This window comes from Callithrix jacchus, chromosome 1 (assembly GCF_049354715.1).
Source record: "Callithrix jacchus isolate 240 chromosome 1, calJac240_pri, whole genome shotgun sequence".
Lineage (NCBI taxonomy): Eukaryota > Metazoa > Chordata > Mammalia > Primates > Cebidae > Callithrix > Callithrix jacchus.
In genome coordinates, this window is record NC_133502.1 from 132,705,545 (window position 1) to 132,849,723 (window position 144,179).

At 36.6% G+C, this 144,179-nt stretch overlaps 2 long non-coding RNA genes across 3 annotated transcripts; one reads left to right on the forward strand and one right to left on the reverse strand.

Annotated features, from left to right (window-relative positions):
• Window positions 1-20,949: 20,949 nt before the first annotated feature.
• LOC118155291 (uncharacterized) lies at window positions 20,950-46,868 on the reverse strand. Its single transcript, XR_004745563.1, has 4 exons — window positions 46,743-46,868; window positions 46,180-46,267; window positions 21,902-22,052; window positions 20,950-21,272 (listed from the first exon to the last, which is right to left on the reverse strand). It is a non-coding gene; the product is annotated as an uncharacterized LOC118155291 (long non-coding RNA).
• A 182-nt stretch (window positions 46,869-47,050) lies between these two features.
• LOC118155292 (uncharacterized) lies at window positions 47,051-75,490 on the forward strand. 2 transcript variants are annotated; one of them, XR_013526781.1, is made up of 5 exons: window positions 47,051-47,131; window positions 47,388-47,587; window positions 49,318-49,395; window positions 57,581-57,757; window positions 65,093-75,490. It is a non-coding gene; the product is annotated as an uncharacterized LOC118155292 (long non-coding RNA). The 2 variants fall into 2 exon arrangements; XR_004745565.3 differs by lacking the exon at window positions 65,093-75,490 and having other exon boundaries at window positions 57,581-63,226.
• The last annotated feature ends 68,689 nt before the right edge of the window (window positions 75,491-144,179 follow it).

Here is a 144,179-nt window from a genome sequence, read left to right on the forward strand (position 1 = left end):
TCCTTATAAAATTTTTGCTCGTGTCTGCAAAATTTTTGCCCCTGTCTATCTTTTATGTCTCTGCAATAAGTTCACAGAAGCCATTATGTAAGAAATTTTTTTCCTGACATTAGAAAAAAATATTAGGAAAGATCTGATGTTAATCACATAAAGATAATCAGGCTTCCTAGGAGGGTACCTCATAGTGCCAAGAGATCTCAAGTGAAAATGAGGTAAAATCCAAATGAAGTAAGTCGAATCCACAAGAACATGTTGTTTATAACATATTTCTCATCTGTCTAAAACAAAATCTTGACAAAACTGTAAAGAAAGGACATGAATACAGTCAGATCCTCAGACCTACCTGAATAATTTCAAGTGAACTTCATATAATTATTCCCTTGCAATGGAGTATGACTGTGTTTTGGTGGAGGCATGTTTGTGTTCAGTGAGGGTCATGTCTTTTCCTTTCTGTAGAGTTACAGCTATGAAGTGTCTAAAAGTCCCCACTTTTATGTGTGCTTCTTGGGAACTTCCAGCCTATCTTTTAATTGATAGAGATGCTCATTTTACTAAAAAATGTCATTAAAGAGCTCTATGAGGTACAATAGCTTGCTCAGGAACTTCACTGTGCATATAATCTAATCTTTGGCAAAGAAAAAAGAAGAAATTAAAATTTCAAATTAGTTAGCTAAAACAAACATAAACTTTTTTACTCTAAGATCTTTCCCTTTTAACTTTATAATAATACAAAAATATCTTTTGGGAGTTCATCAACTCTGCTTTTATAAGTTGGTAATAGCTAGATTCATGTATCTAGGAATATCATCTCTGATCCTAGACCCTGCCCTTCTGTGAGCAAATACAGCCAAATAATGTACAAGACCCATGCAATACAGAAAATATTATTAATTTACAGGCAGCCTTTCCTCAAACCCCTCATGAACAATGTACAAACTAAAACCTGGAGACTTGGTATACTTGAAGAGATGTCAGAGAAAAATCTTCTCTTGAATAAGTACTATCAAGTATCTTGAATGGTACTATCAACAAATGGCAACAAAGCCTATAAACCTATAAGCAGTATAGTAACGTAAAGCAAAGTAAGAAATGTACACTAACTTTCCCTTACAAAATGCCATTTTAGAATTACCTGTATAGTGTTCTGCCACATGACAATAGAAAATAAAACTCTGCTTTCCTATAAGTGGTTTATCTGAAGAAGAAACTTTATGCAATGATAAACATAATTAAAATGTATGGTCTGTATCTAAAGCATTTATTAAATAGTGTTTGAAGCTATATTTGATAAACTATAAAAGCTATACACTGTCTTAATTGTTTCTTACACATGTTGATAATCTTTCATAAATCACTAAAACAAGATGAAAGGAAGAATGGGAGGAAAGAAGGAACAAAGGAGAGAAGAAAGGAGGAAGGAGAAAGGGAGGGGTAAGAAGGAAAAATGGGAGAAAAATAAGCAAGGAAAGAAAAACAATAAAAGTATATTATTCTGTCTTACTAAGAAATTTAGAGGAAAATGAATACAGAAAAATATCTGACACAGGAGATTAGAATATACCACCTCAAGAGTCCTTCTTTGGCATATTTTCAGATGACTATTCAGAGGGGCTTCAGATACAGGAATAGCCCTAAAAAGCTATATTTTTGTAGAAGAAATTTACGTCTATCTACTTTAGTAAAGCAAATAGGGGATGCAGGAAGAGGCTTTCTCTGAGGTTTCCTTATCCAAATGTAGGAAAGATTAACTCACAGCAAGAAGAGGCTAAATGTCTAAAACTTTTAAAGTCTCACAGAAGACACTTTTACCTGAGACTACCATTTATTCTTTTTGAGGGCTGCAATCTGAGAGACTTCATCTGTATAAGATAACACTATGCATTTTCTCCCCTCGCCATCCTGTAACCTGTCTCCACCTCCCCCTAGGAACTCCAAGCCTCTATTCCTTTCTGTACAATATAAAAAGTATAGTCATCTGGCCTTTCTTTGAATCTCATAATTTGTGTGGCTCCCATGCACATGTGCATGTACTACATTTGTATTTCTTTTCTCCTGCTAATCTGTCTATAGTACAGATTTCAATTATGAAACCTTCAGAAATGGAGAGGAGGAAGGAAAATTCATTTTGCCCCATACAGTAAGAAACTAAAAAGCATGGTAGGCAAAGTTTCTAAGTACATCCACGTTTTGATTTACGTAAAGCTCATCTAAGTATATTGACCCAGCCCCTAAAGATTATTTTTCAACAGGTTTGAAATGGAGCCAGGAATTTTAAGAAGTTGCCCATCTGATTTTGCTGCAAGCATTGTGAGCATCTGTCTTTGAAAAACACCTTAATTGTTTTAATTTGCATGGGGGGGTTATAGAGGGGGAAGGAAGTTCAGGTCGCATCTGGATTCTTTCATTCTCTTTTATTGTTGGTGTAAAGATGTCTGTCATTTTACAGGGCCCATATTTTTAATCACAGGTAACTTAAATTTTTCCAACTATCCTTCCACAAAATGCATTCTTTAAAATATCTATCTAGCTATCTGTCTGTCTGTCTGCCTATTCATGCATGCATATGCATGTATATATAACCAGGGACCTCAGTTTTTAAAATCATTCATTTTTGGATTCAAGATGGCGCGGTAAGAACAACTCAGGATTGCAGCTCTCAGTGAAAGTGCAGAGGGTGAGTCAAAGCTGCATTTCCAGACAGATCTTTGTTGCCCACAGAACAGGGAAATTCCCAGGTGTAGGAGAGACACAGGACGCCAGCGCAGCTGTTTAGGCTGGAGCAGCCACTTTGGCCGGTTCCACAGCGCAGCGGCACTCCGCAACACTCCACACAAAACACACTGGTCTGGGTGCCCTGTTAAACCAGCAATCTGAGATTTGGGAGGGCAGATTAGCATATCTATCTGATTAAATGGGAATTGGACAGTGAGCCAAACCAGGAGATTCCTGGGAAGTGGCATTTGAGCCACTGCAGCGCTGCACGGGAAATCACACAGATCCTGGTGCCCTATCAGCAAGTGACTGAAACACCTGGGAGAGAGTCAAACGTTCAACTTAAAAAAAAAAAAAAAGGTGCTCTGAGGCAGGGAGCCAGGTGAGCAGGCTCGGTGGGTTTCACCCCCACAGGGACAAAGAAAACGGCAATTCAAAACGCTCCAGGTGGAGAGTTTCACTGTGGGCACAGCTGAACCCAGGATGGTGTAGCCCGGTGGGGGAGGGGCGTCCGCCATTACTGAGGCAATCCGCTCCTGCCGTTGCCAAGGCAACCTGCCATAACAGAGAGACTCCGCTGCAGGGCAGAGCCCGCAGCAACAGGGCGGACCCCATGCCAGCAGGTCAGAGCCTCGGCAGGCAAATAGTGACAAGACTGCCTCCTAACTGGGCAGGATAGTGCAACGGACACTCATAAAGAAAGCCCCAACTCCCCGAGACAGAGCATCTGAGGAAAAAAAAGGGTTTTAAGAGTCTGCTGCATCAGACTTAAATGCAGCAGCCTAACAGCCCTGAATGAGGAACGGAGCTCACAGCTCAGCACTTGAGCTCCCATAAAGTACAGACCGTCTCCTCAAGCAGCTCCCTGACCCCTGTATATCCAAAGAGTCACCTCAAAGAGGACTGATCAGACTGACATTTGGCAGGAATCATTCTGGGACAAAGATAGCAGAAGAAGAAACTGGTAGTATCCCTCACTCTTCCGCAGCTGCTACAGGTGTACCCTAGACAAGCAGGGCCTGGAGTGGACTTCAGCAGTCATAGAGCAGAGGGGCTAGACTGTTAGAAGGAAAACCAAGTAACAGAAATACCTCATCATAAACAATCTGGGCGTCTACTCAGAGACCCAATCGAAAAGTCACCAACTACTCAGATAACAGGTGGATAAATCCACAAAGATGGGAAGAAACCAGTGCAAAAAGGGGGAAAACACCCGAAACCAGAACACCTCGCCTCCTACAAAGGAACAAAACTCCTCACCAGCAAGGGAACAAAGCTGGACGAAGAATGACTGTGACAAAATGATGGAATTAGACTTCAGAAGGTGGGTAATGAGAAACTTCTGTGAGCTAAAGAACATGTTCTAAATCAATGCAAAGAAACTAAGAACCTTGAAAAAAGATTTGAGGAAATGATAACAAGAATGGATAACTTAGAGAGGAATATGAATGAATTGAAGGAGCTGAAAAACACAACACAAGAGCTTCGCGAAGCATGCACAAGTTTCAGCAGCCGAATTGACCAAGCAGAAGAAAGAATATCAGAAGTCGAAGATCAACTCAATGAAATAAAATGAGAAACCAAGATTAGAGGGAAAAAACGCAAAAAGGAATGAACAAAGTCTCCAAGAAATGTGGGACTATGTAAAGAGACCTAACCTATGTTTGATAGGTGAACCAGAATGTGACAAAGAGAACAAATTCAAGCTGGAAAATACTCTTCACGATATTATCCAGGAAAATTTCCTCAACCTAGCAAGGCAGGCCAACATTTAAATCCAGAAAATACAGAGAACACCACAAAGATACTTTGCAATAAGAGCAACCCCAAGGCACATAATCGTTAGATTCACCATGGTTGAAATGAAGGAGAAAATACTAAGGGCAGCCAGAGAGAAAGATCAGGTCACCCACAAAGGGAAGCCCATCAGACTAACAGCAGATCTCTCAGCAGAAACTTTACAAGCCAGAAGAGAGTGGGGGCCAATATTCAACATCCTTAAAGAAAAGAACTTTCAACCCATAATTACATATCCAGCCAAACTGAGCTTCAGAAGTGAAGGAAAAATAAAATCCTTTGTGAACAAGCAAGTACTCAGAGATTTTTGTCACTACCAGGCCTGCTTTCCAAAAGCTCCTGAAAGAGGCACTACACATAGAAAGGAACAACCAGTACCAGCCATTCCAAAAACACACTAAATGCTAAAGAGCATCAACAAAATGAAGAATCTACATCAACTAACGGGCAAAACAGACAGCTAGCATCAAAATGGCAGTATCAAATTCACACTTAACAATATTAACCCTAAATATAAATGGGCTAAATGCACCAATCAAAAGACACAGGCTGGAAAATTGGATAAAAAACCAAAACCCATCAGTGTGCTATATCCAGGAAGCCCATCTCACATGCAAGGATACACAAAGGTTCAAAATAAAGGGATAGAGGAAGATTTAGCAAGCAAATGGAGAGCAAAAAAAAAAGCAGGAGTAGCAATTCTCATCTCTGATAAAATAGACTTTAAAGCAACAAAGATCAAAAGAGACAAAGAAGGTCATTACATAATGGTAAAAGGATCGATACAACAAGAAGAGCTAATGATCCTAAATATATATAGACCCAATACAGGAGCACCCAGATACATAAGGCAAGTTCTTAATGACTTACAAAGAGACTTAGACTCCCACACAATAATAGTGGGAGACTTTAACACTCCACTGTCAATATTAGACAGATCAACCAGACAGAAAATTAACAAGCATATCCAGGGCTTGAACTCAGACCTGGAGCAAGCAAACCTGATAGACATTTACAGAACTCTCCACCCCAAATCCACAGAATATACATTCTTCTCAGCACCACATCACACCTACTCTAAAATTGACCACATAATTGGAAGTAAAGCACTCCTCAGCAAATGCAAAACAACTGAAATCATAACAAACAGTCTCTCAGACCATAGTGCAATCAAGTTAGAACTCAGAATTCAGAAACCAACCCAGAACTGCACAGCTTCATGGAAACTGAACAACTGGCTCTTGAATGTTGACTGGATAAACAGTGAAATGAAGGCAGAAATAAAGAAGTTGTTTGAAACCAAGGAGAACGAAGACACAACATGCCAGAATCTCTGGGACACATTTAAAGCAGTCTCTAGAGGAAAATATATAGCAACAAGTGCCCTTGTGAGAAGAGTGGAGAGATCCAAAATTGACACCCTATAGTCAAAATTGAAAGAGCTAGAGGAGCAAGATCAAAAAAACTCAAAACCTAACAGAAGACAAGAAATAACTAAGATCAGAGCTGAACTGAAGGAGATAGAGACACAAAAAACCCTTCAAAAAATCAATAAATCCAAGAGCTGGTTTTTTGAAAAGATCAACAAAATAGACAGACCACTAGGCAGACTGATAAAAAATAAAGAGAGAACAACCAAATAGATGCAATAAAAAATGATAAAGGGGAAATCACCACAGATTCCACAGAAATTCAAACCATCATCAGAGAATATTACAAACAACTCTATGCACATAAACTAGTAAACCTGGAAGAAATGGATAAATTCCTGGACTCCTGTGTCCTCCCAAGCCTAAACCAGGAGGAAGCTGAAACTATGAATAGACCAATAACAAGGTCAGAAGTCGATGCAGGAATTAAGAGCCTACCACACAAAAAAGCCCAGGTCCAGATGGGTTCACAGCCGAATTCTATCAGACACACTAAGAGGAGCAGGTACCATTCCTTCTGAAACTATTCCAAATAATCCAAAAAGAGGGAATCCTTCCCAAATCATTTTATGAGACCAATATCATCCTGAATCCAAAACCCGGCAGAGACCCAACAAGAAAAGAAAACTTCAGGCCAATATCCATGATGAACATAGATGCAAAAATTCTCAATAAAATATTGGCAAGCCGATTGCAACAGCACATCAAAAAACTTATCCATCATGATCAAATAGGATTCATCCCGGGGAGGCAAGGCTGGTTCAACATATGCAAGTCTATAAACGTAATTCACCACATAAACAGAACCAAAACCAAAAACCACATGATTATCTCAATTGATGCAGAGAAAGCATTTGACAAAATTCAACAGCCCTTTATGCTAAAAACCCTCAATAAACACGGTATTGACGGAACGTATCTCAAAGTAATAAAAGCAATTTATGACAAACCAACAGCCAATATCATAATGAACAGGCAAAAACTGAAAGCATTCCCTTTGAAATTCGGCACTAGACAAGGATGCCCTCTTTCACCACTCCTATTCAATATAGTACTGGAAGTTCTAGCCAGAGCAATCAGACAAGAAAAAGAAATAAAGGGTATTCAAATAGGAAAGGTGGAAGCCAAATTGTCTCTATTTGCAGACGACATGATAGTATACCTGGAAGACCCCATCGCCTCAGCCCAAAAACTCCTGAAACTGATAAGCAACTTCAGCAAAGTCTCAGGATACAAAATCAATGTGCAAAAATCACAAGCATTCCTCTACACCAATAACAGACTTAAAGAGAGCCAAATCAAGAACAAACTGCCATTCCCAATTGCTACAAAAAGAATAAAATACTTAGGAATACAACTCATAAGGAACATAAGGGACCTCTTCAAGGAAAACTACAAACCACTGCTCAACGAAATAAGAGAGGACACAAACAGATGGAGAAACATTCCATGTTCATGGTTAGGAAGAATTAATATCGTGAAAATGGCTATACTGCCCATAGTAATTTACAGAATCAACGCTATCCCCATCAAGCTGCCATTGACTTTCTTCACAGAACTGGAAAAAACCACCATGAACTTCATATGGAACCAAAAGAGAGCCCACATAGCCAAGTCAATTCTAAGCAAAAAGAACACAGCGGGGGGCATCACACTACCGGATTTCAAACTATACTACAAGGCTACAGTAATCAAAACAGCATGGTACTGGTACCAAAACAGAGATATAGATCAATGGAACAGAACAGAGGCATTGGTGGCAACACAACGTATCTACAACCATACAATCTTTGATAAACCTGACAAAAACAAGCAATGGGGAAAGGATTCCATTTAATAAATGGTGTTGGGAAAACTGGCTAGCCATATGTAGAAAGCGGAAAGTGGACCCCTTCCTGACACCTTACACTAAAATTAACTCCAGATGGATTAAAGACTTAACCATAAGACCTGGCACCATAAAAACCCTAGAAGAAAATCTAGGCAAAACCATCCAAGATATAGGAGTAGGCAAGGACTTCATGACCAAAACACCAAAAGCATTGGCAACAAAAGCCAAAATATACAAATGAGACCTAACCAAACTCCACAGCTTCTGCACAGCAAAAGAAACAGTCACTAGAGTGAATCGGCAACCAACAGAATGGGAAAAATTATTGCAGTTTACCCGTCTGAGAAAGTGCTGATATCCAGAATTTACAAAGAACTCAAACAGATTTACAGGAAAAAAACAAACAAGCCCATTCAAAAATGGGCAAAGGATATGAACAGATACTTTACAAAAGAAGACATACACGAGGCCAACAAACATATGAAAAAATGCTCATCGTCACTGATCATCAGAGAGATGCAAACCAAAACCACATTGAGATACCATCTCACGCCAGTTGGAATGGTGATCATTAAAAAATCTGGAGACAACAGATGCTGGAGAGGATGTGGAAAAATAGGAACACTTTTACACTGTTGGTGGGAGTGTAAATTAGTTCAACCATTGTGGAAGACAGTGTGGCGATTCCTCAAGGATCTAGAAATAGAAATTCCATTTGACCCAGCAATCCCATTACTGGGTATATATCCAAAGGACTATAAATCGTTCTACTATAAGGACACATGCACAGGAATGTTCATTGCAGCACTGTTTACAATAGCAAAGACCTGGAACCAACCCAAATGCCCATTGATGACAGACTGGATTGGGAAAATGTGGCACATATACACCATGGAATATTATGCAGCAATCAAAAATGATGAGTTTGTGTCATTTGTAGGGACATGGATGAATCTGGAGAACATCATTCTTAACAAACTGACACAAGAACAGAAAATGAAATACCACATATTCTCACTCATAGGCGGGTGATGAACAATGAGAACACATGGACACAGGGAAGGGAGTACTAAATACTGGGGTCTATTGGGGGGAATAGGGGAGGGACAGTGCGGGGGGAGCTGGGGAAGGATAGCCTGGGGAGAAATGCCAAATGTGGGTGAAGGGGAGGAAGGCAGTAAAACACACTGCCATGTGTGTACCTATGCAACTGTCTTGCATGTTCTGCACATGTACCCCAAAACCTAAAATGCAATATAAATAAATAAATAAATGAATCATTTATTTTTTTTCAGCTTTCCCTCCATTCCACCTCTTTATTCCTTCCCTTCTAGGCAGCCCCCTCCAGCAATTGCTTGCTTATCTAATTATTCTCTTGCTTAAGAAATTTCAGAGGCTAATCTTGAATAAACGAAGTATGGAGCTGTAATTTCAGAATCCTCCCACTTAAGGCTGAGTCATGAGCCGACCTCCAGATGGTTGATTATCCAAGACAGCTATCACAACAAGACACACAGACTGTGCACCCTGTATCATTACAACGTGTTGCCCATGCCAAATCTCCCTTTAAAAATCCTCTGGTAGGCCGGGCACAGTGGCTCAAGCCTGTAATCCCAGCACTTTGGGAGGTTGAGGTGGGTTGATCACGAAGTCAAGAGATTGAGACCATCTGATCAACAATGTGAAACCCTGTCTCTACTAAAAATACAAAATATTAGCTGGGCATGGTGGTGTGTGCCTATAATCCCAGCTATTCAGGTGGCTGAGGCAGGAGAATTGCCTGAACCCCGGAGGCAGAGGTTGCGGTGAGCCAAGATTGGGCCATTGCACTCCAGCCTGGGTAACAAGAGCGAAACTCTGTCTAAAAAAAAAAAAAAAAAAACCTATGGTAAATTTTAAAATTACGATGGTACTCGCCATCTTCTTACTTTTGTGGAGGAAAAGCAGGAGTAAACCTACTTTTCCTCCCACCAACCCTCATTTCCTTTCTCTAGCTTTCACGTGGTGAGCAGCCAGACTTGGGTCAAATTATGTATGTAAAATTTCAGTTGTCAAAGCAAGAGTCACTGTTTTATTTACTAAGAAAAATGATTGCAGGATGATAATGTCTGCTCATCTCTGTAGATATCTCTGAGCCTTCTTTGTTTATGTTTTCTTCAGTAGCCGTATACCCCCCTATGGGATTAACATTCTTTTGTGAATTATAGTAATGGAATTACTACTTTAAAACTTATTCAGCAGACTAAGTCATTTTCTGCTGTGAAATAACGTTTAATTTTTTTATATAATTTATTAAACATTCCTGAAAATAGTTGGCAATGGGCATTAACAACTTTTGGTTCAATATTGTATGAGTTATATTTATTCCAATAGCATGTAAATTACCTGAGGCTAAGGAACCTTAGCACTTGTTGTTACCTACTTGGAGATATTTTTGTATTTTCGTTACTCTCAAAGGGGTTATAGAGCCAGATATAAGATTAAGGAATGGATTATATTGACTCTGCTTCAGAAGAGGCAACTTGATTTCTTCATATTCCCTTTTCAATCTTCTGCTACCTGCTTATAATTTATTTTTCTAGTTATCTTTAACTTAAAAGAAATAAATAACAAACATCTACACTGTTAGAATCAATTACTTTTATTTTTTTAATTCTCCTTCAATTACCTACCACTTTCAATTCTTACATTATACCATTTAGCGAGTGGATAAAATACAACAGAAAGACTCATTTGATTATTAATTCACTCTAACAACTAGAGGATTGAAATGAAGCTCCTGATATCGAGATGGAATTTGAAATATAAAATAATGACATGTATGCCTAGGGCATATTTCAGCCTCACAGATCAATTCTAAAGAGCCCAATTCCTTTCAGGATCTTTGTTCAGAGAGATCCAAGTATTTGTTAGTTATCCTTTTTCAGGATAGCCTAAACCTACTTTTATCAAAAAGACTATTAGTAGGTAGAATTAAAAGTATCTAAAAAGATAAACAACACTTTTGTTTGAGGTTTATTCATACACCATGATTCACATCATAATTGGATTTTCTGAAACTCATGCTCTTGGCCTCTCCAACGTGGACGAATGGGGAAAAGGGCCTTGGTGTGTTGCGGCGGATGTTACAGCTCAAATGGAACTCATGGACCCAAAGAGAGTGCAGTAGTGTGGTTCATCAGACAGAGTGAAAGGACAGCTTCCACGCAATGGAAGGGGACCCAGAGGGGGTGCTGCTGCAAACTTGGGCGGCTGGAGATTATACCCCTGAGTTATTCCCTTCCCTTTCTTGTTCTCGTCCAATGAGAGGGTTTTTTCAAACTCTCTCTGGATCAGTTGATCTTTGAATCCTTTACTGGATTGGTTACTGTTTTAAAACCCTGAGTCACTGAGCCTCCCTCCGCCTATAGGAGCCAGAGGAGGGAAAAGTCCTGCCTGGGAACAAAGCCCCTAGCTGATACTGGAAGTTCCTCTAACACAGTCCCTCAACATTCAACATGAAGGAAGGCCCCCACAAAAAATTAGGTTCCTGCTCTTTTACAGAGACTGGAAGATAGTTGATAAGTCAGGGCCTTGAGTCAGGAAAAAGCCAACCTAAAGTTTGTTCAAGCTGAGGAAAAGATTAAGGCCATCTTGGTCAGCTGGTAACAATTCTCTATGTTTCTAGTATAGGAAATTGTTGGGATATAATACAGTGTGTAAATATGATGGCAATGAATGTTCAAATCCATGGTCTCTTTATATACTCTCTTTAGCAGAAGTGATTTTGGAATCAGATTATGCATAACTGCAAGACCCAGTAAGATCAAAGACATTGGAATCTGGAATTATTTGATTGATTGATTTTTTAGGAGTAAAGGAAATACAATCAGTTAAGAAGCTATTATTTGAGCTTTCTTTTCTAAAATAAACTTCCAGGCTGTCCTGAGGCCAGTTGTTTAAAATATCTACTTCAAGGGTCTTATGAAATGAAAAAAAAAAAGTTATATGACCCTGAGGCACAGTAATGTCTATAGTCATCAAAGAAAAAAACTACAGTTGTTTTCTAGATATTCTACTTTCTACTGCAGAAAATTATATAAATTGTATTTAGCAGCATTTCTTTCTAAGAATTGAATCATAAAAGTAGTTTAAAGAAGTTAAAAAATGTATAATCTGAACATTTTTCTTAAGTAAACTTTTGCCATATTATTTTAAAGGAAAAATCATAATTCTGGTGTGTATCTGTTGAAAGTAGAAGCTAAGTGACTTTCTAGTTCTATTTTATCTTACTTGTACCTCTTTACAAATATTTTCACTTCCTGTAGGAGACAGTAGGAGGACTGCAGTGAGGCCTCTCAACAAACCAAACCATCATTAGAAATCATGCTAATTATACAGATTAAAAAGGTCAGGAAGGCTTGGTTGCACCAGAACTGAGAAGAAAGGGGAAGAATCATGTTCCTACACATGAGCAGAGGACTTTGCAATCTTTTGCCTTAGTATTTCAAGTTTGAAGGGTCTTCGTTTTTTATTCCTGAGTAAGCTATTTCGCCTAGGAAGAAAATCGTGATCTTAAAATATAACGCTTTAAGTTTCTCCAGTAACTTCCTGGAGTCATCTTGTCTGTTACCCTACATTTACACAAAGGAGTATTCTTATATTCTTGAATAATATTTTTTCCAAGATCTGCAGAAATTTTGTTTTTTATTCTAAGAAGATTTAAGATCAGATATTGTTTTTATTTATTATATGTGCTCGGACAAGTCACTTAACCTACCCAAATTTCAGTTTTCTTAAATATAAAAGAGATAATAATTATTAGTATTAACAGAGTTGTTGAGGCTATTAGTAAGATAATGTATGTGAATGTGCCATGTAAGTTGTAAAACAGAAATCAAGTATATAAAGAATAATTAACGTGATTTGTTTACTTAGGATAAAGGTGTTTTTTTCAGGGTTACATATTTTTCCATTAAGTCTTGATGTAGAATAAAGTTTTTTATCCCAATTTAATTCCTCCAGAGCCTTGAAGCGCACTTTTTGGAAGGCTATTCCAATGTTAACTTCTCTGCTGGGAAATAGAAATACATAGAACTAAAACATAAATATTCTAGGCTTTTGAATTTACTTCCCTCTTAGTCACTTGATTTATGTTAAATATTTTAAATCTTTTGCTTTTTCCTAAACTTCCCCTTTATCTTCAACTCCTCTTTGGAACGACCATCTCAGAAATTACAAGTACTTTTCTACTTCCTTTTTCCACTCCTAGATCGTGTTTGGGGTGTGTGTGTGTGTGTGTGTGTGTGTGTGCGTAGTAGGGGGGGATTATGAAGATAATTGTTTTCAAAGGACAATACCTAAGGGAAAAATGGAGATGTAAAAAAACAACATTATATCCCCTAAGTTGATTATCATAAAATTCAGCAGACTTTCAATAAATTGTCAAGATCTTATGACTAAAATGATTATTTATTAAATAATACAAAGTATTTTTTAGAAGGCTGAATCCTTTCTCCCTTCTAATTTCTAACAGTTGAAAGGCATAATGATGCAAAAGGAAGCCTCATTTTCTGGCTTGACTTTTGGATACTCAACTTATTGTCCCTTTTTGACTCTTAAATATCATGCCTTGTAACACTATATTATTAAAGAGAGGTGGATTTAAAATCATAGCCATTTAAAGCTAAATATCGGAGATGATTTAATGTCAACTTTTATTTTATAGATAAACAAATGTCTTAGTCTATTCCTGCTGCTCTAACAAAATATCTTAGGCTGGGTAATTTATAAATCTAAGACATTTATTTCTGACGGTTCTGGAGGCTGGGAATTCCAAGATCAAGGTGCTGAAATTCAGTGTTGCTGCGTCCTACATGGAGGAAAAGATGGAAAGATCAAAAGGGGTGAATGTTGTGTCCTCAGATAGCAGAAAATATGAAAGGGCAAAAGAGGAGGGAGCAGCTCTCTGAAGCCCCTTCTATAAGGGGCATTAATCCTATTCACTATGACAGAGTTCTCATGACTTAATCACATCTCAGAGGCCCCATTTTCCAATACTGTCACCTTGGTGATCAGGTTTCAGCTTATGAATTGTGAAGGTATACATACAAACATATCTTCTTTATTGTGGTTTTCTTTTTGTGTTTTGCTTGGTTGTCTTTGCAGATATTTTGATTTTCACAAATTTAAGTTTTGTGTCAACCTTGTGTTGAGCCAGTCTATCACCAACCTTTTTCTAATAGCATGTGCTCATTTCATGTCTATGGCAGTATTTTTTAAGAAGAAAGTATTTTTAAATTAAGGATGTACTTTTATTTTAGACATATTGCTATTGTCCACAATATACTACAGTATAATGTAAACATAACTTTTATATGCACTGGGAGATCAAAAAAATGTTTTAACTCATTTTGTTGCAATATTTCCCTTATTGCTGTAGTCTGGAACCAAAATATCTCTGAGGTATGCCTGCACATTCAAACTACAGCACAAAATGACCACAAACTCTGGTTTGTGTAGCAGAGTCCATGTTTAGACCTGTTATCCTGATTTAATTGTTAGTAGCAGCCTTGTTTATTCTCACAGTTTTCCTGGTTTGTATGAAAAAGGACAAGGTCATTTTGTATGCATGGAAATACTTTATCTCTTGGTCACTGCAATTCATGAACGATTTTTAAACACAGATGGAAAGGCCAAATCCCACTAAATAATGTAGACAAATTCTCTTACAATGTTGACTATCTTTTATCTAAAAGCAACTAAAATATTTTCAATTTACCTCCTTTTACACTAATGTGTATTAGTCTTTTAGCATGATATAATGACAACCTCAAACTCTGTGTATGGTTTTTTTTTTTAATATAAGTAAATAAAGTTCAGCTGCTTGGGATTAGGGGCAACATAATTACTTTCACCATGAAGAAATCAATCGGAAGTCAGACAAACTTCACTAGACTCTTTCACTTACCCAGAAATATGCCAGCTGCAAAATATTTGCTGCCTGCTATTTAGCCCTGGGTAGTAGAAGAAAATCATGCAGTTAATGGTAAATTATGTGCTACTGAAAAGAATTGGTACTGAATTCATGTCCTGTACCTTTAGTTTGAAGGGCTTGAACTTGAAGATGGCCTACTGTCCGGGGACCCTCTGGACATGGGGCCTAAGTCTGAATAAAGCCCCATTGTTTCTCTATTTACTTGCTATGCATCAGGCATTGGGCAATCTGTCATGCATCTGCTCCATTCAGGCTTTGACTAATGATGTGGGAGGATCACAAAGTCTAATCTGACACAATGGCTATGTAAATGTCATATGGGTCCCTTGTACATTTGCCCAAGGGCTCTTTGATGGGGCACATTTCAAAAACGATAAAGGTTATAGCACCTGGTGAAGGATTTATGCCATGCAGTCTTACTGGCCATGATTTAGTTTTGTAGCAGACATTCCATTTTAAATTTAGGAATTAAATTATTTAGCATAGCTAGTTTTATTGGGTACTATAGAATATATGAGGAAGAATAAGGGATAAGGTTTCTGTGCCTCATTGATTTTGTTAAATGAAAATAATAAATTCTTATGTATTTTTCTTTGATGTAATTCTGATAAAGGAGATATTAAATATACATTAATCAAAAATTGTTTTTGCTTTAGAATGGCCCATGAGGTTTATAATCAAATAACATTGTCGGCTAATCATTAATATAATCCAACACTATGAAATTCTAATTCTAGAAATCAAATATAAAATTCTTAGATTTAATATTTAAATAATTTATAGAACATTCTAATATCAATGAAGACCCACATATATACAAAAATATATATTATTATTCTCAAACCAATACACAGAATAATTACTATCGCCAAACCAATATGTGAACACATTTTTTGGAATAAGAAAGTTATTTTCACCTAATAAACATGAATAAAACACTTAAAGAGACCCTTAAGATATCATCATGTATTAAAATTGTTCCTCATCCTCTAAGGTTGCAGTTCTTATCCTTAGCCCATTAGAATTACCAGGACTACTTTTATGCAATGCCAATGCTTGAACCTTACTTTTTTTTCATGGTAGGTAGGAATTTATTTCTACAGTTGGAAGAAAGCATCATCAAAGCTCATTTTTGAAAGATGCAAGATACAGTTCAATTTAAAGATAAAATGCTCATAAGAAAGCAAGGCTGAAAGAATGTTAAGAAGCATGTTAACCACAACCTTAGGAATGCAATTATTGGACTGGGGGTCTCTCTAGACTCATCACATAAGTTATTAGAGGTGAATTAATACATAATTAACATCATTAGTATTGGTTGCTGAAAGATGCTGAAATTTGTATATCTGAAGATAGGAAGTTCTAGGAATAGCAGTTTGAATTTTGTAAAAACTACTCGTGCTGTCCAAGTTCATCTACTAAAGTAACCAAGCATCCCAGTTAGGCGGGGCTTGAGGGTTTCTCAGGAAGTGGGATTTTCAGTGCAAATATCAGAGGATACCTGGTTACTTGAGACTGTAGGAAAGGAGAGAAGGAAATTGCCAAATGTCACTGTAATGTACAAGTGTATTCACATCTTTCCCCTAAAAATTCAAGGTAAATGACCATCCAAATTGATAGCTTTGATTTACAACCCAGGAAGTGCATTATATTTGGGATATGTTTTGGCCATATTCCCCCACCCCTATTCTCTTGGTAAAGCACTCTGATTCTGTCACTGTTTTTTGTTTGTTGTCTACATGTCTAATAGCACTGAATTGTTTCTGTGAACGGACTTTGAAATAGGTTCCAATATATTTTATTCTCTACCCTCATTTGTCTTTGTCTACTTTTATTCAGATTGTTCTTCTTCCATTTCATACTGTGGCTATTTTTATGTGCTGATTCATTTCCCATTTAATTTATGTTTTCTGTTTAGTTTTTCAATATGGACGTCTTTAATATGAAATATTTCAGTCACATAAAAATATGTAAAATATAATGCTAAAAGCAACGGGGTATCCACTGCCAAGGATAAATAAAAAGGTTGAGATGAAGTCAAAGCCCCCACCTCAATTGACTATCTTTTCCACCCTCCAGAGCCAAAGACTAGCCTGCATTTGGTGTTTATCTTTACAAGAAATCTTTACGTTTTTACTACAGATGTATATATCTATCAAGAGTAGATTATATTATTGGGCATAATTTTAATATTTATATAAGTAAAGTCTTATGACATGTATTATTCTGTAATGTAAATTTACCAGTGTTGTGTGTGCAAGATGTAATTAGTATGTAATTATACTAAATACATGGAACTCTATTTCAGGGTCTAATAGTATCTAATTTCACAAGTAAACTGTAATGTATCCATTCTTCTACTGATTGAAATTGGTTTCCTTTTTTCACTATTTAAAATAACGTTCCTATGTTATATAGATATAAACATACACATATAAATACAAAATACATATACGCACATATATGTATTGTAGATATATATACACACACATATAGATACATATAGTATATATACACATACACTCATGTAACTACACACACATGTATGTATGATGTATGATACATATCTGCACACACATCCATATATGCACATATACACATATGCACACATCCTATATGTATTGTGTATAATACATATATACACATACACACATATATACATATATACACATGTAATACACACACATATGCACACACATTATAGGTATGATACCTGTATATATGTATATTTTTGTGGACACATGTGAGGATGTTACTAAAGAGCATACCTAGGAGGAGATGCTTGGTCATGAGGGATGTGCACCAAACTTTATGATATAATGTGAAGACTAGTGGGTACAAAAATTTATATAGCCACCAGCACAATATGAAAGTCCACATTGCCAATATATTTGCCAATACCTTACATTTCAAACTTTCCCACTTTTTTTTTCAATCTATGTGTGAGAACTCTTTTTTTTTTTTTTTTTTTTTTTGAGACAGAGTCTTACTCTGTTGCCAAGGCTGGAGTGCAGTGGCACGATTTTGGCTTACTGAAACTTCCGCCTCCCAGATTCAAGCAATTCTCCTGCCTCAACCTCCTGAGAAGCTGAGATTACAGGCATATGCCACCACACCTGGCTTATTTTTGTATTTTAGTAGAGATGGGGTTTCACCATGTTGGCCAGGCTGGTCTCAAACTCCTGACCTCATGATCTGACCATCTCAGCCTCTCAAAGTGCTGAAATTACAAGAGTGAGCTACCGCACCCAGCTGAGAAGAACATATCTTGTTATGGTATTTATCTTTATTTCTCTTAGTATTAGTGTGGTTGAACAGCTTTTATTGCACTTTTGGCTATGTGGTTTTTCTCTTATGTGAATCATCTATAAAGATACTGTGTCTATTTATTTGAGGACTATTTATCTTTTACTTATTGATTTATAAGTGATTTTATATGATATAGATACTAAATTTTTGTCAGTTCTATGGTTTGCTAATATGTACACATTCTCTCAGTTTGTGGTCTGTCTTAGCACTCTGATGGCAAGAAGTTTAAGCTTTTTAATGTAATCACATTTGTCAGTATTTTTATATGGTTTATAATTTTTAAATTGTTAAAGACATATATGTATTCCGTATATTTCCTTCTAAATATTTTAAAGTGATTTTCTAAATTTAAGTCTTTGGCTTATCCTGAAATGATTGTTATGAACGGTGTGAGGGAGTGCTATGGGTTGAAGTATGACTCCCCTAAACTCACATGCTTAAATTCTAACCCTTAGTTGGTCATAATGTATCTTTATTTGGAAATAAGCTCTTTACAGAAGTATTCATGTTAAAATAAATATATTATAAAATAAATAGATTAGGACCCCAATCCTATATGATTTATGTCCTTATAAAAATAAAAATTTGAAGACAGATGCAGCATACAGGGAGAATGTCATGTGATGATGAAAGCAGAGATCAGGGTGATGCCCCTACAAGACCTGGAATGCGAAAAATTGCAGGGAAAGCAGCAAAAGCTAGGAGGCAACGAAGAGATTCTCATACACACAGAAAGAACCAACCCGGAGGGCACCTTAATGTTGTACTTCTAACCTCCAAAAGTGTGAGACAACGCATTTCTTGTTGTTTAAGCCACTCAGTTTTTAACCCTTTGTTACAGCAGTACTGCAGACTAGAATGAGAATAATTTATTTACTTTTCAGTATCGTTAATCAACTGCCCCCATTATCACAGTACTAGACCATTTTCATGCTGCTTATAAAGACATACCCAAGACTGGCCAATTTACAAAAGAATGAGGTTTATTGAACTTTCATTTCCACATGGCTGGGGAGGATGCACAGTCATGGCGGAAGGCAAAGAGAAGCAAGTCACATCTTTGCGGGTGGCGGCAGGCAAAGAGAGAGCTTGTGCAGAAAAATTCCCATTTTTAAAACCATCAGATCTCATGGCACCTGTTCACTATCACAAAACCGCATGGAAAAGACCTGCCCCCATGATTTAATCATCGCCCACCAGGCCTCTCCCACAACAGGTGGGAATTGTGGGAGCTACAAAATGAGATTTGGGTGGGGAAGCAGAGCCAAGCCATATCAATCATGTCTTAAATACTTCATCTTTTTGACACGTAATGGAACTGTCTTAATTCTGTGAAATAACAAGTCTCTGCATATGTGTATCTGTCGGACCTCTATACTTCGGAAACATATCTATTTATTTTTGCACTAAAGTGAAATGTCTTATTTACCATAGTTGAATTACTGTTGCTTTGTACATCTGATATAGTGAGATCCCTCTCTATCCATTCTACTTCAGGGGCATTCCAGCTGTATTTTTTCCTTATTGTTTATCCATATACTTTGTAATGAAGATGTTAATTGAACAAAACATAAAATAAAATTTTAAAGAGAGCATTTGATTGACATTACAAATCCCATATGAAATTTCGATTTAAGGATAATTAAAAACTTTATAATATTCAGTTTTTCTGTTCGTGATGTCATGTGTCTCTCAGCTTACTTTGGTATTTTTAATATTTTAAATAACGTTTTCTAATTTTCTCCATGAAAGTCTAGGATGTATTTTGGTTGATTTTTTCCTAGGAGTGTTCCTTATTAAAATTTTTGTTGCAACTGTTAATATGTATTTAAAAATACATATTAAAATAACAAACTATACATATAAATAAATATAAAAATAACATATACATAAACATATACATATACATAACAAAATACATATAAAAATAAAATATTAAAATGTTGTTAACAACTGTTAACATGTATTTAAAAATACATATTCTCACTGGTAGAGGGCTACAATTGTTTTTTATACATCAAAATTGAGGAGTAAAATGTTGCTATCGAATTGTTAAGTCCAGTAGTTTGTTTCTAAATTTTCTTGGTTTCATAGGAAGACAATCTAATAATTGGTAAATAATATCATACACACTTAGGTTAATTTTTTTTCTGATTACACTTACTAAGGTCTCTAGTAAAATACTGGATAATATCAATTTTTGTCTTGTTTCCAATTTAAATGAGAATGTGTCTGTGATTTCTCTGTAAGTATCATATGTGCTAGAGTTTTGGTTTTTTTTAGATATTCTTTAATCAAGGCAATGATGTATTCTTAAGAAAATGTGTCTTCACATTGGGAATCTTAGGAAATATTCAAAGGTAGTATACGAAATATACATTTGAACTTCAATTTATATTTTTATCCAAAATATTTAAAACCTGTATTTATTGACAGAAGTACATTCACATTATTTTTGAAAAGACACATTTTATGTTGGATGTTCACACATATATATATATATATATATATATAATTTTTTTTTACTGTTGTATCCACAATCAGATACATTTGGAGACCCATTGTCTTACACTAATATTTCTCAAATTCCTGTCCAAAGACCACTTCATCACCTAAATATCACCAAAGAGTCTTTTTTAAAAATGTTGATTATCAAACAATAAACTAAGAACTCTGGAGACATGAACTGTAAATATGTATTTTTATTAAATCTCTGAGTCATTATTACAAAGATTAAAGTTTCAGAATCATTGTCTCAAATAATAAAGATCAAGAAGATTCTAAATATTCCTCTTTTTATTTTTAGGTTTAAAACACTCAAAAAAGAACAGGGTTCGTTTGCCTGGCAACAAAAGACTCTCCACAAGAATGCAATTTTTGATCAATAGGAGTTTTATTACTTGTTACAAGTAAGGAGAGCCCTGGGACTATTCTCCAAAGCAGTGCTCTCAAAGGGAAAGCAAAAGGAGGGTTTTATTGGGCAATGAAAAGGGAGCAGGTGCATCATTGCATGGGGCGGGGGGGGGGCTCCTAAGGTGCAGACACAGGGTCATCATGCCAGCCCATAGGTTGAGTGCTATTATAAAGAAGCTACAGCTCCTCCCAGGGTGGATACTTTTGCATGTAATGAAGAAAGTTCACTGGTGTACATGTGTAAATTGCCAGGGTCTGTCAGGGGGTGGTTTCAGCCAAGTAGATATCCATATACCATGCAGGGCTTGAAAAAAAAAAACTGTAAGATAGAAAGCTGTAAAACAGGCAGATTGTTCAATCTGGTTGAGTACCTAAAATCCCTGAAGACCCTACCTATCTGCTTACAAAACTTTCCTGAAAGTTTCCCCTCTTCTCATAGGATATTTCAACATGTGACTTGCTAAGTATGGATGAGCTACCTAATTAAAAAGAAATAAACAAAATAAGAAAATGTAAACATAAAAATCTCACTCACATAAACTTTAAAGAATTAATTAATCTTTTAAGTATTATTACTTTTCAATATAATCAGTTTGTGTGTTCTTTCGTGGAAAATATGGAAATGATCATGATCTCTAAGCACTGAAGCATGCTGGTTTTGATTTTAGATATCATTTACTTTATGCTTTTGTTCAGGGTTTGTGGTTCAATTCTTAAATGCCCTCATACATGTTAAGTCTAGTCTGATAATATTCTTTCCAACTGAAAATTTTTGTAAAGTAGAAGCACTCTACATTTCAACCACTTAGATCAAAGCGACAATATGTTGGTCTTCAGTTCTCATTGATTATTTTTCTATAATTTTTACCAAACCACATTTCTCCCAAGAGATCCCTAAGGAGTTCGGCAAGTAAAATTTTCATGTTTCACTACCTGCTCAAATGTACCAGTTTTCTCCTCTAGTTCTTCTGGAAAGGAAAAACAGAAGTCCATCCTCCAGTTTCCCTCCTTCAAGGCCTCCTATTGATTTCCCTCTTAGGCTTGCCTCTCTTCCATTGTTTTTCAAGGTCTCTACTGAAATAAACTATGTAGGAGAAAGAAGTTATTATCTTTTCCCCATGTGTGTGAGGATGATCACTCAATTAAAGATGAGGAAGCTGGAAAATCATTACACTGCATTAGATAAGTAGTTTCTTTATTGCATTATCAGGTTTGCTTCAGATAAAATTATACCTCTCCAGTACTTGCTACCTACATGGCAAATGTTTCCAGCCAATATGTAATAGTAAAATATGATCCAAATATATTGTTTAAATTAATGTTAATATTAATTTATTCTACATGTTAACTCTTTGTCAAACGAAGGTTTGGAGAAATTATTCATCTGCTGGAGGTTCTCAGCTGGACTTCAACTATTTATTTTCTATTCATTTTTAAAAGGATTTATTCAGAAAGGGTTCTTTCTTGTTTAAAAAACTTTCATTCAGAAGAATATTGAATGAGGCAAGAAATACAGTATAAGAAATTTTGAACAGTGTTTGTAATTTTTACCAAATTATAAATATTATTATTTTAAAATACAATGAAAAGTTAAAGCTCTTGGTTTCTAACTATTGTGCACAGCAATCTACTGAGTTAATACAAATTCAATTTGTAATAATTACTTCTGTAATACATAAATTATATGGTACAGTATAATAAGCAATAATAGTACATATTACAAAATGGTCTGACATCTTAACAAAAAACATCCTAACACATGGCTGTTATACTGGAGGAAAATAATATTGTGAAGTAGCTACACTTGCAGTTCACATAGAAAATGAATCATAATGCATTCATGCCTTTGAATAATATGCAAGTAAATGAACCAAAAACTACATGGCACAACATAGGTACTTATGTTATTTGAGGGTGGTAGGGGAAAGGTAAGGGAGAGAAAAATTAGAATAAAGTCTTGTGTTAATAAGTGCTTACATGTGTGCTAAGCCATCTTATAATGTTTAACCAGTAGATGTCTGAAAAGCAATTACTTTCTATTTATTATTTTGCTGATTTGTTTGCTAATAAAATGTTATTGCCCAATGACAATGTTGAATTAACTGCAGAATGATGCTCTTGAAGATTAGCTAGATTAAATCATCGAATCTAATAACTGAAGAATTACTTCAGAGATCATCTAGTCACTCTCAAGTCTCCCAGTAGCAAAATCCCTTTAAATCACTACATAAAGATGATGATCTTGTGGCATTCTGTCTATGCCAAAACTTCTGTCCAGTATCTGGATCCCTTCTTTCTCACTGAGAAAATCTGAACTTATCAAGGTTGCAGAGATGCCTAATTAAATCTTCACCACCAACCTTGTAGTTTAGATTGACCATATTATACAGGTCTAGTTAAAAATAAATAAATAAATAAGCAATGGTCTCCTAGAGGCTTCTGGGAAACCATGTTCTTTCCTAACCAAAAAAAAGGATAGGTCCCTTATCTCTGTCTCAAATACTGATGTAAAGGAGGAAGCTACTACAATAACCATCTTGATGGCTTGAAAGAACGGTCAAAGGAATTGCAGAGACTTTGACCCTGACATGCTTGGGCCCTTAAACAGCATTTAGCTACTCCCAAGTAGTTTGTCATGTGAAAACGCAATAAAAATAATCCATTTTTCTTCCTGCCATCTAACACAGTCTCAGCTTATAAACTATCTTTAAAGTGTTCTACAGGTGGTATATCCACAAACTGATATCAAAATTATTACTAAAGTTCTTCCAGCTGGATTTCCATAGGTACTTTCTTTTTTTTTTTTTTTTTTTTTTTTTGAGACGGAGTTTTGCTCTTGTTACCCAGCCTGCAGTGCAATGGCGCGATCTCGGCTCACCGCAACCTCCGCCTTCTGGGTTCAGGCAATTCTCCTGCCTCAGCTTCCTGAGTAGCTGGGATTACAGGCACGCGCCACGGTGCCCAGCTGATTTTTTTTGTATTTTTAGTAGAGACGGGGTTTCACCATGTTGACCAGGATGGTCTCGATCTGTTGACCTCGTGATCCACCCGCCTCGGCCTCCCAAAGTGCTGGGATTACAGGCTTGAGCCACTGCGCCCGGCCTCCATAGGTACTTTCACCTTCATGTATCACAAACTGAGATAATCACAGTCATCTTGAAACCCTGTTTTTTTTTTTTATTTTATATTTCCTGCTTTGCTGAAAGGAACTGCCTTCCACGGCATCACTGAAGTCAGAAACTGAGAGTCATAACTTTAGTCTTGTTCCTCATAGGCTCAGTGCCTTTTCTACATTAGCTCATTTAATTCTCTTATAAACTTGGCAAGTCAGGTATTAATATTATTCAATGTAAGACCAAAACATGGAAGTGCTAAATATTTCTCCAAGTTTAGACAGCCATTAAGTAACAGAGCTGACATTGGAACAGAGACAATTTGATAACAGAATTCACTTTTGATACATCCTTGCTTCTCTCTTATTCACTCGCCCTGTTCAATAGTTACCAAATCTTGATTATGTCACCACAATACCTGTCAAGTCTGTCTGCTTTGCTCCTTTCTTGTTAGTACTGATGTGTCCTCTATTCAAACAAAGACTACATTACAGCAATAATTATCCAATCAAGAGGAAATGGGATATTTAGGTAGAAGGACAAGTGGGAAAGGAAACTAACACTTACTGAGTCTTTATAACATAAAGGCCTCTGTTCATTTACTTTTCATAATGTCTCTATGAAGTAGTTATTGTAGTGCCTATTTGATATATGAGAAACTAAGTTACACAGGTGGTCAGCAGCAGACCAACTGGGTTGAAGGGTAGTAATCAGATGCAAATGATGAAAGTGTCAATGATGTTGTTATTGATTGGCTTTAAAGGGCATCAATTGTCCACATAGCGATAGTAGTTTAAGATTTTTGGAAGTGAAGTTACATAATTTTGTGGTCGCTGATTCTAAGTCTCAGTGGAGTCAAATGAGTAAATATATAAGACTAATCACAAAAGTTTAATTATCTGAGCAATTTACCACAACATGTTTCAAATATGTCATAGTAGCAGCTTCAAAATATTCTCTAGAAGCCAAGCTTAAATTGATCCATGTGGGTTCGACTCCAGTCACAATATTTCAGAGAGAAAGCAAAATCCTAGGCTGCTTGATTTTTAGAATTTAGAAAACATATTGCATTATAGAACTGCTTTTGAAATCTTAGTAAGAAAAATATTCATTGAGAACCAAATCAGATAAGTGGTCTGGTTTTATGCTCAATTGAATGATACCAGTTGTTTCACCAGTTTGCTAAATTCTAATATATTTACTAACTTTAGTCCACATATTTTTTCTTTTTCCACTTCTCTTCCCTTCTGCTACTTTGTCCTCTACTCTTTTGTGTCTGATTATAATAGAATAAAGATACCACAGAGTTTTGCTATTCCTCAAAAATGTAAATGCAGAAAATAAAATGGTTGTTGAATGTTAGACTCAGGCTGCTTTCTGCCATTTACAAAATACTAGGCTCATTTTCATATGAAGCCCTGGAAATAGAGGGAGTTAGACCGCAAAATGAAATGTCCTCGGAGGCTATTCCTGCATGGAGGACTACTGACAAATTTTATGGCCTTGGATCCAGAAATAAACGCCATTCGGTGACTGTTTGTACAGTCAGGCCATTAAGTGCAATGATTTGTATGTCCTCAAGAGATCCCTTAAACTACAGTGCCTTGTGTTTGCAGCAGCTTGGCAGGAGTTGTATTTTTTTTAATCCTGCAGCTCACTGGCCAATAAAGTGTGTGCAAGGCGCAGTATCTCTCCAGTAAGTACGGAGTCTCTTAGCGATGTCATGTATGAAAAGAGCATTGAAGGCGCATCTATTTTGTTTTGTTTAAACAACTTTCTTCATGAATGAAGATGCTTACCCTGTGCTGAACATCCTGTAATCTGGACTATGGCCAAAATAGTCTAATAGTTATCTCCAGTACTTCTTAAGAGGGTTTTTAAAAGTAGACCCTTGCAAAGATAAAAATGTTCTGATAATAATGACTCAATCAACATTCTAAAATAAAGATTACCAGTATTCACAAAGGAGTTTTCTTAAGCAAGCAAAGGTATTTATAAAAAATTATATTCACTGGGGTGACCTCTTCTTAAAAATTGGTGAGCCCCTTCTCCAGTTAAATAGTGGGCATCATTTTCTTGTCTAATCTGTGTTCATCCTATTTTGGGTTCCCTGTGCTATTTATATAGTTTCTTAGTTTGTGGATGTCTGCTTGCAGGTGTGGGTTTTAATGTATTTGCTCATATGATTGCTCAAAATCCATGTTAAATTTTTCTCAGTAAATCTATATAGATATTTACCTTCCAGTTCTCTCTAGAAAATCCTGGATGACTGATTTGCATATTACCTAAGGAATAGTTTTTATTGATTGATTGATTGTAATTCTTAGTCTTGCAACCTCTTTGCTTTATGATTACTTTATATACTGATTTCTGAATGTCTTCAGCATCATCTAACAAACTATGTGGGAGTCAGGAAAATTGAAAATACTTTTGAATAGAAAGAATTTTAATTGGGGCTGAGCTGAAAATGGGTTTTCCATATTGGACAGAAATATATGCCATCAAATACCATTCCCTCTCTTTCTCCCTTCTGAGCTCAGGAGAATATTTCTAACTTAAAGTGTGTCATGTACCTGGAACCCAAGTTCACAGATTGCAACACCTTACGTGCAGTTGGAATTGAATTAAAGTGCTGAAATTTAAATGTGAAAATATTTACAATGCCACAATTTCGCAATGTATTCAGTGTTTTCTTTGAGTAGCTATTACATACCAGGCTCTGTGCTAGGCTTTAGGAATGAAAAGATAAGGTCCATGACTCAAAAAATTCACTGTATAGTGAAAAGAAAGATAGATAAATAGTCAATTGCCAAAATACAAAAATATAAATTAAATGACTTTATAACTTTTAAATCTAATCTTTTATTGGGTACACAAAAGAATGTAATTCACAGAGCAGAATGAACCTGTTTATAAAAAGGGCTACGCTATTAAGAAACAAGGTAAAGTAAGACACTGTATATGGGTGTTGGGGTGGGTATTTTACTTAAAACTTGAAGAGACTGAATGAGTATGCTTAACCCTCTAAAATTGCACAGTACAAGGACACTATAGCAAAAACTTAAATACATCTTAAGATTGTTATACAACTATAAAAGTGTTCTGGCAGTTTGATTATGAAAATGCAAAAATTTAACTTGGATTAAAAGAAATAGCATAAATAATCAATTGATAATTCTATTGTTACTTTGGTATTTAAATTTTAAGGACTCTTAGTGGAACCTATATATAAGCATTTTTTAAGCAACTGCTCTGTGTAAAACACAGACACCTGTGCAAATATTGGTGCCTTTAATACAAGCATTCTGCTTTTCTTTTTCTTAATGGAATCAATATCTTTGTGACCATTAATAAGAATTTTGCCATTGGCCAGTCATAGTTTTGTTTTGATTTTCGTATGTTAAACGTAAAGGCTATGGCTCAGTGTGGTTTGGAATTTGTAGCTCACTTCGTATCATGTAACATTCACATCCTCTCCTACAAGGTCTTTGATTTCTTCTTGTCTCATCTGGTACCTAGCACCCCAATCCCTGTGAATCTTTGCAGCCATCACACATTTGTTTCTGTCCCTCTGCCCTCCTGCATCCCCAGTTCATTCAGTGACTCCTTAGAGTCCAACACTGCTTCAGCAGGTCAAGCTTTGGAGCTGATTCTAAGCTTGGCCCTGGAAATCTCAACTGATGCATTTGAGCTTTCCTTAAATGCACTTGCCTGTCATGTGTAGCACTTAAACAGCATCTCATGTGAAGAAATCATACATAGTTTATTTAAAAGCCCCTCAGCTCCCTTACGGCAATAACCAAGCACAGGCAGCTAAATCGTTGAGTGCCTCTGTTGTTTGCTACAAATCATAACATCAAATACAGCATGAGGCACACGGAGGATCACCCCAAAAGTAATTTATGCCGATGAACTGCAGCTATTAACATAAGTAGCACTGTCTCTACCTGCCTTGCTGAAAGTTAGATTGGGCTACAAGTGGAGGGAATCAGAACTGAGCAACAGCTTAAATCTCTAATGGCATTATGGGGTATAATATAGCAGGTATGCATATAGAAATCATGCTTAACATTTTCAAAGTACAATCACATTTGGTCTTTTCAACAGTAGAAAAATGAAAAAAAAAATAGAGATACTAGGGATAGAAATAGCCTCAGGAATTACAATTCTCCATAATGATAAGCAAAACAATAACTGACAAAGTGAGTTTCTGACCTCTTCAGGGTTCTACTATCGAACTGAAAGAATGATGATTTTACCGAAATAACCCCCAGGTGTACAGTTGTATAAGTGATGACTACTAGGCAAGTTCAAAAATTAGCAGAATTTAACACTTTTTCCCTCTCTTGCTCTTCCATTGAAAGATAAAAGTCGAAGCCGTACATTGCCTATTTAGGCTATAATAGGAAAGGCTGACCCAAGCATAGCACCAATTAATTAGAGAGCTCCATCAGCATCAATTTCTCTAAGTCCACTTAAAAATCACTTACCTCTATAGTAGCAACCAAAAGTCATTTAATTCTAAAAAAATGAGGTATGAAAATATGTTCAGAAGGATGTAGTGGCATCAAGGTTCTGAGGTCATGTTGTCTTGGAATCAATACCAATCGATTGCGAAACAAACAAGAAGTGAGTCACATCTGACACAGTAGCTAAGATGTCATGTTGTGTGTAAATGAGTTCTTGACTTCATACAAGAAGGCTTTGCTTACGTCCTTTTATAAGACATATCAGATTCTAGGTTGTGGAAGAAAACATACTATTGGAAATGAGGAGAAGGTATGCCAGCAGGGCCATGGAAATAAGCTGTTGTATGAAAAAGTGAAGAGTCACAGGGGATAGTATGCAAACATAATTTTTAAGAAGCTGAATTAAGTTGTGTAACTAGAACTCACTTAGAGTGAAAATCCTTCATTCAGATATACTGTAAAATCTATAACCCAGGCATATTTAATTCCTTACACTTAAAAAAATAGGATTTAGAAATGCTTCAACATATTGAAAATTTGAGCTTTCTAAACACTCTCTTAAGAAAGAAAACAACACATTTCCAAAGCATGTTCTTGGACTAGCTGTGCAGAAGAAAGATGTCTAAGATTTAAACTACAAGATTCTTTCTTTATTCTTTAAACATGAACAGATTTTCACCCAGAAATACAAGACAGATCCAAATGTTGACATGCAGGATTATAAAACTTTGGTAACACTGTCTGTAGCATGAACCAAGGTTATGGTTTGGTTCATACTGGTTTTCCTTTTTGCCATAAAAAAGAGACATCAAAAATTATAATAGCTTTCTTTCTTTCTCTTTTTTCTTTTCTTTTCTTTCCATGTTTTTTTTTTTTTTTTTTTTTTTTGGCCGCTTACATTTTTATTCATAAAGATGTTACATTCTCTCTACATCTTCAAGTTTCTCCACAACCTTCTCTTGGGAGAATGTGAAGTGTACAACATCCGTCTAATACATTTTTATTGAACAGCCATATGTATTTAATCATAAAAGATACAGAAGGCTGTGCTATTATCTCAGTGGGTCCAGAGGAAAGAGCATAGAGCCAAAGAGAATTACATTGTTTAGCCTTAAAATAAAATACAATTTGCCTTGCTAGGTTTGGATGTGCTAGGAACCTGCGATCCCTTTCTTGTTTCTCCTTTTAGATGGGAATGTCTATCTTATGCCTGTGGAATCATTGTATTTTGGAAGCACATATTTGTTTGGTTTCAGACAAGATAAATCATACCTCAAGTCTCACCTATACCTTATTTCAATAATATTAGATAAAACTTTGGACTAAGAATTTATGCTGGAAAGGGGTAGTAGTTCCTTGGTATTGCTCCTCATAAGGCATCCATTGATATTATTGTAGTGTGGCCTTGCTACCATTAGGTGGTGGTTAGTGGCCTAACTGTCCACTTGGCCTCCTCTGATATTCCTCTGCTAGGGAGGACTAGAGATGATTTATTATAGCTAAAAAAAAGTCCTGTCATTATACTCAGTTGTGTTACAGTCTGTTGAAAGCAGAAGCCTATATTACCACCTGTCTTTACTGGTGGGGATGGGGGTGGGAAGAAGACTTCTTCTGTGGCATTTGGAATGGGTTAAGATTTTGGGGGCTGTTGTAATGGGGATTAACGCATTTGAATGTGAAAAGAACATGAATTTTGGGCATCCAGAAGGTACAGTGATATGAATTGAACTGTTTCTGTCACAAGTTCATACTTCAAAGTCCTAACTCCTAATGTGACAGTATTTGAAGATAGGTCTTTTAAAGACAAGATTAAATGACGTTATAAGGCTGGGGTCCTAAGCCAATATGACTAGTATCCTTATAAGAAAAGCAAGAAACACTAGAGATATCCACACGCAGAGAAAAGGCCACGAGAGAATGTAGGGAGAAGGTGGCCCCCTGCAAGCAAAGGAGAAGCTGGAGAAAACAGACCTTTTGACACTTTGATCTAGGGCATCCAGTCTCCAGAACTATGAGAAATAAATTTCTTTCCTTTAAGATAATCTGTGGTATTTTGACATAGCAGACTATTATGGTCTGAAAGGTGAAGAGAGGAAGGCAGAGTGGCTAGGGATCTTGGGGTGAAAAAATCAATATGGTAAAGTTGACAACCTAGGAATGCCAGTGGATGCAGACAAAAATGACCCACCAAATGCAAATGCTTACTTTCTAGAGCTAAAGGACCAGGACAGGGGTAGTCTGGGCCCTTTCTCTCTCTCTCTCTCTCTCTCTCTCTCTCTCTCTCTCTCTATATATATATATATATATATATATATATATATATATATATATATATATATATACTTTTAGATAACTGCCATACTCTAACCAAATACCACAGAAAAAAAGTCTGGTTCACCCTGTCCCTACCGGCAAAGGCAGGTAGGAACATAAACTTCCACCTTCATCAGGCTGTAGCAAGGACATTTCTTTCTAACTGTAACAAGTCATTATCTAGTTCTTCCTAGTGGGGTCATGTCAGAGGAGGCCAAGTGGATAGTTAGTCTACTAGCCACCACCCAGCGATAGCAAGGACACATCACAATGATATCAGTAGATGTCATATGGGTAACAATATCAAGGAACTACTACCCATTCCAGACAAGGGAGTTTTATCAGAGGCCTTTGGGAGCCAGTACCCCTACAATCACCAAGCAGCAATGAGGAGCCCTTCCTTCCTCTGATGTCAACAGTGGCCAAGTGTAGAATATTGACTTCTACCCCTACCTGATATTGATGAGGTAGTATTCCTCTTTACTCTGCCAGAGCAGTATCAGAAGAAGTCAAGTAAAACTAAAGTTCAAATAACATCCAAAGTCTTGAAACTTAATACCCAAAATGGTCATTTGTAAACAGAAAATCACTCATCATACAATGAACAAGGAAACTGTCAAATTAAATTAAAAAAGACAAAACATGGATACTAAATCCAAGAGTACAGAGACACTAGTATCTGACAGATATTTTAAAGCAACCATCCTAAAAGTGCTTCTAAAATAAACTACAAGAATGATTGAAAAAAATTTTAAAGTCTCAATAAATAGAAAATATAAAGAAAAACCAAATTAAAAGATAAAAATACAACAAAAATAAACAAATTCTCTGTAAGAGCCCAATAACATAATAGAGGATACAAAGGAAACAATCAGTGAACTTGAAGAAACAATAGAAATTATTCAACCTGAACAGCAGAGTGAAAATAATAGACTGGAAATGAAATAAAGACACTCAGTGACCTGTAGGACCACAGCGAAAGATCCAACACTCATGTCAACAGAGCCCTGAAAGAAGAGAAAAAAATGGGCATAAAAATTTTTGAATAATAATGGTTGAAAACTTTTCAAATTTTGCTGGAGATAAATCTACATCAACAAGCTGAGTGAACTCCAGACAAGATAAACTTGGAGTATCTACACAAAGGCGTATCATAGTCAAACTTCAGAAGACTAAAGAAAACAACAAAAATATATCAAACGCAGCAAGAAAGAAATGATGCCTATATAGGAAAATAATTTTAATAATAGATAGCTGATAAAAATCATGAAGGTCAAAAGTATGTGGCACAATATTTTTCAAGAGCTGAAAGGAAAGAATTGCCAACTCAGATTACTGTAGGCAATGAAAATAGCTTTCAGGAATGAAGGGGAAATAATGACATTCTCAAAGAAAGAAAATCTAAAAGAATTTGTCACCAGCCAATATACCTTAACAGAATTTTCAAAGGGAATTCTCTAAACAAACAAAAAAAATTTAAAAAAAGGATTTTGGGACTATCAGCAATGAATAAAATACAAGAAAAGAGTAAAAATACAGGTTGCTACAATATATTTTACTTTTTTCTTGAGTTTTCTAAATTACATATAATACTTGAAGCAAAAGTTATAGCAGTCTCTGTTATGGATAAATATATGGCTCTAAATATATGTATGGAAGATAGATTTGAAACAATTATATAGAAGGAAAATAAAGGGATTTAAAGATAATTAAATTTTTATACTTGAACTGACAAATTGTTGACACTAATGGACTCTGGTTGAGTTGTGTATAATACTTAGAGCAGTCAAAAAAATAAGAAGGTACGCAAAGATATATACTCAAATACTGCAGATAAATCACAATAAAGTTCTAAAAAATGTTCATGTTATTCACGGTAAGACAGAAAGGAAGAGAAAAATAAAAACGAAGAGAACAGGAAATAATATCCAGAATTTACAGAGAACTTTAACAAATTTACAAAATGAACAAACAAGCCCATCAAAAAATGGGCAAAGGATATGAACAGACACTTCTGAAAAGTAGACATTTATGTGACCAGCAAACATATGAAAAAAAAATCACTGAAAGAGAACATGTGGTGTTTGGTTTTCCATTCCTGTGTTAGTTTGCTTAGGATGATGAAAAATTAAATTCTGGATATTAGACTTCTGTCAAATGGTTAGATTGCAAAATTTTTCTTTTGATCTGTTGGTTGCCTGTTTGCTCTGATGGTTGTTTCTTTTGCTGTGCAGAATCTCTTTAGTTTAATTCAATTTCATTTGTCAATTTTACCTTTTGTTGTAAGTGCTTTTGGTAATTTCATTATAAAATTTTTGCCCATTCCAAATGTCCTAAATGACATTGCCTAGGTTTTCTTCTAGGGTTTTTATGATTTTGAGTTTTACATTTAAGTCTTTAATCCATCTTGGCTTAATTTTTGTATGAGGTGTAAATAGCGGTTCAGTTTCAGTTTTTTCAGCTCAATATCACTGATCATTAAAGAAATGCAAATAAAAACCACAATGAAATACTATCTAGTGTCAGTCAGGTGGCACCTATTAAAAATTCAAGAAACAATAGATGCTGGTGAGGCTGTGGAGAAATAGAATGGCTTTTACACTGTTGGTGGGAAAGTAAATTAGTTCAATCATTATGGAAGACAGTGTGGCAATTCCTCAAGGATCTAGAACGAGAAATACCATTTGACCCAGCAATCCCATCGCTTGGATTCCTTGGGATACCGAAAGGAATAGAAATTATTCAATTATAAAGACACATGCATATTTATTGCAGCACCATTCACAATAGCAAAGACATGGAACCAACTGAAATGCCCATCAATGATAGACTGGATAGAAAATGTGATACATACACACCATGGAATTTTGTGCAATCATAAAAAGGAAGGAGATCATGTCCTTTGCAGGGGCATAGATTAAGCTGGAAGCCATCATCCTTAGCAAACTAACACAGGAACAGAAAACTAAACAACACATATTCTCATTCATAAGTGGGAGTTGAACAATAAGAACACATGGACACAGGAATGGGAACAACACACACCAGGGCCTGTTGGTGGGCAGGAATGAGGGGAGGGAGAGCACCAGGGCAAATAGCTAATGCACATGGGATTTAAAACCTAAATGACAGGTTGATAGGTGCAGCAACCACCATAACATTTATATTCCTATGTAACAAACCTGCATGTTCTGTACTTTTATAGATTCAATGCTATTCCAGAAATTAAAGTAAAAAAAAAATAAAAAGGAAAAGCCAACTGCATGCTGCCTATAAGAGGTTTACTTTAGCTTCAAAAACAGTAATAGGCTGAAAGTGAAAGAATGGAAATATATATTCCATACAAGTAAGAAACAAAAGATAGAAGGGGGTATATAAACTTATGTCAGACAAAATAGAAGTTATTCAAAAAGTGTATCAAGAGCAAAAGAAGATTATTCTATAAGGATAAATTGGTTAATCTATCAAAAAGACATAATAATTATAAATATATATGTACCCAAAAATGGAGTGCCTAAATATATAAAGCAGAAGGGAGAAATAGCAACAAGATAATAGTAGGGGACTTCAATACTCCACTTTCAACAGACAAAAAATCAGTAAAGAAGCATTACATTTGAACTGTACTTTAAATCAGATAGACCTAACAGACATATATCAAACATTTCTTCTAACAGCCGCTGAATACATATTCTTCTCAAGCACACATGAAACACTCCCCAGGATAGGTCATACTTTAGGCCACTATAACAAGTCATAACAAATGTAGTAGGATGAAAATGATATCTAGCATCTTTTCCATAGACTAAACTTTGAAAGTAGAAATCGGTAATGAGGAAAATTTACAAATATGGGGAAATTAAAGAATACGTTTTTGCACAAGCAACAGAGGGAAAAAAATCAAACAGGAAATGAAGAAGTATCTTTTGTAAAATAAAAATAGAAAGGCAATATACCAAAATATGTGAGATGCAGCAAAAGCAGTTCTAAGAGGAAAATTTATACCTCAAGAAACTAGAAAAAGAACAAACTACATGTAAACAAAGCCCAAAGTTAGCCCAAACTTCCTTTCCAAAGGAAAAAAAATTGTAAATATTAGAGCAGAAATTAATGAAATAGAGAATTAAAAAACAAAACGAAAAGAAAAGATAAACAGAACTGTGAGTTTTCTTTCTGGAAAGCTAAAATGGATAAAACATTAGCTAGAGAAAAAAGCTATGTCTCAAGTAAAGTGTAAATAAAAGCAGAGACATTACAAATAATATTACAGAAGTGCAAAGGGTCATAAGAGACTACTATGAGCAATTTTATGTCAACAAATTGAATAACCTAGAAGCCAATATTTTATAATAAATCTGTCTATTTATACACATATCTGTATTCTTTTATTTCTGTTTCTCTGGATAACCCTGACTAAGACAAGTTTATAAATTTGAAGACAGTTTCCCATAGTCTGGATATGAGATATTGCTGCAGAAAAATTTAACTCTGTCCTTCTCTCCAATGCTACAACTGCGTGTTATGGTGGTGGTGATGGTCATGGTTTGTTTTTATCTGTAATCTAACAGGACTATCTTTTAATTTATGGTTTTCTGAAATGTCATGATAATATGTCTCTGTGTGAGTCTAGTTTTATTCACTGTCTTCAGAACTGGAGAGGCATTTTCAATATAGCATTTTATGTCCTTTAATTATCAAATTTTCCTTATGCTACTTTTTCTCCTCTGTTTCCTCTGTGCAAGACATCATTAGTGTAATTACAGATGGCAGATAGGAATGATAAAACCAATAAGAACTCTTAAAAATTGTGCTCAAATGCAGGATGCATTCATCCCTTCTGTTCATATTTCATTAGTAAAAGCAAATCACATAATCAGGGTTTATGTCAGTGGGGTGAAATTAACCATTCTTCCACCAGGAATGGGTCTGGTGAGGAGGGTCAGTGAATATTTTGCTAATAATAAAATCTACTACACTCTGTGCCTTTTCATACCGGAGTGATTGTTGGCTTTGCAGGCACATCTAAGGTAGCCGATAGGCCAGCTTTACTGTGTAGTCATTGAATGAGGAGCCATGTATTTAACAGTGGAGAATGCACAAGTTAGTAGTACATAGGGTATTTTCCACCATGATCATCTAGTTTCTTTAGAAAGGAATCCTTAGACTCCTGCTTTGTGTAATTTTGCCTGGCCATAGCCGTTCCAGAAGCAAAGGTGACTAAGTCCTCAGGCCTTCAATAAAATATATTGATTTAGTTACACATCTTGTTCCTGTTTTCCAACATACATGAGTCTATAGTTTCCAGCTTCTTCTATTAAGTTTCCTCAGAGAGTAAACCTTTGTTCTACCTGGGAGCATTAATCTGGTTATGTGGCATTATGGAACAATCTGGGTTTAAATATTTTATATATAGATGCACAAATATTACCCCATTTTCGGTTTTGCACTCACTACTCTTTCTAGCTGGGAAGAGTACCTCCAGTCGCTGAGCTTTTTTAAAGTCTCTTGTCATAAAATGGTTTGGCTTATTATCAGTATTCTTTTCACTATGCATTTAAGGTTTCAGTTCTTTCCAGCTAGTTAAATTTGTTATAACTTCCATTTGGTTTCCAACTGATGTTCCATTGTCTCCACTTCCATAATCTTTTTCCACGTGGATTTTACCATTTTATATTCTTTAGTGTCAATTTAGTGGCCATTTGAGAGGAAGTAGAGATTAAGCACATGTGATTTAAAGTCACAGTGTAGCTGTTTAAAGAGTATAAAAGGGAGTAGAAATGTTGAAGAATTTTGAAACACGTTAGAAGAAAAGGTAAAAATGTGCTAGAACAGTGTTCAACCATGAGACAAATGAAACTTGAGGATGATGATAATGAACAACAAAAAGGAAAAATAATAAATAAAAACTGGAAAAAAAGAGAAAAATTTCTTAACATAATGAAATGGACATAATAAATGTGAATAACCAACAGGCAATAATTAATATGGAAGATAAAAAATATAATTAAGTAAAATAATATCTTAATAATAAGCTTAATGAGCTGTTATATGTTTGTTTTTGTATACAAGATGAAGTTATTTTTTAAAAAAAACCTGTAATAAGATTTAGACCCAAGGGTGGAAAATATATTTTGTTCATTTTTAATTTCCACTTCCAAGCAGAGTGCTTGGAATGTAATTCAATTGCTGTTGCTTGAAGGCTTTAATGCCTTCGTGACTTAACATAATTGCCGGTCACAATACCAAGTTAGTAATTTTAATTCCGAAAATTTGCGCAGTAGGAATCTGGCATTTGCAGAGTTTAGGCAGTATATTAAAGTTTGTTAAAGGATCCCATGTTAAGGGAAATATGATGATATTTACATGAGTCTTTTATTTGCAAAACAGTTTAAATTCCTTCTAAAATTGCTCAACATTATTTTTCGTTTAATAATTACCACCAGGATTTGAGGTAGAATTACTTATGTAAAAGAAGTGTAAAGTTTTATAAACACCAAACAAAGTTAAAAGAACTTGGATTTGTTGGAGACATATGTGTTCATTCAACAATATATATATGAAACACCTATGTTTCTGGTACTCATGCATGTTTTACTTGTGTGATCAACGAAACAATGAGATACCCCTTTTCTAGTGGAGTTTATATAGCAACAGTGTTGACAGCTGTTGGGAGACCTGGGTTCTTGTCTTCTAAGTATAAAAGAACTTAAGAGACACACAGCAAAGGAGATGCAGCATAATTTATCACAGGATGGGCTAGTCTTAAGGATGAGACAGCAAAGACTAGAACCAGGAAGACTTCCTTTATGGAAGTCTTACATGATTAGTCACAAGGAGGTGGGAAGGGGTGTTATTAGTCAGTATGTTCTGGATGGTCATCTCGGTGCACATGCTCAGTAGCTGTACATGCCTGTTCAGACCTTGCACATTTCATTAGCATCTTAAATCTCCACCCAGGGATGTGTTCTTTACCATTATGATGAGCAAAGGGTCAGTCTGAGGACAAGTAAAATCAAAGTGTGCATGCTCTCTACAGGGGAAATTCCCTACTGAAGATAGCTTTACTTAAATGTGCTTAACTACAACGAGAATGCTGAGGCTTATTGTGTTGATGGTAAGGTCCCACGGTTGGTTGCCATGTCGTAAGAATGTGGTCACTTTCTTGACTGTCTATTCTGCCTCAACAGTGGTAGAGGCAGAGTGAAAAAAATCAGTAAAATATATAGCGTATTGATTTGTTATAAAAATTCATGAATAAAAATAAAGCAGGAGAGGTGGAAAATGTTTCTGAGAAGTTGACATTTAAGTAAAACCTGAACTTGATGGTGAGAGAAAAGTATTCCCAAAAGAGTCAACAGCAAGTGCAAAGCCTTTAGTTGCTACAGGTTTTGTATTTTTGAAGAGTTAAAAGAAGACAAGGTTGACCAAAGTAGGGTGTGAGTAGGGGAAAGTAGAAGTAAAGTAAGATAGATGATAGGGAAACAAAGTGTAAAAACATTCTCGGGGGCCATGAAAAGGACTTTGACTTTGACTATAAGTGACATGAAAAACTAATAAGGATTTTGTGTAGGGGAGTAAAAGCTCAAATGGAATTCCCTTTATCTGAGTTCACTACACGTTCTAATAAAAACTAGGCAGGCTAATAAATGTTCAGTGACTAAATAAAAGTTAGTATCCAGTTAGGCTGTTCTTATACATATTTGAGTTTGAGTTTCTATTATTATCATTAAATAGGTATACTATAGAAGATAAATGGGATTCATGGCATCAAAATTTGTAATCCATATCCTATCCCTTTACTGTGTAAACTTATATGGCTTCCCAGAATAACACTGGGTGTGATCACATGGTTTCCTTTTGGCCATATGGTCGAAAAAGTTCACTTACTTTTGAAATCTACTAATAAAACACATAAAATTAAAAGGTCAAATGAGAAAAACAATGCCATCATCCAAAAGATCTCCAAACGAACTTAATAAAATGCAAACATAATTTTGTTTAACAAAGTCCTTCACAAAATAGATGAATATAAATATGGATATTTCCCAACATAATGAAGGATATTAAATTTAAGCCAATAATTTATATTATAAACTTACTGTTGCTTTCTTATTAAAATTACAATAAGCTGGGTATCCATGGTAGTCAGAATTCTACAATGACCTTCAAGTTTCATGCCCCTGCTACACCCAGTACACACACACACACACACACACACACACACACACACACACCCCTCTTGTTTAATACCCTCCCATTGGGTACAGATCTAATTTATGAGAATGATGAAATATCACTCCCAGATTAGTTTACTAATCCATTAACCTTGGGTTAATAAAAAGGGGTATTAACGTGGCAAGTCTGAGCAATAGGATTTATGACCTATTGAAACCATGAGATAATAATTGCCTGTTGTTTTAAGTTGCTATTTTGTGGTAATTGGTATGCACAAATAGAAAACTGAGACAGATTGCCAAATATCTTCATTGTGGTACAACAAAAAGAAACCATATTTATCTAAAAAATTCTGTGGTGATCAAGTGAAGATTATTTGAACTAATATAAGTTCATTTTATATATATATATATACATATATATACATGTATAAAATAATAAGCTAGAAAATGGACTCATTTCTTGGTAGTAATAAAATAATTCTAAAAACCTAAAACAAGCTAACAAAAAATACAATGGGTCCTTATTTTTAAATGCATGTGGCATTTTCTCTTTCAGTACTACATACTCTTCCTACAACCTCTCAAGCTTCATTTCATCAGAGAAGCCTTCCCTAAATTTCATTAGGTTGAGGTCAATCTTTATAGGGTCTTGGTGCTTCACATACCTCTCTTGTTTTATTAATTATAGTATTAAAATTATATCTTTGTATCGCCTGTTCTTTTATTATTATTTATTTTCTATGATGGATGACATGAAAATGTCTCTTTTGGCTCAGTGGTTTTCTTCAGGACTTCTGTGAAGCTTAGCCCTAAAAAATTGTTCTGATTATTTATAAATGATGAAATAAAATAGTAGATAGATGTTAATTACTCCTAATTAATAACCTACCCTGGGCTAGCATCACTGACTCCATTTTAGCTGTAAACTCCAACCTGGCTTCCTCCTCCTCACCACAGCCCCTCTGGGTGCATAACTGGGTCATGCTGCACTTGGAAGCATTGAAGCATACTGTTCTTAACACTTGCAACCATTGTACCACATCCTACCTAGCATACCTTCCTCCTGCTATTATAAAAAAAGTTTCCCTTTGATCATTGTGTAAAAGGAGCCTGATCACCCCCATTTTTCTTGCTCTTGATTGTCATAAGCTTTTTGGGCTATGTCCAGGAGTGGGGAAATGTTCATTCCAACAAATCCCTCAAGCTTTTGCAACTTTCGTTTAATATCTGAGGCTGCCTGGATCACAAATGCCAAATTAATAGCACGGCTATTTTCAGGAGCCGCTGGATCAAATGGGGTTACATTTGATAAGCTTCCTGGAGGAGCTCTAAAAATGCTCCAGGGCACTCATCAGGCCCCTGGACAGCTTCTATTGTCTTAGACAAATTCATGGGCTTTCGAGCAGCTCCCTTAATACCTGCTAGGAGATACCGGTGAAACTTGTTCAAAGCTCTCCTCCCTCCTAGTGTTTGGGTCCCAATTTGGCAGAGTAGAGGGAAAAACCTCCTCTAACTGGTTTTGGGCCTCCTCTTCCGGTCTACCTGCTGAGGCAAGGAAAATCTTTCCAGCCTCCCTATGAATGCAATCCCTTTCCTCAGAGGTAAAGAGGGTTGGAAGAAGCTGCTGGCAATCATTCTGAGTGGGTCAGTGGGTTTGGAAGATGAATTCCACCAGTGCAGTCAGGACCTGGGGTTTCTCAGAAAATGGTGGGTTTTGATATTTCCAGTTATAAAGGTCAGAAGTAGAAAAGGGAATATAGACCATTAATGGGCCAGCCTGCCTGCTGCCTGGTGGGGGCAGTGCCTCTCTTAGGAGAAGCAGTAGAGCGACCTCCTCTGCCTGGGGCCACAGCTTAGAAGCGATGGGCAAAGGGCTGGCTGTTCAGAGGATGGCAGCGGAGGAGAGGCCATAGGAGATGTGGTTGAAAAGACAGAAGAGGATCCCAAGGGAGGTGGAGGTGAGGGTGGTTGAGGACTGTAAGGTGGAGGCAAAGGAAGAGAACTGTCTACCTCTTCTGAAGGAGACAACACCGGAGGAAGGGAGCCCAGGGTTTGAGCAAAGGAGAAATTCTGCTTAAAAGGACCCTGGGTGAGGGATTATGAGCTCGCAGGATCATAGCCAAGTAGGGGGATTCTGGACTAGGTCCAGCCAATGGTCAATATAGCGAAACTGATCAGGGTGCCCAGGCATTCTGGTAATGACTTCCCACACTGCCTGTATCATTTAAAATCCAGTGACCCGGCTGGGGGCCATCCTGTTCCAAATCTTGGCCATTCCACTTTGCAGAGTTTGGAGCCTGCCTTTTGTAAGGCGGACTCCCTACTCTCCTGAAAACCCGAGGTAAAATTCTTCAACATGCACTGAAGGGGTGTAGAGGTTCCAGAAGAGACAGAATCCATTATGGAAAGTACTGAGCGGGACAACTCTTCCTGTAACAACACCTAACCAGTTATTTCAAAGACAGACAAGAGGATGGGGAATCCCATATTGGGAGCTCTCAGATGGCAGCCTGGCCACTCCCCTTACAGGGACGCAGGTGCCTCTTGACACAGACAGGTCGCTGTAAACCCCTGACTTGTATCAAAACTAGTCCAACGCAGCAGAACTAGCCTGATGCTGTCATTAGGCCGTATGAGGTCACCACAGAACCGCAGGTTGGGGCCTACTTGGACTCCACAGCTTATACAGTGAAGCCACAAACTGGATCCTTAGATGCAAGCCTCTAAGGTCCCCACACACTCACACATATGCGCACACATGCATTCAGAGGTTATTACAGTCTTTTTACACTTTGTAAACAGTTTGAACCTTGAAGAACTTCTTGCCTTCTTTGTAAATGTTTCAAATTAGACAGAAACCAGGGACTCTGTCCTCCAGCATCCTGGAGTATAGACAGAGTCTACAGGGATGCCCTCATCAAGTCTGGACCCCTCTAAATCAGACAGTAGGACAGAATCAGGGACCCCTGACACCCAGAGTCCAAAAACAGACAGAACCAGGAACTCAAGATTCCAGACTTCAAAGACAGAACAGAATCAGGAACCTTGGATACCCAGAGATCAAAAACCAGAACCAGGACCAGGGACTCTGGAGCACCCAGAGCCCAAGGTCACAGGAATCACCTTAGTCAATTCTGACATCCCCATAATTACTTCCAGGAATAACCAGGTCAGGTCTGACTTACCTTTTCCACTAAGCAGGACCAGGGACTCTGAAGAATAACGTGGTGCAGCGCACTGGGAGTTGATCCACTCTCCTCCAGCAAGGGTTGGTCTATGGGGCCCTGGAATGTCTCAGGGGGTGCCTCCCCTATAGTCTGCCTCCCAGCTCCGGGGAGCCCAAAACCATCCCAGTCTGCACTGATGGCAAAATATATAAAATAACAAGATAAGAACTCTGGCTGGGGCCTCCAAATGTAATAACCGAGTGAGTTAGAAGGAACGCGCCACACTCTGAGCTCCAAATTAAGAGCCCTTTATTAATTAGCCAGTGACTGAGAGACAGCTAATGCTCAAAATTCTCTCGGCCCTAAAGAAGGGACTTGATTGTCTTTTATACACTGATTTAGGTAATGGAGGGGGTACCTAGCTGAAGCAGAATTGTACAGAAGCAGAAAAGCAGGTTAGAAGAAGGTGCTGTGGGCACAGGTGGTTTCCAAGCAATTTAATGATCAAAGAAAAACGGGGGTCATCAGGCTCCTTACACAATGATCAAAGGGAAACATTTTTCTGATAATAGTGGGGGTAAGTATGCCAAGCAGGATGTGGTACAATGGTTACAATTGTTAAGAACAGTATGCTTCAATGCTTCTAAGTGCAGCATGACCCAGTTATGCACCCAGAGGGGCTGTGGTAAGGAGGAGGAAGCCAGGTTGGAGTTTACAGCTAAAATGGAGTCAGTGATGCTAGCCCAGGGTAGGTTATTACACTAAGTTAGTTTATAGGTTTGGTAAAGTATCAGCTAATGAATAACACAGGTAGCCTCTAACAGAGACCCTTGATTATGTAGTGAAAATAATCAACAAAAGATCAAGTAAAAGAGTTTAAATATGTGTACTTGTGTGTGTTTCTGCCTTTACTGTATTGCCAAGTTAATTTCTGAATTATTGCACATTATTTTTTATTGGCAAAACAAAGGCAGCATGGTGAAGAAAAAATTGTGATCAAACTTGATTAACCTCTATTTAAAGCTAAGAAAATATGTAAGTATTTAATCATTTCAATCTAATGTAGAGTCTCAAAGGTAGAGCAATACCTTTGATTACATTTTAATCAATACCAATGATTTTATTCTACTAAAGTTAATAGGTATTTATGCAATTAAATAAACCAAGGATACTATCTCTCAAAATGATTATCACCCTTTTATGATGACAGGTCATTACTTATTAGTGTTAATTCTCACCATATTTAATAAGTTATTCAACAAATAGAGAAGACCAATAATGCAGAACTTTTGGTGACGTATATAGAAAAATTCAACCCTAGGACACTTGATTAAGGAAACTGACCTTCATAGTGACTGAGAGATCAGTAGTGCCACCTGCAATATCTGTGAAGGGGACTGTAGAGAGTATAGAACTCATGAATGAAAAATCAAGGAATGATAATAAATTGATTTTCATAAAGAAAAATGGACGAGAGGGCAAGGGAAGTAAAAGCAAAATTAGCAACTGAGAAAAATGTGTGAGATGAAAATATTAATCATTGGGGAAAAAGGGGAAATATTCAAATACATGGAAAGGAAAAATGTCCATTATAGGAGGAAATTTATCATAGAAGGGAGACAAATAGAGTAATAAGATGAGAGGATAAAGATAAAGGCAATAAAAAAGTGATAGGCAAGAGGTAAAATAGCTGAATAATACAGAAAGTAGAAAAGATGGTTAGAAAAAAAGTAAAACTATAGGAATGCAAGAGAAACACAAGAGGAGACCTCACACAGAGAGGAAGAATGAAAGTGAAAAGGCCCAAAGAGAGTACGTCATTTTAAGAGAGAAAGAAAATGGAATGAGAAGAAAAATTAAAGTGGATGAATATAAAAGACAGTAGGGGGATCTCTGAATATCAATGGGATTAATATTTTCAAGCAATTATTGTGGAAGCAAATAAATGTTCTTAAAATTCTTATTCTGCCATAAGTCATAGGTATTCATGTAATTAAATAAACTAAGAGTATTACCCATAATCACCCCCTTTTATAATTGCATGTAATTTACATATTAGTTTCATTTCTTTGTTTATTCATTTATTGAACATATAGAGCAGGCCAATAAATGAATATAAGAAATGACAAAATCAATTCTGTGTGGCTTGTGTGCAGTTGTGTGTGTGTGTGTGTGTGTGTGTGTGTTGCTGTCTCTCCTCACCTTCCTTTCCAGCTCTGTGAGGAGGAACTCATTGTAGAGCCTACATCACAGTGTGAGGAACTGATGATTAATGAAGGAGAGTGTTTTGAAATCTAAGGTTCTTCATGATCGCTAAACAGTAAAACTGCAGGGAACAACAGCACACCTGTGCCAGTACTATCTAAAAATGAAAAATGAGAAAAGGGTTGCCTTTTCCTCCTTTGTCTTTCCATAGGAAAGACAAATCTTTCAAAAGTTGATGGAGATTTTGACATCTGGTGCTAAGCCCAAGTCCCAAAACTGTCCCATAAATATGCCTTAGAATTTAACATGCTCTCTAGCTGGGTGCCTGGGAACTTTCCTGTGTCGAAGTATGTATGAGTGATAGTTAAACGACAGTTCAAAAGCTGTTTGTGAGTGTTTTCAAGACGGTTTCATTTCTCCCTGCCAAATTTCTATAGGTAGCTTGCACACGCTTGGTGCTGCAATAGCAACCTGTACTTCTAAATAAAAATAAAATCCTTAAATATTGTTTCAAACATGCACTGAAGTCCATGTTATTTCCGTTAATGCCTTTGTCTTTTTAATGCAATAGTTAGATTTTCCAATCAATTTTCACTGACTTTCTAATTTGGACTTCAGTAATATGCAGTGATCTCATCAGAAAATACATTTAGCACATGTCTAAATTACTGGGTTGGAATTTCATTTTCTTTGGCATTTTAAGATACTCTGAGTAAACTGATAGTAAATGCTTTGGGGACAATAGACCTCCTTTATCAGTGTACAGCTCTCCACTCAGTGTTAAATTATTTCTTGAAATGGATAGTTGGGAGAATAATATTGAGAAGAGAAACATTAAATATGTTTGACTAAGCTAAGAGCCCCACCATATATTTTGAATTGGTAGGTTCAGTATTATCACCCTTAATTTAGTTCAATCACAAATAGACTGTGTTGTGGGCTAGCACATTTTTCAAATAAATAGGGACCAGAGCAGCAGAATTAGCTGACACTAACTGAACGGCAATTTTATGGATTTCTTTTTCTGTTGAAATGAGCTCCTAGCGGTAAATGTAGAAGATTCTGGAAATGAACTGGTACAATTCAGAAATCTACAGAAGCTCCTTGACTTATGATGAGAGTGCATCCTGGTAAACACATCGTAAGTTGAAAAGACTTAGCTGAAAACACAATTAATGCCCCTAACCTATTGAACATCATAGCTTAGCCTAGTCTATCTTAAAAGTGCTCAGAACATTTATTTTAGCCCACAGTTTGGCAAAATAATCTAACACAGAGCCTATTACACAATAAAGCACTGATTATCTCTTGTAATTTATTGGACGTTGAGCTGAAAGTGAAAAGCAGAATGGTTGTTTGGGTACTCCAAGTATGGTTTCTAATGGATGGGTATTGCTTTTACACTATTGCAGTTGAGAAATCGTGAGCCAAATTATAGTAAGTTGGGGTCGTCTGCACTTTTAAATATTTTGATGACAAATTCTTGGTTTACAAATAAAAACATCTAAGTACAGAATTAGAGTGCAATATAGGGGTGGAAGGGCAGTAGGGCAAGAGGGTGACATACACCCAAGGACACATCTTTGAAACCGCATGTTCTCCTTCAACCTAGTCTTTCCTTTTTATTCCTTTTCTGCTCCCAAGTGAAAGGGGAAACAGTTCCTAAAGTCCGTTTCAACCTCTCCCCATGTAAGTTTTCAGTACTTCATGCTTGCTTAAAGTATGCGATCTTTTCCCATCATTTCTAACACATCCTAGATATCTCACCTTTTCGCTGTTGTTGCAATCTCTCTATATTCTTCTGCAGAAAATCGCTGCTGATTTGCAACCCATTCTGCCTCAGTTTTTGGCTGTCCTATTGGCAAAGTCACATAATATAGTTGTGGATGGATACCATAATAGAATATTAACATATATATACATATATATACCAATATTAGAGAAAATACAAAGGATAAAGCAACTGTATAAATTTGCAGCACAATCCAAAAAATGGTAAAATTTCCACCACTGCTCTCTTACATGAATACATGTTTAAAGATTAAAAGCATGGGGGAAGATATACTAAACCAATCTATTTTAGTAAAATCAGTATGATTTACTTTGTCTACATATTTGCAGCCAATTGTTAGTCAATCAAAGTTATTTATACATACACACATTATATATATATATATATATATAATACATAGAATACACACACACACATGCACACACACAAATGAATCCCTCAGCTAAGAATATTGCTATATAGATATAGTGTAATGGGTTTTGAAGGATAAACAGTTGTTCCTTAGGAAACAGAAGAAATAGACCAATGTTCAATCTACCGCATATATTTTCAGTGAAATTAGTGGATGTCTTTACGCAAGAAAGATCCACTAAGAAGGGCGATGGGTGATATTTGTTCTTCATTCAAAACAGTTGCTTTGACCTCAAGTGAAAGTACTGAGAAGAACAGAAAACAATACTGTATGTTATATTCAGGAGCTGAAGCACATTTATTGTGACATTTGATGATAGTGTAATAATGCGCCTTGGTACTATATTATTTGGTGTGCCATTCTTAGATCTTTTGTTGCCATAACGACAGAATATGTGTGTGTGTATTTAGTAGAAAGACAATCCTTTTTTTCCCAGTCAATTTTTTCTTTGATCTACAGAACTTGCTTCTTTTCTCTGAAGTTGTTCACAATACAGCATGATAGAAGGAGCACAGGTAATAATTACAGAAACTTCAAGAGAAAAAGAATACATGTTTTAAATGAAAGCGTTAAGCCCCTTGCCTTATGTCCTAGGACTCTTAAAGATGATTGAAGTGATTCCTGTCTGTATCTATCATAATGCCCTTTTACCCTTATTGGAGACAAACTAAAGATACAAAGGTTATGCCTTTCTTGATTAATCTATGTGACAGGGGCAAATTGCCTGTTTTCTTTTGTTCCTTGTTTTCTTTCTTTCTTTCTTTCCTGTAGAGTGCCAAAGGCAGGGAACTCCAGTGCTTCACTAGTGACTCATAAGAAAACTTAATAGAAGGTCCTAGTGCCCACTAGCCCTCCAGTACCTGATTGACGTGGTCCCAAACTAAAGTAGCCTAACCTTCATTGAACCAAGCACTTCAGAGGCATGGGAAGAGGTATGGGGAAGGAGTCCTTGCACTCTGGCAATGAGGGAAGTAAGTCTGTTATTTTGCTGTTAGTTTTGTTATCTGTGTTTTTGAAGACAACCTTTTGTTATCATTGTTACCTGTAGAGTATTTTTGTACTATCTGTATTATCTGTAGTGACTGCATTTTGTAGTTACTATATTCTCTTAGTAGTTAAAATATATAGGTAATGGATTTAGATGTCTGTGTGAAACCCTCAGTTTCCTAGATTGTAAAGTGGATTTAATAACATATAGTATTTTTGGTGAGAATTATGTTAAAAATCTATGCAAATGTTTAAAAGACTACCTAGTAAAAACTTCGAGCATAATCAATGATAATTACCATAATTACATGAAGGGATGTGGAAAACACTGAAGGGGCCCTTTGAGCTACTGCTGAGCTGATGACATACGCTCTTTACTCCTGAAGTCACTGTTTCCCCTTTTCCTGTATAGAAGAGTTCATCAAGTTTGCATTTGATAATCCAGTTCACATTTGATAACCCTCTTGCCGACTATCACCCATGACCCAAACCAACACAGTAAACTGTTAAGAGGCACTATGCTAAGTATTTAATACTTTGCAGCATTTACTGTGGTGATGTTAGACAGGGAGTTATTTATAACACCATTATTTAGATATTTTACAATTTCAAAGAAACATCACATAAATTTTCAGTATCAAATATGTACACACATTTAATATTTGGTATAAATATCTTATCAGTGGTCCTCAAATGCAGTTGTGCATCACGATCACCATGCAGAGTATTACAAATATAGGTTTATGGGCACCCCAGTACTGATGTTCTGATTTGGTAGGAAAAAGGTGGGGCCACAAAACCTACATCTTGACAACTTCTAAGACTATTCTGATATACAATCCAGCTTGACAATAGGAGTTCTGTAATAGTTGCAGTAAACTTAAGTTTGTGGTAAACACACATACACACACACAAACTCACACACACATACAAGCACACACTCCATTTACTACTTTAATTTTTCTTCTCACATATTTATAGCAATGCCAAGAAAGAGACAATATGGCACCCCACGTGACAAGACATAGGATGTACTGTATTTGCTTTTAACCCAATTGAAAGACATGCCAGAAAAAAATATAGACCTGAGAGAAAAAGATTCTATAATGCTTTGCAAAATTATCATTATTTTAATCATGGAAACAGTACTGCATTCCATTTTTGCAAGTTTTTCTTTTCTTTGATTGTTAAGTATTGAAATATCTTCAATGTTGTGATCTCTTCACATTTATCTCAGCTAAAAGCAAGGGTTATACTCTATCACTGTGGCCTATTTTTGTATTTCTATTTATGAGGTTGGCCATCATTATGATGTTAAGTAATTAATAAGATATGAACAGTGAAACTATTATGGGGCTTTAAATCATTTAGTTTATTTAGTATTATTACATCTTTGACAAAGGAAAATAAAATCCATGATGAACAAGAGAATTACAATCTCATCTAAATGAATCTAACTACGATTTTCAAATATCACTTGGATCAACTCATTAGCTCTCCCTGATAACTGTCAGTCTCAATATAAAGGTAATTGACATAACTTTATGGTATTCACCGTAACTCCTTAGCCACAGCTGACAGGACTGAAAACTGTGTAGGACTGTTTCTCATACTGGTCCTGCATATTAACATTGGCCAGTTGATTGCGTGTTCCCTAAAAGCATCCCACCTTCAAATTTGAACTTCCCATGTACTCTGTTTTTTTTTTTTTCAGTTTCAATTAACTGTCCAAATCCAACCAAATCTGGTAGAGACAACAACTAGTAATAGTGTTATCAAAGGACTCAAACAGGTATGTGTGTTTAGACATGTGGATATATTCTGTTCTGCTTATTTATCAGAGTTAGTTCATGAAGCCATTTGAAAAAAGTTGCTCACCCACTTACCAGTGAAATTCTGTGTGACAGTTTTTTTTTTTTAGATATCCCCGTTCATTCAAGACACTTAGGCCTTTTCTTGCATTCCACATTTTTCAGTGAGTGTGCCAGCTTGTCCTCTATTCTCTGAACTCACCCAGTTCAAGTCTTGTTTTTAAAAATTTTATTGATTATACTCTTTTCGAAGAAAATGTCATAAATTCTATGTAAAAATAAATATGCAGTAGTTACTATCCATTTTATCATAGTAACTATGAGACTGAGAAATAGAGAATGTGCAAAATTGGGAATTAAAATGACTTACATTTTACTCCATAAATCTGTAGTAATCTTGGGTCAGTTCTTATCACACTAAGCCTCTGTTTCCTCATATGTAAATGGGAATAAAGATGCTTACCATCTGCTTCACAAGGTAGTTATGGGTTTCAAATAAGGCAACTTATGTGAAGATGCTTTGAAATTGTGAAGCATTATATAGAAAAACTATGTTATTAAAATAATTAACTTACAAAGTCTCAGTTGCATAAAGTAAAAGATTGAATAGGCTTTTGTATACAGCAGATTTGGCTAGAAATCAATACCATGACTTCTGTGAAATATGGCTAATAATGTCTAAAAGTTAGGACTTTGCTAAAGATTAATAAGATCAAGTTTATCTCTTGACTGCCTCTCTCCTCCAACTTCTACCTCCTAAAACGTATCCTGTTTTCCAAATTCGTACATCTCAAGCTTTTGCACCTAAAAGTTTAATTATATGAGCATATATATGTAAAAATACACACACACACAGAGGCAGACAGAGAGAGAGAGAGAGAGAGAGAGAGAGAGAGCAAACGAAAAGCCTCCCATTTCCCCATAGATGCTATGTATCTCCATCATGAAATGTTTGTCACCGTGATTATTTTATTTTTTCACTGCCTACTAAGTTATACCATAAATTCCTTGAAATATGGGACAATTGACTTAATTTGCTTTATATTTTCATGATCTAACACGTGTCGTATACTTAACACTCAATAAACATTCCTAGAATTAAAGTAAGTAACTCAGTAATGGGCTACTTACTTCACTGAGCTACTGACTATAGAAATGATGTAATTCCTGCTTATTAGATTAAATCCAATTTCTTCTCTGTTTTTTGGAAATAGTAAAAAACACCCTCTCTAGCTCCTATGTTATACTCAGCATTATAATAAGATACACTGTATTTAGGGAAAGTGTTTTTCTGTAATAAGCTGTTTATTACAATAAAATTCCATTTAAAAAATTATGGTATATATTGAGAATTATAACACTATTTCTCCTTAAGATGTTTGTCCTAACCCCACAGGACATATATTTGTATATTATATTGGAAATATTATTAGTGCCATTTAAGTTCCAGACCAACTGCAAGTCCCACCCAAGCAATTAATACATCTTTTTATATAGTATTCACATAATCCACTAAGTGTGGTTACTCACAGTGGAGTTGTAACTGGGATGGATGATATGAAGTCAACCTTATAACTCCTCAGAAACTCATAGTTGCACAACAGCAAGAATGAATGCGAAGGAAAGTGTCTCACTCTGCCATCCTTTTTTTAATCTGTAAAATTGAAAATAAAAAAAATTAAATAATTTTTGCCCTTAAGTACAAGTAGCTTTTGGATCTCCCATGGAATAGCTTACCCAGCAGCCTTTCACCCTCTTATTGAATCTCTGAAAGTATTTGCAATGTGTGGTGAAAGCACCACCCTCCACTTTCTGCATTTTCTTGGTCTTTCCTTTCTATCCCCCTCAAAAGTATATAAAAGCAGATATCAGGGATTGTAGAAGGTAATGATCATGATTGGTAATTGAGGTGGGAAGCACTACCTATGATCCTAAGAAATGTTACTTTCCCCCAGACAAACACTAACAGTGCAAGACACAGTGAGAGTCACAGATCCATGGATGGACGATCCTTTTGAGGACAATAGGGGGAAAATTTGGATAAGTTTCCTGAGTGAGAAACCTTCCAGATGGCAGTCTGAAAGTTAGTTTTTCCTGCTCAAAACACAGAGCTTTCTCAAGAGAAAGATAACACTCTCTTCCATTAGACCGAGTGAGATAAGTTTTCAACAGAGTTATTCTGGAATTGGAAAACAAAATGTGTGCAAGGAGGTTTTGTAAATGTTTCTTGTTTATATAACATAGTAGAAATACCTATGTTTTTCAGTTGTGGCAAAACATCCTCTAAAGCAAGAATACAATGTTTATAATGTGTCTGAGGACCTTTCCAATCAGGAATAACAGCACAAAACTCAAAGAGATCAGACAGACTTGATAGAGTATGAAGCAAACTAGGAGGGGTTGAGTCTCATGCTCTACCAACTGGACTAGTAAGGTGACCACAGAAGAGATAAACAGGACACAGAAGTGACTCAATTACTTCCAGTTCTCATACTAGAGTTAGGACTCATCACTAATAAGGAAAATTGCTGATTAGCATTTATACTTGAGTATGGTATGTAGGAGATGATGTGTACATTTAAGTTACTCAGTCACTGCATTCATTTAACCATTTTGAAATGGAGTTGTTTTTAATCCATTTATTTGATTGAAAAGTTAAAATTTAAACAAATTAGAAATCCAAATGCACATCAGCAACAGATCATTCTTAATGAATACTAATAAACAATAAAAGAGAATAAGCTATAGTTAGACAAAACAAGGTGCTCAGTAAAAGAAGTCAAACACAAGTTTATCTACTATGTTATTTATATTAAGTTCTAAACAAAAAGAAAACTATCTTGTGATACAATGGTATCTATAAAAATGGATCATGACTTTTATGGCAGGTGTGTGACTGAAAGAGGCTATGGAAATTGAGCGGGGGTGGGGGGAACCTCTGGATGATGGTAATATCATTCTTTGATCTAGATGCTGGGTACTAGGATTTTATTACTTTGGGGAAATTTTACCCAGTTATAGAGAATGACTATTCATATGTCATCTTTCATTTGAAAGAGTTCAAAATAAATCAACACACAGGTCATGAATGTAATATATAGAAGAAATACATGGCAGGACAATTTTCTTGTCAACCACTCTCATATTTGACATCCCAACCTGCATATTCCATGTGTTAATGAACAATTTGCCAACTCCAAGTGTCCTAATAATTCCAATTTGGTGCTTTGATTCATTTTGCTCCCCTGGCTTGGATCATCTACCTTTTCTCTTTCTTGGAGCAACCAAGTTCAATCCACAAAGCTCATGTAATATTTCTCTGAACTTAAGAGCTCCTGATCTAAGCTTCTTTGATTATCTCTAAATGAACTTTTTTTTTTTTGCTGCCTATTGTAGTTTGTGTGTTTGTCCTACTCTTTCTCTTAAACATGGAGTTTCCTTAAGTCAGGGGCTATGCCTGCCATCTTAGTGTTTTCATCTAAAGTACTTGGCTTAGTTCCTGGCCCATAATAGGTACCATAGTCTATAAATATTTGTACAATTGAATGATACAGCCATTTTGACTGCAATATCTTTATATTCCGCACAGTTTTTTAGGTCATTTTGCAGTTCCTCAGAACGCTATGATCTTTTCATCTATGGTCAAGGATAAGATTAATTTTGGTACTTCATCACATTGTAATATAACAGCAAACTTTAATTGTTTAATATTTCAATCTGCAAGATCTGCCTAATAGGAGGAAAAAGTGGTTCCTTTCTTGTGGGAGTGAATGTTCCAGGGAGACTAATATAACTATCCTGTAACTATATTGCAACAAAACAAATTATCAACTCCATTCATGCTGGGGCTGAAACTTTCTACATTGGTGTGCATTCACTAAACAACTTGGGCTAAGCCTGGCTGTAAGGATGAAATCATTACTATAAATGTAATGATCTTTTATGCTGTTGTCTCTTTCTCTCTCTTCATGATTGTCATTTTATTTCCTTGAACCTGGAACACAAAGAATTAGGAGAAAGTTACAAGTCTAGAAGATGAAGTCAAGGATATATTCTTCATACTATTACACAGAATTAAGGAAGCTGTGACACATTTTTTAATCAGAAAGAGCTCTATATGCACTAGACAATTATATTCACTTTAGGTATGTTTCAATAGAGACCAGTTCTGTCTCTTGGTTGAGGGGATTACCATAATTTTCATTTTTTATTTCAGAAGAGCTCAATGTCTCTGCGATTTCTTTTTGTACCTCAGCAGTCAACTAAGTCATGTAGACAGTTTTTTACATAACCTTCCTACCTGCACTTGTTTGGCACATTATTCTGCTTAAGAGAACAGTGAACCAGCTGTAAACGGGTCCTGAGGAGAAGCTTCCAGATTGCAGCAATTTAAGTTCTGATTGCTTCCCTCCTGGCTATGATGTTGTTTTTCCTTAACATTGAAATGTCATTATTTTCTTGATACAAACTTTGCTTACTGATTGTGATATTGCTGCCTAGGGTTTCAAAAAATTAGTCCCCCTTAAATAATCCAAGAAGACAAAAAGATAATCTAAGAGAAAGCACAGTTACCCTGCAGAATCTTTCAAGGTTTGAAGATGCACTGATTGGAATGCTTTTCTGTGGTTACATATCTTCATCTGCCATATTGGCTGGAGACAAAAAAAATGCCTTCTCTTCATTTTATTCACACAGACTTCTAGGAAGTGACTCTCGCCCTCAAATATGCAGTATCCAGAACTCCTTGAGAAATAACATTTATCAAATATTGACCCTTCACAATTGTAAAAAATAATGCACTCATCATCTTGCAAAAGAGCTTTCAAATGAAAAATAACAAACCTAACTGGAGAGCAGGAATAAAGCAGGGGGTTGGGGGTGGTCAGGGAGACAGGACTGCATTATAGCAGCAGATAAATATTTTTCATTAAACATTAAAAACAACATCTGTTACTCTCTTTAATAATGAGAAGATTTCACTTTATTATGTTTGGGGTAGTTAATGACTTTCAAAGTAATTTGCAATTTAAACATGCCTCTATCTAGTGACTAATTCATGACAGTCTTCAGCATTAACTATCAATTTTATTAATGGTCTCTTTCTCAAAAGTGAAAAAGTGGTACATCATTTCCTTGAATTGTGATAATAAGAAATAAATGAATACGCTAAAAATATTTAGTCTGTGACTTTTCTCAGTGTTTCCCTTTTCTAAACTTTCCTCTTTTTCTCCAAGAAAGGAATATTTGGGAACCAAAGAACAATTGATTGGTAAAAGCAAGAATCTCTTCTTTTCCCCTTTATTATTCATCTCCAAATTGCTAGCTGATGGTGATCATTACATTTCTTGTAATGACGACTTTATTCACAGAGCCAGGCTCAGCCTAAGTTGTTTGGTGAATGCAGATCAAAGTAGAAAGTTTTAACCTCCAAGTAATGGAGTTGACAGCTTGTTTTGTTGCAATACAGCTAAAGCATGGGTGAGATGATGAGAGCTCAGAGGATGCTGCAGCCACAGTGCTTGCCTCTATATTCCCAACCTTCACAGTGAGTTTCAGCTTCAGCTTCCTATCACCCACTGGAGCTGTGCTCTGGACGTCAGCGTGTTAACTGATGCTCTTAGTAATGTCTTACCCCACAAAAGCCTCAAAATTATTTCTCAGTTTCAACCAATATTTGAAGTCAATACAACAGAAACATCAGTTCAATTCAAACTTGTGCTTATCATGTTCCTCAGGACGGCATGATACCACCGATAACCTCACCTTGGTAGTCAACCTCTTCTCTCCCTGGCTTTGCCTAATATTAATATTCTCTCTCTATCCACTTATCTATGCCAGTTAAGTCCCAGCAGGTTCTAAGTCAGCTTAGTATATCAACAATATGAAATATATATTTGATTTTATATATATATATATATACACACACACACACATATATATATATATATGGAATCAATTCTATCCTTTGTTTCTTTATCCAAAACCAATATTTTTTGGAATTCAGAGAAAACATGATTCCATGTTGAGAAAAGGTAAGAGAAAGAAGAAAAATAAAGGGAAGCATTATCTTTCACATGCAATATTGGATAATTGCCCCTCTTGGTACTATTTATTTTTAAACTGAACTAAATGTGTTCAGATAGACCTCAGTGTCTAAATTTTTACAAAATGATAATCATATTTCCCTTCAATATATCTGTAAGATATTCAAATGAAGGAATTACTAAAGTCTTCTTTTATAATATCCCCTAAAGATAGAATCTGGGGAGTCTGATGAATAAAATGGTCTAAATCAATCCTGGTATTTCTTTGACATCTTATATCTTATTTGATAGATTCATGAAGATTTTGGATTTGACTTCCTAATGTAGATAAGTGGGTCTTCTGTGGCTGCATTTAAGATTTTTTTTTTTTTTTTTTTTTTGCATTGACATGAGTTTTGAGTAACTTACGATGTGCACTGGTACAGTTTTCGTCACATTTCCAATACTTGGGTTTTGTTTAGCTTCTTGGTTCTTTGAGTTTATAGTTTTTCTGAAATTTGAAAATATGTTGGACATTATTTCTTTGCTTTTTTTCTATTGTATGTACTTTAAAAATACCACAAACTTGGCATTTAAAGCGGTAGCCCTTTATTCGTTCACAGCTCCATAGGTCAGAAATCCAGCAAGACATAGAGGTCATCTGCTTAAACTGTTGTGTCTGAGTGAGTTCTCTATTATTTTTCCCCTCTTTCTTTTGAAGGCTCTGGGAGCAAAATCTTCTAAAATCATTCTTTTTGTTGGCAGAATTCAGTTCCTTGTTATTTTAGGACTGGATTCCCATTTCCTGCTGACTATAAGCCAGGAGTTGCTTTCATCTCCTTGATGCTGCCTGCTTTCCATGTCACTTGGCACCTTCTATCCTTAGGCCACCATTGATATGCTGAAGCTTTCTTGTGTGCCACATCTCTGACCTTCTCTTCTGCATCCAACTAGAGAAAGCTCTCTTCTTTCCACCACTTTATGTGATTAGGTTAGGCCCACACAAATAATCTCCCATTTAAAGGATAGTTGTGCCTTATAACGTATCCGAATCAAGACAGTAAAATCTGCCATATTAACTGTCCTTGGTATTATATAGGGTGAATACACCATGGGCTGAAAAATCTTGGGGCCATATTAGAATTCTGTCTACCACATTGGCTATCATTTTGTGCCCCTCCTCTCTCTCATTGAGGGATTCTCATTACATCCATATTCAGCCTGTGACATGGTCCTGCAGCTCACTGATGCTCTGTTAATTTTTTTGTCTATTCTGTTTCTGAATTTCATTTCCAACTATTGCTGCTGCTGTATCTTCAAGTTAACTACTCTTTTCTTCTACCATGTGTAATCTGTTCATTACAACTAGTGTTATGTCTCACATGCTATAGTTTCATTTCTAGAAGTTTGAATGAGTTTGTAAGTATCTTCCATGTCTCTAACTTTTTGAATGTATGTTGTATAATTATTATTTTTAAGTCTTGTCTATTAATTTTAATATATGTATCTTTTCTGAGATGGTTTCAATTGATTATTTTCATAATTATAGTCTATATTCTCCTGCTTATTTGTAAGCCTGGTGATTTTTACTTGGATATTAAGAATTATACATTTTATTTTGTTGTGCCTAGATATTTTTGTGTTTTTATAAATATCATTGATTTTTTTTTTTTGGTTTTTGTATTCTCTGGGACACAGTTAAGTTACTTGTAAAATACCTCATGCTTTTGGACCTGCTTTTAAGATGTGCTAGGCAGGACTAGAGCAGTACATAGTCTAGAACCAGAGGGGTGACAGAAACTAAGAGCTCAATTTTTGATGTGTTAAGTTTTAGGTGCTTATTAGGTATAAGAATGAAGCTACAGAATAGATAGTTGAATATATAAGTCTGATTTTAGGGGAATAGATTAATGATGGGAATATAAATTATCTTAATAATGCAACCAAGTAATTTAAACACATACATAACTGTATATTGTTTAACTGAAGGAGTCTAATCAATAGGCCTGGCAGGAAAAGGACACACTGACTTTTTATGTCATTGTTGTATTATAGTTCAGGAATTTTCAAAGTGGAGTCTCTGGATCAGCAGCGTTGTCACTTGGGAATTTGTTAATAATGCAAATTTCTGACTCTACCTCAGGCCTACTGAATCAGAAGTTTCAGGAGCGGAGCCAGCCACCATTTTAAATAAACCTTCTGGATAAATCTGATGGATTCAAGTTTGAGAACCACCCATCTTGCTAATAAATGCTAAAGAGTACTTCGTGGATTACTGTCATCTTAGGTGCCAGGTCTCAAAGAAAGCAGACATTTCTAGGTGAGGAATAGAGAAAGGACATTCTCTGTGAGGGGAGCAACCTGTGAAAAGGCATTGGGTCTAAATGACATTGAAATCAGTCCCTCACTATTTAATTTATATAGTCTTTATTACTTGAAAGAGCCTCTCTGAGCACCACCAAGTGTCAGTTCCTAATCAGGGAATTCAGTGAAAATCCTTTTCCTCGTAAAAATTTTATCTGAGGTTGCTAGAAAATATAGTGTTTCAAAATATGATGCCAAAATACAGTAATTCAAAAACCCCAATTTTATAAATGTTTGTAATGTTGATATGTATAAATTCAAGTAATAATTATTGTTGCTAATTCTATATTTACTTGGAGACTATGAACAAATCAGAATTTTCCAGATACTTGTAGTACTGTAACATTTCCTACAAGAGCTTAACCTATGCCTAATACATGATAAGTATTTAACAAATAGTAGCAAATATAATTTGTATTATTTCAAAAGCACTGACCATTCCCTTGGTGCATTTTGAAGAGTGTCACAGGGGCTCTGTGATTCATAGCTAGTGTTCTAAGTAATCTCTTCCATTTAGGTAGCATGCATTTGCATACCATAAAAGTAGAGCATGATTAATTGCATTGGTCATAAGCCCTAATAAAGTGCTATTTTGGAATAAATATGGCCTGTCTGTAAAGGTATTATTAAATGCCACACTTTCTTCTTTCTCAAAAGTAAAAGATAGATATTACCTGTCTAACTTCCCCCTAGATGGGCTGGATTAGACACTTATAAGGGGAGCATAATGCTGAGACAAGGTCTACAACGCCAGAAAGGTTAAACTGGCTGTCAGGTATGGGGATATAAGTTCAAGATTAGAGATAAAATATGAAGGCAAATAAAGACAGAAAATGAGGGAGATATGAAGAGTTAAGCAGGACCAAGCTGAGTCAGCCCAGGATTAGGTGAACTGAGCTGGACTTCTCTTCTCACCATCCCAGAGCTCCACCCTGATGACTGGTTTTGACAAAATGCTTTGCTTAGGATCTGATGCACACTCTCTTCCACTTCTGAAACCAACTCCTGTTTAATTCAGGTTTCAAGAAATTTCAAAACAAAAATTTCACACTTCAGTGCAGGAAGGTGATCCTGAAATGGACTAACTTTTCGATTTCTGTCAAAAGCATCATTATGGGCTCAAGATTTTACAATTATATGATCAATTCTCTTTCATTAACCACACTTCCCTTTTCACTTCTTTTTTTTTTTTTTTGAGATGGAGTTTTGCTCTTGTCACCCAGGCTGGAGTGCAATGGCGCTATCTCTGTTCACTGCAACCTCCGCCTCCCAGGTTCAAGCGATTCTCCTGCCTCAGCCTCCCAAGTAGCTGGGATTACAAGCCTGTGCCACCACACCCAGCTAATTTTTGTATTTTTAGTAGAGATAAGGTTTCCCCACATTGGCCAGGCTGGTTTCAAACTCCTGACATCAGGTGATCTGCCCACTACTGCCTCCCAAATTGCTAGGGTTACAGGCTTGAGCCAGTGCACCCAGCCTCCATATTGTTTTTAATTTGGTGAACTGCATTACATTTTTTAGTATAAACAATGAAGAGTATAGAAAACTTATGATGCAGTTATGTTACTCAGACATCAGGCTGGGACCCACCCATGGTCTAGGAAGTTGAGTGGTAACCACCTACTGTTAAAGTTTTTCGTGCCAAAATGATCTTTTTCATAAAGTACTGTACAGAAATCTGAGGTTTCAATTTGTTTACTTTTCAAAAACTTTTAACAGATTCAAAACTCTCTTGTGAAGAAAGCTGTGGCCTGATTGCAAATATCTTTGGGGGTTACTTCTGTGAAACAGGGTGATTGCCCTCTGTCTGGGCAAGAGAGAAAGTCAGCCTGTCAACTTTGAAAGCACAATGCCAATGCAACCTCCAGTTCAGCTTGTCTCTAAAACATACAAATCCCTTTGTAATCAATACTACAGCACTCAGGCACTAATTTCACAATAGAACTATGAAGAAGTTGTAATGCAGCATTTTTCAAAGACTGCTTGGAACGTCTAATATTAACAAAAATAGCGTAGTAGCCATGTCAATCTTTTAATTCTCTAGATTCAATAAACTTATCCTGATATTTAGATAGCCAGAAATAAGATACCAGTGTAATATTGTTTAAACTATCCTTAGGAATCTGTTCATGAGCATATCAGTTAAACACTAAATGATGCAAGATGTGGTAGACACCATGCTGGGTACCTTGGAATATCAGAGGAAAAGGAAATGCAAATCATTTACAATGGCAAGTTCTGACTACAACTCCTCGAGAGGGTTAACAGCAAAAATTTTCATACATAGAATATTAGTGTATGTTTTAAAATCAGTATTAACTAGCATTAACATGTATTTTAGAATGAATGTTGAAAAAAAAGCACAATATTTCTTATTCTTATTTTTTATCCTACAGACTAATAAATATTGATTGACTTCCATGTATAATAGAAATATGATGGGAAACCAGGTAGGGCAGGTAGTCCCTATCTCGAAGAAAAATACACCAAAGGAATCTTAGGAAGACTGCAATTAAAGACATAGCCATATAAAGCTTTAAGACCATTTGAAAAATTGTAAAATAATCAAGTTCCGATAATGAAGCCTGAAGAAAATAATGGGAAATCCTTTACACCTAAAAATGTAGCCTATTGGAAGCTATTCTTTTTAAGGGCATAATTTATCTTTTATCTTCCTGCTACTAATACTTCTTCTAAAAAGACTGAAAACTTCATATAATTTCTTCTTGTTGGCAATGATGATGACTTTATTTCTCAAAATACAACTATTTAAATAAGTCAAATGATGAGAAATTCTTTACTAACCCTATTTCTTGTTAAGTGACATAAAATGCAGAAGTCATTCCACATAATGATATCATCAGGTCACCTCTATTTCTCTACTCTTTTTTTTAATTTGAGACAGTCTCACTCTGTCACCCAGGCTAGAGTTCAGTGGTGTGATCTCGGCTCACTGCAACCTCCTCCTCCCAGGTTCAAGTGATTCTCCTGCCTCAGTCTCCCAAGTAGCTGGTACTACAGGCACGTGCCACCACACCCAGCTAATTTTTTGTATTTTTAATAGAGATGGGGTTCCACTCTTTTAGCTAGGATGGTCTCTATCTCCTGACCTCATGAGCTGCCCACCTGAGCCTCCCAAAGTGCTGGAATTACAGGCATGAGCTACCGTGCTTGGCCTCTCTACTCCTATTTTTTGTCGTGAATTTATATTGTCCATCTTTATGTTACCTTCCTCACTGTATGTGGTTTCAAACCTCCAAAAACAGTTTTGGGAAGAAGCAAAGCATAGCAAACTTTATTAAAGATGAGCAAACATGTGGAAATTAGATTTCCACATATTAGGTGGAAATTCTCCATTCCATATTAAGTGTAGTTATTTTCTTAATTCCATATGAAGTGCAGTTATTTCCATATGAAGTGTAGTGGTAACCTACAACATTCACAGAGCATATTACCTATGCCTTTTAAGAGCAACCACCACCCATTATATATGTATGTATATTTTTGTGTAACCTGTGAAAAACTCTGTTAGAACCAACATCAGTTTTCCACTTCCTCTTTGTTAACAAAGAGACTTGATCATGATTTGGTGATGTAGGTTTTGTGAGGGGCAATGCATGGAGGCCATGGCAGTGTATCATGTATATTGTGTCCTCATTCTTTATATTCATAGCCTTCATTTCAGCTGGGGCTGCACGTATGATCCAGTTTTTGCTAATAATGACGGAGGAAATCTGATGAGAGAATTTCTGAAAAAGCTTTTTCTTTCTTATAAAAAGCTCACAGAATTGTCAGGCACTTCCTTTCCTCCTACCTTCCTTTATTAAAAGGCCATGTCAAAGATATGGCAGATATTTTGTGATGATGAGACATTACCCAAGAAGATGGAAGCCAACAGCTTCAGAATGCTAGAGAAAAGTTCAAGATCCCAGATGTCAGTGGGTGGCAGAAATGGGGAGATGTCAATGGGTATACACGTCCAATTATTAGATGAGTTGTTCTGGGGATCTGATGTACAGCATGGTGACAATAGTTAATAATAATATATTGTATACTTGATTTTGTCAAGAGAGTATCTGTTAAGTATTCTTATCACATATGCATAAAAGCAAATTAAGTGAGGTGACAGATATGCTAATTAGCTTGATTATGGATAACATTTCACAGTAAATATGTATATGAAAAAATCATGTTGTACACTTTGAATATATGCAATTTGTATTTGTCAATTATTCTTCAATAAAGCTGAAAACAAATCCTGGTATTATGTCATTTTAAAGAAGCTGAACCAGCACTAGTAATATCTGCTACAGTCTTCTTACCATGTGAAAGAGATTAACTGCCATATATTTAGAAAATTATTAGTTGGGATTTTGGTATATGGCAGCTGAACATATTCTTAACTTCTGCACTTTCATACTTTTGCATTAGTAATACTCAGTAAACAATTTTTTTCAAATTGTTCTTTAATCAAGATGTCATGTATGCTCCTTGTCACCCTCCTACTCAAGTGATCTAAATTAGTTGCTCACTAATTTTTGCCAGAGCCAGTCAGTAGTTAATAACTATTTGCCAAATGAAAATGAATAAAATTTTCATAATATTCATTTATGTTTTCCTTCTCTTTCCAGTAATCTTGAGGTCGATTTATTTTTCCCAATCATAATTTTCATCATGCCTTTTTCTCTTTCTTTTTTTTTGAGACAGAGTCTCCCTCTGTCACAGAGGCTGGAGTGCAGTGGCGTGATATTGGCTCACTGCAACCTCTGTCTCCCAGGTTCAAGTGATTCTCCTACCTCAGCCTCCCAAGTAGCTGGGACTACGGGTGCGTGCCACCGTGCCCTGCTAATTTTTTGTATTTTTAGTAGAGACAGGTTTCACTGTGTTAGCCAGGATGGTCTCAATCTTCCTGACCTCTTGGTCTGCCTGCCTTATCCTCCCAAAGTGCTGGTATTACAGGTGTGACCCACTGCCCCCGGCCACCTATTTTTCTGTTTATATATGTTAAATGGCTCCCCAGAGGCTACAGAAATCTGAATTTGCTACTCCATTATTGAAAATCATTCAACGTCTACCCTCAATATTTCTTTTCAATCTAATTTCACAGTATTGATTATAATCCAAACAAACTGCTGTTACTTTTTCTTATATAGCTAATCAGCTTTGGAGAGGGGATACTATTTTGCTGAAATGACTGACTGCTCCTCATTTCTGCCTAGCAATCACAGACAACCTTTCTTCATTCCTCAATTTAATCAACCTCCACCAAAATGGAAACAATATTGTCCTATTCTGAACTATAAAACAGTAACTTATTTGTTATTTCCTAACAACTTATATAGGCTGCTGAATATTATAGATTTCTAAGTACAAGTCTTTTCTGCTCTACTATATTTGTGATACTGTCCTTGCTTTTTTGAATTTTGTTGCAGTGTAAAATACACAGAAGTAATGTAATGTATATATATATATATATATATATATATGTAGTAATACACAGAAAATTATAAAAATCACAAGTATAGAGTTTGAGGAAATTTAGGCACATGAATACTGTTATATAACTCCCACTTAAATTAAGATAGAGAACAAAACCAGCATATCCAGAATCCTTTCTAATGTTTCTTCCCAGTGACCATCCATGTAAAATGTAATCACTTCTCTGATTTCCATCATCCTATGTTAGAATTGCCTGTTCTTTAACTGTGTGTATTATCATTTGTTATGAATTCTTTTGTGTTTGGCTTCTTTTGCTCAGCATGTGTTCATGAGCTATATTCTTTTTGTTCATATGAATGTAGTTTGTTCCCTTTCATGAGTATAGTATTTTGTGTGAATGTACTATAATTTTTATCCATACATTTATTTTATCCAAACATTATTTTTATGTTTATTGATAAACATTTGGTTTGCTTCCAGGTTTTCACTACTGTAAATAATGTTGCTATAATGATTCTTGTACAAGTGTGTTGGGAGCACATTAGATACATTTCCACTAAGTATATATCTGAGTGTAGAATTTCTGGTAATAATGTGCATGTAAGTCCAGATACTCTGCTTTGCAAAATAAAAAGAACAAAATTCTCCACTTGCATCACAAATGACTGTATGTGTGTGGATCTATTGCTGAACTTTCCATTGTTTGTTTTCTTTGCCTGTTTTTATACCAAACATCACATTGTTTCAATAACTACAGCTTTATGATAAATCTGAATGTCTGATAGGGTAAATCTCCCATTTTTAAAATTTCTTGATTTTTCTCTACCATTCTTGTCAATACATTAAAGGGAATATAACTATTATAAGTGCATGGAAGTATTACAGATTAACTTAGGAACATTTGTTAAAATTCTCAGTTTTCTAATTTAAATAGTATATCCCTTCATTTATTTAGGTCATATTTAGCTTGTAGTTCTTCATGTTGAGGTTTTGCACCTCTTTCCTCAGAATTGTTTTTATATATTCAATTCTATTTCTTTTACTTGCCTTATTGAACTTGCAAAAAACTCCAAATGATGATAAATTGAAGCAATTATAGTTGGAATTCTTCTCCTGCTCTCTTTCCCAATCTCTGTAATTCAATATTTTACCATAAATGTGACTTCTGCTGGCAGATTTTTGCAGATATGCTTTATCAGATTTTTAAAAACTATGATTTCTGGTTTAATAACAGTTTTTAACATGAGTAGGAAGGATTAACCTTCTAATTGTAAGAATCTGGTATAGAAGCTATACATCCATAGTAAACGAATTAAAAACTGGTCAAAATATATGAAATGACTGTTTTTAGACATTGAGGATAAGTATTGTTGGGCTGTGATTCCCGATAAAAGGGAATCAGATTCGATGGTCCCTATTGAATTTCCAGCTTCCTTGATGGTGGCAATTTCCAGACCTCAGTGCAAGGAAGGGAAACTGAAGGAGAATAAGGTAGTTACAATCAGTTAGAACCTGATAGCAGAGTTTGGTTAGGCTGAAGCAGCTGGAAATTGCAGAATCTAATACCAGAAAGGAGACTGCCATACGAAGAACTCCAAAAATGTGAGCAATAATCCCCCGTACTCTGTTGTCAAATACTAAGCTGTGCATTAACAGTGTTGCTGCCTTATATGTGGATGTGGGTGCTTGGTTTCAGAAACCGGCACCCCAAAATATGGTGCTTCTGTCTCTCCCAAAGTATAGAATAAAGTTGTCTGAAGTCTCATCTACCTAAAGTCTGGACCTGCCAAAGAAGAAAACTATGACCTCTGGTGACTTTCCTAAATTTTCATTAACTGAACTCTTATCGCAGGATGAAAGACTGAAGTCTGGCAACACACCTGGGCCACAACCACTCTCTCTTCTGCAAGCCCAAAGACTTTGTTCCAGGCCATTGTATGTATTTTAAGCTCATTGAATTTCCCTAATAATCATTTACTTCCCACCTAAAACCATCCACACTTCGCCATCTCACTTTTCCCTAAGGAGAAGCATATGTAACCATTTGTATCCCATTGCATGGACATCTCTCTGTGGCTCTTGTGGTTCTCCCGAGTACGTTAATAACTTTGTATGTCTTTTCTCCTATTCTTCTTCCTTTTTTCAGTTGATTTTCAGCAAACCTTCAGAAGGCAAAGGGGGAAGTTTTTCTATCGGCCAACATGGGAATGTTTCTATAATAGTTTGCTCAGGCTTCTACAGGAAAATATCACAGACTGGGTGGCTTAAATCGGGGGTCCTCAAACCCTGGCTATGGATTGGTACAGGCCAGTGGCCTGTTAGGAACCAGGCCACGTAGCAGGAGGTGAGTGGCCAAGCAAGCTTTACAGCCTGAGTTCTGCCTCCTGTCAGTTCAGCAGCAGCATTAGAGTCTCCTAGGAGCACAAAGCCTATTGCTAACTGTACTTGCAAGGAATCTAGGCTGCATGCTCCTTATGAGAATCTAATGTCTGATGATCTGAGGTGGAACAGTTTCATCCCAAAACCATCCCATGAAAAAAACTGTCTTCCACAAAACTCGTCCCTGGTGCCACAAAGGTTGGGGACCATTGGATTAAAGAACAGAAATTGGTTACTCACAGATTTGGAAACTGGAAAGCCCAAGTCAAGGTACCTACTGATTTGGTTCCTGGTGAGAGCTCTCTTCCTGGTTTGTAGACAGCCATATTTTTAGGGGTATACTCATATGACCTCATCTTTGTGCATGGGAGTGAGAGAAGAAAGCTCTCTGCTGTCTCTTCTTATAAGGGCACATGATCTAATAGGATCAAGGCTCCACCTTTATGGCTCACAGGCCCTATTCCAAAAAGTAGTCATAACAGGGGAGGAGGTTTGGCAGGAGGTCACAATTTTGTCCCTAGGAGTTTCTGTTTTCTGTTTCCTTCCCCTTTCCTGTGTCTTAATGTACCTGGTAATTTTCGCCTGAATGTCAGAAATTATAAATATGTAATTGTTATCTCTGGGCCATATTATTTCTACCACCAATGATTTATCTTCCTCTAGGAGGCAGCTGGGGTATGAAACAGATTACCTTAATGCAATCAAGACCAATAAGATTTACAGTTGCTTTATTGTGGTCATAAGGCTCAGATGCTTTTTAATTTGCCTCCACTCCTAAGATATAGCTCTGCAGGTACTCTAGCTGGAGACCTGACTCCAGTTATTATTTGATCAGCTACTTGTATATGCTGAAAACTCTTCTCTCCCTGGCAGCATGTTTCTGTTTTTCTTCATAGCCTCTTTCCGTGTATACCTTAAGGAATTAGGGTCTTCCTCAAAAGAAAATATCCAGAGTGTTCCCTTTTCCCCATCTCTGAAAACTCTGAGACCATTGTCTCCAAGTCTTACTTGTTATCCTAAACAAAAGTTATTTGCCAGCCCCATGCAATTAGCAAAACCTGCTCAGCTTATCTGTTATGGTTATGGTCAGTCCTTTGTCCTGTTTTGCAGGCTCTCACTTTCCCAAGACCATAACTTGGCAGATTCCCTGAGGGAAAAATGTCTTCTTATTCCCTGTTTTTGCTCTTCTGCTTTCTCACTTACCTTATCAGCAATATAATCTTTTCAATTTTATTTTTAGGCCTGGTGTGGTGGCTCAAACCTGTAATCCTAGCACTTTGGGAGGCTGAGGTGGGTGGATCACGAGGTCAACAGATCGAGACCATCCTGGTCAACATGGTGAAACCCTGTCTCTACTAAAAATAAAAAAAATTAGCTGGGCATGGTGGCGCGTGCCTGTAATCCCAGCTACTCAGGAGGCTGAGGCAGGAGAATTGCCTGAACCCAGGAGGCGGAGATTGCGGCGAGCCAAGATCGCGCCATTGCACTCCAGGCTGGCTAACAAGGGTGAAACTCCATCTCAAAAAAAAAAAAAAAATTTATTTTTAAACATTTTATCCAGCTTTTCTAAATGCATTGACTGAAGTATTGGTCTGCCATGAGCTGCTACATCAGAGCCAGAAGTGAAAGTATGACTCTTTGATAGGTCACTTAGAACCTAATATATAATAAATGTTAGATAATCTAAATATTTAGTGATTGAAAATAAGAATAAACAAAGGAACAAATTAAAAAATACTTTTTTTATTTAGTCAAGAGAACTTAATCAAAGTGCTAAGTCTAGCATTGAATTTTCTTGGAAATTGTAACAACATTCAAACTATTCTTTCAACTGTTGCTTTTTATAAAGCCATGGGTGTTACGTTACAGAGATTATAGCAGAAAGAAACTCTGGGGACAGGATATATAAGACTATTTCACATTTCCTTCTTCCACCAATGTGATAATTGAGAACTGGAGATATTCGTTAAATTAATGTGAGAACACATTGAGAAGGTTAAACTTTTCTACTAGTTACTATAATTTTATAAAAGGACAAGAAGTATTTTATGTTAAAATTTCTTAATGTTGGGTTAATTTTAATAAATAAGAGTTTTTTAAATTTGGAGCACCTGATTATCTTTATTTAACATCTGAAATGCTAGTCAATGAAAATTTAAAAAGGTTAATGTTTTGACATGTATATTTTATTATTTAGCATTATATTTCTGATATTTTCAGTGCATATTAATAAAATAGGATGAGAACTTGGCATCTCTCCTACAAAGAATGAGAAGATAGACAGTACATGAAGACTATGTACCATACTCCTATTCTAGTTTTCCTCCAATTTAAATTTGGCAAAGCTCACAGTTTAATATTTATAGATAAATGATGGAATATAAGTAGCCTCTAGCTACTGTAGAATTATAGTGATTTTCAGATACCTATTTAAGGCATGAGAAATGTATAATGTATAAACCTTAATTTCTTTTTTTTGTTTTCTTTTCTTGTTTTTTCTTTTTTTGACACAGGGTCTTGGTCTGTCACCCAGTCTGGAGTACAGTGGCATGATCTCAGCTCACTGCAACCTCCACCTTCCAGGCTTAAGTGATTCTTCCACTTCAACCTCTTAAGTAGGTGGGAATATAGGCACATGACACCACACCCAGATAATTTTTTTATTTTTTATAGAGACAGGATGTTGCTATGTTGCCCAGGCTGGCCTTAAACTCCTGAGCTCAAACAATCTGCCTGCCTTGGCCTCCCAAACTGGTAGTATTACAGGTGTAAGCTACCACCCCAGACTAAACCTTAATGTTAAATTTACTCTCTTACTTTAGTTTACAACTGAGCCTAAAGAACCAAGGTTAAGTATAGAAAAGTGCTGATGGTCTGCAATTTGAAGAGAATATAAGTGTAAAAGAAAAATTGCACTGGACAGAGTTAAACAAGAAGACTTTATTCAAGATGATTGCAGTAGGGAAGAGAGATTGAACTCAACCCTAATGAAACAAAAGGCAGGAGAGTTTTTAAGCACTGGGATGAGCTAATGAAAAGGAACCAGAAAATTGTAGGCCGATGTGGTCCGCTGTGTTTGCTGATTGGTGCTTATGGATGTTTAGGTTCCTAGCCTCCCACTTAGACTGGGAGATAGGAACCCTATCTTCCTTGATTACATTTCAAAGTTGTATCTCCTAGGTCCTTGAAAAAGACATGCCTGGATTGTAAAACTGGAAGGAGTCTTGGAGAAGATTTACCTCTCAAAAAGTCAGGAAATGATTTACAATAAAAATTGTCGGAGGCAGGCTGGGAGCAGTGGCTCACTCCTCTAATCTCAGCACTTTGGGAGGCTGTGGCAGGTGGATCACTGGAGGTCAGGAGTTCTAGACCAGCCTGGCCAACATGATGAAACCTCATCTCTACTAAAAATACAAAATTAGCCGGACATGGTGGCAGGAGACTGTAATTCCAGCTTCTCTGGAGGCGGAGGTTGCAATGAGCCAAGATCATGCCACTGAACTCCAGTCTGGGTGACAGAGTGAGACTCCATCTCAAAAATAAATAAATTTAAAAAGAAATTGTCTAAAGTATATGCTCTTAAAAAGGGATGTCAGGGCCCTAACATCAGGAAGAAATCTATCTAATGTTTAGTCAAGTTGAGGGGAACATTAAGGCCTTCTTGAATATAATCTAGCTCAAAACCTGTGTGATCCCATAGAGAAACTGTCACTCTTTTTGCCTCAGTCAGTATTTGGAATAACAACAATATAACATTCCTTTGGTGGTCATATTTTCTCACCTTCTTTACAAAAGAAGAAATCCTTACTTAGAAAAGGTAAGTACCTTGACCCTAATGACCTAGCTGGAAATGACAGATCCTCTATGAGATTCAAGAGTCTGTTTTCCTAACCATTGCTACAGAGATGAAGTAGACCTAATTGTGACATCCTTTTCCTCTTTTATGCCCCTTTTATTTATCCTTATGTTGCCTTTATCCAAATTAATGCACTGGGACAGCCTAACAAATCTAGTCTACATGTCATTAATTATGTGCATGTTAATAGTCACCCCTAACCCCAAACATTACCACAGTTCAAAGGCAAAGGTTATTAAGGAGGATATAAATCCTTTAATTGTACTGGATGGCTCCCAAGAAAATAGAGGGGATTGGCATTTTTTATTATTAGTGTGATCAGATTCATGTTGTAGTCAGTTCCCTTCTATCACATCAACGAATTAAAAAACGTAACTATCTTTTCTAATGGATAAGGTGTCAGCTTCTGTGCTTCATTTGTGTAACTTTTTTCATTTAGCTGAACTGGGATCTAGTGAGATAGCAATGTTCTCCATTTTAAAAGTGAGAAACTTGAGTTTTAGAGAAGCAAAGTAATTTGCACAAGGAGAGGTCACTTTAGCAATATTCATAGTTATTAAAATTTGAATCTGGAATTGAATTTGCACTAGCTCATTCCCATGGTTGTGCTCAGGGGCTGCCCTCTAGTGCTCTGATTCTGGGCAATATGTCAGCTTCTTCCTTCTTTCTTTCTGAAGGAGACCACAGAATGTTACCCCAAAATATGGCATCCTAGTATGATTCAGTATTTTGAGATGAAGGCCCTTGAAAATCAGCAGATGCTAGGAGAGGCTTTTCCCCTATTTTCCGAGGGACTGGGCACACCCACAAAGAAAACCGTTACCTTCTATTTCTTCCACGAGTTTTCATTAAGTGAACTCATATTGTAGGGAGTGGGGAATGTAATTACACACGGACAAATTTATTTCACCAGGAGCCACTGTCTATTTCCATAGACCCATTCAGTTTCCAAAGAGAACCATTTGCTAACGGTTGTTTGAGCATTGGGCTACTCATTTCACCTAACATTATTTACTCTACATTCCCCAGCTCTCTTCCCCTGTGAAGTAGGTGTGTCTAAGCATCTGTACCCGATTGGGTTTTGAATAATCACTGCTGTGATTTTGTTTTTTTACCCATGCACAATAAAATAAATTTGTATGTCTTTTTCTCCTATTAATGTGACTTTTGTCAGTTTATTTTCAGCAAATCTTCAGACTGCAAAGGGGAAGTCTTCCCTTTTCATTCCCATGCTTCTTTCTTTCTTCATTTCCTTCCTTTTCTTCTGCCTTTCAATTTACCTTGACTACCTTTCTTTCTTCCAATTATCTCACAATCTTGAATAAATCAATATTTGGGGGAATACTATGTAGTTAAGCACTTTTATATTTGAGCAACTTGAATAATGTAGTATAGGTGACTCCTTAAATAAAAGGCCTTCCCTTGGATTTTCACAGTAACTTTAAAAAGAGAAAAAAATTAATTTTCATAAATGGAAAAAATTAAAATACTTTCTGTCACAGGCATAAACTTATATTAAATTTCAATTAAAATATAACTACTTTTATAGTATACTTCATTAATTTGTGGTAGGACATTGATAATCAAATATATTGTTGTCCAGAAAAGAATGCCTCCAAATTTGTCACTTTGGACTTCAAACAGAGCAGGTAAAGAGCAGTAAAGGTAGGGAAAGGGTTTTCTCTGATATATCCTTAACTGACCAAGGTAAGTTCCTCTAGAATACATACAATTGTCAATCAGGGAAGATTAAATCAGGAAAAGAGACTACAAGTCTGACACCTCCATTGAGAGACTTAAACCACAACCACCATCAATCCTCTGAGGGCTGCTCCCTGAGAAGCTTCATCTGCATAGTAAGACAGGCTTTGTTCCCAGTGCAGTTCCTGTGACCCTCCTGTGGTTTGTCACTATCTTCCCCTGAAAAGCCCCCAGACCCTATTCTTTATCTATGGTATAAAACTTCAATCATTTGAAGGTATAAAGGTATAAAATCTTTAGTCATCAGGTCTTTCTTCAAGTCTCATATTTTGTGGTATGTCCATGCATGTTGACATAATGAATTTGTTTGCCGTTTTACCTCTTAATAACCTGTCTACTGTCAAGTTTCTTCCAGAAATCTAACTTTCAGGGGATAGAAAAAAATCTTCTTTCACTCCTACAAATGCATTCTTTAAACTGTACTTTTACACCTTCAATAAAATGCTTAGGAATCCCTACTTCACTGCTTTTAAAATCCTGGCTAAAGAATTATCTAAGTAGTTTAAGAAAAAAGAAAAATATACTCAAACCCTACCATGGAGCCATTCTAGACTGTCAGGTGTCTGTGTTTAAAAACATCTCCATTGTTGATTCTGATATATAGTCTGAGGTTGAGAATCTCTGCCCAATTCGTTTTTATTAACATTTTAACGCATTGGTCAGTTTAGCTTAAAAATGATTTAAGAAGTATTCATTTTGCTTCTGTGCTATATAAATAGCCATGTTAATGTTTCTGGATGTTCACCAAATATTTTCAGTTCTGTCTTCTGGATATCTGATTGGATTGTACCTCCCAGCTGTCTTGTGGTTGGGAGGAGCAGTGTGTGTAATGAAATTGTGTTTCTGGGGGCAGAACCCCACTTAATTGCTCGTTTAGTCAGAGCTGTGCTACTGAAAATACACCAGGCAGTGCAGCAGCAGCACCATCACTTGAACTCTTCTTAGAGGTGTAGATTTTCAGGGTCTGCCCAGATGTACTGAATCAGAATCAACATTTCCTTAAGATCTCCAGGTGAACTCATACATGTTAAAATGTGACAAGTCCTTCCCTAGAGTTCTAGCTTTCCCTTATACTATGACCAGCAATATGTGAGATGGTAGCTGATTTCTTAGCCTGGAACTCTGAGTGATTTTGGTGGACAGAACTCCCTGCCTACTAGCAATGGACATGTAGCATGAGCTAAACCTTTATGTTTTCAGATGTTTGTGTGACTTGCCTTTGTAGCATAACATATCCCATATTGACTAGATACCTTGACTGTACAGGATTTCCTTGCCTTTCTCTTCAAACTCACTTATAAAATATGCAGTGTCAAATCTAAACCAAAAATCTTTAAAAATGTTCAATTTAAACACAGATTTTTAGCACAAAACGCAGAGATTTAGATTGATAGGGAAGTGATTTCAAGACCAGGAAGAGACAGGACAGGAGAGTAAAGTTTCCTTCAGATTTTTGAGGAAATAGCTCTGAGTTGAGCCTATAATAAGCCAAGAAGAATGTCTGCCTATGTTTTGGTATTTGAAACTGATTAATACTAAATCCAAGGCCAAATGTGTGAGTGAGGGGTTGAGGGTATATTTTCACAGTTTGTCAGATGGGTGACTCTGTTTACTAAGCAAGGGAAAACGCAGGTGGATTTTAAAAAGGAGAGCAGGAAATAGAAGAGAGGAATACAAATAGCAACAAAAGTTTCAAGCTTACCACAGCTTGCTCTTTTATTTCAAACCCAGAAAATAGCTCTGGGCACGTTTGCCTTGATGAACTGGAAACGTTCCACACATTAAGGCCAGCAACCCTGACATAAGGCCATATTGAGAATGAATACATCTTTTCGATGAAGGGCTAATCTTGTACAAACACATTGCCGGGTGTTTTCAGGTCCTCTAATGACCCCCAGACTCTCTCTTGCACCATATTGTTAATGGAGAAGATATATGTGTTAAACATTGTGCAGATTAAACTGGTGGATTATTTTCCCTGCATTTAAAAACATCATTGTGCCCTGTGGCTAGATTATTCCTAACCAAGAAATAAAAAATGCAACTGAACTTTCCTTTGCTTCATTAAAGGAGGCTTGAGAAAATTTAAAGGGACTGTTCAAATTTCTTCCTTAAAATATGCCTATTTCTAGGACACCCTATGATACCAGTGGCTTCATATAGGGAATGAGATTATTATAGACTAGATGACAAATTTATTTAATCATTGAGGTATCTATTCAAAAAAATGTGTGCATGCTCTCTGTACCAGACACTGTAGTAGGAGCTGGTGACATAGTGGGATACAAGGACAAAGCCATGCCCTTTTGGAGCTTACATTCTAGGATAAGTCTCTGCTGTAAACATAAACCAAACACTTCTACTAGAAATGCTGACCAGTTCCTGGATTCTCTGGTAAGTTTCATAAACTCACCCTGCTTGGTAGCATGACATCATTTTATGATATAGTAATTTCTACCTTGCTTGACATATCAATGTCTTTTGACATTTTTCAACTTACTCTATATTTTGACAGACCATTTATTTATCACTTTCTGTCATAAAACTTAATCTTCTGACAGTGCTGCTTTCCCAGTGCACCTTTATCAATGTTGTTTCCAAAGAAGTGGGTAAAACAACACAGTGACAAAAGAAATTTGCCTATCAGTTCTCGGCTTACAGTAAAAATGTATGCCCCATCCACAAAGGATGCCAACTATTGGCAGTACCCAGGAGACAGTCCTGGTACCAAACCAAAGAAGTCTAGTACCAAGAGAGCTGTCAAAATCAAGCTCCAGGCTAGTGTGAACGAATAATGTATTGATGGAGAAATTAAGTAAGTGGGTCATGTATGGATGATCTGTGGATGGGAGGAAGATAAAGAAAATAGAGATTGGGTGGAGTGAACTGAGATAATAAATAGATGTTAGTTGGTCAAGTGCCCATTTGGAATTAATGTTGCAAAGACTGAGTATTCATACACCAAACAGTTCTTGTACACAATTTTATTAATTCCCCTAGGCCTGGATGTGTACTTAAAGCCATGAAACTAGATTATACAAATTAGTTAGTGCAAGAGTACAGATGGGTAGTATTGCATTGCCAAATAATTTGCCAGCATGTCTGCAACAACTGGTGCTTCTCTCATAATGTTGTTGAAAGAATCAAAGGAGAAAATGTATATGAAAGTGTTTTACAAACCAGAAAGCATTTTACTTGTGAGAAGTGGTGCTATTATTATTGCTGTGCTTGTTTTAATGCAACCTAGACACACTGAGGTAGCATGGCTTTTGTGTCACAGGTCATTGTCTCCTAGAAAAGCACATTCTGATTTTGTTGGTGCTATCATTCAGATATATCTGAGATAGGTAACTTTGACCTTTCATCGTTCTTCACGCTCTTGCCCTGCTGAGCTAAAATAGGGCAGTGTGCCTTCTGTCCTGCTTCTCAGTGAAACTGCACACATGGATTATAAATTGAGACCTATTTATGATGAAGAAAATAAGAGGATGAAAATAGAGTGCTTATCAAGCTGTCACAATAGGAGGAAGCTGGAAAGTAAAGTGTCATTCTCATGCCATCCTCAGAGAAAGAAAACTGATTTTCCTTTCAACAAATATCAAAAGGAAAACTTTAAGGCTGTCACATATGGCCCATATTTCTAGAACCTGGACCAACTTGACTACTACAAGGCTTTGTGAACAGAGCCATCCAGAGGATGCTGTTTAGAGGGAAGGAGGTAGGATATTACCAGAGCAGAATGGTGATACACAAATGCAGGACCAGAGAGCAAGAAAGCAGATACGCAAAGAAAACAATTATGGTTGGCAAACCATTATATCTAATTAACCCATGAATACTTATACCAACTAGAAATATACATAATGGCTACTTCTGTGTCTTTGTATGTCCACACTCTCGCATGCAGTCACAGACACTCATATATTCTGTCCTAAATTAAATTTCTCTAGAAGGAGACCCTATAAGTAGGATTGTATAAAAGAAATTTGTCTGGAAAATGGTCCTAGAAATTAACAGTAGTGGAGTATGAAGAGAAGAAAATCTAATCAAGATATTTTTGTCAGCTGGTCACTGTTGCAGGCAACTAGAACTCCCTATTTTGACAGAGACTTCACGTCTTGTACACCTATGGATGAAAGTGCAAAACACACATATAATCTCACATGAGGAGCAAAGAAACCAAGACGTTTATCAATTGTATTCATCTTTGGTTAAAAGCTATTCTTTTTTTTTCTTTTTTATTATACTCTGAGTTCTAGGGCACATGTGCAGAACATGCAGGTTTGTTGCATAGGTATACATGTGCCATGGTGGTTTGCTGCACCCATCAACCCATCATCTACATTGCATATTTCTTCTAATGCTATCCTTCCCCTTGTCCCCCAACCCCCGACAGGCTCTGGTGTGTGATGTTCTCCTCACTGTGCCATATGTTCTCATTGTTCAACTCCCACTTATGAGTGAGAACATGCAGTGTTTGGTGTTCTGTTCCTGTGTTAGTTTGCTGAGAATGATGGCTTCCAGCTTCATCCATGTCCCTGCAAAGCACATGAACTCATTCTTTTTTATGGCTACATAGTATTCCATGGTGCATATGTCCCACATTTTCTTTATCCAGTCTAACATTGATGGGCATTTGGGTTGGTTCCAGGTCTTTGCTATTGTAAATAGTGCTGCAATAAACATATGGGTGCATGTTTCTTTAGAGTAGAATGATTTATAATTTGGGGGGTATATACCCAGTAATGGGATTGGCGGGTCAAATGGTATTTCTAGTTCTAGATCCTTGAGGAATTGCCATACTGTTTTCCACGATGGTTGAACTAACTTACACTCCCACCAACAGTGTAAAAGCTTTCCTATTTCTCCGCATCCTCTCCAGCATCTGTTTTCTGACTTTTTAATGATCGCGATTCTAACTGGCATGAGATGGTATCTTATTGTGGTTTTGATTTACATTTCTCTAATGATCTGTGATAATGAGCCTTTTTTTTCATATGTTTGTTGGTCACATAAATGTCTTCTTTTGAAAAGTGTCTTTTCATATCTTTTGCCCACTTTTTGTTGGGGTGTTTGTTTTTTTTCTTGTAAATTTGTTTAAGTTCCTTGTAGATTCTAGATATTAGTCCTTTGTCAGATGGATAGATTGCAAAAATTTTCTCCCATTCTGTAGGTTGCCTGTTCACTGTAATGATAGTTTCTTTTGCTGTGCAAAATCTCTTTAATTAGATCCCTTTTGTCAATTTTGGCTTTTGTTGCAATTGCTTTTGGTGTTTTTCTCGAAGTCTTTGCCCATGCCTATGTTCTGAATGGTGTTACATAGGTTTTCTTCTAGGATTTTTATAGTTTTAGGTCTTATGTTTAAATCTTTAATCCATATTGGGTTAACTTTTGTATAAGGTGTAAAGAAGGGGTCCAGTTTCAGTTTTCTGCATGTGACTAGCCAGTTTCCCAGCACCATTTGTTAAATAGGGAATCCTTTCCCCATTGTTTGTTTTTCTTATGTTTGTCAAACATCAGATGGTTGTTGATGTGTGGTGTTTAACTGAGGCCTCTATTCTGTTCCATTGGTCTATGTATTTGTTTTGGTACAGGTACCATGCTGTTTGGTTACTATAAACTTGTAGTATAGTTTGAGGTCAGGTATCGTGATGCCTCCAGCTTTGTTCTTTTTGCTTGGGATTGTCTTGGCTATGCAGGCTCTTTTTTGGTTCCATATAAAATTTAAAGTAGTTTTTTTCTAATTCTGTGAACAAAGTCAATGGTAGATTGATGGGGATAGCATTGACTCTATAAATTACTTTGTGCAGTATGGCCATTTTTACAATATTGACTTCCTATCCATGAGCATGGAATGCTTTTCCATATGTTTGTGTCCTCTCTTATTTTGATTAAAGGCTGTTTTTTGAGACAGTAACATCCAGGTCCCTTCATTCTCTTCCTCTTGGATCGAAGATACTCTTGCTATTAGAACAATCTTGAGGAATTGTCTGAGTGTGTTCCAGAGGAAGCAGGCAGTGTTTATTGAATGAAGAATGTGAGGAAATATGGGCACGTTATTGAAAGTATCTGCTATGCACACTATTGTCCCAAGACTTTATGATATTAACCTGGAGTTTTTCTTGAAATCAATCTTATTATTCACTTTCAATGAATATCACCTGTGGAAGGGCACTTTATGCTCATGTGTTGGATAGGGAGGCTTTTCCTCCATATTGCCACCTTCCATCCAAGAAGCACTGTCCAATAGAAGTGTAAGCCACAAATGCGGGTTGTATTATTAGTAATTTTTTTCCAATAGACTGTTTTTTTAAAAAAAATATAAAACAGCTAAAATTAAACTAATTTAACACTGCATTTTATTTAACCCAACATAACTAAAACACTGTTTCAGTATGTAATCAACACAGAAATGCTAATTCAATATTTTACATTTTTTTCTGGCAAAGCCTTTAAAAAAGATGTGTATTTTACAGTTAACAGCACATTTCTATTCTGACTTCTGCATTTCCAATAGCCATATAAGTACTCAATAGCCATATAAGGCTAATAGCTATCATATTGGACAATGAAGTTCTAGGTCCTCTTCACTCTTCATCTGGAATGAGGGGAACTTATGAATATACTAATACTTAGGGGGAATGAAAGATGGCATTTCTCTGGACCTTACTTAAGAGATATACTAGCTATGTCCATGATAATTTGTCATCAGTTTTTAAAGTGGCTACATAATAATGCCAAAACTCAGATATACCTGCCCTTTTAAACATCCTCTTTCTTCAAAAACAAAACAACACAAGAAAACAAAAACCTAGATTTGGTACTACATAAGATTCACACAGCTCCAGGAATGAGTGGTTGAGGAAAAGCTCCCATTCATTGTAATTAGGTTTCCACACTTTGGCAAACTGAGAAGGAAAAGTATACATGTCCTCTCTATGATCTATGTTTTGTATTTACAGTTTTGTATAGTCCCTTCTCACATTGTATCACGGTTGTTCTGTGTGAACAGAATAAAGCATAAGTAACAGTCATTCCTGAGGTCAGATTGTAAAAGAAACCTTCTTGCTATCACTCTCATAGCTCATTCTAGGGGAAGCCAACTGCCACATTGAGAAAACAGCCCTATAGAGACGGCCATGGAACAAAGAACTGGCTTCTGCCAACAATCTCCTGAGTCAACCTAGAGGTGGCTCTTCTAGCCCTGGTGAAGTCTCACCGACTGTGGCTCCAACTGACAGTGTGACTGCAATCTCATAGGAGACCCTGAGCCCGACTACCCACTAAGACATCCCCTCCCAGATTCCAGACTCTCAGAAGTTGTGTGAAATAATAATCCCCAGATATTTTAAGCTGTGTTTTGAGGTAGTGTTTTCGTAGCAATAAATACCTAATACAACATCCAAGAAATAAGTTTCTATGATAAATAAATATAGAGAGTAGATCTCTATGTTTATAGGCTGAGATTTGTGTTCATTGGAGACCGATTGAAAGGAATAATGGTGAACCTGAGGTTCAAAGATGAGACCAGACTGTGAGAGCAACAGAGATGAATGTGAAAAACATTATAGAAAGAAAAATTATATTCCAGAATTTCTTTAAACAGAACAAAAATACCAAAAAAATCCCACACTTGTTTTTATTGTTTCCTAGCCTCTTTTAAAAACATAGGGTCAGGAGTGATTTATTAAAAGGAAGTTCTAGGTCTAGAAGTCATCCCAGTGTTATCCAGATCATCAACAATTAAGAGAATAAAAAATTCTTCCTTGTAGGGCTCAGGGCATATTCTGAGATGATACAGCAGAGTCAACTGAAAGTATCATTGTGACCCCTGCGTAGACTTTCACCTGGCATTAAAGAAGGCTTTGGTCCTCCCTAGGGCCTAGGTTCCAGAAATGATAACTCCATTTCTAAGGAATGTTAACTGCATTTCTTAGGAAGCCATGCCATTAGACTTAGTGTACAGAATGCTTTACGTGAGCTTCATTAATCTTGTTAAATAACATGTCTTTGCTATTCATTGATTAGACATACAAATCATTCATCCCCAGAAGGAATTGCAAAGGAATCTAAAGTCACTCAAAACCCATGCTTGTGCTGTCTGTGGTTGTCAAGGTAACAAACGTCTGACAATTTCAAGGTACCAGACCTCGGCAGACTATTTTGAAGCCACTATAGGTATTAGTCAGTCTTCCACCTTCCACTTCACATAACAGTTTCCAGAGGCATTCTCAGGAGAGCTAATCAAGATATTAAGTTTATCCACAGACAACTAGAGTGCCAACACCCTGTAGCAAGTTAGAAGAAATAAATAGGATATTTTTTATTTTCAACCTTGAATGCTAAGTTCTTCAGCACTAAACCAGAGCCTCCTATGCTATCAGTGCATACTATAGCATCTGTATTCAGAGCAATAACTGAAACAAGTGAACAAAGTCTGGAGATATTAATTCTATTTGCTCCTTTATTGCACACAGCTGTAATTATAGATGATATTATTCCTTAACTGCTTAAAATAGGACCAGAAACATTTAAATATTACCTTCTGTTTTAAATATTACCCTATGGAAAATGGGTATCCTCATGCTGGTTTTAAAGATGAGAAAATTGAGGCTCAGTGTGCGGTTAAATTCTTACCAAGAACACACAAGTATTCAGTGGCAGAGCCTTGCTGTGAACTGAACACTGTCTAACTTCAATGGGAGTTCTTATATCCACTGTGCTTTTTCTCACTACCACTTTGCTTCCTTCTGAAATTGAATCTAGCTCTTCCTATTTTGTTTTTAAGACAACATTGATTATTAAACATTTTCTCTCCATGTCTGCAAAGATACTGTCAAAGACATTTAAGAATTGGTGTGACATGGGAGTTGACCATTCAGTATAGATCTCTTATATCTTAGTACAGGAAAGGGTCCCAGAAGACACTGAAATGCCATGGGCTGGCATTCAGAATCAGAACTGAGGGGTTCTGACGGAACCATGGCGGGGAAAGCATGATTCTGAAGGTCTCAGGACAGTCTTTTACTATTTTAATAGGGGATGTCATCATACCATGGCAGGATGGCTAAATGTAAGCACTCACTGACTGAACAAATGATAATAGCAAGACAGAATTCTGACCTTATGAGCAATCATTTGGCTCCAGAATTCCCACCAGAAAAAAAATGTGAAAGAATTTGTGCATTGTGTGGGAATACGTATTTAGTTTCTCACACAGAGACTGGTCATATTAGTACTAAGAATATAACACAACTGAAAAGACAGCTAGTGGTTTCAGCTGCATGACCTCAGATTCCTCAGAGATGAAAAATTCTACATTGGATACCAGAAACTTATAAATAAGTTGCCTTCATTGTTAGTTTCTTATGTTGCATTTATTTTTATTTTTATGTACTTATTTATGAGACAGGTTCTCACTCTGTCACTCAGGCTGCAGTGCAGTGGTGCAGTCATGACTCCCTGCAGCCTCAACCTACTGGCTCAAATGATCCTTCTGCCTCAACCTCCTGATTAGCTGAGACTACATGCACATGCCACCAAGCTCAGCAAATATTTCAATTTTTTTGTAGAGACGAGGTTTCACCATGTTGCCCAGACTAATTTCAAATTCCTGGGCTCAAGTGATCCACCTGCCTTGGTCTTCCAAAGTGCTGGGATTACAGGCAGGAGCCACTCTACTTTGCTCTGCGTTTTTAAATGTAATGTCACATGTATTTTTAAAGATAATATTCACTAAAGAAATGTAAAAAAAAATAAAGAGAATTTGGACTTTTAAGATGAGTTTCACATTTTGAGAATAAATATATTAATATACTATTTTGCTGGTTCAACAAAAGTCAGGTCACTTTGTCATGATCTTCTTTGGTAAGCAAATAGTACAATAATGCTGCATTTGAGATAGTTGACAACCACATGGGAAGAGGAAAAAGAAGTGGAGAATATGCCAAAGGTATGCAGTGATATGCACTGAGAAAAGTTTTTGAAACTAACCTATACTCTCAGACAAATGAATACCATTTCTTTGAGAGTCCATTAGTGAGGTAAAAAGTATGAGAATCTGAGTCAGTGTATTTTCTTAAATAACACAAATAGAAAGTCCTACATCATTAATAACATCCTTTCTACCAAACTTTATTAGATCTAATATACTATTAAAAATATCTTTAAAAACATTTTATGTCTGATTATGTAGCTGTGAACGGATAAACAAATAAGCAATAAACAGGTGAAATTAACTTAGAAATACCTTTAAATAAAGTATAAAAAAAAACCATACTTACCCTTTAGAGATTTCTGTGCAATTGAATACATTTTAGTGTTCAACATGAAGTGTTTCTCTTGCAGGACTTTGCTGGTTACTAGACATTTCAGGCTGACCAAGGGAGTAATAAGCATTATTTCCTCTGGGCCCATTTGTCTCCATTTAATAGAAAAACACCCATTGACAAGCAATAGTTAACACTATATTAGGCATTTTGCTAACAATTTCTAAATTTTTGGTTAAGCCATTACTGATTTTAAGATGTGAACTATTTTTTGTGGAATGAACCCTACATCATCTTGCCACGGCTGCTGCTCCAGCCTTTGTACCCAAAGAGCCTTGGGTAGCCATGATTTTAATGGAAAACCGCCTTGGACACTGTGGCTGCTGGCTATTATTGGCTCTTCTCATTTTCTTTTCCATGCAACTTTGTGGTCCTCTCACAGTAATACAGTTTGTGTGTATTCCTTAACCTTTGATCTCAGCCATAGACTTGCTTTGGTCAAAGACATGTGGGTATAGGGACAGTGTGCCAGTTCTAAGTTTAGCTCTTGAGAGGTCTCATCTGTTTGCAGTCTGCCTCTCATGCTCCTGTCGCTGCCATGAAAACAACTTCCTCTGCCTTCATCATGGCCCCCTGACTGAGAACACATGGAGAAGAGTCTCGTTAGCAAGCCCAACTAGCCCCACAGCCATAGCAGACCTGCCCAGGCAAATCCAGCTTACATGAGCAGCCTCAACACACTTACAAGTGAGATAAATGAAGTCTTATTGTTAAATGACTCTAAGATTTTTCAGTTGCTTGTTACATAAATTTTTTGACAATAGCTGACTGATACAATAGAGGTGGCTTTTTTGGAAGGAATTCATTAGAAGTGGTATGGTAGAAGATCCAATGACCTTATTTTCTTTGTGATATAATCTTGCCAGTTTTGCTCTCTGTTCAAATTATGTAAACTTTATTTTATCTATCTATCTATCTATCTATCTATCTATCTATCTATCTATCTATCTGAAACAGAGTCTCACTCAGTCACCCAGGCTGGAGTGCAGTGGTGCCATTGTGGCTCATTGCAATCTCCACTCCTGGGTTCAAGCAGTTCTCCTGCTTCAGCCTCCTGAGTAGCTGGGGTTACATGCACATGCCACCACACCCAGTTAATTTTTGTATTTTTAGTAGAGACGGGGTTTCACCATGTTGGCCAGGCTGGTCTTGAACTTCTGACCTCAGGTGATCCACCCACCTCAGAAATTATGTAAACTTTAAACTCCTTAAATGACAGTAATTGAAAAATAACTTAATTCAATCTACAAAAGAAAATAAAAATAATTGTAAAAGTACAGATTTAATATTGTTACCAAAATATGTAATTTCTAATTTAACTGATTTTTATTATCATTTCAGTTTTTTAGGTAATAGAAATACTATCACACTATTTTAAAGAGAAATGTCTAGATTTAAACAGAGAAGGCCACTGGAATTCAGTAATTATAGAGGGCTTCAAAGCTTACATATTCATTTCTTCAATTTGATTCTATCAAAATAATTACCCATTTTCTTGAGAGAATCTATTTGCAGGATAAAAAGTATGTAGAAGTTTCCCTCTCTAAATATTAAATGTTTCCAGTTTACTACAATAATGCAGTGATACATCTTGTTAATTCACAAGCCTTATTTGTGAAAACTATGCAAATGTGCTTTGCGTCTAAATATTTTCAGTGGTCTTTCTTTCACATGATATTTTGGGTTACACAAACTGTAGTTTTACATTCAGATGTAGACATGGCTCCCTTTTCTCAGCAAAGCCTGGAAATAATGCAACTTGCCAAAAAAAAAATGCTTTATGTCTCAGTGTAAGTTTCTAAAGAAGAAAAATAGCAGAGCTCTCAAATTTCTTTACTGTAGAAAAAGGTTAATGCAGTTCCAGACAGAGGTCAATGCATTGATCAGTGGAGCTTCCATCAAGGAGGCAGGTCTTTTCATGGTGTTTACAATATGTCTGGAAATTATCAAAACAGTGTCCATTTTACCTTGCTCTTTTTGTTCATTAAGCAAAAATTTCTACTTAAAAATCTTCTGCAGAACAGTAATTGTTGCTAAATAATTCCATGTGTAGCTACAGAAGATATATTTATTTTAATGGTACCTAAGAACTTTTGTTTTATAAGTGCCATATAAAATATGTTAATTTTATGGTTATGATATAAAAATGGACTGTGAACACAATCAGTTGGAACTGAAACTTAATAGAAATGTAAGGGTGCATGGGAAGTTAAGGCATTTTTCTTCCCCATCTCCCACCTTCTGCCTTTTAGTTAGAATGCAACCATTGTGCTTTTTTGCAACACAGTAAACAAGGACCCAACCCCTTATAATTAGTTCGCATTATTGAAATATCTCTGAATCAGTATCAATGTCCTTCTTTAAAAAACATGTTTTTCCCCATCTATTACTGCCTCTGTTTTCACTAAGGACTTTTTCATTAATTTATTCATTCAACAGCTATTAATTAAACACCTACTGTTTGCTAGGCACTGCCTGTGAAGCAGTTTACAAAGAAAGACAAAGGCTTAGCCCTCTTGGAGTTTACAGTATAATAGAGGAGATAAATGCTGAGCGCATATGTATGTAGATAAACAGCAATTAATGCAGTGAAGAGAAAGAAATTGGGTGCTCTAAAAAAGAACAAAAAAATCCAAACTTAAAATTTGAATTGGATGGTCAATTTATAAAGAATTAACATTTAAGCTGAAACTTGAAGAATGCAAAAGACCTGGCCACATGAAGACATTCCCAGGCAGTGGAGAAGGTGCAGGCAAGAGTCCTGTAGCAAGACACAGATCAGTGCTAAGTCTCTGAAATTTTGGACAGAGTTCCTTCATACTTTCATTTGACTTTTAGGTCATAGTACTTGATACTTTTATTTTTCTATTAATGTATATGTTCTACTTTCAAAGCTGCTTATGGGCAAAGTAATTGATTACAGCTGTTTTTATCATCCATTGTGAAACTACGCTGCTTTCCAGCATTACAAAGTAAAATGCCTCCAGAGTTAAGATTGGAGGAAAGTTGATGAAGAATAAGAATTTTATTCTTCACCGGGAAGAGGAAATTTTTGTTTTCTCATTGAATCAGTCAACCTTCAGTTAGGAAAACAGAAGTCATTCTGTGTATTCTGGGTATAACACAGCTGCTTTGAACCTCACACCTGCTCAAAGTCTGCCCAAACACCTACCTCGCCTGTCTGGAGATGTTGCTCATAAATCTGATTCTGATACCTCTTATTAACAGATCAGAATCTAAATGCAGATGTCCTGAGGAAACCTCTGACCTCCAGACCATCTCCTCCACGCTTCTGTTTTGTAGATAATTAGAACCAATTGTTCAAGTCAGAATAGTAATCCATTACTTTACCTATTAGTTTCGTAGCAGAAAGAATTAAATGACCAGGTGGAATTCACAACTTAATCTAAGCCTTTTATTAACAGACCAGAATCTGCATTTAGATTCTGGTCTGTTAATAAGAGGTTTAGATTATATTTCCCAGAAAGTAGATCCTGGGAAATATAGTTCTCAATTTCTGTTCTTCAATATACCTTTTCCACTTAGCATTTATGTTTAGTTTTTTAGCTGTGTGTAGGCTTCCAGATAGCAGTGATAAAAACAATACTCTGATTCTATCAGCATGATGTGACTAAGTTTTATTCAACCAAGAGCATGCCTACCTCTTCTCAAAAATTAGAGATGCAGGTTCCATCATGCCTATTATGTATTCATCTTTGGATAATGTTCTGTTTTTATATCTCAGTCATAATTTTCCTTTGGTATCCTGTAATTTAAAGATTAAATTTACAGTATTAATTGCTGTTAATGTCTTTAACACACCTTATAACAGATAGTATGGGAAAGAGAAAGTGGAAAAATGGTTGATATAAAAATATGCACATAACCAAATAAGCGAGAAAAGTCCCTTTTTATTTCCCACCACAATTCTTATTTTTCAAGTGGTAACATGCCATAATTTCTTCCTCTGTTGCCAACTCCATGTTCCCTTCACCCTGAGCTAGTACCTCAATGTATTGAGTTTCTTTATATGGCAACCCAAATCATCATTCCTGAAAGATCTAAATTACAGTCATGCACTCTATAATGATATTTCAGTCAATGACAGACCACATATGTGAGGGCTCTTCCACCAAATTATAATACCATATTTTACTGTATGTTTTCTATGATTAGATACGTAAGTACATACCATTGCATTACAATTGCCTACCATAGTAAGTACAGTAGTATGCTGTACAGGTTTGTAACCCAGGAGCAATAGGCTATACCATATAGCCTAGGTGTAATAGTAGGCTGTACCATCCAGGTTTGTGTAACTACATTCTATATTGTTGACACAATGACAAAATCACCTAATAATGAATTTTTCAGAATGCATCCCTTTTGTTAAACAATACACGATTATGTTAGTGTTCTTGCCTAAAATGGGTTTTGTATTAAGTGTTACTACTGGAAATAGCAATACCATGGAGTGTCTTAAGGAAACCTCTGACCTCCAGACCATCTCCTCCATGCTTCTGTTTTGTAGATAATTAGACTCAAATGTTCAAGTCAGAATAGTAATCCACTACTCTATTAGTTTTGTGGCAGAAAGCATTAAATGACCGGGTGGAATTCTCAGCTTTCAATTCAGTGGAACAATTGTTGATCTCCTGATGAATGCATTGTTTAGTTCTTTAAATGGGCAGAAATTAAACTTTGGGAGACCAGAAGTGAAAAAATTGTGGCTGAGTTATTAGTGGAAATAAAAATAGAAGCCACTCCCAGTTTCATACCTTTGTTCCCAGATCCTGTGTATTCTGACAGTGGGAAAAAATGACACCACCTAAACATTAGTCAGAAGTTCAGAAAGTATGCCTCATCTTGTAGCAGAATACTTCATTTCAGGTGGTTATTCAAGTATTGCCATAACTGAACCTTCAATACATCATCTTGTCTGCTTCCACTAGGCCACTGTTCAGATGTGATAGAGCCAATGAATGAATTCCAGGGGTGTGAGTGCATTATCTCATTTCTTTTGTTGTTAAATGAGTACATTGTTCAAAAGCAGTGTTTTGTGGAATACCTTGATTGTAAGAAAGCATTCAGTAAATGCTGGTAGTGGCATTTGAGACAGAGAAGGCAAATCTATATACGGAACCAATAAGGACAAATTGCTGCTATGCCTGTGATTGAACAGATCCAGTGTAATTGACTTGTGCTCATGTGGTTGGTTGTTACCTGCCTTGGGGATTAATGCTATATCAGGAATCTAGCCTTGGCTTCTGCTATTGGCAGGTGGGCAATGCAACTGTAGTGTTAGCTAAAAAGTTCTTATCAAGGTAAGTTTGTTATGAAAAAATCTTCATCCTGTTACCACAGTCGCTTTGTTCATGAATGCATTAAACATAGACAAGCTGGACATTTTTTCCACATTCACAGAGGATGTCATGTGGAAAAAAATTCACATAGGATACAGATGTCTTTATTCATGCTCACTCTGACAGGTGCATTAACAACTATCTTCACCAGTGTTCAAATCATTTTTCTTAAAAATGCGTACTATTGCTTATAAAGAAAGAAGGAAATGAAGTTTATTTCTGTGACTTTAAGTTGATCTTTATTTCTTCTTTTTTTATTTTTAAAATTAATTAGGTTTACCAGCTTTATTAAGGTACATTTAACAAATAAAAATAGCCTATATTTATAGTGCACAATGTGATGTTTTGATGTACGTATACATTGTGAAACAAAATGACTAAAGGAAAAAATTAACATATCTATCATCTAATACTTATAATTTTGTTGTGGTGAGCACATTTAAGGTCTGCTTTCTTGGTAATTTCAAGAATGTAGTAACTATAGTCATCATGTGTACAGTAGCTCTCTAAAACTTACTGTTTTTAATCGAAACTTTCTACCTTATGATCCACATCTCCCCAGTACCCTGTAACCACAATTAGACTCTGTTTATATAAGGTCAATGTTTTAAATTTCACATGTAAGTGAGATCATGTGGTATTGATCTTTCTGTGTATATCTTAGCAAAATGTCCTCCAAGTTTATTCATGTTGCCCTAGATGACAGGATTCCCATCTTTATTAAGGCTTAATGGTATCCCATTGTGTTTTTTTAATTTTTAATGTTTGTGGGTACACAGCCAGTATATATATTTATGGGGTGCATGAGATATTTTGGTATAGACATTCAATGCATGATAATCACATCATAGAAAGTTGGCTATCCATCCCCTCAAGCATTTATTTTTTGTGTTAAGCAACCCAATTATACTTTTTTAGTTTTTTTAAATGTACAATTATTATTGGCTACAGTCTTCCTATTGTACTGTCAAATATTAGGTACTATTCATTCTTTTCATGTTTTTCTAATACAGAGTAGCCATCCCCATTTCCCCCTCCCCAGCCCTTTACTACCCTTTCCATCTCTGTTAACTATCTTTCCATTTCCTGTTTCCATGAGTTCAATTATTTTGCTTTTCAGATACCACAAATAAGTGAGAACATGTAATATTTTGTCTTTCTGTGCATGGCTTATTTCACTTAACATAATGACCTCCAGTTCCATCAATGTTGTTGCAAATGAGAAAAATTCATTCTTTTTTATGGCTGACTAGTATTCCATGGTGTATATGGACCACGTTTTCTATATCCATTCATCTGTTGATGGACATTTAAGTTGCTTCTAATCTTGGTCATTATGAATAGTGCTGCAAAAAACATGGCAGTGCAGATATTTCTTTGAAATACTGACTTCCTTTTTTATTAGTATAAACCCAGCAGAGGGATTGCTGGATCATATGGTAGCTCTGTTTTTAGAATTTTGAGGAATCTCCAAACTGTTCTCCATAGTGGTTATATTAATTTATATTCCTACCAATAATGTACAATAGTTCCCTTTTCTCTACATCCTCACCAGCATTTGTTATTGCCTGTCTTTTGTATATAAAACATTTTACCTGAGTAAGATGATATCTCATTGTAGTTTTGATTTGTGTTTCTCTGAGATTCAGTGATGTTGAGCATTTTTTATATGCCTATCTGCCTGTCTTTTGAGAAACATCTATTCACATATTTTGCTGACTTTTAAAGTCAGATTATTAGTTTTATTTCTATAGAGTTGTTTGAGCTCCTTATATATTCTAGTTATTAATACCTTGTCAGATGAGTAGTTTGCAAGTATTTTTCTTTCATTGTATATGTAGTCTCTTCCATATGATGTTTTCTTTGCTATACAGAAGCTTTTTAACTGGATATGATCTTATTTCTCCATTTTTGCTTTGGTTGCCTGTGCTTGTGGGGTATTACTAAAGATACCTTTTCCCAGATCAATGTCCTGGAGAGTTTCCACACTGTTTTCTGGTAGAAGTTTCATAGCTGGAGGTATGAGATTTAAGTCTTTAATCCACTGAGATTTTTTTATATGATAAGAGACAAGAGTCAGTTTTATTCTTCTGTATGTGGGATATCCAGTTTTCCCAGAATCATTTATTGAAGACACTCTCTTCTCCTCACTGTATGTACTTGCCAATTGTCAAAAATGAATTCACTGTAGGTATGTGTAAATTTGTATTTTTTATTTCAATTTCATTTATTTCTTCTCTGATTCTTATATTCTTCTGATTTTAAGTTTTGTTTGCTCTTGCTTTTCTAGTTCTTGAATATGCATCACTAGGTTATTTAGTTGTAGATTTTCTTTTTTTCTTTAAGGGTACTTATAGCTGTAAACTTCTCTTAGTGCAGCTTTCACTGTATCTCATAGGCTTTCATATGTTGTGTTTCCAGTTTTGTTACTTTTAAGAAATTTTTCTCTTTTTTAGATAAGAAATACTGTATTTCTTTCTTTATTTTAACTTTTATTGTAAGTTCAGGAGTACAAGTACAGGTTTGTCACATAGGTAAACTTGTGTCATAGAAGTTTGTTATACAGATTATTTTATCACCCAGGTATTAAGCCTAGTACTTATTAGTTATCTTTCTTAATCCCCTCTCCCTTCCCATCTTTCACCCTCTGAAAGGCTCCAGTGTGTGTTGGTCCCCTCTATGTGTCCCTGTGTTCTCATCTTTAAGCTCCCACTTATAAGTGAGAATATGCGGTATTTGATTTTCTGTTCCTGGGTTTGGTTGCTAAGATAATGGCCTTCAGCTCCATCCATGTTATTGCAAAGGACATGATCTAGTTATTTTTTATGGCTGCATAGTATTCGATGTGTATATGTACCACATTTTCTTTATCAAGTCTATCATTGATGAGCATTTAGCCAATGCTATGTCTTTGCTATTATGTGTAGTGCTGCAGTGAACATATGCATGCATCTAAATACCATTGAACCCAGAAATCCCATTACTGGGTATATAGCCAAAGAAATATTAATCATTCTATTATAGAGAAACATTCACACTATGTTTATTGCAATACTATTCACAATAACAAAGAAAATTTTCAATTTCCTTCTTATTTTCTTCATTGACCCACTGGTCATTCAGGAGCACATTGTTTGACTTCCATGTGTTTTTATGGTTTTTCAAATTCCTTTTGTTATTGAGTTCTAGCTTTATTTTATTGTCAGAGAAGATATTTAATGTTATTTCAGTTTTTTGAAGGTTTAGTCTGTGTTTCATGACCAACATGGTTTATCCTTAAGCATGATCCATGTGCTGAGAAAAATATGTATTCTGTAGCTGTTGGATGAAATGTTCTGTAAATATTGATTAGATCAATTTCATCTGTAGTTCAGGTTAAGCCTGATGTTTGTTGATTTTTCTGTCTGAGAGATCTGTCCAATAATGAAACTTGAGTGTTGAAGTCTCCAGCTATAATTGTACTGAGGCCTATATCTCCCTTTACCGCTAATAATATTTGCTCTATCTATCTGGATGCTCCAGTGTTGGGTGATGTATGTTTATAATCATTATATTCTCTTGCTGAATTGACCTCTTTATCACTTTATAATGAACTTCTTTGTTTCTTCTGGTAGTTTTTGTTTTGAAATCTATTTTGTCTGGTGTAAATAAAGCTACTCTTGCTCTTTTTTTGGTTGTATTGTCATGAAATATATTTTTCTATCCCTTTATTTTTAGTCTATGTATATTTTTATAGGTGATGTGTATTTCTTGTAGGTAACAGATCCATGGGTCTGGTTTTATCATCCCTTCAGTTACTCTATATCTTTTAATTGGAGAGTTTAGTCCACTTAATTCAATGTTGTTAAAATTGATAAGTAGGAGCTTACTCCTGCCATTTTGTTATTTGCTTTCTGGTTGTTTGACAGTCTTCTCTTCCTTCTTTCTTCCTTGCTATCTACCATTTAGTGAAGGTGATTTTCTTGACTCGTATATTTTAGCTTCTTGATTTTTATTTTTTGTCTATCTGTTGCATGATTATTTTGAGGTTACCCTGACATTTGCAAATACTATATTACAACTCATAATTTTAAAGTGTTAACAAAAGTTAACTCCAATTGCATATACAAATAAGCAATCAGATACACAAATAGAAAACTAATAAAATTCTAAACTTTAACTTCATCCCCTGCTTTTTAACATTTTACTATTTACCCTTTTGTCTCATTGTCTATACCTTGAAAAGTCATTGTACTTACTGTTTTTGAATGGTGTCTTTCTACTTAAGACAAGAGTAGTTTGCATACCACCTTTGCAGTGTTACACTATGCTGTGTTTTTCTACGTGTTTATTATCATCAGTGAGTTTTCTACCTTCAGATGATTTCTTCTGGCTCTTTAACCTCCTTTTATTTCAGACTGAATAACTCTTTTTAGCATTTCTTATAGGACAAGTCTGGTATTGATGAAATCCCTTAACTTTTGTTTGTCTGGGAAGGTCTTTATTTTTCCTTCATGAATGAAACATATTTTCACTAGATATACCATTTGAGTTTTTTCCCTTCAGCACTTTTAGGTATATCATGTCACTCTCTCCTAGCCTATGAGATTTCCATTGAAAAGTCTGCTGCCAGATGGATTTGGAGCTCCATTGTATGTAATTTCTTACTTTTTACGTGTTGCTTTTAGGATCCTTTTATTGTCCCTAGCCTTTGGAAGTTTGATTGTTAAATGTCTTGAGGTAGTCTATTTCAGGTTAAATTTGCTTGGTGTTCCACAGACCTTTTGTACTTGAATATTAATATCTCTTTCTAGGTTTGAGAAGTCCTTTGATATTATTACTTTAAAAACTTCCACTGGATGCAGTGGCTCATGACTGTAATCCCAACACTTTGGGAGGCTGAGGGGTTGGATCACCTGAGGTCAAGAGTTTGAGATCAGCCTGGCCCACATGGCAAAAGCCTGTCTCTACTAAAAATACAAACATAGGCCGGGCATGGTGGTGGGCGCCTGTAATCCCAGTTACTCAGGAGGCTAAGGCAGGAGAATCAAACCCAGGAGGCAGAGGTTGCCGTGAGCCAAGGTTGTGCCAGTGAGCTCCAGCCTGTGTAACAAAGTGAAACTCCATCTCAAAACAAAATAAAATACAAAACAAAACCAAAAAAAACCTTTCTACCCCTGCCTCATTATCTAACTCCTCTTAGTTTGACCTTTTGAGGTTTTTCTTATAGATGTATTCATTGTATTTTTTTCCTTTTCTCTCCTCTGACTGTGTGTTTTTAAATAGCGTGTCTTAAAGCTCACTGATGTATTATTCTGTTTGATTGATTCTGCTGTTAGGAGACTCTGATGCTTTCTTCAATATGTCTATTGTATTTTCTAACTCTAGGATTTCTGCTTGTTTCTTAGTCTTTTTATTAAATTTATTAGGTAGAAATCTGAATTCTTCCTCTGTGTTGTCTTGAATTTCTTTGAGTTTCCTCAAAATGGATATTTTGAATTCTCTGTCTAAAAGGTGATAAGTCTGTTTCTCCATGATTGTTCATTGTTGTCTTATATAGTTCATTTGATGAGGCCATATTTTCCTGGGTGGTGTTGATGCTTGTAGATGTTTGTTGGTGTCTGGGCATTGAAGAGTTGTGTATTTATTGTAGTCTTCATAGTCTGGGCTTATTTGTACCTGCCTTTCTTAGGAAGTCTTTGTAGGTATTCAAAGAACTTGGGCCTCAAGCTCATTAATGACATGGTGGCTTTTGCAGATTCAAGGAGGTACCCACTTGGTGGTCTTCGATAAGATCCAGAATAATCTCTGGATTACCAGAAAGGTAATCAGAGATTACCTTTTTCTTTTTCTTTTCCCTTACATATTTTTCTTTTCCCTTACTTTTTCCCAAATTACGTCTCTCTCTGTCTGTGCTCATCCACTTAAAGCTGGGAGTGTTATCATGTAAGCACCTCTGTGGTCACCACCACTGGGACTGTGCTGGGTCAGACTTGAAGCCAGAAGAGCACTGGGTCTTGCTCAAGGCCCTTGCCTTCAGGTGTCAAGTTCCCCCAGCCCCTTTGGCATGTCCAGAGATGCTGTCTGGGAACAAAGACTTAGAGCCAAAAACCTTAGCAGTTTATCTGATGTTCTATTCTACTGCAGCTAATCTGATACCCACACCACAATACAAAGTCCTTTCTACTCTTCTCTCTCCTTTCCACAGTCAGAGAAGCCTCCCCCTGTGGCCACAACCACCACTGGTCCATGAGGTTTCTTCCAGGTCACCACGATGTTTGCTTAAAGCAGAAGGGTGCTTCTGTCAGTCTGTGGTCAATGCTGCCAGGCCTGAAACTCACCCTTAAGGATAGTGGAATCCCCTGTGGCCCAGGTGAGGTCCAGAAATGCTATTCAAGATCCTAGGCCTGGTTGTGGCTACTCCAAGAGCATGACTGTTGCTCTATCTTACTGTGGCCAAGCTGGTTCTTAAAGTACAAGGCAAAGTAGTTTCCTCTACTTTTCTGTCCACTTTTCTTAAGCAAGAGATTTTCACTATAGCCACCACAACTGGAATGTTCTGGGTCACCCCTGAAGATGGCATGTCTCAGAGCCCAAGGCCTACAGCATAGGGAATTGCTGATAATCATTCAGAGTTTCAAGGGTTCTTTAGTGGGTAGGTGATTAATCCTATCAGGACTGGGTTCTTCCCTTCAAGGCAGCGGATTTCCTTTTGGCCCAGAGTGTGTCTAGAAATGTCATATAGGTGCTAGTCCCTGGAATGGAGGCCTCCTGGCTCAGTCCAGCGCCCTATCCTCCTGTGGCTGAGATGGTTGGTATTCAAGATGCAAGTCAGTGTTCTCTTTACCCTTCACTCCCCTCTCCTTGAGCAGAAGGAAGGAATCACTTTCATTGCTGCAAGCTGTTCTGCCTGGGGTTGGGAGAGTGATAGCCCAACTCCCTTAAGCCATGCCAGCTGGTGTCTCCTTAGGTCATGTGCCACCCTATTCCACAGGCTCTAAGCCCAGTCTAGCATGAGAAATTGCCTAGGAATTGTAATCCTTGTGCCCTAGACTGCCTTTCAAGTTTACCTAGGACCCACAGTGGCAAATCTTACTGAGAAACTCAAGTTTCAACCATTGAGATGAGCCATCCCCCTCTGGCTAGGGCTGGTCCAAATGTTTTCTCTGTTCATGGGTGCTGGGTGACCTCTCACAGCTTTATCTCTACTGTGACAGAGAAGCACTGAGTTCTATGTGAAGTATCCCAGTCACTGTGCTCTCCCTCCCCAAAGTGCACAGACTCTCTCTCCATGCCACATGGCAGCTGCTGATGAGGAAGAGGTGGTGTTGGAGATAGAAGACTGTCTTTCCATTCCTCTTCAGTGCTTCTTTTAGTGACATGAAGTCAAAATGAGGTACTGTAATTGCTTGCCTGATTTTTTCTTCTTCTGATGGTGCTTTTCTGTGTGCATAGTTGTTAAAATTTGGAGTTGCCCTCAGGGGATGGGGTACAATGCTGTAGGCCTCTATTCTACCACCTTGCTCCACCCCTCCATTGTGTTTAAAACCTCCATTATATATAAAACCACATTTTCTTTATCCATGTGCCCATCAATAGACACTGAGTTGATTCCACTGGGAATAATGCTGCAATAAACACAGGAGTACAAACATCTCTTTGATAAACTGACTTCATTTCTTTTGGATATATACCCACAAGTGGGTTTCTGGAATCATAAGGTAGTCCCATTTTTTATTCTTTGAGGAACCTCTATACTGTCTTCCAGAATGACAGTACCTCTTTACATTTCCAACTATATGAGGCTTCCTCTTTCTCCAAATCCTTGCCAACACTTATATTTTGTCTTTTTGATAATAGTCATTCTAACATGTGTGAGGTGATGTATCACTGTGGTTTCGGTTTACATTTCCTAATGATTAGTAATGTTGAACATTTTTTTATACACTTTTTATCCATTTGAATGTCTTCTTTTGAGCAAATTCTATTCAGATTCTATGCCCGTTTTTTAATTGGCTTTTGTTTTGCTATTGTTTGAGCTTCTTATATACTTTGGATATTAACTCCACATCAGATGCACATTTTGAAAATATTTTATCCCATTCTGTAGGTTGTCTCCTTTGCTATGTAGAAGATTCTTAGTTTGATTCAATCCCATTTGCCTGTTTCTGTTTTTGCTGGCTGTGCTTTTACAGTAATATCCCCAAATCCCTCACCCATACTAATATATAAAAGCATTTTTCTCATGTCTTCTTTTAGTAGTTTTATACTTTTAGGTCTTACATTTAAGTCCTTAAACCATTTTGAGTTGAATTTTGTATGTGTTTGTGGTCCAGTTTTCCTTTCCAGCACGATTTATTGAAAAGACTATCCCCTTCCAATTGTGTGTTCTTGTCACCTTTGTGAAAGAGAAAATAATAGTACATGTAGGTTTATTTCTAGGCTTTCTATTCTGTTCCATTAGTCCATGTTTCTGTTTTGATGCCAGTAATGTGCTATTTTTATTACCATAGCTCTGTATTGTATTTTAAAATTAAGTAGTTTGGTGCTTCCAGGTTTATTTTGGCTCAACTTTCTTTGTCTATTTGGTTATTTTGGGTCTTTTACAGTTTCTTCTTTTATTTTTATTTTTATTTTTATTTTTTTTGAGACAGAGTCATGCTCTGTCACCAGGCGCCAGGCTGGAGTGCAGTGGTGCAATCTCAGCTCACTGCAACCTCCGCCTCCTGGGTTCAATCAATTCTCCTGCCTCAGCCTCCTGAGTAGCTGGGATTACAGGCATTCGCCATCATGCCCAGCTAATTTTTGTATTTTTTTTTTAGTAGAGACAGGGTTTCACCATGTTGGCCAGGATGGTCTCAATCTCCTGACCTTGTGATCCACCCGCCTTGGCCTCCCAAAGTGCTGGGATTACAGGCGTGAGCCACCACGCCCGGCCGGGTCTTTTACAGTTTTATATATATTTTTAAAGAATTAATTTAACTATTTCTTTGAAAAATATTACTGAAAATTTGATAGAAATTACATTAAATATGTAGATCATGTTGGATAGTATGGACATTTTAACAATGTTAATTTTTATAATGTGAACATAGATTGTATTTTCATTTATTTGTGTCTTCTTTTTCTTTTGTGATGGAGTCTCATTCTGTCACCCAGATTTGATGAAATGGTGCAATCTTGGCTCATGGCAACTTTTGCCTCAGAGGTTCAAGTGATTCTCCTGCCTCAGCCTCCTGAGTCACTGAGATTACAGGTGCCCAACATTATGCCAGGCTAATATTTTGTGTTTTAAGTAGAGATGGGTTTTCAACATGTTGACCAGGCTGGTTGTAAACTCCTGACCTCAAGTAACGTACCCTCCTCAGCCTCTTAGAGTGCTGGGATTACGGGCATGAGCCACTGCACTTAGGCTTCTTCCTTTTTTTTTTTTTAACCACAAATTGATTTTGGTCTATATTTTTGGCCATATGTTGTATTATGTAACTGAATGAATAAATGTATGGCACAATTGTTTCTACTAATTTGATCGAATTTTTATTTCATTGCTCTTCCCATACTTGAGTGAAGCTTTAATACTGTAATTATCTACTTTAATGCTGTGTCAGGATATTATTCATGGCTATCTTGCAACCAGGCCATTTTTTACTCTTTCACATTCTATTATATCAGATATCTAGTGATATGGAGGTGAGGCCATAATGTGCGGGTTGATGGAGACATGTTAATGCAGTAGTATATGCTATTGAAGACTAAGCTATGTGCTCTAAAACTTACTTATGTGCTTATGTCCAACTTGAACCACATTTACACACACAGAGACACATCACAGTTGGTCCTTGAACACATAGGCATTTAGGGGTAGTGACCCCCTCAACACAATAGAAAAATCCACGTGTAACTTTTAACAACCCCAAATTTACCAATAGCCAACTGTTGACTGGAAGGTTTACCAATAAGTAATAGAAACATCAACAAATATTTTGTATGTTACATGCATTATATACTATAGTCTTACAATATTCTTACTATATTTGTACAATAAAGTAAGCTAGATAAAAGAAACTGCTAAAAAAGAGAAAATGTATTTACTTCATTAAGTGGAACTGATCATCTTACCTTCATCCTTACCTTCATGTTGAGTAGGCTGAGGAGGAGGAAGAAAAGGAGGGGTTGGTTTTGCTTTCTGGAGGTGGCAACAGCAGAAGAGGTAGAGGAGGTAGAAGGGGAAGCAGAAGAGACAAGCACACTTGATGTAACTTTACAGAAAGATGTTATAAATTCTGTCTGGATTTTTTTTTTGCCTTTCCATTTCTGTAAAAATATTTCTATATGGTACCAATCTTTCTTTCTACTGTTTGCTTTCATTTCAGTGCCTGTATCATAGAAAGGTCCCTGCCATAAAATAGGTCAAAAGCAATCTTGACTAATCAAAACACTTCTTCCAAATTGTTTCATGTCAATTTTTTTTCTGACACTGCTTTTTCTACATCTTCCTCATCACTTGGCACTGGCTCAGAGGCACTCATCTCTATCAAGTCATCTTCTGTTAATTTATCTTGTGTGATTTTTATTAGCTCTTGATTGTTTCAAAGACTCATATCTTGAAACTCTTCACCACCCTCTTTTTTCTGTTGTCATTTTCACAGTTTCTTTTATGATTTCCTTGACTGGCTCCATTGGAAATTCTGGAAAGTCATGTACATCAACTGGACACAGTTTTCTCCAGCAGAAATTTATTGAGTCAGGCTTGGTAGTTTTCACAGCTTTCTCTGTAACAGCAATGGCAACTTCAATGGTGCAGTCCTTCTAGAATTTTGTGATGTTCTCTCAATCACAGATCTCTTCCACAGCATTGATGATCCTTTCCATTGAGTACTGTGTGTAATGAGCCTTAAAGGTCCTATGGCTCCCTGATCTGAAGGCTGAATTAAAGATATTGTATATGGGGTCAAATAGATTACTTCAATGACTTCAGAGATGAACTTACAGTTTTGGGTGGTCAGGAGCATTCTTTAACATGAAAATGACTTAAAAACGTAGACCATTACTGGTAAGGTCTTTCCTGACTTCAAGGAAAAAGCATCAATAGAACTAATCAAGAAACTAGATTGTTTTTATTGTCCAGGCCTTCTTGTTTTACGATCAAAATATTGGTACTGGTGTTAGATAAGGGCAGTCCTGATCATAAACCCAACTGCATTTGCACAAAACAGTAGAGTTGGCCTATCCTTTCCTGACTTAAATTCCGGTGCTTGCTTATTTTCCTTACTAATTAATGTCCTTTGTGGTATTGTTTTCCAGAACAGGACATTTTCATCTGTACTAAAAATCCTTGATGCAGATCTCCTTTCACCTCAGTGAACTTTTAATGGCATTTGGGAAGTTATATGCTGCTTCTTGGTCAGCACAAGCTGCTTCTCCTGTTCTTTTGACATTTTTCTAATCCAAATCTCTTTCTAAAAGTATCAAACTATCCTTTGCTGGTGTTAAATTCTTCAGCTTAGATTCTTTCCCTTTGCTTTTACTTGTCATATAATGACTTCACTTTTTTTCAAAACATATTAGTCTTTTGGTTGTATTTTTAATGCAAAATAAAAAGGTAATCACAATATACAAGGTTTTGTACCTGTTGGTGTAATTACAGCTATGGCTTCATAAATTTTTTTAATGGTCTTTAGGCTGGATTTAATTTATCTTAAAATGGTAGGCAACTACAACGGCAAACCTCAATCTACAATACACATTAAGCAATTCAACATTTTTAAATAATGCCATGACTTTGCTTCTTGGGACCACTTCTAGAAATGCCTCTAATGGCATTTTGTAAGGGTCTCTCATTGTTATTGCACCAAACACAATGAGAAATATGTGATAGCCATGAGATCTTAGTTTTTACTTGGATGTGTGATGTGCAATTTTCTAGAGAGATCTAGAATAGACATGATTAATGTCAGACAGCATTTTAAGCAGATATTCACAACACTTGAGGGGATGTGGCTACAAAATTATTATAGTAGTACAATATGTACTACAGTTAATTTTATGTGGTTATAATTTAGTATGACATCTTCATGCTTTTTATATTTTTCTGGAGTGTGAATGGCATAATGTATAGTCTATAAGTGTGCTTGTAAGCTTTGATAAATTTTGACATATTACAATAGATATATGTATATTTCATGGTAGTAAATTATAAAATTTACTAGTATCTACATATATTTTCCAGACTTGTGACATATCTAAATATTTTATATATTTCTCAGCTATGTAGTTCATCTGCAAGTTTTATGAAATTGTCTCAAAGCTCCAACAATTGTTAAATATATTTGTTGAAAAATATTTACATATAAGTCGACCCATGCAGTTCAAACCTGTGTTGTCTAAGAGTCAACTCTCTCCATATAGGTAACTATAAAATTATATATACAATATAAAGTTATGAATATTATATATATGTGTGTATATATACACACACACACACATGCACATGCACACACTCATATATATATATATATAACTTTCACTTGAGGATTGTGACTTTGAATTCCTGAATTTATGGCTTAGATTCACCTGCTAAATTATAAGCACGTTGGGTCACATGTATTCCATTTTTAAAAATTTAGCCCACAGTAGAGTTCAGTAGCAGGCCAGGAACTGTTTCTCTAAAGGAGAATATTTTTCTGCATAAGAGAACATAACTTTTCTCCAAAATTCTGGGGAACCGAATTGTGCTGTGATTTTATTAGGACTAACCAGAACTTCCAATCCGCATTCATAGGCGAGTACTGGGAATTGTGAACTTCAAGTATTATTGAATCTATTGGATGATAGTGCCCAAATGGGAAACTTTAATAATTAATTAGACTGGTTGCAAAGCCTTGTTCTTTTTTGAGACCCACTCAAAACTGACCTTAGTTAATACTACAGGATTATGAGTTATTTTATAAAAAGGATGAAGAAACAACCCCAAATGTAGCATATATTGCCTTTGGAATACAGAAAGACCTCCTAGGCGATGCCTACCATATTGATGGTAGATGATATAAAATGAAAAATTTTTTTTTAATTTTTGAGATTACATTGACAAGCTTCAGTTCAATAGACTACTAGAAACTTGCTAAAGTGTCAGTCTTTGGTTTTTTATGCTCTTTCATGCTCTTTCTCTCTCATATTCTAGTATGCAGGTGACTTCATAAAGCAATTATATAGTTGCTACCTGTTAATAACCAAGTAGGCAAAACTACCTTTGCTAAGTCAATTATAGTTCTGGATTCTCCTCCTATAAGCACTCTAATTCCTTCTCTTCTCCCAACACTCACAAAGCTTCCAGGGTTTACTTTATAAGAATAGAGAGAATAGTGAGCATCTTAAGATGATATGTAACCTTCAAATGAAAAAAAAAAACACTTCACATCTTTTCCAGTTAATTCAATGCTTGTCTATTTTGTACATGGCTATTTAAGGCAGTTTCTTCTTGCCATAAAAGTTTGCCTAAATAAATTTATGTAGTTGAGATAGATTTGAAAATTTTTTCAAATTTTTACAAAAATTCGAAAACAAGTAGAAATAGCTTAGTTTTTATTAGAAACTTTATTTTCTGTGAAAGGAGCTCATATATTAAAGCAAGAGGTTATATGAATTTTGAAGGGAAGAGAAGAAGAAAAGGTACTGTGCTAAGAAAAATAGGTATAGGTAATTATGTGACATAAGGAAGTGCGACCTGAGATTGCAGATTAGTAGCAAGGACAGTTTTTTCCTGCATTTATTAAATGTTGCTTAAATAGATGTCCTCTAAATGTCTGCCCTCATCATCTTCCCTACCCCCACCACTACCACATCCTCAAGCCAAAGAGACCAATACTCATTATTCCTCATGAAATATACTCTGAGAATGCTGAAAACTGACACAAAACAAACCTCACATTATTGGAATAAAAATTACTGGTCATGCCTAGCAACATCTACAAATGAGTCTCTTGGAAGAAAAGAGAATAGGCAGGGAACATTTTGGGTTGACATGGTTGACATTTAAATGAAAAGTCTCTGGTCTCAAAGAATAAAACTAGTGATATAAAAGCCAGGAGGCCAGGACAACAGCTAGCTGGGCTGAGAATCAGTTTTCTAGAACAAAACCAAGTGTATGTAGGAAACAAGGCTAGAAAGTTGCCTAGCTGGTGGTTAGAAGGCCAAATTTATGAGAGGAGGTACCAAAGGAGGGCAAGGTAGCAAGGACTTAAAGCACCAATCTAAAAAGGAAATCAGACTTTTGGGATGAACCATGGAAAGCCAATCTCTGTGGGGTAACATTCATTTATTCTGTCACTCAACCAACCTTAGTAAAGCACCAATTGTGTTCCAGGTTCTGCTGTGTGCCTCAAGTGAATACAAGAGATAAACTGATCCTCAGGCCAGGTGGATTGCCCTGTAGCAATTTTTCTATTTTCTTCTCTCTATGGGATGTTCTGGATGCAAAGGCAGGTGTAAAAAAAATTCACCCAGTTAGAATAAAGAGCTTCCATTATTAAAATTGTACAAATAAAAGAAGGAAATAAAAGTACTCTGAGATAATCCCTTTACCCCCCTCAATAGGTACCTAATTTTGAGATACAAACAATAATATGTATAAAGTACTGGTGCAAAAGTTGGCTTACAGTAGGTAAAGTATGTGAATTCACTTCCATTCCATTCTGTTCCCTGGTTTTACGTATCTACAGAAAAGTAGACTCAGTGTGCAAAAATACACTTAGGTGATTTTTTTTTCCCTAAAATGTTTGCCTTCTTTAAATCAAGAAATCATCTGTAATGCAGATTGAAAACTTGCAGAGGAGCTCCTAAAATGCTGTTCTTTCTCTTTGAGGTCTGTTTCAGTTGGCAACTTGACTAGATGTCACTTTTTCTTTAATGTATTTTATTGCATTTTAGGTTTGGGGGTACATGTGAAGAACATGTAAGATTGTTGCATAGGTACACACATGGAAGTGTGGTTTGCTGCCTTTCTCCTCATAACCTATATCTGGCATTTCTCCCTATGTTATCCCTCCCCAACTCCCCACCTCCCACTCTCCCTCACCTAGTAACCCCCCACGACTAGATGTCAGTCTTGCTTTAAAACCACCTCTCAGATGTTTCTTTTAAGCAAATTAGACAGCAACATAACGTCTATCTAACAAGAGTTAACAACATAATTAAGAATTCCCTCAGTGTATAGACTAACTTTTGAGAAACACACATACATGTATACATACATATGAAAAATGACTTTAAGGCTAGTAGGAAATCTAATGACTCAAGTTAAATTGTCTCAAATGTTTAACATCTGCAAGGAAGTAAGCTGATTTGTGCTGTGAATACAGCACATAAACAAATGGCAGAAAACCAAAAATATAATAATAATGGTAATAATGACAATAATAATAAAAAGTATTCTGTAAATGACTAATGTAATTATTCCCTGTACTGGTGTTATCACATTATTAGCTTATTTACTTTAAAGTAATTTTATATAGATGCTCATTTGGAGCAGTATTGAGAAAATTTCAAAATCATTACGAATTTAATGAAACTATGACATATTAAATATTAAATTAATTTTAAACTGTTTTCACATTATTTGGCAATTTAACCTTAGCCAAAGTGCAAATCTATAAGGCAATTTAGCTAATATCATTAATTCTTTATGAATTAGCTGTGACTATCTTCTTTGCTCAGGAAGGCTCTTATACATCTAATTAGTGCTAATAGCAAATGCCTTTAAAATGTTCAAATTAAAACAAAACATATGACAGCAGTTATTCTTATCAGGAAAATGTGCAGACTCTAAGGCATCTTATTAAGGGAGATAATATAGTAATCAGTTGAAAGATGCCAAGGAGTGTATTCATTTATATGTGTGATTACTTGTTCACTCTATATACCTATGCAACATCAATGTCTTCAAAATTCCCATAAACTTCTCAACAGGGAGGTAAACAGGAATTTTTTTAAACCTTCAATTGAAAACAAAAAAAAAGGAATTACAAGATTGAAGGATACAGGAAGGAAGGGAAGATAAAAATAGATAGCTAATACCTACTCCCTAGTAAAAAAGCAGATAATCTGTTGTTGAGACCTTAAAAGAGGTTGATTCGTTCATTTGATAATTTTTTCAGGAACTATCTTATGGTGTCTACTGTGTTTCAGTTATTATGTAAAATGTTGATAACACTTCAGTGTAAAAATGCTGTTCCTGCTCTCAAGCAGTTCACAGTTTAATGGGGGGACAGAAAGGTCCAAATACAGGATTGTAATTGCCAATATGGCTCTGTATAGAGAGTACAGTGGAAGCCTGGGGGCAGCATAGGTATGTCTTACGAGGGGAGTCAAAGTATTATGACACAGGACATACAAAATGTCTCTTGCAGGAGAAGTAGGAGTTTGCAACTGTCTAGGAAACAAAAAATAAAATCTGTCAGCAGAGGAACAGGCATATGCAAAAGCATAGAAGCAGGATGCTCAGTTAAAGAACTAGAAGATATTTGCTATGACGTAAGTACAAGCTTTAGTTAAATGATGGCCATTTTCCGCATAAAAAAGTGAAAGTTAGACAATTCGTTTCCTGAGATCACAATTCTCCTAGCCCATGATAGTTTAAACAAAGTTTGAGTAAAATGAAACATCTTAATTCAACCATCAAGTGGAAAGATACAGTCATAGCTCCATTAATGGTATAGTGTGTTCAATGCAGGTTGCCCAAAACCCAGAGCTCAGTGAGAGGCTTCATCATCTTGGAAGAAAATATACATAAGTAAAGTCCTGTAGGCCTCCAGCCAGAGTAATTAGCAGGCAATAATTTACATTGTTGACAGAAGTCCAATGCTAGCTCTTGCTCATAGGCAATAGAATAAGAGCAGTATCTGAGCACAGGTGTCTGGAGGTGTTAGCCTCTGGTTCTCCAGCTGATTAAGAGAAAAAGAAAATATTGAAGTTAGATTAAACTACATAAAAATTGCCAATACATGACCTTTTTTAATCTACAAAAATTGACCATATGATATCGTTTAATATTTGGTGAGTGCTTACCCAGGACATGTCAGTGTCTTAAAGATTTTATGTACACTACCTAACTAAATGAAAACTTACAAGCACCCCACAAGATAAATTTGTTTCTCCAACCTGCAGAGAGATAACCAAAGATCAAAGTGGTCCAAGACAAAAGAGTAAGTGAAAAATTGCATACCAATCTCTTTGGTTCTGAGGCCAGAAAATTTTCTAATTTTCCAGGGTCTTAATCTACACATTGAGAGATTCAAGTAGACAATGAACAGTTTGAAATCAGATGACAAATAGGAGGTGGTTTGCATCAGGAGAGCTAGTAAACTGAGACCCAAACCCCACATCCATAGAGCTGGCTTTCTCATTATTCTCTCTTCTTCTGCACTCTGCCTTCTACCTGTCTCATCTTCCCCTCACCCTCTTTTTCATCCATTCTGGTTCCTACACTCCTTCCCTACCTGTATGTCCCTCTTTCTGCAATTATGAAGACATAGGTACATAAATGTTAGTGAAGCACAGTAAAATGCAGAAATTTACAATCATTTTGTGGAATCATATTTAAGATATGGTACGCATTGATGATTTATTAAGTGAAAAATATAAATTTACAAAGAAGTAAAAGTAGTTGATCAAAATGTCTGTCATCTTTCTATTTATCTTCTAGTTATTCTGTCGGGGAAAATGATATTCCAATAGTTGTCTCAGAAAAAAATATGCTTCTGCTGATCTGATTGTTTTTCTTAGTTTTCTACTGTTACTTTGATTAATAATCAAACAAAAAATATAATACTGTTATTTTCATGTCAAATAACAATCACCTTTTAAAACTGCCTAAAATATATGTTCCAGTATTTTTTAATCTGTGTATTTTCTTCTTTCCTCTCCTGACCCTTCTCCACCTACCAAAATATTTTTCCTTATATCATTCATTGTGATCCTTGGCCCTCTCAGAAAGCAGGGGGAGTTCCTGGACATGGTTTATAAGCCCAGTTAGCACAATGATTTTTTGAGTAGGACCATTAGGCCTGCCCTTTCAGGTGCCACTACCTTCTATAACAAGCTATCGATTTCCCAAGGAGAGTGAAGACAGAAATCAAAATACATTTAAGAAAATGAAAAAAGCAGAAGAAAATAAACTAGTAAGGAAAGCAGACCTAGGGAAGAATTAATGTGGAAGGAAAAATAAAATGCTTACAATAATAGACTTGGGAGAGAACTTGGGAAGTCACAGCATGCAAGGATGTCTTTTAGGGAGACAAATGTCCTGTAGTAGCCACCCGTGCAATCTGCCTTTGCTCATAGATTGTTGCTGTAATGCCCTATTCTATTCTTGACCTTAGCAAGAGCAATTTTTTCTAGCCCTATTCCATCAATGACTAGTAATATAATTTGGTGAACAAGATGGTTTTTATTCACCAAGAAGAAAATCTGTCTTTTTAATGATCAGAAGACAGAATCTGAGTATTCTACCCCAACGCCAACCCTTGAAGACATTTCCCTCCATGAGTTTGCATGCATTTGACCGTCTGGTGTCAGGTTAACAAATCAGGCTGCTAACTCTTACCTTGACCCATTCCTTCACAACAGAGAACTCTCATTCATCAGCAACAGCACAGGGAAGATTAGTATACAGGTTTTCTGGTCTCTGGTCATGTGTACTATTCAGACAACATCTCTGGGCTAATCTTGAAGTCTTGCTGTAACTCACTTCGTTACTGAATGAAATTGTGTGTGGAGTTCATGAACTGAGCTGCCATGCCTCACTAGAAAAACTGCTCTGTTTTATGAAGTAAAAAATAAGCTTTTCTTAGGATGAGTGGATCTTGCCTAGGAGACATTGCCCTATCATAGGCAATTCATAATAGCATTATAAATATAAAATAAATATTTTAGTAACTTTAAGATACTCTGAAAGCTAAATCCCTATAAAACAGTTTAAATTCAAACTCCTAGATTTTCTGAAATTTATAGTTATTTTATTCAATTATTTCAGTGAAATCAAGGTTCTCTGTAAGAATAGACTACATGGTCATTTATTGACCATCTCTCTATTTACCTATAGAACTTATACTTTACCTCATTTTGTAAAGAGCATTTCTGACAGCCAGCTAGCTGATGTAATTATCTCATCCAGGTGAACATTGGAGTTCAACATAATACATGTTATCCATCTTAAAAATTCTACAAAATATGTTCCACAAGATAATTCAAGAGAAACGCATGAATATATAGCTGTATTTTTACCTTGGGGCTTTTTAGTATCTTATAAATAACAAGCATGAATTACTTAATTCCCTTAACGGAAATACAACCTAATAATGGTACACTTGTCATGCATTAGTCTTCATGCAATTCTCATCATCATCTAATTAGGATGGTTTCCATTTGTATCAATCATATACTTTTATAATTAATTTATTGCATCAGAAAAATTTTCATGTCCCACTACACTTACAACTCACAAGCTATTAAAGGAATTGATGTGGAAAAGGGGGTCTCCAAGTATATTTATTTCACCCATCTTTATCTTCAGATATTTTAGAATTATTTTTTTCTTTTAAATATGTCCAAAAGGTACCATAGAAGTTCCTTCAAGCCTCAGGATGAGGAAAGTGCCCAGTGTGTACTGATATCCAAACCTATCTCAGAGTGCTTAAATCCCCCACAGACTTCCAGCCAACCTCCTAGAAAAACAATTCCCTCAAGTGCATCTCTAGACACATTTTTACTCAAATCCTTTAACTTTGTCTTAGTGAGTCTAGTTACTTATTTATATCAGTGATTATTCATGATAGTAATAATATAATAATGGTATATGTTGGGTTTCAGGCATTATAGGATTTCTGAAAGTTTTGTGATTATTCCACCTTAAGATACAAGCAAACAATAACAAATACCAAGTTAATTCACTTAACCTAAGATTATAATAATAAAACAAATGTAGCTACCTAATTCGGGTAAATAGACATTGAAAGTAAGACTGTTTTCATTCTAGTGTGACTAAGACTTCCACCAAGATGGCTGAATAGGAACAGCTCTGGAGCAAAGACTGGTTAAAGAAAATGTGGCACACATACACCATGGAATACTATGCAGCCATAAAAAAGTTGAGTTCATATCCTTTGCAGGGACAAGGACGAAGCTGAAACTATCATTCTCAGCAAAATGACACAAGAACAAAATCCAAACACTGCATGTTCTCACTTGTAAGTGGCTATTGAACAATTAGAACACATGGACACAAGGAGGAGAACATCACAGAGCAGGGCCTGTTGGTAGGTGGGAGAGCTAGGGAACTGATAGCAGGGGGTGGGCATATTAGGGAGGGATAACATTAGGAGAAGTAGCTAATGTAGATGATGGGGGGATGGATATAGCAAACCACCATCGCATGTGTATACCTACATAACAATCCTGCACAATCTGCACATGTACCCCAGAACTTCAAGTAAAATTTTAAAAATCGGTTCCTGTAACTACTGAGTGGGCCTTAGGGAAAAACAAATATCAATTACACTGAATCCCAGCTTCATATCAATCTTAATGGAAATAGACCAGTGAGAAATAAGTCTAGTGTCTAGTGATAGGAACAGGGAGGAAAGTGCTAGAAGGCTGAGCTGTCATACAGGGCAGCCCTGTAGAATTGAAGTCCTATATGTTCAGAAAATTTCTTGAGATATGACTTATTGTCTTGGCTCTCCTTGAAACAAATAGGTTTATTGGGGAACTACCAACAAGGTCCATCATGTAATGTTCTACAGGTTAGGCAGTATACAACTCTAGGGGAGCACCATTCACACTAAGCTAGAGTTGTGGAGTTGTGACTCATCTACACAGTGTTACTCAATAACACTGCCAGCACTTCCATTGCACAAGGGGGTCAGTAACATTACCCCTATTGCAAAGCTTATCTATCTTGAAAAAGAGTGCTGAGACTGGGAAAGGTACTAGGGGGAGTCTTGGAGGGGGTCATTAGGGAAGATAGCTGATTGTATCCAGCCCGTCAATAGGCTTTTATTATTATCTTGTATTTAAAAATGCCCAATTACTGTGTATTATATTCAGTGAATTAAAACCTATTTCTCTTAACTTTAATTCTTACACTAATTTAGAGGCCAACTGAAATAGCTATATGCATGTATTATCTCGCTCTATTCTGTTTTGAAAAATTATTATCTCCAAATTGTACTGAGAAAATTCTGTGAAGAGTTTTTTTTTTAATGGTACCCATCTAGTAAGATCCAGAGTTGAGAATTTAACTAAGAATCCTCATCTGCAAAGTCATTGTTTTTTAAGTACTATTCGTTTTCTCTTTTCTACCAAACTTACACAGCTGTTGAACTCATGTCTGGAATGGAATTCAAAGAGATCTTTCTCAGGTCACTCAGTAAACGTCATGAAGTATGAAAGATTACTTTAATTTATCTAGCTTTTTCACCTTAACAAAGTGATTTCTTAGAATCATCACATAAAACATAATCAAATCAAAGTGTCAAAATAATATTTTAAGCTACTCTATAGCATGTATTACCATTTACTTTTATGGAACCTAGCTTCTACCGAAACAGCATTTCAAATTAAGTAGAAATCTTTGATTCAAACATTCATATGACATTCTTTCATTTTATAAATCAAAATTAATGTTACATTTCTTTTTAGTCTTTAAAAATAATGTCATATAGCTGAAAGCCAATTTAATTAGCATTCCAGAGTTTGATTTATTTTGTGCTTAGCCAAATTATCCTGGAATTTTAGATTATTTAGTGTATATATAAATTTGGAATAAGAAAATAATAAAGCAGAATATATAAATGTATAAAATAAAAATTGCCATTGAATAATGCTTTGATGATCTTTCTACTAAAAATACTCTCTATCCATGCATGAGTTTCTTTTGTTTTCATTGATTCTTTGTGTTCCTAAGTAAGTTCGTGAGTATATAGGAACATTCAGATTGTCAAATCACACTAAATAAATCAGTGACATTACTAAATATAAATTTCAGTAATAAACTCAAGGAACAAGCAATCAAGAGGAATAGACAAAGCAGGCAGAAGTCTGGGGACATCCATTCCATTGGACACACACTCTTTGGCACAGAATAATGGCTGAGTTCTCGTAGTGAGGGTTTCTGAGGTTTCTTCCACAACAGAGAACATTTAAGTTATGAAAAATCTTCATTTAATCCTGCCATTCCTGGCAACATGAATAAACCTGGAAGACATTGTTAAGCAAAATAAGTCAGGCACAGAATGATAAATACTACATATTCCCACTCACATATGGGAGCTAAAAAATGTTGAGCTCATAAAAGTAGAGAAGAGAAGTGTGGTTACTAGGGACTAGAAAGGGTTACAGGAATGAAGGATAGGAAGAGGTTGATTAACTGATACAAAATTACAGCTAGATAGGAGGTGTAAGTTCGGTGTTCTGAAGCATTGTAGGGTGAATACAGTGAATAATAATTTATTGCATATTTTCAAAAAGCTAAAGAGAGGATTTTGTATGTTCCCAATACAAAAAAAGAGATGAATAGTTGAAGTGATGAATATGCTAATTACCCTGATTTGATCATTATACCTTGTACATGTGTATCAAAATTTCATTCTGTGTTCCCATAAATACATGCAATTATTACCTGTCAATTAAAAGTTAAAAAAAGAAAAGTCTCCATTTCATACCCAGAGAATTATATAGCTTAAGTGACATTCTCAAGGGAGCCATGTGTCATAGAATATGTGTTTATTTACTATAAGTTATTATTTAACCATATACACCCACTAGGCCCTTCTATAGATAAGAGCCCTTCTTATGGCAAATAGTATTAGTTTATTTACCCAGAGGTACAAATGACAAGGGGATTAGGCCCAATCACCTGCTTTTTTCTTTCTCCTGAAAGCATCTCTCTGGTAAGGAAAATGAATAAGTAGGTTTCCTGCTATAACACCTTCCTTCCACAGGGTCTTTAATAAGGCAGAATTCTTCCTTTTTCTGTTTTTGTTGTCTTCCTCTTTTGTTCACATTTAAAGTACTATATAAAGTTGCCAGTCATATCTATGTCAAGCAGTTCTGTCTACAAGTTACTTTAGAGCAGATTCTCTTTATTTTGTGTACGTGGAAATTAATCTGAGTAAATCTATGACACTGTAGTGCGAGTAGATATCCAATGCTCTGAGTAAAAAAGTATTGGAAACAAAGTTGTTTTTTAAGCCTCTTTTAGGATTTTGAAATATATTAGTCAAGTTTGTACTCATTATCTTAAAGAAAACGGAAAAAAGGTCCATTTATTTTCTTTTTTAGTATGAATATCTCCACTGAAGTTAGATAATGTCTAAGGGAAGCTGGTATCTTCGAGAAGGTGCTCATTACAAGAAGAGTGAGGACATGCAACTTTAATTGAATATGTAGCAGAGACGAGACTTTCCTTCTAACCCAAGTGCTCTAGCACCATGAGTGTTTTGAAAATAGTGACTAAGCACATGAAAGTAAAATTTAAAAATGCATTCATGGAATCCTACTCTAACAGAGGTAAAAGGTGACAGTATCTAAAATAACACTAGGAGAGAGCACTCTTCCTGTTTCTCTAAATATTAAGCAGCAGTGTTACTGCTCCTTGATAATTTCTGCAGAAAGAAAAGAGGGACAGCATGAAGTTGAGCAAACCTTAAATTAGCCACAGCAGCAGCAGTAGTGGCAGTCTCCCTCCATAACACATTGGCTAAGGATGATCCTTTGCAATGTCAGATATGGAAGCACCCCAACTTAGAGTGACAGGAGGGTCTCTGTATCCAGAAGATGTACATGGGACCCAGAACAAGCCACATGGAACAATGAGGATTTGCATTGAGCATAACCAGGCTGTGGAGAACCAGCAGTGGTAGTTAAGAGGGCAGTAGCTGCAACAGCATCAGAGGGCCAGGCATGCCTTGTCTTGAGCTTCAGCAGCTACACTCTATCTTGGTAGCAGGTGATCAGCTTTCAGGTGGTAGTACCCAAATCTCTGGGTCCACAGTGTACAGGCCTGAATTTGACAACTGGACAAGCACTCTCCCTCTCTAGGTCTACTGTGGCAAAAAAACAAAAAAAAAAGAAAGAAAGAGAAAAGAGAAAGAAAGAAAGAGAGAGAGAGAAAAGAAAAAGAGAAGAAAGGGAGGAAGGAAGACAGGCAAGCTCTTCAGGATAATGATGGAGGCAAGAATTCTGAGGTTTTCCTATAATGGAAAAATAATAAATAATAACGATAACCTTATTGTTTTCTCAGAGAGGAATGCTATCTACTACACAGTTGTGGCAGTTTTGCAAATAAGAAGAGTCCTCACTGATTTGTGCAATATATCAGGCAAATCCTGATTTGGAAGCTAATCATCCTGGTTATAATCTAGATGTAGAAGGAGAAAACCTTGAGTATTCTATAATCACATAAACAGGAATTAATATATTTTGATTCAACCTAACTTACTATTTTCTTATCTGATTGTCTGGTTTAGCAGAAGTTAACCAAGAAAAGAGGAAGCTTGACTTGGGCCAGATGACTTATATTGAAATAGGGGAGAGACTCAGTGAAATCATACAATGTAAGTGCACTTGTTTTGCTGTCATATGGGAAAGTTCCAAAGAACTGTCCAATCTGGTTTGATTTTGTTTTACTTTCATTGTGGGCAGTGCCTGTCAGCCTTTGACTGGAATGGTGTGTTTGCCTTTAAGGAATCAAACTTGACTTATGGAGCCCCTTCATACCTTTGTCTACAAAGTCCCTGTACTGGGTTCCTAACCTGTGGTAACTAAAGAGTGTCACTTTCTGACATTCAAAGCTTTCAACCATTGTGGAAGACAGTGTGGCGATTCCTCAAGGATCTAGAAATAGAAATACCATTTGACCCAGCAATAACATTACTGGGTATATACACAAAGAATTATAAATCATTCTATTATAAAGACACATGCACACGTATGTTTACTGTGGCACTGCTTACAATAGCAAAGACCTGGAACCAATCCAAATGCCCATTAACAATAGACTGGATAGAAAATGTGGCACATATACACTATGGAGTACTATGCACCCATAAAAAAGGATGAGTTCATGTCCTTTGCAGAGACATGGATGAAGCTGGAAACCATCATTTTCAGCCAACTGACACAAGAACAGAAAACCAAACACCACATGTTCTCATACGTAGGTGTTGAACAACGAGAACAGATGAACACAGGGAGGGGAACATCACACACCAGGGCACTGTTAGGGAGTGGGGGGCTAGGGAAGGGATAACAGGGGGTAGGCAGATTGGGGGAGGGTTAGTATTAGGAGACATACTTAATGTAGATGACGGGGTGATGGATGCAGCAAACCACCACGGTATGTGTATACCTATGTAACAAACCTGCATGGGAAACTGAGAGAGAAATTATGTTAAAAAGCTATAGTATGCTTGTTGTTGGATTCAACTCTTGCCTAATGTTTTTCAATTTTTATTATATTCTACAATGTGAACCAGATTCTAATTTTTCTTGGCAACAAGTTTTCAAAATAATGTCTTCATTTTTTCTTTCTTTTTTGGCTGTTAGTCTCTTATTGGTGTGTAGGAATGCTTGTGATATTTGCACATTGATTTTACACCCTGAGACTTTGTGGAAGTTGCTTGTCAGCTTAAAGAGATTTTGGGCTGAGATAATGGGGTCTTCTAAATATATAGTCATGTCACCTGCAAATAGAAACAATTTGACTTCCTCTCTTCCTAATTGAATTTCCTTTATTTCTTTTTCTTGCCTGATTGCCCTGGCCAGAACTTCCAATAATATGTTGAATAGAAGTGGTGAGAGAGGGCACCTTTGTCTTGTGCCAGTTTTCAAAGGGAATGCTTCCAGTTTTGCCCATTCATATGATATTCGCTGTGGGTTTGGCATAAATAGCTCTTATTATTTGAGATACGTTCCATCGATACCTAGTTTATTGAGAGTTTTTAGCATAAAGAGCTGTTGAATTTTGTTGAGGGCCTTCTCTGCATCAGTTGAGATAATCATGTGGTTTTTCTCTTTGGTTCTGATTATGTGAGGGATTACATTTATAGATTTGCATATGTTGAACCAACCTTGTATCCAGTGATCCCCAGGCATGCAAGGTCTGGAGTAGACCTCCAGCAAACTCCTTAAACTTCATTTGGAACCAAAAAAGAACCTGCATAGCCAAGACAATCCTAAGCAAAAGAAAAAAAACAAAGCTGGAGGCATCACCCTACCTGACTTCAAACTATACTACAAGACTACAGTAATCAAATGGCATGGTACTGGTACCAAAACAGACATGTAGACCAACAGAACAGAACAGAGGCCTTGGAAGTAATGCCACACATCTACAACCATCTGATCTTTGACAAACTTGACAAAAACAAGCAATGGGGAGAGGATTCCCTATTTAATAAATGGTGCTGGGAAAACTAGTTAGCCATATGCAGAAAGCTGAAACTGGATCCCTTTCTTACACCTTATGCAAAAGTTAACTCAAGATGGATTAAAGATTTAAACGTAAGACCTTACAACATAAAAACTCTAGAAGAAAACCTAGGCAGTGCTATTCAGGACATAGGCATGGGCAAGGACTTCATGACTAAGACACCAAAAGCAGTGGCAACAAAAGCCAAAATAGACAAATGGGATCTAATTAAACTTTAGAGTTCTGCACAGCAAAAGAAACTATCATTAGAGTGAACCAGTAACCAACAGAATGGGAAAAAAATTTTGCAATCTACCTATCTGACAAAGTGCTAATATCCAAAATCTTAAACAAATTTACAAGAAAAAAAACAACTCCATCTAAAAGTGGGCAAAGGATATGAACAGACACTTTTCAAAAGAAGACATTTATGCAGCCAACAAGCATATGAAAAAAGCTTATCATCACTGGTTGTTTGAGAAATGCAAATCAAAACCACATTGAGATACTATCTTATGCCAGTTAGAATGGCAGTCATTAAGAAGTCAGGAGACAACAGATGCTGGAGAGGATGTGGAGAAATAAGAATGCTTTTACATTGGTGGAAGTGTAAATTAGTTTAACCACTGTGGAAGACAGTGTGGCAATTCCTCAAGGATCTAGAACTAGAAATAACATTTTACCCATCAATTCTATTACTGGGTATATACCTGAAGAATTATAAATCATTCTATTATAAAGACAGATGCACATGTATGCTTATTTTGGCACTGTTCACAGTAGCAATGACTTGGAACCAACCCAAATGCCCATCAATGGTAGACTGGATAAAGAAAATGTGGCACATATACACCATGGAATACTATGCAGCTATAAAAAAGGATGAGTTGATATCCTTTGCAGTGACATGGGTAAAGCTGGAAACCATCATTCTTAGCAAGCTTACACAAGAACAGAAAAACAAACACCACATGTTCTCACTCATAAGTGGGTGTGGAACAATAAGAACACATGGACACAGAGAAAGGAACATCACACAGCAGGGCCTGTTGGGGGTTAGGGGGCTAGTGAAAAGATAGCAGGGGGTGTGGGGATTGGGGAGAGTTAGCATTAGAAGTACCTTATGTAGATAACAGAGTGATAGATACAGCAAAACACCATGGCATATATATACCTATGTAACAAACCTGCACGTTTCACACATGTATGCCAGAACTTAAAGTATAATAAATAAAAATAAAATTTAATCAGAAAAAAATATATATTGCCTTGGGGTCCTCATGAATGTAAACCAGAGGGTCCTATGTTTTAACATTGTTCATTTGATCTTCCATGTGGTAAAGTGGTAATACGCCTTATTTATAGATGAGAACTCATGCCTGGGTTCCTGCCTAAGTACTAGAGCCATTCTATCTTGAATTTTCTTTGATGTAGATGCAAAATAAACTAGATCATTTGGAGTCATCCGGTTGCTATGATGTGGGCTTAAAAAACAGTTTCACTGCTCCTCGTGGCTAGTTATCTATGTACCAGCAAATCTCCATCACTTGCTTTTTTCATTTACCTATCAGAAGGCTAGAACACCACTGAGCCACATAAAGACATACTCCTGTAAGTTTTTGCTTTATCATTTCCTTTTTTCTGAATATCTCTTAAATGGCAACATTAATTGTAGGTTTGAATGAGATAACTATGATACATAAAACACCTGTATGTAACCAGAAACATTGTAAGCATTCGATCATCTTTTTTCATAAATGATTTTTTTCTTTCCTGTAAATAAAGTCCAGAAAAGCCAGTGTAGAGAGTAGAGTTTGGTTGACCAGGTCCTTTTTTTGCATTCGCTAGAAACTTTCACGAAATTTTAGACATTTCTACATTTTTTATCTTCCCGCAGAATGAAAGACAAACAGAAATCCCCAAAATATATCCTAATTATATGGAAAAGATAGTGTACAAAAAATTTTCATACTGCCTTCCACAGCAGATAGACTGGCCACAGGCTAGGGCGAGTGAACTGTATGCAAGGTTGTGTGAGACTTTTGTTCTGCAGGTACCATTTCTGGTCTGGAACAGAAACAATAACTTGGAAAAAGATTCGGAGAGGAGAAGCCATCTCCCTAATTACTTTAAGTTTACTTATGCTTCTGGACTGTGTTCTTACGAAATAAACAGTCCAACTGTAGCTTGCATATATTCTGCCTTTTCTAAATTACCATAGATGCAGAAAACAGGCTTTCAGGTAGAATCATGATACAAGTGATAGATATAATCCTCTGTTAACTTTGTAATATCATATATCATCTCTGAACCTGTAAAAATGTGTATAACTTATAGTAGAGAGTCCCCTTGGGTGAAACTTCCACTGCTCTCGAGATACATACTACACCTCTCAGTTCTGCATCAAGAACCTTGATGTTTTTATGTGTTCCCCTATGGATACAGCTAGTATCAGCCCCCTCCTCCCACTCTTCATCTGGTCAAGATGAAATATTTGCTTTTCCAGAATGAGCAAAATTCCGCCAGCATATGCAGTTCCTTTTGTCTAGGAGATATTTCTTCTCTTACATCAAGTTGCTTTCTATCCATACTTCTGCTCTCAGTTTAGATGTGACCACTTCCTGCAATCCTCTTCTAACTCCTACCCACACCTAGATTAAACATCCTTCCTATGTCCTTACTTGAAAACCCTGTGTAAACTCCTATACTGAACATTTTTGGAGGTCTTTCATATCATATTTCTGTCTCCCTCACTAAAATTTAAAATTCTACATAGCAGAAAATGTTGTTGTAGCAAAACCGTTTGTAGCACCGATTTTAGCAATGGTAATAACTTCGTTGGCAAATGTTAAAGAATATGCTTTTGAGGACTTGTATTAATGATATACTTAAAAATCAATATCTATTCGTAGCAAGTTATGCTAATGTAACACTTACTCTGAACCAGATATGCATGTCTTTGAAACATATTCAGCTATCTCTCATTTGTCTTTCTTCAACCAGTTTTTAAACATTTCCATCTGTCTTAAGCAGTTAAAAAATCACATTTTTAAATAGCCAAATGCAGGACCATTTTACCAGTTCCCACACACTAAAAAAAATCTCATTTATGTGGATGAACAAAAGTGATAGCAGATTATTCAACTTTACATTGGTTTGTGGTGCAAACTTCTTATTGCATGGCTGAAGCCTTCTCATTTATGAGACTGTGGAGGGAATTTGGGTGGTTTTCATTGCTATGAATCCTACAAAAATTAAATCTCCAGAAAAAATATAAAAGCTTTGTAGTTTTTGATTCATCTGTTTTAATCAAAAGACTAACAAAAAGCAAAGGAGCAGAATTACTAAATGGAAATGGATACATTTTTATTGTCTTTGCTTTTAGAAATAGTTTGAGATACATATTAAAAGTAAAAATCTTTAAAGGGCTTTGCAGGTAGACCACCTCCAGAATTCTGCAAAGGCTTTGAGCCAGGCCCTGGCTCCCTACTAGGGAATCACCATGGAGTTCCAATTTACTGAATACTTTGAGGATGGCACAACAGTGTCACCGATGCCCACAGACCTGGGAAGAATTTTCCTGGAACTTCTGAAAGAATTAGCGAGTTCATGAAGCTCAGTAATTGCTCTGCTCACTGGACCACACCACCTCATTATCCTCTGAAGCTTATTGAAGTTACATATGCAGTAGGAGCTGGATGCAAGATGAATCAAATAGAACTGTCCTTGGACAGATCATACATAGGTATTAACTAAGACTTTTAAAGAAGACTTTGATAATAGCAAACCATCAGGTTGAATTGTAAATGAATTCATGTATAGAAATAACTCGGTTCAGTTCATTTTATGATAATTCACAGGGCAAGATTAAAACTAGAGAGAAGGGAAGTAATCTCTGCAGTTAATTACTTTGTCTTCATTAAAACATGCTATTTTCTTTATTTAATACATATTTTTATTTAATGATGTGTAATATTTAAAGAGAGTGCAAAAGTACTATATGTAAAAATAAAAGCTGTTAGTATTACCTGATAAACATGACTATTAATAAAAGACCAAAACAGTACAGCTAAATACAGCCTTGCATCAAAATTGCAAAGGAAAAGGATGTGGGAAAGTTTACTCTGGAAGGAATATGAAAAAGAAATTTGAGCTTCTTGAGAGCAAGTATTCTATTTTTTCATACATGTTTTTAGTTCAGCAAAGCACAAAATAGGTGTTAGATAAATGTTGACTGGACTTAACTGTTTGTTGAACCAAGCTTGAAATTATGGGAAGAAAAGAAAGTAAGCATCCCCCAAAGTCGCTGAAAATCCCCTGTGTGAGGGGTCCACAGATTGGAGTGGATGAGCCAAATCCAGCCTGCTATGTCTTTTTGTAAATAACATTATATTGAACATATTGAAATGTAGTTGTGCATGCGCGCGCGCACACACACACGCACACATGTATGGTTGATACCTGCGTTCATAGTACAATGACAGAGTTAATTAATTGCACAGAGACTATATGTTAAAATTGTTACTATCATGTATAGGACCAATTCTTGCCCTATTTGCTTACTTATATTGTGAAATGAAGATAACAGCCATGATCTGACATCTATACAATCTTACTAGAGTCATTAGTTTCAGTTTAGTTTGTATTATAGGCTCATGTGTTCTTAGAAAATTGGTACAGATCTGAGATGATGATGTCAGATGTGAATGGAAAAAAAATGATGAAAAGCAGATCATAATCTCATTTTTAAATTCTGGACTCATACAGTTCTCAATTTGAATCCTGGGTTCTGGGGCTTATCAGCCGTAATATGGGGCAAGTTGTTTAACTTCTTTTTTTTATTATTATATTTTAAGTTCTGGGGCACATGTGTATATCATGCAGGATTGTTACATAGGTATACACATGCCATGGTGGTTTGCCGCATCCATCTCCCCCGTAACCTACAGTAGGTATTTCTCCTAATGTTATCCCTCCCAATCCCCCACCCCCAGCTATCCCTCCCCTAGCCCCCCAACCCCCATTTCGCTTCTAGAAAACAGGGGTGGAAATATTCATTTCATAACATTGCCAGGGGGATTAAACAAAGTGACATAATTAGAGTATCTTGTTGGTAATACATATTCAGTAAATGTGTTTTATTTTTTCATAAGACCAATCAATTAATTAACCTTGTAGTGGGGCTTCATTTTTTGGTATCTTTCCAACTGCAGTAAAAAAGAAAGAGAGAACTGGGTACTTACTTCAAAGCCTAAATGCCATCTGCTGACCTTCTGTAATCCTCAACGACCACAACCACAACAATAATAACAACACAAGTAATTGTACTGAATAAGACTGGGATATAAGGTAGATACATGTGTACAAGAAAAAGAATTGAAAGAATCTACATGACATTAATAATTGTAGAATCCTCCATGGAAAAGAGTGGAATTATGTGGGGAGTAAGAAGGAACTTTCACATTTTTTAGTAAGTGTTTATTTTTTGTTAACTCTATTGCAAATAAAACTGCCAAGGAGAGAGGCCTCAGGATAAACCATCATTTCTTCCCTGCTTACACTTTCAAAGTTTATACTAAACCTGTAATCTACATTTAAGTCACATATTTATAAACTATAATACTTAGAAATACATATTTAAGTTCAGGTGCTGTGGCTCACACCTGTAATCCCAGCACTTGGGATGCTGAGGCAGGCGGATCGCTTGAGCCCAGGAGTTTGAGACCAGCCTGAGCAACACAGCAAGACCTCATTTCTAATAAAAAGAAAATTACATATTTAAAACCTGCACACTACTTACGATTTCATGGAGATCTTTCTTTAGAAATAAGCCAAATAATTCAGTGGAGTTTTTGCTTATCCGGGCCAAAATAAAGCCTGCATTGTCTTTACTGGACTTTGATTAGCTCCCATTTGATTTTGGTTTCTGTGTGCAAGAAGCCTGGTGCTTCCTTCAGTTTATTTGCTGTCTTATTCCACAGTCTGCTAGAACAGAAAGAAATGTTAATCACTTCTCCCTCCAAGCCTGAAATAGAACAGCTTACCTACAGGAACTGATCTTTACCTCTAAACAACAAATTAATTCTCTCAGATCTTTTCTCCCAAGACACATACCTTAACATTGCACCTTGGTGAACTCTTCGTGGTTTTATGGAATATTATTGAACTCATAGACCAAATGAAGCTGCAGAGGTAAGGAAGTAACGAGTTACCTCTGTTCTAAAAGCACTCTTCCTTGATCTGCTTCTGAGCTTGTGTTCTGACGCACACATTTCATGTGTTTAATGATTAAAACAGAAGAAATAAAACTTGCTCTAAGTCTTCTCCCATTGCCACTCCAAAGTGAGTTATTTTGCTTTGTGTGAAGCATCTTCCACAGAGAGCCATGCCTCTCAATTAAGTGTATCTTTAAAGTCACACAAAAACAAACCCTTGGCTCAGGGAAGGAAGAACGAACTTGTACCCAATGCTCATTGAACTAGCATTCTAACTTACACAGTGAACATCTGTAGCAAAACTGCTTGTGAAGTTAAAAAGAACCTATCAGTGTCCTCAGCTTGGGAAATGTAGTATAACAAAATAGAGAATTAAACAATGAGTGCTGGAATCAGGCTGCCTATATATAAACCATGGTTTCCTCATGTTCTAGCTGTTTGATCTTGGACTGGTGCCTAAATCTTCTGTTTTAGCAACGGTCAAATTGAGAATTTTCAAAAGTACCTAGTTTAAAGGTTTGTTTTGATGATTAAATGAGATAATATATGTGAAGCCTTTGAAAGAATTATTGTTATTTAGTGACTGTTGTTCCTCAGGATTGTTATTTTGGCATTAGTATTTAACTTCTTCATGTAAAGATTTATAAAATAGGACTATTATAGGCCAATTATGTTTTCTCAAGTTTAATATGTTGAGGAGCCAACCCCCAGTATATCAGAATGTAACCGTATTTGGAGAAAAGGTCTTTAAGGAGATAATTAACATTAAATGAGATCATAAGTGGGGTCATAAGCCAATATGACTCATGTCCTTATAAGAATAGGAAAAGACACCAGGGACACACATGCACAAAGGGCTAATCATGTGAGGACACAGTGAGAAAATTGCCATCGAAAAGCTAAGAAGAAAGCCCTCAGGATAAACCATCATTTCTTCCCTGATTACACCTTCAAAATTCATACCACACCTGTATTCTACACTTAAGTCACAATGAGTTGCTTGCTCTTTCATAATTATACTTTTTAAATACATATCTCTTTTCCCCTCACCTTGGAGTTTTCTGTTCTGCTTTGCTGTTTTTCCTTTATCCCCCTTAATGCCAAGCCCTAAGTTCTTTCTCTGACTTTGGGTAAAAGTTCCTTAAAACGTTAGCTTTCTGCTAAGTTTGCTATCAGATACTTGCCAATGGTTCTCAAACTTCAGTAGATCTAGCTCTGTAGGTCTGTTTTATCCACTAGCAGATTAAAGCTTCTGGGTGATGGGTAGCATGTAAATAGTGAAGACATAGATAAGAGATCAAGTATCTGAGGAATAAAAATTGTCTTTTCTTGATGTTACCTTTACTCCTCTGCACCAACAATTGTAATCCTTGGCCTCCCTTGAGTCGTAGCATGAATCTCTCTTGTTTTTCTGTTTTTACATTGCTGTTTCATATGTATGAAAATTCCTGTTTCATACTCAATGCTCGAGAGCTAGAAAGATAGCAAAAAGAAATAGGCTACATTCAAACTGAACTATCAGTGGGAGTTTGGAATTTCTGGATAGTCAGAACTCAACAATAACCATCTGTTTTGAGGAGGTAGATCACTACTGGAAGACAGTGTTGATAATTATATTCTATAGATTTCTACATTAATACCAAACAGAAGAACCTTATCAGTTTTCCATATCAAAAAACAAGGAAAGAATTGATTGAGATTGGAGAAAACTCTTGTTACGGCCTTAATGTTGGTTGAGGACGGTTGGTCCTCACCAAAACTCATGTTGAAGCTTGGTCCCCAGTGTAATGGTGCTGAAGGGTGGTATAAGTTTCAAGAAGCAACTGGGTCATGAGGAATCTACCTTCATAAAAGTATTAATTGAGTCTCTCAAGTTTTCACATTTGCTGGACTGGATTAGTTGCTGTGACAGCAGCTTGTTATAAAGTGGGGTCACCTCTCACGTTCTCTTTCTTTCACACCTTGCCTGCTTTCCCTTCTGCTTCTCCATCATGTTATGGCACACCATGAGGCTCTCACCAGAAGCCAGTCAGATACAGTTGCACAATCCTAGACTTCCCAGCCTTCAGAATTGTGATCCAAAATAAACCTCTTTTATTTATAAATTACACAGTCTCAAGCATTCTCTTATAGCATGAGGAAATGGACTAAGGCAGCTTTCACATGATCCCGAGACTGAATTCGATGCCATCACTGTGAAATACAATATTAAATATAAAAATATATTTCCAGATAGTGTTTGAAGTAGCTAGCATGAGTCTTTTAGTTTTTATTAATCAACACCTGCAAGGTCCTATATCAAGAAAAAGCTAGTTAGTCTATTTTGGATTGGTCTTGAGTCAGGTAAGAGAGAGTTGCCAGATCAGTGGAAGTTTATAGAAAACTAAGTGTTTTTGTATATGTGTGTGTATAAAAAACAGGTAACTTATTGTGGTACATAATTATATATATGATCATAATATAGTGTCCTCTATGTATAAGATTTCCATAATTATAATGAGGCAAATACTGAATATTGATTGAGCTGTAAGTTGTGATACATTTGTTTTGGTATGATTGGCAAAGGGGATGCATGTAAATGTGTATAGGTGGCATGAAAAATCTAAATTCTGATCCTCTATAGTAGAAAACTGAAAAACAATGGCTAAAATTGAAAATCAAGAAATAGTACTATTTAGCAACATGAATGGAACTGGAGGCTATTATCTTAAGTGAAATAACCAAGAAACAGAAAATCAAATACCATAATTTCTCATTTATAAGTGGGAGTTAAACAGTGAGTACACGTGGACATACAGAGTGAAATAATAGACATTTGAGATTCTAAAAGGTGGAAGGGTGAGAAACAAAATAATCACCTATTGGTACGATGTACACTGTTTTGCTGTTTGGTACACCAAACACCCAGACTTCACTATTATGCAACATTTCGTTTAACAAACCTGCACTGGTACTTCCTAAATTTACTATAGAAATTTAAAAATAAATTTAAAGAAAAAGCACTATCATGTTATTTAGTAATATGGGGAAATGTTTTAAGTTGAAGGTAGATGCCTTTGAAAATGGTATTTATGGCCGGGACCTATGGCTCAAGCCTGTAATCCCAGCATTTTGGGAGGCCGAGGCGGGTGGATCACGAGGTCAAGAGATCGAGACCATCTGGTCAACATGGTGAAACCCCGTCTCTACTCAAAATACAAAAAATTAGCTGGGCATGGTGGCGCATGCCTGTAATCCCAGCTACTCAGGAGGCTGAGGCAGGAGAATTGCCTGAACCCAGGAGGCGGAGGTTGCAGTGAGCCGAGATCGCACCATTGCACTCCAGCCTGGGTAACAAGAGCGAAACTCTGCCTCAAAAAAAAAGAAAAAGGTATTCATTTTAATTATTTTGATTATAAACCTTGTAATATTATCTGACTTAAAAATACAGGTGGGCTGGACACAGTGGCTCATGCCTATAATTCCAGCACTTTGGGAGGCCAAAGTGGGTGGATTGCTTGAGCTCAGGAGTCTGAGACCAACCTGGGCAACATGGCAAAACCCCATCTCTACGGAAAACAAAAATTAGCCAGGCATGGTGGCACACACCTGTAGTCCCAGCTTCTCAAGAAGCTGATGTGGGAGGATTGCTTGAGCCTGAGAGGCTGAGGTCACAGTGGGCCAAGATTATGTCACTGAGACCCTGTATCCTCCCCACTCCCCCAAAAAAAACAGAAAGAAAAGAAAGTGTATCTGTATATTTCTTTGATAAAATGAAAATTTAATTTACATAAATATCATCCGTTTTAGAGCTTTTTTCAGGATGTTTGAAACGATGAGGCCTATGTGTGAAACCTTTGCTCATGTTGACTTTTCTTTCCAAATTGGCTTAGTAGCATAATTTTTGTTCTTGCTCTTTCCTCTCTAAGCTTAGGAACCATAGATGTCAAACATCGGAATCCATACTGATGGCGAAAACTTGATTTCAGAAGAGCATAATCTAGAAGTAGAAAAAATTAGTTTTTTTTTCTTACTTTTTCCTGAATATTTTCCTAATATTTAACACTGCCTTTATTCAGTCATGTGATTCCTAAACATTGTTTGTTCAACAATGTGACTTCCAAATCCATGAAAATTGAATCCCGTGATTGTTTCAATAAGAATAAAGAACTTGGCCGGGCGTGGTGGCTCAAGCCTGTAATCCCAGCACTTTGGGAGGCTGAGGCGGGTGGATCACGAGGTCAAGAGATCGAGACCATCCTGGTCAATGTGGTGAAACCCCGTCTCTACTCAAAATACAAAAAATTAGCTGGGCATGGTGGCGCGTGCCTGTAATCCCAGCTACTCGGGAGGCTGAAGCAGGAGAATTGCCTGAACCCAGAAGGCGGAGGTTGCGGTGAGCCGAGATCGCACCATTGTACTCCAGCCTGGGTAACAAGAGCGAAACTCTGTTTCAAAAAAAAAAAAAAAAAAGAATAAAGAACTTAATTATATTCCTTGAAAGTTAGAGGCTTAATTAGCAACAATAGGAAGTGTTATAATCCTTCTCCTGTCAGTTTCACTAAGACAATCAATAGGCAGGTAGAAGGACTAGGGCATAGGAAGGGGAAGGGAAGGGCTATTAATATGTGTTCAGAGAGAAAGAGCCAAAGACAGAGAGAGGATTTAAAAAAACAAAACAAAACAAAGCAACCTTACAACATCCTAGGATGCTTCAGTTTTCTAAGCTGTGCCCCAGGTTGCTTACTGGAAATTAAGGAACCTGAGATTCTCATTGAAATATCTTTCTCTGAAGTCTAGATTTTCATCAGCTAGCCAAAACTAAGACCAGACAATTAGAAATCCATCCATGTCTGGAATCTTGCATTTGGTCCCGCTTCTATAGTTCTTAACTATAGCATAAATCTTTATGAAATCATTATACATAAGATGTAGACTCTAACATTCATCTTAATACACAATCTATATCTGTACATTTTTAGAGTACGTAAAGTAGAAATCTAAATACTTTTTGGATGTTTAAGCATCTCTGTTTCATTTTCTATATTATAGGATTAGCTTGCAGCTGTCTTCCAAAACATAGCACAATTGAAGTTCTATAATAAAGAAAACTTGGAAATGATCAGGGTTGGGGGAGACACAGAAGGGGGGTGAACAATTTCTGCCAACATCATAAGAACTCTTTGAAAATCCTTGGCTATTAGCTAAAGAACAAGATTAGACTCATGTCAAACTTCAAAGTTCCTTTCTAACCACCTATTTTAAAAAGCTTTTCTTTAGAAATAAAATAGTTTCTCTTTTCTTCACAAAACAGTGAGAACTATATTTCTGTTCATTTATATATTTTTTCTGTAGGATAAAATTCTTTGAGTTTATATGAAAAGGTGAATTCTTGTCCTGCCCTTTCTTGTCAAGGATTTTTCAAGGTAACAAACAAAAATGCATGTAAACATTTTCCCAATTTGTGAGGAGCAGTCAATAAACAGAAAATGTTAATCATACTAATTTCTTCTCAAAAAGCTATGCATACATAATCTATTAACATACATGGGCCATCAGGGTTAAGCTGTCCAAACATTGTTATTGATTTCTTCCATTTCCCCTATGCTCACTTCTTATTCAGCCAGTACTATATAACTCCTCTTTTCGCTTATATTTTAAAACTTTTCTCCCTCGAGCATCTCAGTGAAGCTCTGCTCTTAAAACATTAATTAAAGGGAGGTGAAGTGTTTGACTAATCAGCAGAGGAGTCTGTAAGGCTCCAATGCTGAATGACAAATGTCAATATCTGCTTTAGGTTTGTTGGATCAACCAGCCAATGTGGAGAAACTGATCCATCATCTTGTCACCAATTCCCATAGCATCCCAGAAGCCTGCCAATTAAAAAAAGTTGTAATCACAATATATCACTCAGCTACTATTGCAGGAACATGATAAATAGGGACCTTTTTTTTCCTCTCTGTTCAGTATTTGATGTCTTTTTTCAAAATTTATTCCATTTTTCAGGTTGATGTGATCTCAAATCCAAAATGAAAAAGAGCGCCTTAAGATATATATTCCTCTGTTCTTTTTCCTGAAGCATAAATTAACATTTTGTTGAATAGGTATAAATTCTTACGGACTTTCGAAAAGTGACAGAAATGGTTAAGTCGGTATCTTGTGTTACTGAGAACTGGCCAATTAAATACCTCTTTTTCTCTGCAAAGGCAAAGTTCAGAATTTTCTTTGGTGAATATTCACTGAAAAGTAGGCAGTAATATAAACCCTTTAATATTCCTCAATCCTTAAATGGACAAAGGTTCTCTACATAAATCTTCCCAGCTACATTTTCTGCCTCTTGTGCTTACACCCTTTTCTCTAGCTATTCTAATCTGCAGGCAATCCTCCCAATGTGACAAATATGTCTCTGGGCATGCTTTTTGGTTTATATCTGAAAGTTTATCCTGAACACTGGACTATTTAGTCAGCTTTTGCAAGTTCTTCCAGGCTTCATTTAAATTCTACCTCCCTTATATGTACCCTTGAAACCCACTCAGACTGAGTTAAAGACCCTTTTCTGGGCTCTTCCCTTAATTTTCACAACCGTTGGCCCATGCCTCTATTAAAACCTAGATGCTTTCATCCTTTTACAGTAAATGGAGGATTTTTTAATGTGTTTCCCTTTGAAGGACAGAAAGCATTTTACACTCGCCTTGTATTACAACTACGAGCATGGTGGCTGGTACCTAGTACGTACTCAGTTTTGATAATGCATGGAATCATTTGTAAAACTTACATGCTTAAACCTCTGAGCAGTTAGCCATTACCTTAGAATCAAACCTAGCTTCTTATCATTTTTGCTCCCTTGTTCAGAGGTGAAGAGCCCAGGTCCTCATCTCTAGCTTCCTGTTCATCCAACCTCCCTATCCTTTATTCTGTCTCATTTCTAATTTACCTTCCTTCATTTACTCCTATGTGACAAGTTTTCTACTTCTCTGGGGTCATTTGTACATGCTATTGCCTAGGCCTTAATATCCTTTATCAATAATACCAATATCAATAATATCAATATACTGGCCAACCCTTTAAAAAAAAAAAAGATAGGTTCTTGCCATGCTGCTCAGGCTTACCTTGAACTCCTTGACTAAGCAATCCTCCTGCCTGGGTCTCCCAAGTAGCTCAGACTACATGTGCATACCATCTCACTCAGCTTTAATTTTCTCTGTGTTTTTGTCTTCTTTTTATAGAGATCTTGTTATGTTATCCAGGCTGGTCTCAAGCTCCTGGACTCAAGCTATCCTCTTGCCTCTGATTTCTTTCCAAAGCACTAAGATTATAGATATGAACCAGCATACCTGACCCTATCTTCATTTTTAAAAGCCATTACTTTAGGAGATACTTTCCTGATACTTTTTGCTAAAACCAAAATTATATCTGAAACTGCCAGATCCAATGACATCTTCATGGCTGATATCTCACATGTATCATTGGGGTATAGATTCAGTGCTTTCCAGACTACAAGCTCCACGAGAGGAGTCATGTTGCTTTTATTTACAGTTGAATCTGTGACATCTTAGCAGAGGCATTCAGTAAATATTTCTAAACTGAGTAAATAAATCTTGAATAGATGAACAAAATTTTGACAGCACAAACTAAAGGCTGTAAATGTGAATAGTTCCCCCTTTAAAATTAAACTTTTATAGTAAAATTTATGAAATATGCCTCTAAGGAAGCCATATTCTTTACTGTGCATTCCTTTTGCATTGAGCAACTCAACAGGCTTGAAACAAGAGTGTCGTTTACTCTTTTAGATATATATATATATATATATATATATATATATACTTATATTTATATTTTTTATTGTACTTTGGGTACTTGGGTAAATGTGCAGATCATACAGGATTGTACATACATGGCAATGTGGTTTGCTGCCTCCATCCCCCATTACCTATATCTGGCATTTCTCCCCATATTATCCCTCCTCAATCTCCCTACCCTCCTGCTGTCCCTCCCCTATTCCCCCCAACAGACCCCAGTGTGTGATGCTCCCCTCCCTGTGTCCATGAGTTTTCATTGTTCAACACCCTCCTATGAGTGAGAACATGTGATGTTTGATTTTCTGTTCTTGTGTCTGTTTGCTGAGAATGAGTTTCCAGATTCATCTGTGTCCCTACAAAGGGTATGAACTCATCATTTTTTGTGGCTGCATAGTATTCCATGGTGTATATGTGCCCCATTTTCTTTGTCCAGTCTATCATGGATGGGTATTTGAGTTGGTTCCAAGTCTTTGCTATCGTAAACAGTGCAAAAATGAACATACCTGTTCATTTACATACACGTGCATGTGTCTTTATAACAGAATGATTTATAATCCTTTGGATGTATACCCAGTAATGGGATTGCTGCATCAAATGGAATTTATGTCGTTACTCTTAAACCTCAGGTACCTCAGCTTTTCTAACTCAGGCAATTGGCCAGGCAAGGATCCAGAAACCTGGGGATATTATTAAATAAGAATAAAAAGGTGCATAGTTGTTTCTCCTTAATGCCCCTTCACCCCAATCATTGCTTGCACTTGTGATTTTCTGGACACATGTCAGTGCCACACTCTTTTCCTCCACATTCAGCTGAGGAGTAACTGCAGTCACTTCACAAATTTTTTCACACTTTAGAGGCAAAACTTTCGGCACTTGTTGACCAAAGTTTACCTGAGTTTTCACATTCTGTGAGCTACATTTTAATCTTAATACCCGTTGTTTTGTTCCCCAAAGTAGAAAACAAAATAGAAGATGAAAAGGTAGAAATCAGCAGTACTCAGTAAAATGTCTGAAAGGCCCAAGACAGTATCTTGCCATGTCAGTTTCTATAGAGGCTGCTCAATGACTTTCCCATTTGCTTCACTTATTATGTCCAAAGCCTTTGTTCAGTAAATAGGTGGTGCTTGTCTTGGACGAGGAAGAACGGGGGCTGTAGTCTTTAATACACTCATGTAAAACACTGATGATATTTTGGCTTAAAAATAAAGAATCCCCAGTGACATAGCCTGCTGAAATCAGTAGAGTTTATGAACTTGTTTATCTATTTGCCTTCTCTCTGAACAAGAATCTCACCATGGAATTAAAATTCAGCAGAAAGAAACCCAAGTTGAGAACTCCACTCCAGGTATTGTTTTTAATCTTTTATCTGATTCACACTGATGAACAAGACAGCATTAAAGCTCCTCTAGTCGTTTTCTCAAACATTGCAAAGCCACAACAAGGACCACAATTGCTTTTAAAGTAAATCCTTACTAAAATATTCACAGACCAAACAAAGAAAAATAAGCAAACAGAAGGCCAGGAAAATTAAATACTTCACCTTCTGAACTGTCAGGGTTGCTCTGTGTGCTAAAGTGGAAACCAGATTCAGAACAAGTCACTTAATGTCTAAATGTCTCCTCAATGCTCTTTTTAGAACTTCTTACAGCTCATCTAAATTTGTTAAAAGGAAACGATAAAATTCCACCATCACTATAATTTCATGAACTGTATTTGTAGGATTTATGTAAATATGAAGCTTTTTAAAAAAACTTTTATATTATGTCACATGGAAGTAGTCTTTATAGAAAGCTGCAAATGTAATAAAGATAGTCTCCACAATTAAAAAGAACTAATACATAGCATAGAGGTTTTAAGAGGACACTAAATGCATTTTTGAAATTAAGTGAATTTATGGAACTCCTTTTTCTGTTTACTCGCCCAGCCATACTCTACTTATTTTGATATATTCCCACCAGTATGTGATCCTTCCCTCATAATTGGGAAAGGATTGATCTGATTCATAGAATCCTTAAAAGTGTTTCTGGTTCACTTTTCTGTTTTCTGCAAGATTTACACCATTCGTCTGTGGCTATAACTATAGGGTAACAACATTACTACTTGACGGGCAGTTAAATCATCAATCATTATCACTTGCTTAGAAGTATATTGGCAAAACACCCAAGCCATTGATCTTGTTACTCTTTTTAGGGGCTTATATTAGTATCTTCTTGACTATACACAGAATTAGGGCAGTCCCCGTTACACTCTCATTCTTCTCCCTACTCAATACAAAATTCCATCTAATTAAAAGAGAAGAATTACTAATATCTATGATGTTTTTATACTTTAATCTTTTGATTTAAAATAGACAAACTGAGGCCAAAAAAGAAGTGACTTTATATTCCCTGACTCATTCCAGTTTTTCACTTTTCTTTGTACATGACAGGCACAATCATAGAAAAGAATATTTTTTTATGCTGGGCTCTATTTGAGGAGTGAAAATGCAGTCAACTCTGGTTAATTCTGCATTGATAAATGAAGATAAGTAAAATTCCTGATTTTCCATTAAAAAAATCAATAAATTTGCCTTCTGCCAAGATGGGGCTGAATTTAAGCAGTGGCAGCCAATTTTTATAGGGTCATATTTTCCTCACTTTTCTTCTGCTGAGAGGCCCCAGAAAAATAATATTTTATTCTTTCATTTTTTATAGTTTTCAGAATATATTTATTTATTTTTGTTTACTGTTTCCTTTTCAGTTATGTATTTATTTTTAATTCCATTGCTTTGGTGGTACAAGTGGTTTTTGGTTACATGGATGAATTGTATAATGGTGAAATCTGGGTTTTTACTGTACTCTTTCCCCATTAGGGTACATTGTGCTCAAGAGGTAATAGTTCACTAACTTCCAACCTTCCTCCTTTCTGAGTCTCCACTGTTCATTATACCAGTGTGTATGACTTTGTATTAGTCTGTTCTCCTACTGCCATAAAGATATGCCTAAGACTGGTTGTTCTGTGAAGAAAAGAGGTTTAATCGGCTCACAGACTATACAGGAAGCATGGCTAGGAAGGCCTTCGGAAACTTACAATTATGGCAGAAGGTGAAGGGGACACAAGCATATATTCACATGGCTGGCAGGAGAGAGGGAAGGAAGAAGTACTGCACACTTCAAATAACCAGATTTCATGAGAATTCTATCACAAGAACAACAAGGAGGAAGTCCACCCCTATAATTTAATCACCTCTCACAAGGCACTCCTCCCTCACTGGGTATTACAATTTGACATGAGATTTGGGTGTGGATACAGAACCAAACCATATCATTTTGCACTTGGCCCCTCCAAAATCTCATGTCCTTCTAATATTTCAGAACACAATCATGCCTTCCCAACAGTCTCCCAAAGTCTTAACTCATTCCAGTATTAATTTAAACATTCAAGTGTAAAGTGTCACCTAAGATAAGGCAAGTTTCTTCTGCCTATGATTATGTAAAATCAAAAACTAGTTACTTCCAAGATACTTACAGGCATTGGGTAAATAGACTCACTCCAAGAGGAGAAATTAGCCAAAACAAAAGGGCTACTGGCCCCATGTTAAGTCTGAAACCTAGCAGGACAGTCATTATATCTTAAAGCTCCAGAATAACCGCCTTTGTTTCCATGTCTCATATCCATGCCAAACTGATACAAGAGATGGGCTCTGAAGGACTTGGACATCTTTGTACCTCTGGCTCCGCAGAGTACAGTGCGTGTGGCTGCTGTCACAGGCTGGCATTGAGTGTCTGTGGCTTTTCCAGGCACATGGTGCAAGTTATTGGTGGATCTACCCTTCTGGGGTCTGGAGAACAGTCGCTCTCTTCTCATAGCTCCAGTAGGCAGTTCTCCAGTGGAAACTTTGTGTGGGGCTCCAACCCCACATTTCCCCTTCACACTGCCCTAGTAGAGGTTCTCCATGAGGTCTCTGCCCTCAAACAGACTTCTCTCTGGACATTCAGGCATTTCTATACATGCACTGAAACCTAGGCAGAGGCTCCCAAGCCTGTACTCTTGCCCTGTGCCCATCCACCATATGGAAGCCACCAAGGCTTGGGCTTACGCCCTCTGAAGCAACAGCCTGAGCTGTACCTTGGCCTCCTTTAGCCATAGCTAGAGGTTGAGTGGCTGCAACGTAGGACACCATGTCCAGAGGCAGCACAGAGCAGCAGGGTCCTGAGCCTGGCTCAAAAAGGCATTTTCTTCTCCTCAACCTCTACACCTGTGATGGGAGAGGCTGCCTTAAAGGTCGCTGAAATGCCTTGGGGCATTTTCCCCATTGTCTTGACTATTAACATTTGGTTCCTCTTTTGCCAATTTCTGCAACTAGCTTAAATTCCAGCCCAGAAAATTCATAATTTTCTTTTCTACCACATGGCCAAGCCGCAAATTTTGGTTTCTATCTCATGGCCAAGCTGCAAATTTTTCAAACTTTTATGCTCTGTTTCCTATTTAAATATAAGTTCCAATTTCAGATAATCTCCTTGCTCATGAATATACTTATATTATGCTGTTAGAAGCAGCCAGGCCACTTGAACACTTTGATGTTTAGAAATTTCTTCCGCCACATACCATAAATCATCTCTGTTAAGTTCAAAGTTCTACAGATCCCTAGAGCAGGAACACAATGCTGCCAGACTCTCTGCTAAAGCATAGCAAGGGTGACGTTTACTCTGGTTCCCAGTAAGTTCCTCATCTCTGTCTGAGACTGCCTCAGGCTGAACTTCATTTTCCATATCACTATCCACATTTTGGTCAGAACTGTTTAAGAATTATCTATGAAGTTCCAAGCTTTCCTACATCTTCCTGTCTTCTTCTGAGCCCTCCAAACTGTTCTAACCTTTGTCCATTACCCAATTCCAAAGTTGCTTCCACTTTTTCAGCTATCTTTATGGCAATGCCTACTTCTCTAATACTGATTTTCTGTATTCCTTTGTTCTCCCACTGCCATGAAGACATAGTAATTCAAGAAGAAAACAGATTTAATTAACTCACAGTTCTGCTGGCTATACAGAAAGCATGGCTGGAGATGCTTTAGGAAACTTAGAACCTAAGTTGGAAGGAAAAAGGGAAGCAGGTACTTCTTCACATGGCCAGCAAAAGAGAAAGAGGGAAGAGGGAAGTGCTACACACTTTCAGTGAACCAGATAGCATAAGAACCGAAATGTGAACAGCAAAAGGAAGTCTTCTTCCTTGAATCAATCATCTCCCACCAATCTTCTCATCCAACACTGGGAATTACAACTTAACATGAAACTTGAGTGGAAACACAGAGCCAAACCATATCGTGTACCCATAACTTAGCTTCCACTTATAAATAAAAACGTGATATTTGTGGTTTTGGTCCTGAGTTACATAGAATAATGGCCTTCAGTTCCATCCAAGTTGCTGCAAAAAAAAAAAAAAAACAACACATTATTTTGTCCTATTTTATGGCTAATATTCCATGTGTGTGTGTGTTTACATAAACATATACCATATTTTCTTTATCCATTTGTTGGTTGATAGGCACGTAGGTTGATTCCATAAATTTGCAATTATAAATTGTGCTGTAATACACATACACTTGCATGTATCTTTTTATACAATTTCTTTTCTTTTGTGTAAATAGCCAGTATTGGGATTGCTGGATCAAGTGGCATATCTGCTTTTAGTTCTTTGAGAAATTGCCACACTGTTTTTCATAAAAGTTGGACTAATTTACATTTCCATCAGCAGTATATAAGCATTCTGTTTTCACTGCACCTGTGCCAACACCTGTTTTTTTGTTATCCTTTTTTTTTTTTAACGGGTATATCAAACTTTATTCAGACCTGCCACTCTAATGCATGCTCAAGCCTCCATTTGCTACAACCTGACTAGATTTGCAACCCTCTATGCCCTAACTGGTAATAAGAATGGGAGGGGTCGAGAAAAACCTACTTTTGATCCTGTCCTTAGCCTTTCTCTAGCTGTTCTGCCCTCTCTGTGTCTCAAAACCCTCCCAGTGCTCTCCCCTCCAGAGTCTTGAAACTTGGCTCATAAAATCACAGGATTTCAAAGGCCATAAAAGTAAACAGAAATGATATTCATGGTTAAATATTCCCTTTACTAGTAACATCCAAAATTTCAAAACCTCTTGTTATTGCTGCCTCTTCTGATTCCCTTCTATTCCCTCTTCATTTTTTAAATTTTTGTTTTTGTTGGTATATAGTAGGTGTGTATATTTACCTGAGATATTTTGATACAGGCATGCAATGATGTGTAATAATTACATCATGAAAAATAGGATGTCCCTTCCTTCAAGCATTTATCCTTTGTGTTAGAGAAAATCTAATGATACTTTTTCAGTTATTTTAAAAGGTAAAATTAAATTATTGACTATAGTCAAACTGTTGTGCTGTCAAATACTACATCTTATTCATTCTTTCTAAATATTTTTTATATCCATTAACCATCTCTGCCTCCCCCAGCCCTCCCAGCCTCTGGTAACCATCCTTCTGCAGAGCTTATAGCTTGTAGTGAACACCAAGAAGGAAGTACTCAGACAGTTTCAGCTGAGCAGGGCTGGGGGTAGCTCTTCTCAGAGTCCCCTGCAGCATCCATCCACGAAGTATTTATTGAAAGGACTTGTATTAACTACAAACATCCACTAGATGGTCATTTCAGGTGGGTTGCTGAGGCACCTGTGACCTTGGACACACTCAAACCGCATTCTCAGGAGTAAGAATTTAACCATTGAAAGCCTTCTTGTAATTGCTGAAGGGTGCTTGTTTGTAACTGCTGGGACCACTCTTCGAGTTGTTTTTTTAATTCACACTAAAGTGGAAATCTGAGAACACAAAAGGTCATGATAAGCCCCTTTTAGATGTGCCTTCACTCGCTCCCAAACATATTGAGAGCTATTGTATGGCAGGGGGGTGATACAAATAGAATTATATTGCCAATCACAATATAATTTTTGATGGGTAATGAATGCCTGCTGCTGATCCCCCAGCCATTCAACAGTGGCATGAAGAGGCTCCCAGCAAGAGAATAGTTTGATCAATATTTACCTGTTCTTGAAATTCATGGATTACATTATGTACCATGTGGCTCACAACCAAGGCTGTGTGAATAGATCCTGTCAGAGAAACAGCCAAAATAGCTGCAGTTGCTAATATAATAATAGTTGAGACTAAAAAGTCGATTTTTTTTTTTTAGCCAAAAAATCTTTTTTTCTTTCGAGTAGGAGACAGTGCTTTTCTAAATAGCTGCAGAGTGGAATCTCCTTCACAGCTCTGGGTTAAATTTATAGGCAGCCACAATTCTGCACACCATTTTAAAATCGTAACATAGGTTACATTTAACTGTGTAACATTTTGATGAGATAAGCATGTAGCATACCAACTACTTCAAGAGACTTTAATACTATAAAAGGATTGATTCCATTCTGTATTCGAAACAGCTTACCAAACAGAATTATAAGGGTGATTAGGACTGTATTAGCAACATTATTGTGCAAAAAGAGGATATAGTTGCCACTGCTAGTAAAGTACTCACCACGTGAAAGAACCCATTCAAAACAGGAAAACCTAGTCTCCAAATTTAGGTATGAACAGGGCTTTACCCTTGTTTTCCTTTTAGTTGTAATATTGGTCCTGAAAGCTCATACTCTGACCAGGTGACAGAACTGTTGGAGGGACTCTCAAATCCAATAGTCTGATTTGCAGACATAAGATAACCATGAAGACCCCAATCAAGTAAGGTGCAATTATCAAACAGGCCCTTGACATGGCACAGGTTGTCGGCACGGAGACCAATGGATGTCCTGAAGCTTATATTGCCAGTCCCTACTCAGACGACATAAAGGAAGGTCAAGCCCTTGTGTGACCTTCTGAGAACTGATTAGAGATCTCAGTAAGGTTAGTGGTAACAGCAGAAATAAAGGTCCAATTTGCAAGCTTAGCATCCCTTTTGGGCTGATAGTAAAGATACTCCTGAGGAGTGAGAGTAACACACTTACCATGTGCTATTGTGGAAAAACAAAGAGGGGGATAACTAGACAATAAAATCAAAGAGTCATTAAGTTTAATCCACCTCAGATTTTCAGTTAAGGGGTAAGACAGAGGAATCTATGGACGGCCTGTTCAAGAAGTATCATTAGATGACACAGGCAGGTCAGCATCCCACCACATAAGAACATTAAAAACAGTGGGACTCAGAATATGACTCCAATAAACATGTTAATGAGCTGATCTCACTTGGCATAGGACAAGAATTATCAGCCACCCCAACATCCATGCCTGTCTTACCTTCTCAGACATTTCCCCAGTTACCACCAGATACGTAAGAAATCCATTCTCTGCAGTTGCAGGGGCTTCCACGGCAGCAAGCCGGATAGTTGCTTGTTGATCCAACTTCTTTAGCTGTCCTCAGGTAATGTCAGGCACCTTACAGGCCATCACCGTCTTTGCTGGTCGATTCTCCAACGACAAGTCCTGTTCTCCAGGAGAGAGCCCCATATTCCCCCTTTTTTGTTTATTATATACTTTAAGAGTTTGATGAGTTTATTCAATAATAGCTTAGTTGAGTCATAGGGGATATCAGTTTTAAGTTGTATGTGTCAAAGTTACAATGCATATGTAAATTGAGCACTAAGTAAGGTCCATTATGAGTTTTTATAGTTTGTGGAAGGCCTAAAATCATAATAGATTTAAACTAATGAGCAATTGCATCTTTAGTTTTTTCTCTGGGTTGGGGGGGTAGCATGTATTAAGCTTGTGTAAGTGTCCACGATAACGTGGAGAACTTTGAAACATCCAAAGGGTGGACACTGGGTAACATCAGTTTGCCACACAGCATTAGACACCAGACCTCATGGGTTGGCACTAAGCATTAAGGGAAAAGGAGAGATAGAATGCCGTTGGCGATTAGGACAAGTTTTAATAATTATGCGAGCTCGAGCAAGTGTTAAATGAAACTGTTGTTTAAGACTCCGGAAATTCTGATTAAAAAAAAGCATGATCAGCTTGAGCTTGCAAAAAAGCAGGAAAGTCTGCAAACCACATTTTTGGTCATACTAGAACATTGGCTTGAGTGTTCCCTTCTGATAAGGGAACAGGGAACCTAGAATGAGAGCGAGTATTTGTAATGTTAAGATGGTGACGACTGGTACAGAGGAGCTCTTGCACTGCTAGAAACAAAGCTAGTAGAGATTCATTAGTAATGCCCTCCACATGTGCAAGATTTAAATGAGTAATACAATACTATACTCCACATAAGTAGAATCACTAACTACATTTATGTCTTGGTGAGGAGAAGTTCGTAAGGCCAATATTAGGGCACCTCACTCCACCTGTTAAAATGTTCCTGGATTCTGTGTTGCCAATTTTGCATGGCATCTTGCCGCACTATAGCTGTCCTTTTAGTTTTTCCTGAACCATCTGTAAAGGCAGTGGTGACATAAAGCAGGGACTAAGAAACAACATAGACACAAATGTAAAAGGCACAGTTTGTAAAAAAGTTTAGGAGCTTAACGGCTGGTAAATGAAAGCTGATATTACCAGAAAAGTCAGCCGTTGCTTTTGGCCAATCAAGATCACAAGCTAAGAGAGTATGAAATTGTGCCTTGCTTCACGGTAGGAAAAGAGTAGCAGGGTTATATCTTGATAATTGGACACAATGTCAGCTCCCCTTTATGAGAGGAGAAGCTATTCAATCTGTGGTCTTTTGTATGTGTTTACAGGGGTTATGAGACAGGTACACAGCACAAAAATACAGAAATAGCAAAAGATAAAGTCTATTTGCTGAACTAAGGCATGGAAGGGACAGATATTTTAAGTTATTTGTACCATATTCTTGTTTTTGAAAGTCATTAGAATGTGACTGCAAGTTGCCAGGATGATAAACCTGCATTGAGTTAGCTTAAGTGTGTAAAAAAATAAAATAAAAAGACTTTTTACATGTCTTTAGATTCTGGCCATTCTCCTGCATTAGCCTTTAGCTGGAATGCTCTAGAAGTGAGCTTGGAAAAGTAGGGCTGTGGCTGATTTCTTTTCACGGGCTCCAGGCTCTTTAAGCCGCCTCTCTTTTTAATAGCCTGCCACCTGTTTCCACTCTTGGCCCGAGAGGAAGGAAGACCACAGGTGGCGGCAAGAGGCTAGAGAATGACCAGGTGGTAAAGTGCGTGTATATACGTGCAGAGGCAGGAGGCAAGAGGGTAACAGGCTGGGAGAAGACCACTTCCTGATCCTCCAGACCACCTACGCCCAGAGCCAACCCTGTAAGGTAAGGCACTGAAAATATACTGGGCTTTTTATTATTTTTACCACCCCCAAGCAGAGAGGCTCAGGGGAGGAGCAGACGCAGCACAGGGTCTGCTTGGAAATTTCCTAGCCAGAGTGTTTTTAAACATTTTATTAAAAAGCTAAACAAACATTTCTTACTGCTGCGTCTATCTTCTGAAGATGACAGCAGCTGGCAGAGCTTGTCCACCTCAGCCTAGTTAGCATTTAACACATGGCTATGGGAGAGCACCCCTCATTAGTGGGCTCCTCCCCACAGAGCTCTGTACTGTAGGCTGCTCCACACTCCTCTGCCCACCTTAGGCTAGTAAGGTTCGGGTGTACATGGAATGTTTCTTTGCTCTTTCCCCAGGAGGCCAGGGAAACAAGGAATGGCTTATCAGCTGAGACATGCGAGGGGTGGCAGGAAAGGGCAGAAATAGAAAAGGCAGCTGCACAGCAAACAGCAGGCCACTTTCTGGGTATAGTTACTGAAGCACGTGACCATGGTGAGCTGATTTTTAGGACTGGGCTGGAGCTGCCTGCAGCCACCCGGGGACTCAGTCTGTGTCTCTTGGCCTTCCCTCTGTCACCATAAACCCAGAAAGGGGAAACCTGCCCAGATTGCCACTGACCAAATGGGCACTCCATGGCATCTTAGCAACTCTCCTACCCCAGGCCTCTGTGGGCATCAAGAAATCCGCAGCTTTCTGGGATAAAACCCAGGAGGCAGCATGCAGCTTTCCTTTATACTCCAGGGAAACAGTAAAAAGACAAGGCCAGGAAGGCCGATGCTGGATTAGGAAGTGAGAACTTGCATATTTGGAAGACCATCGTAATTAGCCACTTTCCTTCCCTCCTGAAGGCACCCCTCCCACAGGGAAGTTTGTCAAGGAGACATGGCTACCTGATTATACAGATGTTCATCAACCGAGGGTATTATCCAAGAACAGTCCCTTGGGCAGCCTCCAATCTCCTCAAGGGGGGATTGGAGGTGCTGTTGCCTGAATGGGGCCAACAAATGCAGGTCCCTTTAAGGGTGGAGGAAAAGAGGGCAATGGCTTTTCCATCGTAGGAGGAAAAGGCTCTGGTCTGTTCTTAACCTCACTAGAAAAAACTATCTTCCTTATTCCCCATAGAAGGGAATGAAGTGGGGAGAGAAATCTCCCCCTGTTGTTCTGGTTTCTGTTTTTTCTTCTCCTTTAAATCCCCTGAATTCCCTTCAGGTGGAGAAGAGGGGTGGTTTGACTCACCACAATCTGGTAGATAAACCTCTTTATCTACAATGCAGAGCATATTAGTGCCCAGGTGGTCAAAATAGTAACACTAGGAAAATGACCTTGCTCATATCCTTTTTCAGGCAGTGACCTACCTGCTCCCATAGCTCTAGATCTAAGCTTCCTTAATCAGGAAATGAAGGGCATTCCTCCCAAATTAAGAGCATAAGCTTGTGTAGCGCTCCAGGCCCTACAGTGCACTGGATAGACTTAAGTAGCTGTTGCACTGTTTTAAAAAATACTTTCTGCTTTTGGTCAAAAAATGATAGCCTAGCACCAGATACTTTACGCATGCGTCCCATCCTCCTGATGGGAATCAGGACTGTCCCTTACTGGAATTCCCTGAAAGTTGATGAGATTTTCTCCTTCACGTGTAAATTCAAGGCAGTCACATCAGGTGCACCACTTGCAGAGCTTATAGCTTGTAGTGAACACCAAGAAGGAAGTTCTCAGACAGTTCCTGCTGAGCAGGGCTAGCGGGTAGCTCTTCCGAGAGAGTCCTCCCCAGCATCCGTCCACCAATTATTTATTGAAAGGGCTTATATTAACTACAAACATCCACTAGATGGTCATTTGAGGTGGGTTGCTGAGGCACCTGTGACCTTGGACACACTCAAACTGCATTCTCAGTAGACCATTTTTGGTGTTCCTTATCACACCACACACTCCACTCCCTGTGCTGTTTTCAGGATCAAGGAGTTTCCTTCTCATGTACAAATAACATACACACTGCCTCAGTGTTTTTCCATACCCTGACCTCAAATGCCACATACAGAAGTTTTAATATGTTACCATGCACTCCCTAAACCTTCTGCTCTCCATCTCCATGAGTTCCATCCTTTTGATTTTTAGATCCCACAGATAAGTGAACATGCAGTATTTTGTCTTTCTGTGCCTGGCCTATTTCATTTAGCATAATGCCCTCCAGTTCTATCCACATGTTATTGCGTATGATCTCATTCTTTTTTATGGTTAAATAAAACCCCACTGTTTATACGCATCACATTTTCCTTATCCATTCATCTGTTAGTGAACACTTAGGTCACTTCCAAATCTTAACTATTGTAAACAGTTATGTAACAAACATGGGAATGCAGATATCTCTTTAATGTACTGATTTTCTTTCTTTGGGGTATATACCAAGCAGTGGAATTGCTGGATCTTATGGTAGTTGTATTTTTAGTTTTTTGAAAAACCTCCAAACTGGTCTCCATATTGGTTGTTCTAATTTACGTTCCTACCAACAGTGTACAAGTGTTCATTTTTCTCCACATCCTTGCCAGATTATTGCTTGTCTTTTGGATATAAGCCATTTTAACTGGGGTGAGATAATATATCATTGTCGTTTTGATTTGCATTTCTCTGATTTTTTAATGATGTTGAGTACTTTTTCATATGCCTGTTTACCATTTGTAAGTATTCTTTGAGAAATATCTATTCAAATCTTTTGCCCATTTTTAAATCAGATTTTTTTAGAGTTGTTTGAGCTCCTTGTGTATTCTGGTTATCAATCCCTTGTCAGATTGGTAGTTTATAAATACTTTCATGCATTCTGTGGGTTGTCTTTCTACATTATTTACTGTTTTTTGTGTAGAGAATTTTTTTTTTTTTTTTTTTTTTTTTTTTTTTTTTTGAGACGGAGTTTCGCTCTTGTTACCCAGGCTGGAGTGCAATGGCGCGATCTCGGCTCACCGCAACCTCCGCCCCTTGGGTTCAGGCAATTCTCCTGCCTCAGCCTCCTGAGTAGCTGGGATTACAGGCACACGCCACTGTGCCCAGCTAATTTTTTGTAATTTTAAGTAGAGACGGGGTTTCACCATGTTGACCAGGTTGGTCTCGATCTGCCGACCTCGTGATCCACCCGCCTCGGCCTCCCAATGTGTAGAGAATTTTTAACTTATGTTATCCCATTTGTTCATTTTTGCTTTGGTTGCCTGTGCTTGTGGGGTATTACTCAAGACATTTTGCTCAGACTAATATCCTGAAGAGTTTCCACAGCATTTTCTTGTAGTAGTTTCATAGTTGGAGGTATAAGATTTAAGTGTTTAATCAACTTTAATGTTATGTTTGCATATCTAGAGAGAGATATGCCGTCTTGTTTCATTCTTCTGCAAATGGATATCCAGTTTTCCCAGCATAAATTATTTATCTTATTTTTATTTTTTAATTTCATAGTTTTTGGTGTACAGGTGGTTTTTGTTTACATGGAGTTCTTTAGTGGTGATTTTTGAGATTTTAGGGCACCCATTACAAGAGCAGTGTACACTGTATCCAATATGTTGTCTTTTATCCCTCATTCCCCTCCCGGTATTCCCCTCCATTCCTCCAAAGTCCGTTATCTCATTATTGTGCCTTTACATCCTCATGGCTTCTATCCTACTTATAAGTGAGAACATTCATGGTTTTCCATTCCTGAGTTACTTCACTTAGAAAAATGGCCTCCAATTCCAACCAAGTTGCGGCAAAAGACATTATTTCATTTCTTTTTATGTCTGAATGGTATTCTAGGGTGTATATATACCACATTTTCTTTATCCACTCACTGATTTATGGGTACTTAGGTTGGTACCATATCTTTGCACTTGTGAATATCCTAGTACCATTTATTGAAAAGACTCTCTTTTCCTCAGTATATTTTCTTAGCACCATTCTCAAAGATGGGTTCACTATAGATGAATGAATTTGTTTCTGGTTTCTCTATTCAGTTTTATTGGTCCATGTGTCTGTTTTTATGCCAGTATCATGCTGATATGGTTACTATAACTCTGTAGCATAATTTGAGGGCAGTTAATGTGATTGTTTCAGGGATTTTTTTTTTTTCTTTTCCTAAGAACAGCTTTGGCTATTCTGGGTCTTTTGTGGTTTCATATAAATTTTAGGATTTTTTTTTCTGTTTATGTAAAGAATGTTATTGGTTTTATTATAGGGATTGCATTGGATCTGTAGATTGCCTTTTATAGTATGAATATTTTGACAATATTAATTCTTTCAATCCATGAACATGGAACATCTCTCCATTTCTTGGTGTCCTCTTTAGTTTTCATCAGTGTTTTGTAGTTTTTATTGTAGAAATATTTTGTTTCTTAGTTATTTCCTAGGTATTTAATTTTCTGTGTGGCTATTGCAAATGCGATTACTCTTTTATTTCTTTTTCAGATTATCCACTGTTGGCATATAGAAATGCTACTGACTTTTGTATGTTGATTTTGTTTACTGAATTCGTTTATCAGTTCTAGTAATTTGTTTTGGTAGAGTGTTTAGGTTTTTCCAAATATAAGATGATATTATCTGCAAACAAGGATAATTTGACTTATTCCTTTCTAATTTGGATGGCCTTTATTTTTTTTCTTTTAGCTGATTGCTCTAGCTAGAACTATAAATAATGTATCATTCTTTCTATATCTAGTAAGAAATGACTCATGTCTGCAAGGTACATAAAACATTTTAGCCAGGGTACTATTATTTTGCTACTATACCAGATACAGCTATGCCATAATGAGGTGAAAGAGTTAATCCACATCATTTACAGCACTCTAGATGTTTATATCCTAGAAGATTATGGCTTTACTTTAAAACAAATCACTTTAAAAACAAATTACACTTGTTTTTAAATGTGATTGCTTTTATTAGGTATTCCCTATCTTTGGCTGTTTATTTCACAGGAAGCAAACCATACCAAGTAATTTTAGTAATGTTATTATTTATTTAATAAAGTTAGTAATTTTATTAAAGGAATAACTGAAAGTTGGTGTCTATTCCATTAAGATTTTCTCTTCTTTAAATAATTACTACCTTATTTTTTTAATTCTTTAAATTTAATTTAATTGTTTGTTTATTTTGTGAGACAGAGTCTCGCCCTAACACCCAGGCTGGAGGGCAATGGCACGATCTCATCTCACTGCAACCTCCGTCTCCTGGGTTCAAGCAATTCTCCTGCCTCAGCCTTCGGAGTAGCCAGGATTACAGGCAGGCGTGATCACACCTGGCTAATTTTTTGTATCTTTAGTAGAGCTGGGGTTTCACCATGTTAGCCAGGCTGGACTTGAACTCCTGACCTCATGATCTGCCTGCCTCGTACTCCCAAAGTGCTTGAATTACAGGCGTGAGCCACCATGCCCAGCCCTCTTTAAATTACTCCTATATTTTTTCTAGTTTAACTGCAATGTGACAATACATTCACCAGATACTAGATTAAGTTTGGGTTCCTTTGAAACATGAGTTTACTTTGTTGCCTTTTACTTAGAAAAAATAACCATCGTCAATGACATCACATTTTTCACAGGCAGAAAGAAAAAGTCATATGAATGAAGTACCTAGGAATTACCAGACCCTGTTCTAGGCACCTGTCCTGTGTCATCTCCACTTATTCTTAAAACAAAACTATGAAGTTGGCATCACAGTCTTAAAATTACTTCATTTTACCAAAGCAAGGTTGATGTTTTGCCAAAATTAAAGGAGAAAATGATACAATAAATAGTGTAACTCAGATTGCCTTTGTTTTTGGAGTAGAGACCTGGTAAACAAAACAAAAGGAAAAAACCTGGTAACTGTTGTATTTTAAGATCTTTTATTAATATCTTTTATGAGTCTAAGAGGATCTGTTGGTTTTTTTTTAAATACATTTGGTCTGACAGTTTCTGTCAGGTTTCAGGGATGGTGAAAATTAAAATGTCCTAAATTAAAAACTGCTCAAAAAAATTGGTCCAGTAATGGAAATAGCAGTACAGCTAAAATATATACTGACAATGCTAGGTCATCCTATGGTGTTACTGGTGCAGAGAATGGAACTGACTGGAACATTTTGAAACATTTCAATTCTACACTCAGAAATTTTTCCCCCATTTATTTGATTTGTAAGATGAGGACTGTGTTTTAGAAACTCTGAAGATAGAAATACATGCTTTCAAACAATGTGTGGGATTTAATTAGGTAATATATTTCCCTTGTCTTCTAGAAGGCAGACACCATTATGTTTCTCTGCATTCACAACTACATTGAATGAGAATTGCATATATTTGATTTTTATGAGAAAGGGGAATATTTTTGAATACTTCCGTTGTCTTCTGTGTAGATGCATGGCTGGTAAGCTGTAAACTCATTAGCATGGGCAGGAGATAGCAAAGAATAGTTTGTCCCAGAAGCTGATAAGACACTACAGAAGCTCAAATAACACCAAGTGATCCCTCTGTCCCCTGCTCAAAAGCGATAATGCTAATATCAGTTTATTAAAATTTGTAATCTAATATGCTCTGCTAATTTCCTCTTAGGGATAGTTCTTAT